General features: G+C 36.0%; 3 protein-coding genes and 1 non-coding gene across 4 annotated transcripts; 3 read left to right on the forward strand and 1 right to left on the reverse strand.

Annotated features, from left to right (window-relative positions):
- The first annotated feature begins 17,969 nt into the window (after nt 1-17,969).
- On the forward strand, nt 17,970-18,110 carry LOC129267509 (U4 spliceosomal RNA). The gene has a single exon (XR_008585198.1). It is a non-coding gene; the product is annotated as a U4 spliceosomal RNA (small nuclear RNA).
- A 1,394-nt stretch (nt 18,111-19,504) lies between these two features.
- On the forward strand, nt 19,505-52,785 carry LOC129266388 (hypoxia up-regulated protein 1-like). The gene is made up of 21 exons (XM_064103293.1): nt 19,505-19,665; nt 23,386-23,559; nt 24,797-24,875; nt 28,076-28,205; nt 29,408-29,509; nt 30,358-30,486; nt 32,112-32,289; nt 32,552-32,738; nt 33,077-33,211; nt 34,073-34,155; nt 35,932-36,064; nt 36,549-36,739; nt 37,725-37,863; nt 39,315-39,384; nt 39,990-40,105; nt 40,970-41,146; nt 41,593-41,807; nt 45,098-45,308; nt 46,253-46,736; nt 47,369-47,551; nt 48,551-52,785. The coding sequence occupies exons 2-21, from the start codon at nt 23,390-23,392 to the stop codon at nt 48,649-48,651; spliced, it is 3,213 nt and encodes a 1,070-aa protein (XP_063959363.1). The 5' UTR covers nt 19,505-19,665; nt 23,386-23,389; the 3' UTR covers nt 48,652-52,785.
- Nucleotides 52,786-53,835: 1,050 nt separating this feature from the next.
- LOC129266389 (uncharacterized) lies at nt 53,836-57,964 on the forward strand. The gene is made up of 2 exons (XM_054904235.2): nt 53,836-53,962; nt 55,181-57,964. The coding sequence occupies exons 1-2, from the start codon at nt 53,859-53,861 to the stop codon at nt 55,482-55,484; spliced, it is 408 nt and encodes a 135-aa protein (XP_054760210.2). The 5' UTR covers nt 53,836-53,858; the 3' UTR covers nt 55,485-57,964.
- A 6,823-nt stretch (nt 57,965-64,787) lies between these two features.
- Nucleotides 64,788-84,748, reverse strand: LOC135155008 (NF-kappa-B inhibitor zeta-like). Its single transcript, XM_064103294.1, has 7 exons — nt 84,499-84,748; nt 73,296-74,886; nt 72,593-72,707; nt 72,118-72,331; nt 71,289-71,437; nt 70,132-70,443; nt 64,788-66,841 (listed from the first exon to the last, which is right to left on the reverse strand). The coding sequence occupies exons 1-7, from the start codon at nt 84,638-84,640 to the stop codon at nt 66,800-66,802; spliced, it is 2,565 nt and encodes an 854-aa protein (XP_063959364.1). The 5' UTR covers nt 84,641-84,748; the 3' UTR covers nt 64,788-66,799.
- Nucleotides 84,749-118,713: the final 33,965 nt, after the last annotated feature.

Consider the following 118,713-nt stretch of genomic DNA (forward strand, 5'->3'; position numbering starts at 1 on the left):
CCCCCCCCTTCGGCTAAAAAAAAAGAGAGGGAAAGAAAGAGAAAAAAGAGGGGAAAGAAAAGAAGAAAAAGAAGAGAAGGAAGAGGGGGAAGAAGGGAAGAAAAAAGAGGAAAAGGGGGGAGAGGAAAGGGGAGAGGGGGGAGGAAAAGGAGAAAAAAAGACAGAGGAAGAAGGAAGAAAGAAGAGAAGAAAGAGAAAGGGGAAAAGAAGAGGGAAAAGAGAGAGGAAAAGGGGGAAGGAAGAAAAGGAGAAAAAAGAAAGAGGAAAGGGGGAAAGAAAAGAAGAAAAAGGGAAGAGGGGGAAGGAAGGGAAGGAAAAGGAAGAGGAAAAGGGGAAAGAAAGAGAAGGAAAAAGAGAGGGAAAGGAAAAGGAGAAAAAAAAAGAAAGAAGGGAAAGGAAGAGAAAAAAAAGAGAGCGAGGAAAAAGAGGAAAGAAAAGGAGAAAAAAAGGAAGAGAAGAAAAGGGAGGGGGAGGGAGAGGGGGAAGAAAAAAGAGGAAGAGGGGAAAAGAAAAGGAGAAAAAGGAGAGAGGAAAGAAGAGAAGAAAAAAGAGAGGGGAAAGAAAAGAAGAAAAAAGAAGAGGGGAAAGAAAAGAAGAAAAAAAAAGAGAAGAAGAGGGGAAAGAGAGAAAAAAAGAGGAAGAGGGGGAAGGAAGAGAAGAAAAAGGGAGGGGGAGGGGGAAGAAAAAAAGAGGAAGCGGGGAAAGAAGAGGGGGAAGAGAGAGGAAGAGGGGAAAAGGAAAAGGAGAGAGAGGAAGAGGGAAGAAAGAAGAGAAGGAAAAAGAGAGAGAAAGGTGGGAAAGAAAAGAAGAAAAGGGGAGAGGAAGAGGGGGAAAGAAGAGAAGAAAAAAAAGGAAGAGGAGGAAAGAAAATGATGTTCGAACCAAAAGGGCGCCGAAATGATGTTCGAATGAATGTTAAAATGATGTTCTAACTGGGGGCCGAATTGATGTTCGAACGGGGGGGGGGGGCGAATTGATGTTCGACGTAGGGGCGCCAAATTGATGTTGGAACTAGGGGGCGCCAAATTGATACTCGAGCTAGGGGGGGGGGGCGAAATGATATTCGAACTAGGGGCGGCAAATTGATGTTGGACCTACATGTAGGGGCGCCGAATTGATACTCGAACTAGGAGGAAGCCGAAATGATGTTCGAAGGGATGTTAAAATGATGATCGAACTGGGGGCGCCAGATTGATACTCGAACTAGGGGGGGGGGGAGGGGGCCGAATCGATGTTCGAACTAGGGGGGCGCCAAATTGATACTCGAACTAGGGGGGCTCAGAATTGATGTTGGAACTAGGGGGCGCCAAATTGATACTCGAACTATGGGGCGCCAAATTGATGTTGGACCTACATGTAGGGGCGCCGAATTGATATTCGATCTAGGAGGGCGCCAAAATGATGTTCGAAGGGATGTTAAAATGATGTTCGAACTGGGGGAGCCAAATTGATACTCAAACTAGGGGGGGGGGGCTTATCAATGTTCGTGCTAGGGGGCGCCAAACTGATACTCAAACTAGGGGGGCGCCGAATTGATGTTCGAACTAGGGGGGCGCCAAATTGATACTCGAGCTAGGGGGGGGGCGAAATTATATTCGAACTAGGGAAGCCAAATTGAGTTCGAAGGGATGCCAAAATGATGTTCGAGCTGGGGGTCGAATTGATGTTCAAACGGGACGGGGGGGGGGGGCGAATTGATGATCGACCTACATGTAGGGGCGTCGAATAGATACTCGAACTAGGGGGGGCGCCGAATTGATGTTCGAACTAGGGGCACCACATTGATGTTTGAACTAGGGGGCGCCGAATTGATATTCGAACTAGGGGCGCCAATTTGATATTCCAACTGGGGCGCCAAATTGATGTTCGACCTAGGAAGGCCAAATAGATGTTCGACGTAGGGGGGGGGAGTTGCGCCGAATTGATGTTCGACGTAGGGGCGCAAAATTTATGTTCGACATCGGAGGGCGCCGATTGAATGTTCGAACTAGGGGCGCAAAATTCATGTTCGAACTAGGGGGCGCCGAATTGCTATTCGAACTTGGGGCGCCAAAATGACGTTCGAACTATGGGGCGCCGAATTGATGTTCGAACAAGGGGGAGGGGGCGAATTAATTTTCGAACTAGATGGGGGCGCCAAATTGATGTTTGAACTGGGAGGGGCGCCAAATTGATGTTCGAACTAGGGGAGCGCCGAATTGATGTTCAAACTAGCGGGGCGCCAAATTGATGTTCGAACTAGGGGAGCGCTTATTTGATGTTTGACCATAAGGCGACAAATACATGTTTCAGAAGGGGGAGGGCAAAGTGATATTTAACATGGCGCCAAATTCGTGTTCAACCGAGGGCGCCAAATTGACCTTGAACTTAGGGGGCTCCATGCAAATTTAGGTTCGACCGGGGGCGCAACATTGCTCGTATTGCCTGTTTATAGTGAAATTTATTTCCTGCCCAAAAAGGTTAAATTAATGCGGCTGAATTAAAATATTCCGTTTTTACGATAATAGGCAAAAATCAATGTGCTCGAGTTTGAAGTTTGTTTGGCGAGATAGGTATCCTGTTCAGGGTCAGAAAAGGGGTTAATATCAAATTCAGCTAGCGCTACGCGCTCGCAATATTTGATTAGTGAGGTATGTATCCTCTCCATCGATCACACGTACATAAGTCCTTAAAATGTTAGTGTTTTTCAAGTCAATATACATAGGCCGATCCAGGGGGCAAAGTTTTTGCCCCCCCCCCCCCCATGGTGGCGCAATAAAAGGAAATAAAAAGAAAAGAAAAAGACGAAAAGAAAAAGGAAAAACTTTTAGAATAGGAATTATACCTTAAAAGAGTCCTTCTTAAGTCAGTATATAAAAAAAATTGAGCTCGCGCTTCGCGCTCGCATCACTGTTTGGTTATATACGCATCCCGACCTCACAGTTTTTTTATGCGAACGAGAAGCACAAGCTGAAAATATTTTATATTCTAATCTAACAACTGAAAATGTCCTTTTCATTTCATCATTAAAAAAGTTTTCAGCTAACGCTTCGCGCTTGCATTCATTTCTTAAAGGACAAGTCCACCCCCCCAAAAAAAAATGTTGATTTGAATAAATAGAAAAAAATCAAACAAGCATTATGCTGAAAATTTCATCAAAATCGGATATAAAATAAGAAAATTATGACATTTCAAAATTTTGCTTATTTTTCACAAAACAGTGATATGCACAACTCAGTGACATGCAAATGAGACAGTCGATGATGTCCCTAACTCACTAATTCCTTTGTTTTTATTGTTAGAATATTATTTCATTTTTTACAGATTTTACAATACGGACCAACTTGATTGAACCATTTAGTATTAAACAATGCTAATTGCTCATGTTCAGGGAGGAATTAATCGTTGTTTCACACGACAACGGAGAAAAATGGAATATTTCATATTTCATGTACTAAAATACAAAAAGAAGTAGTGAGTGAGTGATGTCATCAGTCTCCTCATTTGCATACCGACAAGGATGTGAATATAACTGGTTTGTGAAATTAAGCGAAACTTTAAAATGTTGTAGGCCTACCTATTATCTTTGTGTATTTATAAGATTCTCAAAATATTCCTTTTCAGGTGTCTCGATTGTAAAAAATGAAGGCCTATGAGCTAGCGCTGTGCGCTCGCATTTTGATTGGTGAGTTCTGTATACCTATACAGTGGCGTAACTAAGGGGGGCATGGGGGGCACGTGCCCCCCCCCCATCGGCTGCCCCCCCCCCCCCAAAAAAAAGAAATTATTGTTTATTATAATGTTATATTATATCATAATTATGTTACATAAGAAGCATTTTTTTTCATGACTTTATGAAACAGTTTGCTCAGGGTCTATGTCTTCATTGTTCCTGGTGCTCGCATAGACTGTTTAACGAGATGTATAATCCCGTTTTCAAATCAATGTACACCAAATATATTTCCTCGCAATTCGAGTTATTATTGTTTTATGAAGTGACATTTGCTTCTTTTTCATGACTACTTAAAGTGATTGCCCAATTTTAAGGTCTTAATATAAAACATTTCCTGTCCGTGCTAACGTTCGCATTAGTTTATTGGTGAGATGTCTGCTCTTCATGAATTCCTAAAATCAGTCCTTAAAATGTCAATTTTTCTGATCTGAATATCAAAAAATTTTAGCTCGCGCTTCGCGCTCGCATCATTTGGTTAGTGAAATACGTAAGGACTTAGTGAATTCCTACAAACAAGCCTTAGAATGCCCCTCTTCAGGTCTGAATTTCATAAATTTTCAGCTCGCGCTTCGCGCTCGCAGTATTTGATTAGTGAGATGCGTACATGATAATCATGATTGCAATGACTACAAAAATGCTCATATGTTTAGATGTAATTCTAACAAAATCAGCAAAGGATGGCACTATCATTAGATGACTATGCTGAGATATTTATACTCTTAATGGTTACCTAAAATATAGTCCTTAAAATGTCCCTGTTTGAGGTCAATATGTACAAAAATTTCAGCTCGCGCTTCGCGCTCGCATTGTTTGTTTAGCGAGACAGGTACGTATCACGATTACAAAAAATTTGCTTATAATGTCCCTTTCAGGTCTGAATATCAAAAATTTTCAGCTCGCGCTTCGCGCTCGCATTATTTAATCAGTGAGATACTTATCCGTTTAATGGCATTGCATGTCCTTAAAATTTCTCTATTAGGTCAGTATACCTGGCAACTGAGCGCGCTCCCTAAGTGACACCAAATTTGTGGTGGTGCCCCCACAATGCCGTGACCCACGGTACGCCACTGTACCTATATATTCTACTAGTATAACAAACTACTTGAATCCCCCATTTAAAAATTTCGGATCGCGATTTGCGCTCGCATTATTCTGCTATATCAACCCATGAATCCTGTTCATGATTACAAAAATATAAAATATCCAGTTTTTCAGGCCTCATGCACTGTCAACAAATTTCACGCACTCATTAGGCTTATTAGATTGATAAATATGAAATTATTTTTTTTATGAATTCATAACTAAATTGTCCCTTTTCAGAAAAAAATATCGACAAGTTTTAGGAAGAGGAATAGAAGATAGGCATCATTTTTATATAATGACAAAATGTCCTTAGGCCTAAAATGTCTCGATCCTAGTTTAAAATAATAATAAAATATCAGCTCGCGCTTCGCGCTCGCATCATTTATTAAGTGCTTTCCACACCCACTTCACAATTCCCCTATATATACAGTGCTTTAAATATTGCTTAAATTGACCCATTTCATATCGGAATTTCAAATATTTTTTCCAGCTCGCGATCCGCGCTCGCATTATTGATTTTCATGATGAAAAATGAAATGTATTCAGAATGCCCAGATTCTGTCTAACTATAAAACACGTGCACGCATGTTTATTGAGATACGCATCTTCAGTTAATATTATTACAAACGTGCTAAAATTATCCAGTTTCAGATCAGAATATCAAAATTTTCTGCTCGCGCTTTGCGCTCGCATTATTAATGTAGGAAGATATCAAAAACTACCCATCATTTTTCATGAGTGACAAAACATGAATCGAGTGTCCCGTTGGGGGTTTGAAATCTAATTTTTTAGGTTGGAGTATCAAAAAAGTTCAGCTCGCGCTTCGCGCTCGCATTATTTAATCGTTGAAATATGTATCGTCTTAATGGCTAACTGCAAAACTTCCTTAACAGGTCCCTTTTCGACCAGGCCAGAACGCACATTAAAAATTTCTGCTCGCGCTTCGCGCTCGTTGTAATTATCTAGTTACATATATACGCATCTTGTTCAGGTTCACAAACATTGCCCAGAATGTTCAATTTTCAGGTCAAAATATATGAAATTTTATTATTTTTTTATCTCGCATAGGGCTTATGAGATTATTGCACATTAATGTTGTTTATAAAGTAAAGCTAGGAAATGACTGTTAGGATATGGGCGTTTTGCCCCCCCCCCCCAAAAAAAAAAAATCACGACCAAGAAAAAAAAAGAGAGAAAAGGAAAGGGATTATGGTGAAATATAATATTATTTTCCAAATATTATGTCAAATATATCGCGCTTCGCGTTATCATTATTTATTTAGGCCTTGTGAGATACGTCAATGTGTTTTTAAGAATAAAATGTCGGAATTTCTTTAACTTCTACCCCCCCATTTTATTATTTTTTTTATCTTGGTGCCCTCTACAAAAGTTCAACAAGCCCCCCCCCCCCCCCCCGTGCAACCCTGCTGAATAAATCACAGCTTCGCCACTGATGAGGAGATTGAGTCGATTGCTTCGAGATTGCATTATTCCCAAGAGGTTATCATTGATATTATTGAAGGCTATTCTAAACAACTAGTAAAGAAACTATAGCTCCCGTTCACACAATATTCTAGTAGGGCCTACTCTGGTGAGAAGTTAACCCAAATTGAGACCCCCCACAATCGCTCGCGCTTCGCGCTCCCATTGATATTACATTATATATTCATGGATTATTTTTTTTCAAGAACACGTTAAAAAAGTAGTCTTTAATTGCCTTTTTTTGATGTGATTATGTAATAAGATAATTCAAAATACATTTAAGGCATTTAAGTTAGCCTGGCCGGGAGGGAGGGGGCGCCATTTTTCGAAAAGTACACATGGGCGCCAAAAATCAGGTCAAACTTGGGCCCCCCTCCCCACGAAATCTTGGATCCGCGCCTGGGCGTAGCTACGGGGGGTCTGGGGGTGGCACGTGCCCCCCCCCCTGAGATTTGGTGTGCCCCCCCCTGAAAAAATTGGCGGAGCAAAAAAAAAGAGAAAGAAGAAAAGAAAAGAAAAAGAAGGGGAAAGACAGAAGGAAAAAAAGAAGAGGGAAATAAGAAGAGGAAGACGAGTGAATAAAATAATGTTGTGGGAAGACTTGCAAAACAAAAAATCTTTCACGTTGATAAATAAAATTTGCGCTCGAGCTTCGCGCTCGAATTTCCTGTTCGATGAGATTCATATCTCGCTCAATAGGCTGATACGGAGGGTTAAAATATCAAGTTTTGAAGTTAATTTACAAAACATATTTCATCTCGTATACATCGAGCTTTCATTATTTTTTTCCATTTACAAATTTAATGCACTCTTATTTATTTATTTATTTATTCTCGAATATTTATACAGAATGACCTGGGGCCTGTTGCAGAAAGAGTTGCAATCAATCGCAACTCTAAAAATCATGCGCAACTTGATTTTCGACCAATCAACAGCGCGCATTTCGGACTTGCGATTGATATTTTGACTTGCATTTAAACGCAACTCTTTCTGCAACGGACCCCAACAGCATAAAAAACATACAATATACGAAAAACATAGTAAAACAGGATATTATGAGATACAGAAAAAAGTAACAAATACAAAGTAAAAATACGAGAATATGTTACGAGATGGCAAGATACATGATATAAATATGCAAAATATTAACATTAAAAGCTGGTATTCCTCAGGGCTCTGTGAATATATTTATTTTAAAAAAAATGTTATAAACAAAAAAAGATGAAAGATCGTAAAACATAAGGCAATGTATTACACAGTACTAATGAATTTAATTCTAGAATAAAAAATAAGCAGAAGACATATTGCATCATTTGGTAATTTTATCACTCTGTAAAATGTCCGTTAATATGGTCTACATAAAAAATTATAAACATTTTAAGCTCACGCTGCGTGGTCGCATTATTTGATTTGCCAAGTTCCTATTGTCTTCGTGTATTCAATATAGTTATCAAAATATCCATTTTCAGATGTGACTGTCAAAACGTAGGCCGATAAGTTAGCGCTGCGCGCTCGCATTTGATTGGTGACCCGGGGGGCCACTTCCATTGACGAGTGGATACCATGCGCGACCATGGGGTCTCAAAAAGCACCCTAAACACGTATTTCCATATTCTGAAAATGCACCCCTGGCGTATTGGCGTGTGAACAAAACGATACTCTTGGCAAGTAGGGCCTATTCCCTGAAATGAACCCCTAAACAAGTACAGGAATATTTTATCACGGGTCCTTCGGTAGTTGGTTTTACCTTTTAATACACATCATTTGGTTTAGTACGACCCCACCTTCCACACCTCGTGCAAATCGGACTCTAAACACGTATAGTGTTGGGGCAAAAAGGACATCCTTTATAAAACGTTTTAATTTTGTTTTATCATCCCCGCAAATTTGACCCTAAACACGTAACTTTCCTAGCGAAATAGATACCCTTTTTCATTATTTTTGTGTTTTTGACACCCTTATCACGTTACGTACGTAACGTGCCCTATCTTGAAAAAGACATCCTTTTTACGTGTTTGTTTGGTCGCGCATGGTATCCACTCGTCAATGTAAGTGGCCCCCCGGGATTGGTATGAGCAGGGGCCGCGGAACGGTTTTCAAAGTGGGGGGGGGGGGACTGAGCCAAAAGTGGGGGGGGGGGGGCTGACAATGCAAAAAATCACAACCGTATGGTCATTTTTACGTTTTTGTACATGGTTTTGGAAAAAAGTGGGGGGGGGGCTGAAGCCCCCCCAGCCCCCCCTGCTTCCGCGGCCCCTGATGAGTACTCTTTCAATTCTATATATATATAAGCAAACAGACCTAAAAAAAGGAACATGTAAAAAGACCCTTTTTAGGAAAAAGACGATAGGTATCTCAGTACGAGTGCGAAGCGCGAGCTTATTTTTGTTTAATAGGCCTATATTAAGATCTTAACAACGAATATTCTATGCACTTTTTGTTATAATTATCATGATGCATATTTAAGTGGCCATAATCAAATAATGTACAAACTATTTTTTAAAGTTAATCATGATTTGGCAACCGCCTTGATGAAAATCTATAAACACTGAAATAGATTTTCATTAAGGCGGCTGCCAAATCATGATTGACTTCAGCGACATAAATTAAGCCTCACTTATAAGTTGTAGTAACCCTCTTCTGTGTATTCATATTCCGCAAATTTATTTGTACATTATGGCCACTTGTTTCTCTTGTACTTCAGATAGCTGAAGAAGGCCCATTTATGGCCGAAAGCTTGTGAGCGGAAGCGCTTGTTCCGACTCTGGCACGCAAAACTCAATTCTGCTTTCAACAATGCAGGCTGATTTTCCATAATTTAGTTCCACCTCCCCAGGATGTTCACCCCCACCCCCCCCCCCCCTCTTACCACTTTATTTCCAGTCCACCTCGGATGTGCACCTCCTCATGCTCAAGCCAGCCTATATACGATTTCGTATAACTGTCATTTGGGTCTATTATGGCACGCTCATAGGGAAACAATTAAATATATGTTTCACTTGAAAAAAATATGTTTCTCTTCCACTAAACCATTTCACTCAAAGAAATTTATATTTCACTTATCAAAAAAATATGTTTCACTTTAAGAAAAAAAAATATATTTAACTTTTCAAAAAAATATATTTCACTTTTCAAAAAAAATATATTTCACTTTTCAAAAAAATATATTTCACTTTTCAAAAAAATATATTTCACTTTTCAAAAAAAATATATTTCACTTTTCAAAAAAATATATTTCACTTTTCAAAAAATAATATATTTCACTTTTCAAAAAAATATATTTCACTTTTCAAAAAATATATATTTCACTTTTCAAAAAAATATATTTCACTTTTCAAAAAAAATATATTTCTCTTTTCAAAAAAATATATTTCACTTTTCCAAAAAAATATATTTCACTTTTGAAAAAAATATATTTCACTTTTCAAAAAAATATATTTCACTTTTCCAAAAAAATATATTTCACTTTTGAAAAAAATATATTTCACTTTTCAACAATTTTTTTTTTAATTTTGAGAGAAAACAAATCCTTTCACTTTTGTTGGATAACACATGCGGCTGCCGTATTCGACCGTACGTAGAATTCATCTATCTACCTACGTGATATATCTATCTATCTATCTATCTGTCTGTCTGTTTATCTATCTATCTCTCAAACTATTTATTTTTCTATCTATCTGTCTAATAATTATCTGATTAAATATGTCTGTCTATCTATCTACGAATCTATCTATCTGTCTGTCTGTCTCTTTATCTATATATCTATCTAATATTTTTTAATATGTCTGTATATCTGTTTATTTATCAATCAATCAATCTATCTATCTATCTATCTTATGATTTATCTGTCTTTTTATCTATCTGCCTATTTATCTTTATCTATCTATCTTATGTCTATCTGTTCAAAATATGTATGTCTATCTGTATGTCTACCTTTCATCTTTCAATCTAATATCTATTGATCTGTTCAAATAATCATGTATGTTTATTTGACTGTTTATCTATTTAATATATATCTATTAAATATGTTTAATATGTTATTCTATCTGTCTATCTATCAATAAATATATCGATCTATTTTCTCTCTATCTATACATCTATCCATCTATTTATCTATCTGTGTATGTACCTATGTATCTATCTGTCTCTGAATCAGGGGCGGAAATCTCTCCCAAAAGGTAGGGGGGACACAGTGGCGGATCCAGCCTTCGCCAATAGGGGGGGGCGGAAATTTGTTTCAGCCATATTTTCCCCGATCGGCAGCTCGAAGAAGATTTTTGTTTGTTTCTTTGAAGGGGCAGTCCTCCTTAGTCACTTCTTAGCTTTATTCTTATAAATTAATATATAGTATCATAATCCTTATTTATATGATGCGAGCGCGAAGCGCGAGCTAATTTTTTGGAAATTTTATGTATTTTTTCCTTAAATTTGAACATTCTGGGCAATGTTTGTTATCCTGAAAAAGATGTGTATGCAACTTAATAATTACTACAAGCGCAAAGCGCGAGCAGAAATAAACTGATGGAAAAGATACCTGTTAAAGTAGCATTTAACAATCAAATAATGCGAGCGAAGCGCGAGCTAATTTTTTTTTTGACATTTTCACCTAAAGAATTGAAACTCAAGCAGAATAGGTATATAAGTAAACAATTGATGCGAGCGCGAAGCGCGAGCGTAAAATTTCGAGATTTAGTCCTATAATATTTACTGAACGAGACACTCTACTCATGTTTTGTAAATCATGAAAAGGATGAGTATTAATAATGCGAGCGCAAAGCGCGAGCAGAAAATTTTTATATACGTTTTGAACTGGTACCTGTTGAAAAGGTAACTGTTAAGGACTGCTTGCACTTAGCCATGAAGGCGTTACATATTTCAACAATCAATAAATGCGAGCACGAAGCGCAAGCTGAAAAAAAACGAGATTTAGACCTAAAAATGGGCCACTCCGTTCATGATGTACAAAAGGATGAGTAATATTGGGTCTTCCCACATTAATAATGCGAGCACAAAGCGCGAGCAGAAATATTTTGATATTGTGATCTGAAACTGGATAATGATTTAAATAGAGAACAAGTTGAGTATCTGAATAAACATGCGCGCGCGTGTTTCATAAATTATTTAGACCTAGAATCTAAGCATTCTATATACATGTACATCTTTAATCATGTAAATCATGAAACTTTGATACTCCGATCTGAAAAAAGAGTCAATTTCAGCTTTATATTTCAAGCACTTTGTAGAAAAATTGTAAGGCAAGCAGCAAATGTTAATATTCAGACCATAAAACTGACATTTTTACAGAGCACTTTTTAAAAATCAATTTGTAAATCACACAAAATAATGAAAGTTCGATTTCCAAGGTGAAATATGTTTTGTATATTGACTTCCAAACTTGACATTCGAGCTCCATATTGAACAAGATATGTAAATCACCTAACAGGCAATGCGAGCGCGAAGCGAGAGCTAAAATGTTATATATAGTGGCACGAAAGATTCTTTTTATTTTCCAAGTCTTCGCCTCATCTTGTTTTATGCACTCGTCGTCCTCTTCATTTTCTCCTCTCTTTTCCCTCTTTTATTCCTTCTTTCTTTCCGTTTTTTTTTCTTTTTTTTTGCTCCGCCAAGAGGGGGAGGGGGGGGGGCGGGCCCCTCGGCCCCCTGGTCCGCCTACGGGGACAAGGGGCGGGAACATTTGACAAGCAAAAAAAAAGGTTATCCCAAAAGTAAGGTCATCTTGTCCCAACTCGTCCCCAAATACATGTTTTATTTCGATTTAGAATGATGTATTTCTTACCATCATAAAAGACCAAAAATAGTAGGGGGGACATTTGATATTGTGTCCCCCCTACTATTTTGAGTAGGGGGGACACGTCCCCCTGTCCCCCCTGGGATTTCCGCCCATGCTCTGAATCTATGTTTAGATCAAATATATCATAATCACCGTTATCATCATCATCATATTTGCCATCAATCATTATCAGCATGATCATCCTCCTCATCATCGTATATTTTTTCGTCAATCAATATCTATCTAATGTCTGTCTATCTATCTAATACCTATTTATCTGTTATATATATATATATCTATCTATCAATATATATCTATCTTCTATTAATCTATCCACCTATCATTTATCCCTCCATCCATCCATCTATTTATCTATCTTTCTTATATGTATCTGTTTAAATATGTATGTCTATCTGTCTGTCTATTTATCTTTCATACTTATATCCACTCATTTGTTTAAATAATTATGTCTGTTTATCTATTTATCTACGACAGGCCACCTAATTCGTCCGCACGACGAATTAAAATCTAGTTTCACTTGTTACATTTTAAATCTGAGAGAAAACAAATCCTTTCACTTTTGTTGGATAACACATACGACGGCTGCCGTATTAGACCGTACGTAAAGTTCATTCCTCACGTAAAATCCATTCCTCTCGAAAAACATTTTACTCTTGTTGCAAAATTCATTTCACTCAATTGCAAAAAATACGTTCCTCTTTTTTCTCGGCCTGTAGGCGGCGCGCTTCATTGTTGGCGGGAAATAGAGATGGTTGCAAAATTTTCGCTGTGCTGAGGGGAGAAATCATGAAAGCGGTTGCAACTCACAAAATGACAAGGATATGGGGATATCAGCGAACGCAATTACGTCACTTTCCCACGTGCACGAGAATGCACCACGAGGTGGGCCCATGAACACAAAACGTGAAGTTTGATTTTATCACTGATTATGCACAATAGCCAGTGCAATCAGCCGTTGCATTCTGCCCTACGATCAATCACTAACCTTATCACGGTCTGGCTATACGTTTTGTAGGCATGGGGCATGAATACTTTATACATACACTATCTATAGAGCTGAATGGTCAAGGTAAGTGTTGAAATTTCCCTTTTCTCCATTCCGTCTGTCTTTTACTTCATTGACATACGATGATCGTAATGATTGATTAAATGAAGCTTACAAAGAGCTACAATTCACTGGTCAACTCGCTTGTACCTGCACTGCAAAACCAAATTCTCTCCAGTTTGTCCGAGACATGAATGGGGGGTTTTCCAATGCTACTCTCAGAACGGGCAGTACTTCACCGTCTTTTGAACAGACATGAAAAATGAGTATACGGGACTGAAGTTAAGTGATGACGTCATCGCTCAACCCTAAAAAGTTGGTGTTAGCCGAGAATGTCCACCGAAAGCGATGACGTCTTCACCCATTCAGTCATGTATGTTTACCGCCTATGTCTGGTTTGAAGAAGCACTGCCCGTGACAAAATGGTGAGAATTTGGTTTTGCAACGGAAGTACAAGCGAGTTGACCAGTGAAATGTAGCCTTTTGTAAGCTTCATTTCATCAATCATCGCGATTATCGTATGTCAATGAAGTAAAAGACAGACGGAATGGAGAAAAGGGAAATTTCAACACCTTGTCCATTTAGCTCCGGAGATAGTGTAGTGCCATGCGTGGAGCTATTCATGCTTCATATCATGCCTACAAAACGTTAGTGATTGATCGTAGGGCAGAATGCAACAGCTGATTGCACTGGCTATTGTGCATAATCATACCTTGGTCACATTTGCTCTACGGCGGCCGTACGGCGAGTCGAAAACAGTCGTTTTATTCATTTTCATCCAAAGCACCTATATGTAGCTGGTACAATTTTTTTTTTAAACGGCTGGTTTCGACTCGCCGTACGGCCGCCGTAGAACAAATGTGACCAAGGTATCAGCAATAAAATCAAACTTTATGTTTTGTGTTCATGGGCCCACCTCGCGGTGTATTCTCAGGCACGCGTGGGAAAGTGTCGTAATTGGGTTCGCTGGTATCCCCATATCCTTGTCACTTTGTGTGTTGCAACCGGATTCATGATTTCTCCCCTCAGCACAGCGAAAATTTTGCAATCATCTCTGTTACCTCGTCCTGCCAACAATGATGTGCGCCGCCTACAGGCCGAAAAAAAAGAGGAACGTATTTTTTTGCAATTGAGTGAAATGAATTTTGCAACAAGAGTGAAATGTTTTACGTAGCGAGAGGAATGGATTTTTACGTGAGGAATGAATTTTACGTACAGTCTAATACGGCAGCCGCCGTCGTATGTGTTATCCAACAAAAGTGAAAGGATTTGTTTTCTCTCAGATTTAAAATGTAACAAGTGAAAAAGAAACTAGATTTTAATTCGTCGTGCGGACGAATTAGGTGGTCGGTCGTAGATAAACAGACATAATTATTTATACAAATGAGTGGATATAAGTATGAAAGATAAATAGACAGACAGATAGACATACATATTTAAACAGATACGTATAAGAAAGATAGATAAATAGATAGATAGATCGATGGTTGGAGAGATAAATGATAGGTGGATTGATCAATAGAAGATAGATATATATTAATAAAAGGGATTAATATATAGATAGATATAAACAGATAAATAGGTATTAGATAGATAGACAAATAGACATTAGATAGATATTGATTGATGATGATAAAAAAATACGATGAGGAGGATGATGCTGATGATTGATGGCAAATATGATGATGCTGATAACGGTGATTATGATATTATATTTGATATACACATAGATTCAGAGACAGATAGATACATATATACATACGCAGATAGATAAACAGATGGATAGATATATAGATAGAGAGAAAATAGATAAAAGCTAAGAAGTGACTAAGGAGGACTGCCCCTTCAAAGAAACAAACAAAAATCTTCTTCGAGCTGCCGATCGGGGAAAATATGGCTGAAACAAATTTCCGCCCCCCCCCCCCTATTGGCGAAGGCTGGATCCGCCCCTGTGTCCCCCTACCTTTTGGGAGAGATTTCCGCCCATTCAGAGACAGATAGATACATACGTACATACACAGATAGATAAATAGATGGATAGATGTATAGATAGAGAGAAAATAGATCGATATATTTATTGATAGATAGACAGATATAGAATAACATATTTAACAGATTTAGTAGATAGATATTAAATAGATAAACAGACAAATAAACATACATGATTATTTGCACAGATCAATAGACATTAGATTGAAAGATAAAAGGTAGACATACAGATAGACATACATATTTTGAACAGATAGACTTAAGATAGATAGATAGATAGATATATAGATAGATAGCTGGATAGATAGATAGATAGATAGATAGATAGATAGATAGATAGATAGATATATAGATAGATAGATATATAGATAAAGATAAATAGGCAGATAGATAGAAATTAAGACAGATATACAGACATTTAAACAGCCGGATAAATCATTATATAGATAGATAGATTGAATGATAAATAAACAGATATAGACATATTAAAATAAATAAATAGATATTAGATAGATAGATAGATAGATAAAGAGACAGACAGATAGATAGATAGACAGACATATTTAAACAGATAATTGTTAGATAGATAGAAAAATAAATAGTTCGAGAGATAGATAGATAAATAGACAGACAGATAGATGGATAGATAGATAGATTTAAACAGATAGATATATATTAGGCAGAGAGATAGATAGATATTTCATGTAGGTAGATAGATAGATAGATGAATTTTACGTACGGTCTAATACGGCAGCCGCATGTGATATCCAACAAAAGTGAAAGGATTTGTTTTCTTTCAAAATTAAAATGTAACAAGTGAAATTATTCTTTTCAAAAGTGAAACATATTTTTTTTTGAAAAGTGAAATATATTATTTTTTGAAAAGTGAAATATATTTTTTTGAAAAGTGAAATATATTTTTTTGAAAAGTGAAATATATTTTTTTGAAAAGTGAAATATATTTTTTTTGAAAAGTGAAATATATTTTTTTGAAAAGTGAAATATATTTTTTTTGAAAAGTGAAATATATTTTTTGGAAAAGTGAAATATATTTTTTTTTGAAAAGTGAAATATATTTTTTTGAAAAGTGAAATATATTTTTATGAAAAGTGAAATATATTTTTTTTGAAAAGTGAAATATATTTTTTTGAAAAGTGAAATATATTTTTTTTATAAAAGTGAAATATATTTTTTTGAAAAGTGAAATATATTTTTTTTATAAAAGTGAAATATATTTTTTTGAAAAGTGAAATATAAATTTCTTTGAGTGAAATGGTTTAGTAGAAGAGAAACATATTTTTTTCAAGTGAAATATATATATAATTGTTTCCCTATGGGCGTGCCATAGTCTATGCACGCAGACTAGGTAGGTCTGGCCTAGAATGTGAAGATTTATGACCATTTAGAGCCGGGATTTAGAGCTTACTTTGCTTGTGGAGCTGCCGTCCGATGGGGACCACACCCTGGTGGTGTGCCACGCGATCTGTCTTTTGATTGACACTGTTCGTGTCGTCACCACGAAAGCAAGAGACCCCCAAAACAGTCATTGAGATGGTTTTATCTCTCGATCCCATGCCCCCAATACTTCAAAGATGCACGTCGTCGTTATAGTTTTCACGCATATTAGCCCTATAGTTTTCACGCATATTAGCCCTAATCAAATCACCTTCCTTATTGGCTTCAATGGAGATGGTCCGGGCTGAAAGTGTTTATAGCTTAATAAATAGAGTAGAATTCACTGAGCAAAATGCCGAAAATTTCATCAAAAACGGATAACAGATAACAAAGTTATTGAATTTTAAAGTTAAGCAATATTTTGTGAAAACAGTCGTCATGAATATTCATTAGGTGGGCTGATGATGTCACATCCCCACTTGTTCTTTTGTATTTTATTATATGAAATTTGGTTTATTAAATTTTTTTCCTCCAAGAACTAGAAAATTTGGATTGACAACTGATTTAGTGCATTAGATATTTATTGCTGCAACTTATTTAATTATAAGGGAGACATATTATTCACACCAGCATGAAATAAAGAAAAAAATATGATTTTATGTAATAACATAAGAAAACGGAAAGTGGAGATGTGACATCATCAGCCCACCTAATGAATATTCATGACGACTGTTTTCATAAAATATTGCTAAACTTTAAACTTCACTAACTTTATCATTTGTTATCCGATTTTGATGAAATTTTCAGCATTTTGTTCAGTGAATCCTACTCTATGTATTAAGATATAAATATTTTCAGCCAGGACCATCCCTTTAAATCTGTTTAGATCGAATAATGTGATGAAAGCGGCCCTTTTCTGGCCTATCTCTAGAAAACCTATCAGTATTTTCGCAAGGTCGATCGTTGCAGGTAAAATTCTCGGGAAAAGGATGGAAGCAAATTACATGCTTTCGAGTTGTTTTAAAGTTTTTTTAGTTTAAAATTTGAAGTGACTCTCTTGGAAGTGGGTGTATCGGTTGTGTAGTCCCCCTACGACAACAAATCACGAGTGCGTGCGAACGACGCCAATCAATATGAATAAACATTAGCTAATTTGCATATGACTGATATCCACGCTCTGCAGAGCCAGTGCGTTGTACTCTTGTGTACTCAGTGACACGCTTATTGATCAGAAATGTTACCAAAACTTCTATAATATGTATTTAATTTTTAGTAAATATAGATTAATTTTTTCATATTAATGTATGTACACCTATAGCATGCAGCATAGAATTCTAATTTGCACGAGTTATTTAAAAAATATGATATAGTAAAGTAGATTACGACGTGCGGTCACTGGTAAATAGTGCTTTAAAAAATTATATACATACTGATTTTGAACCCTCATGTATATCTTTGCGCAGAGGCAGTATCGTAGCCAATGAGGTTTATCCGAGGCGCGATTATTGCTAGTTGAAAACTTATCCCAATACCCCGCTCTGACGACGTGAAATACCGTCGGCTGTAGCAATTTTTCCAGATCTCCCAGGAGATCTCATAATCTAAATGAAAAGAAAGAATCATAAATAGAACACAACCTCCATAAATATATGGAGCATGGGCATGATGCCCTTTTATCTATGATAGATAAAAACAAAAGTTCCTTCTACCATAATTCCTTATTTTTGTTTAGCTCTTAACTTCGATTTATTCACTGAATCAGAAATATCTAACCTACCGTTTTTGTTTGTTTAAATTCATTTATATTTCCTATTGGATGTCTTCTTTCTCAGTTTAGACCATATTCAGTCATTCATTTATTAACAGACTCATTCATTATCATTTGTGTTTCAGATATTAGCCTTTTTTAAAAGGCCATTCTTCAGAAAATTAAATTTTCAAATTAATAGGCTTATTTCTTTCTCTAAAATAAGCCACAGTCAACACATTATGATGCCGATCACGTACATTACATAAATAAATATAGGCCTATTCACCATTTTTTTTTCAGCTAAACGATATTGAATTATTTCATTGATTGTTTTATTTAGTCAATTTCGTATCCGTTTTTAATTTTATGTTTAATTTATTTATATTACAAAGGTAAAGGTCATGCATTATAGACGGTAGACTGAAACAAATATAAGTAGGCCTAAACTTTGAAAAATAAAATGTGGTCTCACGCGGGTGAAGACTGAGCGTAGTTATCTAAAATGAATTAGGTATATAAAAACTATATAGGACTATACTGTGTCATGGCCTCGATCAAGGGGAGGCGGGGGCTTGGAAATTTATAGGCCTTAGTCAGCAAAATTGTTACTTAATTAGGGCCTATATACGTTAATGAGAAACAGAACTTATTTTAGAAGCAATAGGAAAATCTCGAAAACCAAATCATTATGTCCTACAGAAACTGGTAGGACAGAAACTGGTAGGCCTACTCTTGAGGCCACAACAACAAAATAATTATAATAATGATAATAATAATAAAAAATAATAATATAATAATATTGATAATAATAATAAAATAATAACACGAGGCGCGCACCTATAATTGAACCGTTATTCAGCAGGACTATAAATAATACTCTACATGTATGGTTATTGGCACACATTGGAGTATTTCCTTGAAAAACTAATATTTTGAAACATGATATGCCCCCAAAAGCAACTCCGCCTCATTATACATTAGGGGCGCCTGGGGCTCTAAAAAACGTGCAAAACTCTTTGGCCTTTTAGTGATCCACCAAGTCACTCATCAATCACATAAATATTTAATAATCAGATATGCTCATAGAGATTGATTACGTATACTTGCAGTGTAGAGTGGATTAAACAAAAAACAGAATGATGAAATTTATGAGGAAGTCATGATTTATTTATTAGGTGATTGGGTTTGCGATGACGTGGATTTAGTAGCCCTTTTTACGTCCAATCGCAAACCGCCACTTTGCAATACGTAGAGGTCACTCAATGACCTTTTTGTACACGTTCATCTAACATGTGTTAGAGAAGAGAGCAAAAGAGAGGCACCGGCAATTCGGGAATAGACAACTTTGATGCGATTAGATCATTTGAATTTACTTGAATCAAGGAATAAATTTCAGGGTAAGTGAATAAAGCCTGATTTAAGAGATCTGATATGAGTATGATGGAATTTGTTGGTGAGATTATGTGTGTGTTGAGTTTAATTGAATCTTGCAATCTGTGGGGATCAGTCCCATACGTTCATTCTTTTGTACCCTAAACTAATGAACGACTCTTGTGCGTAATTGCTTGTCTTCATTTTTGTGTGTCCTTGAATTTGAAAGTCTTAGTTAAAAAGTACTTATTTTTTATGAAAATTTAGAATCGTCCCATACGTATGGTGTTGTTTTAACATTATGCAAATGAGGAGTTTGATGACACCTGTTCTTGCATAAATTTGCATAATTTAACATTTGCTTTTCTGGAATTGGAAAAATAAACTTAAAACTTAAACATAAAAAGTTAAAGTTTAAGTTTGACTCTTCTTTGGCTACAATCTAGGCCTAATAACAATCATTTGTACATTAAATCAAAATGAATTTTTGACAGCCGATAGGAGTTAGGACATTGCCTTGGACTCCACCAAAATCATCAATTTCATATTTTGGTGGCCCGCAATTAAAAGCAAATTTGGTGGCCCTAAATAATAGAAAACATTACATCAAAACTTTGGTAGCCAAGCAAACCAGGCCACCAACTGACCAAGTGTGGGATTTTACAGAATTTGGCTGCCCGTCTCTCATTTCTGGTTGCCCCGGGCCACTGTTAATAATAATATCGAGCCCTGTCATTCATTCCTTCCATTTAACAATCGACCCTTTTTAAAATATTTTTTCCAGTGTGAGTGTATGCTCTCTCTGTCTATGAAGGCAAAACTGAAAAATACCCCTTTCAACGCATTTTCTTTGGTCATGCATGTGTACAGTAATATTTGACTGCCCCCGCCCCCCCCCCCCCCACCCCGGGGGCAAAGCAGTACAGCTGCAGAGCTTGGAAAAATGTCACCAGCACTGATGAGATGCAGCGTCACTCTGGGGCGACACCGCTATTCCAACGCGTGTTGGAAAAGGCGACGCCAGACGGGTACGTTTTGGCCTTGAATTTCCAGCCCATTCCTCTAAATTACGGCCTAAATTTAGGTCTAACTTATTCATTATATACTAATTGACTAATTATAATGTAAAATGGGTACTCACCGGTTCTTTTCTTTCCAAATTTTGTGTTTTCATCGCCTCTTCTGGCCAACTCTTGCGGCGGCTGTTGTCGCCATAGGATCCTGTACATGCAAATCCAGGGCGAGTTGTTACATGACGCTCGCGAGTCTCTAGGCTTTATGGCCTTTAATCAAGGCGTTCATTTTGTTATAATTTTATAATGACGCTTAAATATCGAAATCAATGTAGACGAGTCTGTGCAGGGGCATAACAGAGATGTTATATTCATTGAAGTGGTTTATAAATCTTATCTCGGGGGTCTTTATGGACATTTATCAATTCTTTGTTCTGTGATATATTGTAATATAAATTATGAACGTCTGACAAAAAGATAACCAACCGATCACCTGACCGATCAGCTGACCAGTACGTGAATCACATCGGAGTTGATCAGTCCTCACAGCGTTTGGAACGCTCACCAAGAATTCAATAAAAAAGACTGAAAATGTAACTTTAACCTCACTCCATTAACTTTTAAACATTGTAAAAGATTATTTACGATGTTAAGAACTAATTCATACCAAAATTTTTACCATCCAATTTGTATTAAGGCGTACATTTGCCAAAGTCCTTGGGTGCAAATAGAAACGGCAATGTCTAACCGGTTTTATCACTTATGTTGCCTATGAGGTCCATACATGTAATGTTTGGACCTCATTGGTACTAGGAGTGTGCAGTGTTAATTGACTGGTGAATTGATGCTCTAAAAGTATCAGTCAGCATGACCTGTGCTCCAAAATCCAATCTCATTCAAGATTTCATTATCAGAATTTAAATAAAAAATGCCCTTTTTTCATTATGTTCATGATGCCAATATTGATGTCATCATATTGATCAGTTGAAATATTTCAAGGAGCTCCAGATCATGGACCCACTAAATGGTGATGACTCTGCAGGGGCAACTATCTCCATTTTTCTCCAAATATTTGAGGAAAAAAAATCCCAAAGTTTGTGAATTTCTCCACTTTCATTGATCTTAAAGGAGAATGAAACCCTTGAAACCAGCTGAATCCATATCAAAGAGAAAAATCAAAGAAACATATTGTTGAAAGTTTGAGGAAGATTGATTGAATAATAAGAAAGTTATGAGCATTCGAATATTGAGATCACTAGTGCCATGTAGATCCTCCCGACGGCAATGCGACCAAGATCTGTGATATCACACACGTACAACTCCCTCATTACTTTAGTACTTATTTCACTTATATTCTCACTTTTATAGAGTCTATCACAAGGTGAGGTGTTCTCTTTATGAGATGACAAGTACAGAGGTTCGTACAACATTATATCATTGATGAATCGTTTGTCATATGATTAGAATGAGCAAAAAGAGATGTTTTGGGGTATATTTTCAGTGTCCAAATGGGAGAGTTGTACGTGTGTGACATCACAGATCTTGGTCGCATTGCCAATGGGAGGATCTCCATAGCATTAGTGATCTCGACATTCAAATGCTCATAACTCTTTTATTGCTAGTCCTATTTTACTCAAAGTTTTGTTGATCTTATTCTTTGATTTTTCTGCTTTCACAAAAGCTAACTTGCTCCAAGAGTTTCATTCTCCTTTAAAAACATGACCCACTGGTTAATAATTCCAAGTTCTTTATTATGAAAAAAGGATAGAAACCAAGTATTTCATGTTTAATGCCCTTTTTTTATGGAAAGAACTTGGAATTTAATCCATGGATTGGTTCTTTATAAGATGATGGAAAATAACTTTGAATTCAATCAATGGATCAGTTCTTATGATTATGAATAAAGGATGTAAACTGTAAAGTGCAAACTTTAGTTTCATTTCAAATTATTTAGAAATAAAATAAGAAACGCATTGTTATTTGGAATGGTCGTGTTGTTTCATGGAGGCTTATTTTTTATCATTGAGAAACAGTGAAAATCGATAAAAGTCTTCAACAAAATTGGTATGATAGTCCATTTTAACAAAATTTGGTCACAAACATAGGCAAATTTTAATAAATGAGTTTATGGAAATGCTAAAATATTGATCATTGTAACATCTTTGTGGAAAATTTATCCATGATGGAAATGAAAAAAGAAATTAAGGCAACATACTTCTTTCTCGGGCAGTCTGACACTGTTATATTTTTCGATGAAAATTAAAACCTGACCAAATTTCTATCTCGTGCAGAGTTATGCAGTTTTCTGTAGCACGACTCAACTGGTCAAGCCCTACTGGTCAGTCATTGTCAGCTGGCCAATGGTCTGGCAGTAAAGTCTACAAGATCAATTTTTATTTTTGAATAAGATCTAGATATTTCTTAATTTATACAGCATGAATGGACTTATTGGTATCTATGGTCACTCTGGTCTTACTGGTCAGTCATCCACAACTGACCAGTGGTTTAGCAATTAGCAGTGATGTCTTTCATTCATTTTTTTCATCTATGAAAATAAAATCTTAACCATTTCTATCTCTTGCAGAATAATGCAATTGTCCAGCAAAGTGGGACTAGTAATTGTCACTCTGGTCCAATTGGTCATTCATACTTGGTTGACCAATGGTCTGGCAGTGATGTCTATATTCATATTCTCTATGAAAATAGACCTTGAAACATTTCTATCTCTTGCAGAATAATGAATTTGTCCAGCATGATTGGACTAGTATCTATGATCACTCTGGCCCTAATGGTCAGTCATCCTCAGCTGACCAATGCTCTGGCAGTGATGTCTATTGATCTTGGAAGTGAATGGATCAAAGTGGCTGTGGTCAAACCAGGAATACCTATGGAAATTGTACTCAACAAGTAAGTATCGATAATAATATTAACTTTCACATATATGAATGATGTCTCTATAAAGTACTATACCCCTGTCAAAGATAAATTTTCCTGAATTTAAAAATGTTTTGCAATCAGAGCAGCTTATAAGAATTTATTTTGGACTCATAATTTGAATCAGTTATGCTATATATTTTTATAAATTGTCTGTTTCAATTAAATTCAATGATTCATTTAATCAGATCAGATTTCTCATGAAAGTGGAATGCAGTTACATAGTACATGTACAATAAGAAGACCCAATAATAATGATAAGAACACAATCTGAAGGCCTGGTCACACTGCCCAAACTTTGTTGGAGCGTTCCTTGAACGGTAGGGAGAGGGGGCCAAATTTCGAAAACATGGGCGTTGCCTTAGCGGTGCACCGCTGAAGTAGGCGTTGCTTTAGCGTAGGTTTAACAGTAGCGAGTGTTGGTTTAGCCGTGACGCGAGCATTGATAGAGTGGCGTTAAGCGCATACGGGCGTTGGCTCGGCGGGGGTTTAAAGTTGGTTTAGTAGCGTACTGCTTTTGACCATGGAGCTGAACGGATCTCTTTGATGGAAGTTCCAATAGATTCCAAATGGGCTCCTGGTCCATTTCTCCCCGTATTTAAATAGCCAAATGCTGGTCCCGCTCCAACACCTCCATACCAACGCCAAACCAAAGTTCAGCACCGCAATGGATCGCTACTTCAATGCCCGACATCATTCCAGCAATCCCGTGTCCGCTCGTAAAACGCTTATAACCGCTCCAACAAAGTTTGTGCGACGTTTAATCACCGCCGGGGCAAAGCTGGCGAAGCAGCGATGGTCCAGCGTTCAAGATTTCTGCATTAGCCTAGCGGACCCAAGCGTCCATGAACTTGCGTCTAGCAGTGCCAAACTTTGACCAGGCTTTGTTGGAGCAGTGGTAAACTTTGCTGGAACGGAAAATTGCCTGCTCCTCACCTCTCGCAATATTTTGTGCAGCTCAAACTTTCGAAGTGGTAGGAGGGACTATCAGATGTGGCCGAGCATATATATGGCGTTGCATGGACAGGGGCCAACTTCTGTTAAACAGTGGTGAACGGTAACGAGCAGTGATGATTTTTATTCACCGCTCCTGGAATGCTCCAGCAAAGTTCTGGGGGTGTGACCAGGCCTTGTCTATGAGGAAAAGTAACCTCATCACAGTCCTACAACAACTTTGTCTCAAATCTTTGTTGGTTTTATCTTTCAACAGAGAGAGTCGGAGGAAAACACCTGTTACAATCGCTATTAGGGATGATGAGATGCTTTATGGAGACCCAGCATTATCTGTGGTAAGTGAAAATTCAACCTGATTTTAAAAAGTTTAATAGAAAAGGTCTTAAGGTCAATTTCTTTAGATCAGGATGAATATGGACCACAAGTTACAATCTATTACTATCTACAATGTTTGTAATATTTGTTGTAACATGATCAGAACACTTTGTGCTGTGTTTTTCTTATAACAAAAGTTTGGGAAATGAATAAAGTGTGATAAAAGAACAGAAATTTCATAGTTGAATTTCAAAATGTAAATTAAGTACACATGTATGCCCTTCCAAGCTATGCAGTAAGAATTTCTTGAATTATTTTATAAGAAGTAAAACAAGGGGCAAATAATAGGAGGAAAGATTCGTCAAAGCTGTATAAAAACATGTAATATACAATCTTGGTTTATAATACATTATGCTGCATGCTAACAAGATAGAAAACAGTTTGACAGATTTTATAGTCCTTATGTACATGTAGTATACTGTACTGTCCTATCAATAGTATCAAGTATGACATGCATGTGGAGAAAATTATAATTCCTAATATATCAGTGAGCATTTTGCTTTTAAAGTGAAAACTATTTCCCCTGTTGTGAGCAAACAGCACAAATCTAATGAATAAAACATGATCATTATACTCCCCTGTATCACTATGGTAGTGTCATTGCCGTGACTCTAGAAGATTTAAAGTGCCATCTAATCTAATTGAAGAGATGACAAGATATTTTATCTCACTAGATGTATACCTACATGTAGTAGCATTATATACAAATGGCAAGACAGGTTATATTGCCTTGCCAATTCACATGTAATGCCTTAAGAATTATGTTGAAATGGTAAGATGCGTTATATTGTCAAAGCAGATTAAATTCCTTATTATTTTGACATGGTGAGATATGTTATCTTGTGAGACCTGTTGACTTTAATAAAAGAGATGTTGACATGGTATAGCAACAACGTGTCAATATTTTACTTTTTATTAGTCGACTTGGCAAGATAAAATTGCCTTGTTGACATATTATTAAGGCTTTTAAGCTGGCGGGCAGGACTGAATTTCTAGCCATCTTCTTGTCAATACAGTCAATTAGATGGTACTTTAAAGCTTCTGTAAGAGACTGAGTGGCTGTTTTCATGGGTAATTTGATGAGAGCAAGAGTTCAGCATCTCCTGCCTGAGGCATGCACTCCATAATAACAGATTATGATTCATTGTTGTAGCCAGCCATGCCTTGATGATTTTCAGAATATGTTTAGATTATCTTAATATGGAGGAAGGGGCGTGTTGACTTATACTTTATGATTGCTAGCAAATCATGTTATTTTGTTAGCGGTGGTGATGATTATGGATGATCATTTTCTGATAGTGATGAAAGTTTTAATGGTTTGACTTACATGTAGAATGGTGGTGATTTTTAGCTTAGTCTTGGGGGTTATGATGATGATATCGATGGTGGTTGTGGTGATGATGATTACATGGTCACGATGGTGATGATAATGGTAGTGATGATGGTGATAAAGGTGATGATGATGGTGATGATGATGATGGTGATGATGGTGATGATGATGATGATGATGATGATGATGATGGTGATGATGGTGATGATGATGATGATGAAGATGATGATGATGATGATGGTGATGATGGTGATGATGATGATGATGAAGATGATGATGATGATGATGATGATGATGGTGATGAAGGTGATGATGGTGATGGTGGTGATGATGATGATGATGGCGATGATGGTGATGATGATGGCGATGATGGTGATGATAATGATGATGAAGATGATGATGATTGTGATGAAGGTGATGATGATGATGGTGATGAAGGTGATGATGATGGTGATGATGATGATGATGATGATGATGATGATGGTGATATGATGATGATGAAGATGATGATGATGATGATGGTGATGAAGGTGATGATGGTGATGGTGGTGATGATGGTGATGAAGGTGATGATAATGATGATGAAGATGATGGTGATGATGGTGATGATGATGATGATGGTGATGAAGGTGATGATGATGGTGATGATGATGATGATGATGATGATGGTGATGATGGTGATGATGATGATGATGAAGATGATGATAATGATGATGATGGTGATGAAGGTGATGATGGTGATGGTGGTGATGATGATGATGATGATGGCGATGATGGTGATGATAATGATGATGAAGATGATGATGATGATGATGGTGATGAAGGTGATGATGGTGATGATGGCGATGATGGTGATGATGATGATGATGGTAATAATAATGAAATAAATTGTTTAGGGTTTGTTATTACATGGTAAATGGCAATGAGGAGAAGAAGCTGGATGGCTATGATGGTGGTGATTGTCTTGAACACAATATTGATGTCAGTAGTGATCATAAGTAAACTCAAAAGTAAACTGTCATATGAGGACTGAGATTTGACAATAATTTTCAATCTTGAATATTAACCATGGAGCTCCGTAATACATGTAGCTCCATGATTAAACATTGCCTGAAGATGTGCCTAAGCAATGCTTCCTATCCTTGATTGTTTTTTTATTATTATATGCCCGTCTCGACGGGACGTATTAAGGTTTCACGCTCAGTGTCCGTCCGTCTGTCTGTCTGTCCGTCCATCCGTTAACTTTTCCTTGTAAACGCGATAACTTCAGTTTAACTTAACCTAGGCTCATATAATTTGGTGTGTATGATACTAGCATGGATCCCAGGAAGCCTGTAGATTTTGAGGTCAAAAGGTCAAAGGTCAAGGTCACAGGGACATGTTTTCATCTTACCCTTCTGAAGTCTTTGTAAACACGATAACTTTACTTTAACTTAACCTAGGCTCATATAATTTGGTGTGTATGATATTAGCATAGATCCCAGGAATTCTATTGATTTTGAGGTCAGACAGTCAAAGGTGAAATCGCCACCTTCCACTTTTCTTGCTTGACCAATAACTCCATTTTCTGCTTTACAGGCAGGCATATTATGTGCTCGCCTTAGCGACACTCTTGTTTTAATATATATTTTATAAATTTATTTTTTTTAATGCTGTATTTTTTCATCTTTCTTTTGTTGCTAATTTAGCACTCTGCATAGTAGGAAAGTACATAGATTGGTGCATTATAAATCATATCTATTATTATTATCATCATAAATAATGATACACAGGATTATAACATAAAGTTGCTAAACACATTATTAAAATTTATTGATATCATGAACACAGGGAGTAAGGTATCCTAAAAGTAACTATTACTACCTCCAAGATCTTCTGACGAAACCTATAGAGAACCCTCTGGTCAAGTTACATCAGAAGAGATTTCCATTCTATGAACTTGGACAAGATGAAGACAGAGGTAAGTAATTATTTTTTATCTTTGACCTGGGCCCGTTTCATAAAGGACTTGCAACTGTTGTAACTTTGCCATAATGGCAACTACCATGGCAACATGGCTCAGCAGCCAATCAGAATCAAGGTTACCATGGTAGTTGCCATAAATACTTTGCCATAATGGCAACTACCATGGCAACATGGCTCAGCAGCCAATCAGAATCAAGGTTACCATGGTAGTTGCCATAAATAATGGCAAAGTTACAACAGTTGTAACTCTTTATGAAACGGGATCGCGGTCTTTATAGGGATATAAATGTGAACAGCATAGGTCAAATCTGCTATACATGTATAGCATGCACATCAACAGAACTGTCTTTTTTCCAAGCACATTGTGATGTCATTCAGGTACACGTAGTGTATGATTTATGTTTTTGTATTCATGTCTTGTCATCCTTTGTTTATTAAATTACTTTATGTTGCTCACATTTTGGTATAAAATTTGTAGACAAGGACAAGGTTATGCATTAAATGGTTCTGTGACATTTGCTCTGGCGACAATTGCTCCAGAAATATGCATGTTAAGCCAAAATAAAAACTAACCTCCAAAAGTAAATAAACCTTAATCTTTATCTTTACATATATCAAACCAAAAACTCTTTGGCCCGAATTCACAAAGGTGGTTTTTAAAACCCACGGTTGAATCCATGGTTTATGCAGATTTCCTGTATAAATTAGGCTTAATTACACGTATCGGGTGCGTGTATAAAAAAAATGTCCAATGCTGATGCGCGCTTTTGTCACAGTGCGCCTAATTGACGCCTGTTACCATGATAAGATACGCAATTTTATTCATGAGTCCACTGTTGTCTGTTTGAAGAGTGGACTCATAAATAAAAACTACGGCAACAGGCGTCAATTTGGCGCACTGTGACAACAGCGCGCATCAGCATTGGACATTTTTTAATATACGTGGTAAAATAAGCGTAATTTTGAATTCGGGCCTTTTACAATGCAAACTCTAACCCTATGCCCTCAGAGACATTGCCAGGAACACATGTTGCAGGAGTCATGTCACCGTATAATACTATTATGTTATAGTTTCTTTTGTCATCTCATCTTGTTGTTTCTTTTTGTAGGTTTTTCATCAAGAATAACAAACATTGTGTTTTGCTGTGTTGTGTTACAAAACGTTTTTACATAGTGTTATTTCTCCTTTTTTTCTAGGCACTGTGTACTTTAAGCACAATGATGATGTCATCTTTCATCCAGAGGAGCTTCTTGCCATTGCCCTCAATAATTCAAGACAAAGTGCTGAAGGATTTGCTGGTAAATTCAAGTTCATTGTTAATTTTGGTGTTGGCATTGGGCTGATATACATCAGCAGAGCTCCAAGAGTAAAATAGGACTGGGCCAGTATTCTATTCGATACCTCAGCCAGAATTTCAAGTAGTTTACTCAGTATTTTGCTAAAGTAAAATACTTATCCATCTTTGGTATTCAATCATATTTTTTGGCTCCATAATTTGCTTAAATCAAAGTCAGCAACCTTTTTAGGAAATGTCTCACTTGGTGTATTTCAAGTTCAATGTTGAAATTCCTGTGTTAATGCCAGGCCAACTTTTCATTTAGCATAGCACCAAAATGAAAATAAGATTGGTCTTTGGGAACAGTCTCACTATGTTTTGAGCCATTGTTTTATTTGATTGGGACCATTTTTTTTACGTACTATGGAAACCGTGATTGTGATTAGCTGCTGAGCCCTGTTCCAATGTACTACCATAATGCCAAAGTTACCAGTTTTTCTTATGAAACTGTTGGCTAACAGATAACAAAAATGATAATTCTCTTCTCTAATCTCTCTTACTCAACTTTCAATTTTCCACTGTAACCATTAGCTTCTCCAAATAAAGCAGTCCAACACTACTCAATTAATTAATTCATAATTTGTAAAAAGAATTTTAAGTTAAACAAATAGAACACTGTTTGAGGTAACCAGAGGGGGGGGGGGGGGGTGTTTCATAAAATGACTTGTCAGATGTTTTATCTGACAGTTATAATATAAACTCAAGTTCTCAGCCAATCAAATCAATGAAAGTGGTCAGATCTGACAACTTGATCGGCAAAAAATTTTGATGAAATGCTCTACTGGTGTTATGTATTTTTTTCCCACACAGAGCAAATTATTAAAGATGCAGTGATCACATTACCTGCATTCTTCAACCAAGCAGAGAGGAGAGCCGTTCTTTACGCTGCTGAACTAGCCGGTCTAAGGGTACTCCAGTTAATGAATGACAATACAGCAGGTAAATCAACTGTTTACATGCTAATGTTGCAAAGGCACTAGTTGCAATTCTGCACATTTGCACGTTGAATTCAACAATTGTAATAATTAGTTTTCTCCCTTACCTTCATGTGAGAGAAGCTTCTTGGGTAACATCAACATATATATATGTTGTAATGATTATCAGTCAGTATCAATGGTATATAATTGAAATTCTAGATTCAGAGCAAATATCATAAAAACAATTGCCAGTATTGATTCAATGTGGAAGGCCCTCGGGAAAGTTTATTTGAATAGATCAAAAATCAAACAAGTTTAATGCTGATTTTTATTCATATCCAGTTTATCTTTGGGTATGTACTGCCAGTGGAGGGCAAATTTCTATGATTAAGTTTATAGATCAATAAATGAATGTGTCAGAATCTACATGTAAATCTCTGAAAATTTTATTGAATATCTGATGTAAATTACCCTGGTTATCGGATCTTTGCTCCCTGCATACAAGTATGCACTTTCTTTACTCCCTGGGGGCATTCCAACAAGAGGTTTACAGTATGTGGAAATTGACAGAACCGTTCCACATTTTTTCGCTCAAAGTAACAACTTATGTTTTCTCCCAATGGGAGCCTAATTTTCCACAAGCTCTGCTTTTTATTTAGGCTCCTCACTTTTATGACATTTTGAAGTGTACCTTGTGTTATATACTTATGTTAGATAGTTAATTTGATACACTGTGTATGAATACGTTTGTTATGTATATTTGTTTTAACCCTGATTCTCCCGGGGGGGGGGCCATAATGGCCCCCCCCCTTGACAATTTTCGCTATATATCTGCTGCGCAAAATTTTTGACCTCGCCGCTCACTGACTTTTTACTTTCAAGTCTCGCGCAAATTTTGAGACCAAATTTGGGACGCCCGGGTACGCGGTTACGACATTACGCAACATTATGTAAGTGCATGTCAGACCCAAAATTGCTCATAAACGTGATTTCATGTACAAATCCAATGCAAATTGTGTATTAAGCCAAAATTCATAAATGTATCATTATTTCTACTTTTACTGATTAAACTTAATTAATTTTGCCTTGTTTATGATCAGAATTAAGTCTGGAACGATTTCCATCGAAAAAACAATAAAAAACAAAGAAATACATAAGAAATTAAAAAAACAATAAAATACATAAGAAATCGGTCTTGGTACCAGAATTTTTTCCATTCACAATTGTTAGGAATGCTATAAAGAATATTTACACCAAAAAATAGCATTCTAGGAGCTTTATTTAGTGAATCAGAGCAAAAAGTATGATTTCATGAATAAATTAGCATAATTTATTCATATAAAATAAAAATATATGAATTATGTGAAATTTACCAATGCAACTGTGTAGATTACGTCATTCTCTACCATCATGCAAATTTTCGTTGTGATCGCGCAATCCGCGGCTGAGATCTTAAGGGGGGCCATAATGGCCCCCCCCCCCCCCCCCCCCCCGGGAATGACAAGAATAAAAATAACCCGGGAGATTTAGGGTTAAAAGTGGAATAACTAAACGGTCAAACCAATGAAGGGAGTAGGTTATACTGATTACATGTAGAAGTGCTTTAGAAACACAAGTTTTAAAACCTTAAATTTACCCCCTCTTCAGTTGCTCTGAACTATGGTGCATTTCGTCGCAGCGACTTCAACTCCACACCCCAGAACATCTTATTCTATGACATGGGAGCGGGAAGCACTACAGCTACCATCGTCAGTTATCAGCTGGTTAAGACTAAGGAGAGAGGTATACAAGAAACTAATCCACAGCTAGCCATCAAAGGAGTTGGGTAAGTTGGTCTATTATTCTAATTTATTACAGTATTATATGAATGACATGAAGCTTTAAAGGTGTTCATGATAGACCCAGTGTTGAAGCTGACTTGAAGCCTGCCATATTTCTAATGGGTGGTGCTCTAGTATCGAATCAGTGTTCGGTTATTTGAATCATCTTGCACATGCGCACAGATTCAATGTAATGTACGTCTGTACTAGCATTATGTCAAACCTAATAGGCCTACTGATCTTTTTATGTCCATATGTTGTTATCAGGTTTGATCGTACCCTTGGTGGTTTGGAATGGGAGATCAGACTTCAGAAACACCTTGCTGAGATGTTCAACAAACAAGGAAAGACAGCTAACAAGGTGGAGACATCTAACAGAGCTATGGCCAAACTACTCAAGGAAGCTAAGAGGGTGAAGAAAGTTTTAAGTGCCAACAATGATATCACTGCTCAGGTAGGGAAGTGATGATGTGAAGTTGGATTTGGTTAGGGATGTTAATGAGGAAGGGGAGGAGTAGGGAGAGTAGAAGTAGGAGAAGGGGATACAAAGGGGAGGTGGAAAAGGAGGAGGAGAAGGAGAGGGACGAGGAGGAAGAGGAGGGGGATGACAAAGATGATTTTGAAGATGATGATGATATTCAGACTATATACTTATTATGTGGCAATCCTTTTTCATTACAAGCTAACAAGGGAATCACTGCAGAATGCCAAGTAGAGATTATAAGAATTATAATTAAAAAAATTCCCAGCCATATTGTTCTCACCTTTGAACTTAAACCTTTGCCCTATCAGATTGAAGGTCTGCTTGACGACAAGGATTTCAAGGGTCATGTGACCAGGGCGGAGCTTGAAGAAATGACCTCTGACCTTTTTGAGAGGGTCGGTGGACCAGTGGAAAGAGCATTGAAATCATCTGAAATGATTATGGTATGTATTCATATACAGTGTTTGTAGATATTATGCATATGACGTCCTATTCTCATGGTACCCTTCATCAAAGGAGAAATACCTGTAAATTGAATTATCAGAGATGCACCAGCTGCAGATCACCCATACATGCAAGACAATTGCATCAGCCTCTTTGTTGGCACAATGACGTAAATGCATAAGGTTTATACTAACTGAGATTGATTTGAGTTTTTGACTTTCACTATTTGTAAATGAACCTCTAAAAAAACAGGATTATAATCATAATTTAGCTTTTTGTCAGTGTCCATACAAAAAACATTTGAATTAGAGAAAGTATGTATTTTTTTATTAACTTTGTTTTGTATTTATGTAGTGGAATTATATATGTAACTATATGTATTAAGAAAAACTGCTATATAAACACAGCTTATTGGGTTGGTGTTGAATCAGTATGTTTCCCCTTAGATTATCTTAAGTATTGTTTTCAATTTCATTCCATTTTATTTTCAATATAAAGACATAGAGTTTTCAAAGCAGCTGTGGTTAGCAATAGGGTGCTCTATTTAAACCAGTTTGTATTGGTTACATGATAACTGTATGCAACATTTCGCTTAATGCAATGCTTCTAAAATCTAAGAGAGCTCTGCAGACTGTTACCCCCAGCTTTAGCAAGGCCACCCTGACAGGGTGCTTCAGCATTCAAAGAATGCCTTCCTCCCAGTTTCCCATTTACTTCACATGATAGAGAGTGGCAAATATAGATAACGCCTTTCCAAAGGAAGTGAGTACTGTGGTGAGATTTGAACCCCTGACCTTATGGGTTACTTACCCAATGAGCCATAACACCTCTATTATATATATATTTTTTTATTTGTTTAGGATGAGATTGATCAGGTTATCTTGGTTGGCGGTGGAACAAGAATTCCAAAAGTTCAGGAGACGCTGTTGAAAGTAACAGGAAAGTAAGTAATAACGTTCAGCATCTACAAATTATCAGTGGGTAATTGCAGATTATTGTATGTTTTCATGGGAATTTTTATTTTGATTTTCTGCATTCTCATCAGAGATATACAATATATTATAAAGAGGTAAAAAATATATAACAAATCAGCGATACTCTGGTTAAAATATTAGCAATGAAAATAAATAACAAAGCGTTTTATTCGTTTCACAAAATGATCATTTAGAGGCATGCAAGAGACTGCCATCATGAGCAATTAGGCTTGATAACGATGGTGGCCTCGTAGATTTGACACTATTCAGATATTAATAACCCAGAGTAGAACAAGATTTATGACCAACAGAAGAATTTCTTGCTGGTACAGCGAGTTTGCTTTCCCCCCAAGATATCTCTGTTACATAAATTTCCAATGCTTTTCACAAAGGCTAGGGTCAGCAAATAATCGAATTCTAATGAAATCTTACGCCCATCTCAGTTTTGTAGTTAGTACTCATGTTATGAATGATAGTATACCAATGATGTACAGATGTGAGTGCATCGGTAGGTTTTGTGAGCGTAAGGTAACTATGGCAAGGCGCAGCTGAGTGAGATTATACTAGTTTCCATAGTTCCCACATGCTCATTAGTCCTACCGATGCTTAAACAAACCTGTGTATCATTTGTTTTATAGAATGGTGGATTTTTTTGCTAAAAATCAATTTTTTACAAGCATGCATAAGTGATAACTGACGCATGGCTAGCCATGCATCTGGTAAATTTGCCATGCATTAGTAATTACCGGACACTTGGCAAATTTACCTGATGCATGACTGTCCATGCGTCGGTAATTATTTATGCATGATACCCATTCTATAATTTACTTTGTCCCATCATTTTCATCAGTGTTGAAGTTTACTCAACCCTTCATTAAATCCTTTCAGCAGTGAAAATGAAATAATTTTTTATGTATATGATGCAGGGAATAATTTTGCTGTACAAATTCGAATAGCATTTTTGGTCATAAGAGAAAAGCTCTCAACTAAGTTATGTACAGTCCTATGTAAAAATATGCTATACAAAAGACTTTATGCATAGCAGTCTTTCAAAAATGTGAAGCAAATTACGATGCGATATCAGGAAAATTATTCCCTGATGATGAAGCAAGCAGCCTACCAAAAGAATGAAGGTCAATTTAATTTGTCTAGTTCTGTCAGTCAATGGTCTGTAATCTGAAGTCCAGTTTAACTGAGGCCATTGTCTATTAAACTCTGTGCACAAATGATGGCAAGCCAATTACTGTACATCAGGATTAGCAGTCAATTGTAAATTATGGGAAGCCAAAGATGTTAATATTTGGTTTATATTATTTTGTACTGTTCTCTTTATGAATATAAACTGTTTTAGTTATAATTCCCAGTCAGTGGTGAATGATTTGAGTGTCATATGAGCTGATAAATTTAACATGTACAGTAAATAGAGATGTTTGTCACATATATTCATAGTTTAAACCACAACAGTAGACCAGAGATTGATTTCAACTCAAGTTCAGAATATGGGCCAATAAGTTTTGATTGCGGTCTTATACTATAAAACCAACTTCACCTTATTTTTAGAATGGCCAAATCTCTACATGCTTTCAAAACTTTATTGAAGACACATCTGCGTAGGGAAGCGTTAAGTAGATCATTTTTATTGTGTAGTATAAACAATAGGAGCAAGCGAAGCTCAGTAGAGTATATGTATAGAGTGACTGCGCTATACAAATTTATCATATTATTATTATTATTATATACTATAGAAAGGAGCTTGGTAAGAGTATCAATGCTGACGAAGCGGCGGCGCTCGGGGCAGTCTACCATGCAGCTCACCTTAGCAAAGGTTTCAAGGTGAAGAAGTTCCTTATCAAGGATGCTAATGTATTCCCTATTCAGGTGAGAGAGCGTTGCCATGGTATTTTAATAATGTTCTAGAGGTATTACATCAGGGGGTGTCTCACAAACAGTTATGTGTGACATACGTAGGAAAAAGAAAACATTGACAAGGGGGGTGCAAAGGCAACATGGAAATGAAGGAATAATGATGATAGAGGATATTCATTAAGCGCATAATAACTAGTATAATTTTCTATGCGCTTTACAATTACAAATAAAAACAAAATATAAATACGCAAAAGACAGGAATGACAGAGAGAGCAGAAGGGAGATTACATGAAGTAGATAAAATATAAAGAAAAAATTGAAATAATAGATAGGTGGAGGTCTGTAATCATTCATCATTCGGGAGGAGTTCATATTTTGTTTTAAAAAAAATGAGAATTGATACAATAACCTTGAAAATGTATCATTGCATGATTTTAATGAAAATTTGCCTATTTGCATTTGTAATCAGTGATTTTTTTTATCATTCTTTCTTTAGGTTGAGTTTGAACGTGACATTGTTGATGACGACGGTCGTGAGGTGACCCGTAGCGTCAAGAGGACATTGTTTGGAATCGCCAATCCTTACCCACAGAAGAAGGTCATGACCTTTAATAAACATTTCAATGACTTTGCTATCAAGGTCAACTATGGTGACCTTGAAAGGGTCATGAATGAGGATGATTTGGAGTAAGTGAAAGTTAGAAATTTTTATTTTGATTTCATTTTATTTTGACCTGTAGTGATGTCATAGCAAACAACACAATTCTAATCAGGGGAATAAATTACACAGTGGCTTGGAGATCTTGTCCACCAAAGGCTTCAAAAGAGCCCTGGAATTTCAGCAAGAATCTGGAAAATCCACATTCATTAAAGCTTATCCAATATAGCACATTAAGACAGATGGTAATGAAAAGTAGCCCCCCCCAAAAAAAAAAATTTTGCCCGATTCATTCAAATCACTAGAATGAATGTGTGTCCTAAAAGCCTCATTATGCAAAGGTTATATTATAAAAATTATGAAAATAGATTTTGATTGAATGGCTAAGATCAGCAAGACAAAAAATACCAGTCTTTCAGGTTTTTCTTTTTTTTTTAGAATAAAAATTTCGGTGATCTTGGAGACTGCCAATTTTCAATCTTTCAGTGTTGTCCTATGAAATGGGGCCTTAATCCAGAGATTAAAAACATAGCTATCAGTTTCTGAATGAAATTAGTATTGAATAAACAGAGGTTTGATAAATTGGTGTTGACAAGTATTGTTTTTCCCCCTGGTTGAGCCCCATTGAGTTCAGTGACATAAACTCGTCAAATTGTATTGAACTATTGATAAATGGCTGTTGCTCATTGAATAACTAAGTGATTTCATGTTCAATGATAACTGTATTAATGTGGTAGATTCTGTAAAGTGGTGTCTATGAATAGGGTATTATTCCGTTTTCAATTTCTGTGTCCTTCATTGTTCGGATATTTTCTTCAGCTACATGCAACATATGACAAAACAGTGATAAGTTTCCATCTTTATTGAATTTTTCATTTCATGTTTGTACTTGAAGTATTATTTTGTTATTGTAAAATTGTACACATGTTTTTATTCAGCCTCTGGCTGCGAGGCATGTTTTAATAAACCATTATTAAACTGAATTCCTAATCAATATCTTGATTTCTCTTTCAGTGCATTTGGAGCTCACAAGTTACTTGAGGTCAATCTGAAAGGAGTGAAAGAAGCGATTGATAAGAACTCTGACTCAGAAAACAAAGGAATCAAAGCTCATTTTAGAATTGATGAGAGTGGAATCTTCCATTTAGATGCGGTAAGATTATAAAGTATATTATTATTATTAATATTATTCTTTGTTAGGGTTCACCTTAGCCTATAATCTATGTTGAGGCTGGAGTTATTATCTTTGCTTTTTTTAATGTGATGATGTTCTGCGAAACGTCTGATGTGGAAGATTGTGAACAGTGGGTGTCCGGTAGCAATATTTTTTGTTTAACAATTAACCCACATTGTCATTGATAAAAAGAAAACAAAGCAAGACCCATAAACCCATAACATATTGTAGTCAATAAACAGAAAACAAAAAATAAAAAGCAAGACAGGAGTATATAGTGGGTAATTACTTTGCAGCCACCATTTGTAGTCATAGGCATCCGATACATTGCTTGCATTTAGTGTAATACATCCTTGTGTTATCATTGCCTTTAAAGGGAAAGGTCAACTGAATTACAATGACCCATGGTCTTTCCTCGGGATATAACTGATTGAATTCGGTTGGGATTTGCAGTTACACAAAGGTTCCCTATATACTGTTATATGAATAGTGCAGTGGGATCTAAACATTGTGTGTATTATTGTTAGTGTATTATTAGTGGAGCATTGTGGCCCAGTGGATTAGTCTTCTGACTTTTAAACAGAGGGTCGTGGGTTCGAATCCCAGCCATGGCATAATTTCCTTCAGCAAGAAATTTATCCACATTTTGCAGCACTCAACCCAGGTGAGGTAAATGGATACCCGGCAGGATTAATTCCTTGAATGCACTGAGCGCTGAAAGGCAGCTCGAGCTAAAGCTGGGGTAATAATAATACTAAACAATGCGCCTCAGAATAGAATATTTCTAGATAGATGGCGCTGTATAAATGCCTATTACTATTATTATTGTTATTATAATTATCAATTTGCCATCTCCTACGAGTGGGCGGGAAAATTTTTACTTATTGGGGTGTGCAGATGGACCACTTAAACACTATTAAGCAGTGATATAATCCAAGTTACTATTTTTTTCCTTTTTTGCAGTGGGACTGAGTTATAAACTTATCCACCATAAACGCTTTTCAGAATTGATTTCGTAGATGTCCCTTACACAATGATATTCCCGAGGAATCTTGGTCATAACATGATGATACAAGTTAGCATGAATCTCAATATGTTTTGATTCTAAATCTAGCTTACCAAGTCTGATACTGCCAAGACCAATAAAAACAGATGCCAACATCCCCCACCCCCCCAAAAAAAAAATGAAATGAATGAAAATAAAGAATGCCCAGCATCTTTAGTACCATACTTCTACTTATGATAAAAGAAAAAGAAATTGAAATTTTTCAGTTCCAATGTAAGTTTAGAAGGATATACTATCAGAAATGTGGGTAAAAGTTGCCTGGTAATTCCAATATAATAGAATTTGTCTGACATTCAAATCAGATGAAGAAAGCTTCTAGTAATTTGAAGTTGAATATGTAATTTTTTTGTTTTATTTTGCACAGGTGGAATCAGTATTTGAAACAATGAAGAATGTAACAGATGAAACAGAAGAAGAGCAGTCTACCTTAGCAAGTAAGGGAATTATTTGAAAGTTTGATATTAATCACCACAATCATCATCATCCTTATTACCACCACTATCATGGTCATGGCCATTGCTGTCATTATCATCATCACCATCAACATCAATAACAACAACAGCATCATCATCATATCCATCATCATTACCACCACCACCATCATCACTATCTTTATCATCATCACCATCATCATTATCACTACCACACCACCATCATCATCACCATCATTCTCCTCACCATCATCATCACCATTAACATCACCATCACTATCATCATCATCGTCATCATCATCTACATGTAGACATTCCCAAAGTCAGCAATGCTGCTACATGTATATTGCATTGTGCATTGCAGGAGAAACTACCTGAGGTTTCCACTTGTAGTCAAAGGAAAATTCACACAATCAGCTTATATCCCGAGACATGTTCCCGTAAGGGATTATAAGAACCTACAAAAATAATGAAGTTTGATTTTGTTGTACTTTGATGCATTTCAAACCTGTTGTTTTATTTGTAATTCCTCTGATATAAACACTTCCATTCAAATGAAAAGCATTCGGTTGCAATGAATTGTTTATATATTTTTTTTTTCTTTAAAGAATTGGGAAGTACCATCAGTCGTTTCTTCTCTGGTGGATCTACTACTGATGGAGATGATGATGATGCCCAGACAGAGACTGAAGAACAAGGAGAAGGAGAAAAAGAAGCAGAGGACGTAAGTAACTTCTTGCCAAAGGGCTTTGGTTTAGTGGTTTGGTTTCTATCATAGTCTTTACAAGCTAAATATATTACAGTGTATAATCATCATACTTAAATTTTAAGTTATGATAATGAAAATTAATAATATTCATATTGTGCTCATTACACTTTGTGACTAAGCGCTTTACATTGTAATTATTAGTACGCTGGTCATCGGTTCCTGGGATGCTCGCACACAATGTATGCACTTTCTCCACTCCCTGGGGAGCATTCCAACAAGAGTTCCAAGACTCAATTGCTAAGCATGTTCGTAGGCTTTTGCATACTATCGGAACCCAATTAACACCTGGTTTGAGTGTGGCAAATTGTGGATTGATGCCTTGCGCTGCAGTGTGATTCATACACATGACCCTCTGATTGCATGGGGAGAATGTGAACTGCTACACCACGTTGCTTCCACATTATGGATTTTTAAATAAAATTGAGTATCTTGTGAAGCATGAGAACATGTTCCTTTCCTGCAAAGCAAAAGTCTTTAGATTCGTTTCTTTCCTGTTTTTTTTTTATTGTTATTTTATTATTTATTTATTTTTTAATAAATCATACCTAGTAGAGATGATATTTTTCATACAATACATATTTTTCCCTTCAGCGTCTGCAAGATTATTCAAGTTTGGCACTCTGCATCTATGGATGAAGTGTACATGGACAGTTGAATGCTTATTAATGATATTTATGCTTTTAAACACTTGAAAAATGCTGATTTTCTTTGTTTTCAAATCCTCTGATTGCTTATATTATATATCTTTTATAAAGAAATGATGTTCATTCTGGCCTTTTTTAATTGTTTTTGTTTTTTGTTTCCTATCATGCCCAACAGGAAGAGAAATCAGATGAAACCGCACCAGAGGGGGAGCAGGCAGAGGATGGAACAGCCCCTGAACAGAAAGAGGAGAATGGTGCAGGGGAAGAGCCTTCTGATGAACCCCCTCAGGAACAGGAAACACCAGAGGATGATGGGAAGGAAGAGGAGAAATCAGATACTGATGCTGAGAAGGTATTTTATTCAAAATGCTATCCTCTTCTGGTACTTTAGCAAAAATTGAACATTGTCACTTGGTCAACATTTCAAATAATAAATTATGGATTTTCATCATTATTTTCATCATTTTCAATATCCACTGCCTGCTTTCCATTTGGTCTTATCCCACATACAGGTAGTCTAAAACTAGTTTGCTTACAACCATTTAGCCCATATACCATAGACCAAATTAAAAGAGGAAGAAGACCAAGTGGGTTTAGCCATAAAAGTGTTACATGATGTGATCTGATAGTACACCAAGTGATATAAACCCCAAGTGTCTTAGGCATAAAGACATTACGGACTAAGGTTTGCTTCTTTCCGTTTTGAATCCAAAATATCTCCAATGACAAATCAAACTTGGTTCAGGAATGCCACAAAGCTTATATACATGTACTGGACATTAAACTGTTTATCAACAGAAATCTGAGGAAGAAGGAGAGAAAGAAAGTACCAAGGATGAAGGAGAGAAGGAAGAAGAGAAGAAAGAAGAATCAAAGGATGAAACACCAAAAGAAGATGTGAAGAAGGAGACCAAGCCTAAGATTGTTACCAAAAAGGAGAACATCACTGTTGACATCCAGATCCTGGACCTGAATGAGCCGACGAGAGCCAGCAAGAAGGCATCCAGGAACAAGTAAGTATACTTTTGAAACACAGTCATTTCCATGGTAATCAAAGAGCATTTCATATGAACGAGAAAAAGTGAGATATCACTTCAGGATGATCCAAGGTATAGGGGATTAATACTTTCATACATTGTGGAATTTCTGTCTTTCTCTTTTACAGTGGTGTGATGAAGCTAGTTGTTTGAGCAGGTTAAGAATATGGGTGGACTACTTGGGACATTCCCGACCTTTCGTTGGAAGAACGCGAACGCCTATTTACGACGTTAGTTGATTTTAGAAGAGACTTTTGGGCCCGTCGTCATGGTCTTAAAACTCTGTCCTGCAATGCAAATTGTGTGACATGATATTTTTTTTCGTTTCGCATTTGGAACGGAAACATTCAATTTGCATTTCGTGTGCATAATTCTGGTTGCTACTATGGTAACAGCGATATATATCCGATTTAGGACGACTTTCCTCCAAGAGCTTGAGAGTCCGCCCGGGGGGCCCAATTTCATTGAAGAGTGGATACCAGGCGCAACAACGCGTAAAAAGGGAAAGAGTGGGTAAGTACGTTACGTATAGGCCTATGTAACGTTATAAAGGTGTCTAAAACGATGATTAAAATACTGAAAAAAGGGATATATTCCCAATACTTGTAGGGTTTCACAAGCCAAATAATTGTTAAAAGATGCATTTTCATAATCTGGAAAAGACTTGCTTCCCTTGTTTAGGGTACTTTTCGAAACCCCATGGTCGTGCCTGGTATCCACTCATCAATGGAAGTGGTCCCCCCGGAATTTGAATCTAACCCCCATTTCTGGGGAAAGTAAAACATAATACACTTTTCATCGTGTGCTAGAGGCGTATCGTTTGTGTAGAAGGAGTGAACAAAAGAAACAAAAGAAACCCGCATGCAAACGTATTGCATACGCTGTGTACATATGCGAAATGGGTTCGGCTAGAGAGTTGATCTGACCCATGGAATCAATTGCCAGTCATCCACCAATAATCCACATTAAATGCAATATCGATTCGATGGACTGTTATGATCTATATGTAAGCCTTAATTTAGTAAGTTTTTCCTCACTTAATATGTACTCGATTTGTTTGAAAAAGCACTTTCTTATCCATGTCATATTCTATTTTAGGTCCTGCATTTCGAATATCTCCAGCCATCAGTCGTAATACATGCATGTATGGCGCGCGGGTGTCGCGGGAAAGAATTTTGCACATGAAAAGCAGATCTGTAGGGCCTGTAACCCCCCTGTAACACAAATCTTAGCATTGATTGTAGAGCAGTTTTCTACGTTTGATTCTATTGACTATAATGTATAATCAATCTTAAAAATCAAGTGTATGATTAAGCGTCAACTTTTGTGTTAGGGGACCCTAATATTAGCGTCCGTGATGATTGCGAAAGGTGGCAATTTACAGGAGGGAAGGGAGGTGGTCGATAATGATTGATTCTAAAATCGATGATTCATTTTGTAATGAAGTCAAATATTAGAGATATTAAAAAATATTCTATGAGAAATACAATGTGTTGTTTAAAATGAAAAATGATGGTGATGATGGTGGTGGTGGTGGTGATGATGATGATGATGATGATGACAGTAATGGTGATGATGATGGTGATGGTGATGATGATGATGATGATAGCAACCGCGTAGCCAGGATTTCATTTTGGAGGGGGCGGTAAATGCACGCTTCGCGTGCCAACACTTACAGAGCGTGCGAAGCGCGCTCCCTAGGGGGTGGGTGCAGGGAGGGGGAGTTTCTCCCTCCTGCGCGAAGCTTTCGGTGTTTCATAAATTAAAATGAAAAGGAGCCGTCTCTCTTGTCTCTAGTACCTATATCAGCTCCATTTCAGTTGACTATATTGTGATTTTGAACCTTGTTTTCAAAAGTGATTGTGATCGCACAAAAAAGGGATAACATGGAGGAAATTGAAATAATAATAATTACCCCGCGCAAGGCGCGGAAGCTTAAGCATTTTATCAAGTTTTTTTTTCCAAAGAAAAGGGTTCCGAGATAAGGGTTCTCTAAGTTAAAATGAATGCGTCCCTTGGAAAGATCAGATTTGATTACAAACAATTATATCTTTAACTCGCAAAACAGAGGAGAAGAAGCTAGGGTATATGCCGGGAGGAAGATATTCCTCCCCGCCCTGAGCAATGAAACTCTGAAATTTCAAAGGGCGGACGTTTCATCAAATGCAGATATCTCTAATACCCCATCGGCTCTAATTCAATTAATTTTCTAAGATTACTGAACTTCATTAAAAGAAAAATAGTGCACAAAAAATTGAAACTCCTGTGATTTATTTAAATTATATAAAAAAAGATGATTTCTTTGACTATTATCCTGAAGCGCTTCATTTTGAATGATAAAGAAACTTAGGTGTCATTCAAAATTTAAAAATGAGGGAGCAAAACAGGACAGGATATGAATGTGCAGGGAAATGAAGTTTAATAGAATTTGATAAAAAAAATATTGTACTTTTTTTATTTAATACGACACGAATTGTATACCTTCCTCTTTTAAAATAGGTACCTGTTTGCCCCCAAATTATGGTTGTTGAGTAATGAGCTGAAAAGCAGGAGAAGTTGCCTATATGGAGGTGATGGCATAAATTGATATAAAGATTTTACCCGCCCGGAGTCGACCCGACCAGAAGTTGCGCGATCAATTTGAAAAAAAAGATAACTTCATATACTTACTTTACCTTACTCTAATTCCATGCCCTAATGTATAAATTTGAACTTTAACTGGCAAGAAACACATATAGCTGAGGTGGAAAAACAGGGTTAGAGAAAGAGCGAGGGGATACAAAGGAGAACTGCAATATTGTCATTTAACCGCGCACAGCGCGGAAGCAACATTCATATACATTTAGAGCAAGAGTGAATAGTTTCTCTTTTGAGAAAAAAGAAAAAGAAAAACCCACAAAGCTACCTTTCTTCCCTTTCCTCCCTTCGCTTTTCCTTTTCTCCTCTCTTTTTCCCTTTTTTTTTTTCTTTTTGGGGACGTTTTTTGGGGGCGACCGCCCCCACCGCACCCCCCCCCCCCCCGGCTACGCGCCTGGATGATAGTAATGATGATGATGATGATGATGATGATGATAGTGATGATGATGGTGGTGATGGTGATGATGATGATGATGATGATGATGATGATGATGATGATGATGATGATAGTGATGATGATGATGATGGTGGTGATGGTGATGATGATGATGATGGTGATGATGATGATGATCTATCACTTTTCCTGATACTAAATCCTGGCATACTTTACTCCACCACCACCTGTACAGATTAAAGGAACTGCAAAGAAAAGAGGAGGAGCGTGTTGAGAGAGAGCAGGCCCTCAATAGTCTTGAATCCTTCATCTTTGATGCCCAGGATAGGCTGTATAATGAGGATTATGAGAAATGCTCTACGGAGGAAAAGAGGGAAGATATTCGGTCAAAACTCAGCGAGGCATCTGATTGGCTCTATGATCAAGAGCCTGATACACCCATACAGGTATGCAGATTGGAATTAAAGGGTGAGGGGAGGGGGGGGGCACAACCATCTTAATGCCTCAATTACTTCATGTCCGTGATAGCATGAAAGGTATACCAATTTTTTCCAGATTTTTGCAATTTATATTATAAACTTATCAATGTAGGCAGGTAATTCGCCCAGCTGGGATAAACAACATTTGTTACTATCTTGCTTTTGTTTACGAGATTGATATTCACTTTGTATTTGCTGTAGCCTCCCTCATTCCCCACCTTACTGGGACTCGTTTACATCTGAATTTGAAAAATCCCATAAGTTTTCTACTCCATCCTGTTTCATAAATGTTGAACAAAATGATGATCACAATCAAGGTTTCCATAATGGCAATGAACTATAAATGAGGTAATTAATTTCATGTTTAGAAAATAATACAATGCTTCAACATCGTTTTTCATGGTCACTTGCGGCAAAATATGAAATGAAAGGAAATAGTTATTTCCTTTCATCATGACAGCTATTTGTCAGGTGTTTGTTTGAATCATATAGTAGTCTGCCATTCTAACTCTGTTACATTTATGAGTGCTTAATTTCTTTTCCTCTTTTTATCCCTCTGTCAATTATAAGTGAACGCCAGAGGCATTATGATGTTGGGTTGTTGTCAATCCGTCCCATTTTCATCATCAATTTTGAAAGTTCATTGCAAGTGCATGAGAGATAATAACATTAATGTGCTATACAATGACAGTGAATTATTATTTCAAAATCTCTTAGTTACTTTGCTGGAAGGACCCCATGGAAGAACAGTATAGTCATGTCGATTAAACTTAATATGGGCTATCCATCCATTTTGCATTTTTTTTTTTTTTTTATACGGAAAATAAATACTATGTTATACTATACTGTACTATATTATACTATACTATAACAAAATTAAATACTAGAAAATGACTTCCTTTCAAGTATAGGCATACAAAGACAAGCTCAAAGATCTGAAGAAATTGCTTAAGAACCTCGAGTACCGAGTAGATCAGCTGCGACGACGACCCGCTGCCATTGAGGCAGCCAAATCAGCACTCAACGCTTCATACCACTTCATGATGGCAGCCAAGAACGTCACCGGCGAGGACTTACTTTACACCGAAACAGAATTTGGTCTTCTGGAGAAAGCTTATAATGAAACCAATAATTTTTTTACCACTAAGTTGGAAGAGCAGGAAAGGACTGCATTGACAGAGAAACCTGCTTTAATAGTTTCAGAATTAGAGGAGAAACTTCTAAGCCTTGAGCGGGAAGTGAGGTATCTTGTAGGCAAGGCAAAGTCAACGCCGAAATCAAAGCCAAAGCCAAAGAAAAAGACTGATAAAAAGAAAAAGACAACAAATACAACAGAAACAGATGAAGGTAATGGAGAGAATGGTGGTGATGAAGAAGGAGAAGAAAAAGAAAAAGGTAATTTTTAGTTCTTCTGTCTTTGAATTTTAAGTCACTTTTGCAAGTTGTAGCAAACTTGTGAAACCCTGCTGACATTTTTTTAGCAAAATAAATTGTTATCTCGCCTGAACACAGTTCGGTAGAGACATAGTAATCACTATTCCTGTTAGTCTGTACCAAAATGATAGTCTTTGCTCAACTTGATCTCATTTCTTTATTTCTGCATCAATTGTTTACACTTGTATAAATAACCATTGGGTAATGTCACATGTGTGTTTATGAGGATGATAAGGTCAAAAGATCATATTGCATATTTTATTGATCGCTATATCAGGCTAGACTTGTGGTTCGTGAACCACCTGTTTGATCTACTCTTTGTTGGAAAGTCGCAAGTTTGTCTGTTTTTCTGATTTTTTTTTCACAAAGTGGGACTGAATTTTCTAAAACCTTGATCAAGAATGACAAATTACAAGTATTATTTTTTTTTTTACAATTGGGTGATGGAAGTTATTAAAAATCTTATGAAGCACCCAAGAACATGTTTCAATGGTGTATAAAGTTGAATGTAAGTTTTGAACAGCTTCATGCCCTCCCACCTGATCAAACAAATGTTTTATTGTATGATTTCTTCTTACTTTCGCTTCCAACAGTTGTTATCCCTCCCCCTGAGGAAGGAGAGGAGGCCACTGATAATGCACAGGATGAGGATCCTGCTGCAGTAGATGTTGAAGGGGGTGAGGAGCAGGAACAGGAAGAGCCAACTGAAGCCACACCCACCGGGGAGGAAGAACAAATACCAGAAGAGCCTTTACAATTAGAAGCACCTGAAGAAGGTAGAGTAAAGTCCAAACTTTTTTATTTAATTTAATAGGTACATATACTCTCTATTTTCCATAAGTTAAAAGGGGACTGGGCTATTTGAGATGTATTGAGGAGGGGGGGGCCTTCTGATCTCGGCCGCCGGTTGCGTGAAATTTGGCACGCACATTCTTTACCACATGAACTACTAGCCAGTATTAAAAAAAATTCTGAAAATAACTATTTTTTATTCATTATGAATGAAGTACGCATATTTATTCATGAAAAACATTTACATATTTAACTCCCAATTTCACTTATTCTCTTATTTTTCCAGATGTCATCTTTGTAATCTAATTTAAAGGTTTCCACAAAAAAGAATGGTGAAAGCCAATTTTTTCCTTATGTATTTCTTTGTTTTTATAATTTATTTTGTATTTCGTTGTTTTTTCATCTTTAGTTTTTCATTGTTTTTTCAAAGGAAATTATTACAGACCATTTAACAACTAAATTAAACTCTAAATTAATTAAGCAGACCAATTAGAACCAAAAATAATCACCCTTTTATGAATTTCATTTTCCATAGACTTTGTACACAAAGTATGAGCCATTTTGCATGACATTGTCTCGTAAAATGTCATGTGACGTCGCGATGCTATACCCGTATGTCGCGAATTTGGTCCCTGAAGTTGCGCAAGACTTCAAAGAAAAATGTCATAACATTTTACGGGGCTACATGTATCTTTTTGCATTTCAGAAATATTGTGCGAAGCATTGAGGGGGGGCCATGATGCCCCCTCCATCCTTTTAGGGTTAAGTTAATCCCCTTGAAGTGTTGGTAGTGTCTGTCAAGATATAGTCTTTGGTACTTATAAAAGAGTTGATACATTTTACAAACACAGGTCCCAGTTATTGTTTTAAAAATAAATTTGAATAATTTTCACGGATTACTAAAAGCATCTATAGCCTCTTGAAGGAAGGAAAGACAGTCTAATTTGATTTGTAAATTTTATACATTATTTTTTTTATTTCAGAGGTGACAGATACAGCACAAGAAGAGGCTGCACCAACAGAAGCCCCTACGGAAGAAGTGAAAAGTCATGCCGAACATTCACATAAAAACGGGGATTTGTAACAGTATTTAAATTAGATGTATCTATGTTATAATGATTTACCATGAAGTGTGTTCACTAAGTGCAAGTATGGTATTATTTTTCATGAAGCATTGTATGGTTTTATCATTTAGAATAACCACATATATGTATGTTGCAGAATAGCAGTGGTCTTATTACACTCGCTTTTGGTCATTCCAGATGTATTTTGGTAGCGTTCCACAAAGTACAAGTTTTATGAATCTTGAAACAAAGTGTATGCACCAATCACTATTTCGAATAGCACTGGTCCAGTTCACTTCCTTGGGGTACTCCAATTTGTATGTACTTGGTGTGTCCACAAGTACAAGTTTTGAAAACGTTATGGTTAGGCGTGTGGACTAACCATTACATTCACAGACATTGGTTGTACTGCACTCTCTTGGTTGTATTTATGAAATTGTACAGTATTGTCATACAGGATGTGTTTCATGTGGAAAGAGTATTGGTAGTACTGCCCTTGGTATTCTGAACATTGTTGTGTAATTTGTTTACAAAATTTTCAGGTCTTTGTTATGTGGAATGAGGTCTATGATGAAGAGCATTGGCCCTAATACAGTTCCTTAGGGTTGTTCGCGATAAATTATGTTTATTGCTGCTATTTTAGGATTTTACACAATTAGCAATTACTAGCATCTTGCTTGTGTTTAAATAATACTGAAGTACTTTCAACTTCATCTTTGCCACTGTTTAATATAGTTTAATATACATGAAACGTACTCTTAACAATATCTCTTTATCAATTTCTTGATGATAGTAAAACCATACAGAACACACTTCATGGTACAGAATAGTTGTAAATGTGGAATATTTTATTAGACTGATTCTTAAATCCCAATTTTTGGAAGGATTGTAGGATTCCCTCTACTACCTCTCTAAACTTATAACTTTTGACTTGGTCTAATCCATTCCATCTATTATCAATTTAGTATCGTTTGGTCTATTATCAGTTTAGTCTCATTGCCACAAAGTGGCCTAACATTACTTGGACTGTCGTTTGTTCTAATGCCTAGAGCCTCGTTGCATAAAAGTTGTTATCATATTAACTTAGCTATCCACTGGTAACTGCCATGGTAACAGCCAATCAAAATCAGGATTCTATGAAAGTCAGTATCAGATTGTATAGTTACTATTACAGTAACTTTCATGCAATGCGACACAGACGGACTACTTTCCATCTCGTGTATTTCCTTTTTTACATTTTTTTTTTCAAATGAAAATTTGCATCATAAACAGTTATTTTATCAAAGATGGTTTTAAAATGAAATGGTTATAGCCTAAATGGGAGTTAGACAAAATGGTAAATGGACTAGGAGGCAATTCTCCTAAATGGTTAGTAGACAAAATCAGATATGATCATGTGGGATGAGAAAAGCATAAATGAGGCAAAATGGGTTTAGACCAAATGGTAATTTAATGTTAATGTTACTGGATTTCCTAGGGCATTAAATCATATATCATGTGAACCTCACTTTGAAATAAAAATAATCTTCTAAAACCTTTCACATTTACCGCTAGTATTAGACGACCAAAAGATTACTAAAGTGCTAAAACTCTGTTTTGTACATGTATGTGGCACATGGCAACAAAATGAATTGTGTTTGTTGAAATTATGGATACTATTTATGAAAAGAGTTGTGCCAATGGAAAGATATACTATTCACTGTGAGTGAAGAATGTTATTAAATAAGAATATTGATAGATGCTCAGATAATGTAAATGTTTTGCACAAATTTGCTTTCCTCTATGAATGCTTTACTAAGTTATTATCAGTGTTTCATGAAGTATTTTGTCAGAGATTTCCACTAACAAATTTGTTCTTAGCCAATCAGATGCAAGGATTTCAGTAGCTTATAACAATAGTCAGTGAACATCACTGATTAATTGTTTCATGAAAATGCTCCCCAGGCGTTTCATGAAAGCTGCTGTCAGGACTTACAAATCTTCATTCTCTGATTGTTACCATAGCAACGGTCAGAGACCAGTGCTCAACCAATTGATACCAAGGATTGCACTGATATCATCGGAGCAGACAATGTCAGTGATGACAGCTTTCATGAAATACCTCTCTTGGTAATGTAAGATAGTAGATATTATCAGTTAGAGTAATTGGAAGTCATCTTACCAAATGTATCTTTCATGCAATATTTCTGCAAGCATCACTTCATTACTAATTCTCATTACAATACACTAAACAATTGGGAATGCAGTAAAGTCACTGTGATAGATCCATAGCGCCTCCAACATTCTTGCTAAAAATAGGCTCTGACTTCTTACGTGCCTAACATAAAAAGCCAGAATTCACAAAGGTGATTTTAGAAATCATCGGGTGAACCCATGGTTTATGCAGATTTACTGTATAAATTATGCTTATTTCATATTTGCTTTTTTTAAAAATGTCAAATTCTGATGCGAGATTTTGTCAAAGTGCAATAAATTGATGCCTGTTGCCATGTTGTGGAGCGTTGTGGCCCAGTGGATTAGTCTCCGGACTTTGAAACAGAGGGTTGTGGGTTCGAATCCCAGCCATGGCGTAATTTCCTTCGGCAAGAAATTTATCCACATTGTGCTGCACTCAACCCAGGTGAGGTGAATGGGTACCTGGCAGGAATTTATTCCTTGAAATGCGTGTGCGCTGTAATCTTAGTAATTACGGCTGCCAAGCTACAGCTGGGGTAATAATATCCAAGTCCTTTGGAAGCGCATAGAGACATTATTCATAATCGTGATATGCGCTATACAAGAACTGTTTATTATTTATTATTATTATTATGGATGAGCACGCTATTTTAGTCATGAGTCCACTGTGTTGACTGGACATCCTTGGTTGAATCATGGACCTACTATGTCAGAGTAGTAGGTCCATGGTTGAATAAATGAATCTACTGTTCAGCAGTGAACTCATAAATAAAATGGTGTGCTCAACAATGCCAACAGGCGTCAATTTCGTGCACTGACAAAAGCATGCATCGGCATTAGACATTTTATTTAGTATATGCTGTAAATTAAGCATAATTTATACAGGAATTCTTCATGACAGATGGGTTCAACCGATGGTTTTCAAACCACCTTTGTGAATTCAGACGAAAGCGTATAATTATCCTCGCAATTGTTATCACTTGTAACCTATTGCAAACTGTACTGTAGAGCTTGATTGTAAAACTCTTGTCAGTAGCGCCGGAATATCCTCCTCAGATAAAGTGTTAAGGAGTCAAATAATTATTTATGCACAATAGCTCTCCCGTCCTTTGATAAAAATGTTCTGACAACACTAATTGTTGCATTTTATTATACATGTACATGGTTCACATTTCTTGTTTATGGTTTAAACCCTTCCTTACTGGAACTGGCTGGTCCATGTACAAAGTCCTATAGGATTTACATAACTAGCGGTTACAGGGTTAAGCAATGATTCTTGGTTTGTTTAGTGCAAGTGGGTTTGTAAACTAGACGCAAGGTTTTTATTAAAGAAATCTTAAAAGTTTATAGATTTTTATGTGAGTAAATCAATCTCTTTGATTATATGCAGAGTGAATTCTACTAGTTTGATCATTAGTTGGCATCCATGACATTGCTCCCTGACAATTGCTCCGATGGAAAATCTGTTCATTAAGCCAAACGTAAAACCTGACCTCCAAAACTAAATAAATCCTCATCTTTACATTATTCTGAACCCAAAACTCTATTACAATCCTAACTCTTACCCTATGCCCTCTGAGATATTAAGACCGGAGCAAATGTTACACGAGCATTATGTCATGTCACCCACTTGTTAATTTTTTGCCCCTCCCCCATTTTTTGTCACAGACATGTTTTTGCCTATGTTTATATTTATAGAACTTTCTTTGTGTATATTCCTAAAGGGCATGGCAATGATAATTTTCTCTCTTTTTTTTTAATTTGTGTAATGAGGAAAAAGTGCATGCAATTATTTGTGCTTTTGGAGCACATTGACTTTCCTTCAAATTTTGTCTGTCTCTTTGTTGTTTTTTGTACTTGCTTTTGCTCCAAGTTGTTTTGTTTACTGTGAAGTCCAAGTTTTGTGCAACTCTAGTCCTTCATGTGATTCTTCAAAAAGAATTCCTCGAAAATTCACTATAAAATGAATTTGAAAACTAGGTCATGTATTTTGTGTCTTATTAATGTCTGGTCTTGTGTGGTAATAGCATAGACTTATAACAGTGAGTTTTTGCTCCATGATGCGCCATGGATTCAAGAACATAGGAAATGTATTGTCAAATACCCTTCATGACAATGAACAACCAAGAAGTCTTAGTCAAAAGTTGGTCAATCAAAACAGCAGTTTCGTCCTGAACTCTAGACAAACAACATATTGTAATTTTTATCAGCTTCCATAATTAGGACAAAACTGCTGTTCCCATTCACCAATTTTCGACAATGACCTCCCAGCTTTTCTTTGTCATTTGATGGTGTTTTCAATAGATTTACTGTGTTTGTGAATTCGTCCCCATTGCAGTTGCAAAAACTCATTGTTGAAACCAAGGAGAGATATTTGGGCTAGATGGGGAAGAGAGAGATAGGGGAAGGAGGTTCAGTTGGAGAGAAAAATAATATGCAAATACATTATGTAAGGTGAGGTAATATAGAGAAAGGATGAGAGATTAAAACAGATTAATGGAGAAGGGGCACATGCAATGGGAGAACAGGAAAGAAATTTGGGGAAATTATATAGAGGGGGAGGGCGAAAAGGTTATCGTGTTGAGAGAATAAAAACCGGTGGTAAGATCGATTAATTATTGAGAATAATACTTCAAATGAGAGAGATCAAGATACTAGAGATGGAGAGAGAAAAAAAGACATGAAGATGGCCGGTTTTAGTGTAAGGATTATAAGAGTTTGTAAAACTAAAAGATTGAAAATCAAATTGGAAAGAGATAGATCTTGGTTTCTTCGTAAGCAATTAGAGACCGGGGTAAGAGCCCAAGAGATCAAAACAAGATAGCTCAAAAGATTGTGATTCAAATTTTACATAAAGATAGAAGCTATTTAAGGTCTGAGTCAACTAAAAAGCAAAGAGAACTATTAACCGGCTTGTTCTCAGCTCTCCTCCCTCTCCTATCTCAAGTTCCACCAAAATATCAACTTTTCTCGACGTAAAGTGGGCGTGGCCCCTAACTCCAGCTGTTGAGGGGGCGTGGTCTAGCGCGTACACATCTCTGAAGAAGTTACTATGGCGGGTAATTTGCCTCCACACGGCGAAATTCTCCGTTTGAGTGAAATCCATGAACGGGGACCTCTCATCATGGCAGGGAAATCCGTCAGGGTTATGGGAAAGTGAGTTTGACTGCTTGATATGATTGGATGATCAATATAAAATAATAAAATTAAGTTTTAACGAAGCGATTCCTGGACTGGCCTGATGATAGTCCCACATACTGACGCATGATGTTGGCCACTTCGGACAGTTACAACTTGATGACTGGCTGCTCGGCCTGGGCATGTCATGCATGTTGGGAGTCCAAAGAGATTACTAGATCTGTCAGCTTGCATGGCTTGTAATTTTTTAACCATCTGATCATTGATTTCGTTTTTATTGTATGTATGTTTTATTCTATAAATTGAAATAGAACTTGAACTTGAATTAACTTTTTTTACTCCGTATTCTATTCAGTATTCTAATTCAATACTATAGACTAGTGAACAGGAACTTGAGAAGGAAGAAGGGTTATGTTCTTTGAAATTAATTGTTATTGCAACATACTGATTATTTTGTAGATTTTACTGAAGAAATTTAGGCTAGCTCTCAGCTCTGCTGGTACAAAGATAAAGGAGAAAACTTATAAGTTGAATTTAGTGCAGTTTTACAACATTCACATGTTTTCGTTTTTATTGTATGTATGTTTTATTTTATAAAAAGCAAAAGGGTTATGTTCTTTGAAATTAATTGTTATTGCAACATACTGATTATTTTGTAGATTTTACTGAAGAAATTTAGGCTAGCTCTCAGCTCTGCTGGTACAAAGATGAAGGAGAAAACTTATAAGTTGAATTTAGTGCAGTTTTACAACATTCACATGTATGGAATTTGTTGATGATTTTAACATTTTCTTGGGGACTCTAATCAAATATCAATACTAAACCTATTCATAATAGCTAGATCTGTGACATATTATTTGATTTGAGAAATTTGAATAATTCAAATTCTTTTGAAACTCTGATCTTTCCCATGTCTGGGCCTGGCTTGGAATTGAAGAGAGGAAAACGGTACGCCCAATATCAATTACCAAATGATAACCTAATGCTTTTTAGATCCATGCTGAGGATGGGACCTATTATTGAAATTTGTGAAGTTTAATAATACGGCTAATAATGAATATTCTGAAACGGGAAAAGGGAGAGTAGCAAAAATAATAATTTAAGAATTAAGGGTTTTTTCTTCTTTCTTTCTTTCTTTCTTCCCCTTCCTTCCTTCCTTCTTTCAAGTTCTTTCTTTCTTTTTTTTAAGAATAGACTAGATCAAGTCATGCACATTTAACTTTTTTATACATACAGGCTTACTCAGTATGATGCTGTCAAACAGTTAGCTGTCATACAGGCCTCAGAACGCAATGCAACCCATCGCCTTCATGTCAACACTCGTCTTATTGAGCCATTCCAGTCAAGAATTGGTTCCATGTTCCAGTTTATTGGTGAGATGCCTTCAGAGATGAAGAGTGAAGCAGACATGATTCTTCTTGCAAAGGTTGTCCGATGTGTAGATGGCATTGATGTGACTATGTACTACAATGCTTGTGACGTCCAGAGGAACTATTTGGCTTCAAGAGTATCAGCTGCATCAACATCTTCATCTTCTTGACATTGATTTTAGACGTTAGCCTGTTATCTGTGACTGTCAAGCGTTCATCATTTAGTTCTGTGCTGACGAGGCAAAAGGACATAATCGTTCTTACCAGGCTGGTCAGGGTGACAACATGCACTTGAGATGTTCAGAAGAACTTTATCAGCATCATCAGTATCAGAAGAAGGCATCATCATCTTCTGGAAAATTGATCCAAGTTGTTAGTCTGTATCCAGTCAGAGCCTGCCACTGTCCAATGTTCATCATGAGTTTTGTGGTGATTAGGCATACATGTAAACATTGTTATTCCTGCCAGGTTGGTCGTCGGGGTGACAACACTTGTCATGTATAGAAGAGCATTCTCGGCAACGTGAGACTCAGAAGGCATCATCAGCTTCTTAAAAACAATTAGAAACATTTGCCTACAGGTATACAGTCATTCTGTGATGGTCAAAATATATCCATTATCTTAGCCCCTCTAACAGACAGCCATTCTTGCCGTGGTCATCATTGTGATGTCACTTATACTCAGGAACAAGGAAAAAATCACATTAGGGCCCGGGGGCGATTTTGTGCCGAAATAATTTCGAGAGACCTGAAAACTTCAAAAAGGAGCCCTTGAAAATCCTTAAGCTTATCCATTGTTTCAGATTGAGGCAGTATTTCGTAAAAAGTAGCCTCCAATTTTTTTTTATTGCCTGCTCTAGAAAGAATTCCTTCCTCATGATAATGTACCTGCATTTAAAAAAACTGGATGTTCTGCATGCTAAAAGATTACTGAAGAATGGGCAAATCAATTGCAAATGTGTTTCTATTGACAATTCAGGAATGTATCATGATAATTCATGTTACTAATATTGATCATCTAATTTCATGCTGCTTATGAACCTAACATTGTCATCAAAGATTTCATAGGGAATAAAAGGTGAAAACATATGAAGTAAGAAATGATAATAAAGTATTTAGTTTTGATAATTATTTTTTTATTTTTTGATTAAATTTCTATAATCAAAGTCTTCAAGAGTTTACAGACTATTTTTTTTCTCTAAAGCAGTAAATTTGATTAATGAGAAGGTTATAGTGGGAGGCACTGTCACATACACCATCCTCTAATACATGAACTTAATAGGATGAAATATATAGGATCTTTTCAATGCACCTTTCCATGGAACTCTTTTCATTCGCCAAGTCGTGGCAAACAATTATACATTGTATATTAATTCAATAAACAAGCTTAGTATGTTATCCATCTTGTAATGGCAGTACCAGACCACTCAGCCCAGCCTGATTCATTTTTTTTTTGCAGAGCTGCATTCATACCTAGGCCTATGCATCAATAAGTATGATTTTTTTTACACTAAAAGTGACATTCATGGACTTGTTTTCTTTCCAAACGTGCAGTGAACTAATCTATAGGGAAACAAATGTCCTCCTTCCCCCACAATGTATACTGTGAGATGAGTCCTTGGTATTAAAGCATTTTTTGTCTCACCTGCATAGCAGAGTGAGACTATAGGCGCCGCTTTTCCGACGGCGGCGGCGGCGGCGTCAACACCAAATCTTAACCTGAGGTTAAGTTTTTGAAATGACAGCATAACTTAGAAAGTATATGGACCTAGTTCATGAAACTTGGCCATAAGGTTAATCAAGTATTACTGAACATCCTGCCTGAGTTTCATGTCACATGACCAAGGTCAAAGGTCATTTAGGGTCAGTGAACTTAGACCATGTTGGGGGAATCAACATCAAAATCTTAACCTAAGGTTAAGTTTTTGAAATGTCATCATAACTTAGAAAATATATGGACCTAGTTCATGAAACTTATACATAAGGTTAATCAAGTATCACTGAACATCCTGCATGAGTTTCACGTCACATGACCAAGGTCAAAGGTCATTTAGGGTCAATGAACTTTGGCCGAATTGGGGGTATCTGTTGAATTACCATCATAACTTTGAAAGTTTATGGATCTGATTCATGAAACTTGGACATAATAGTAATCAAGTATTACTGAACATCCTGTGCAAGTTTCAGGTCACATGATCAAGGTCATTTAGGGTCAATGAACTTTGGCCAAATTGGGGTATTTGTTGAATTACAGCCATAAATTTGAAAGTGTGTTGGTCTAGTTCATAAAACTTGGACATAAGAGTAATCAAGTATCACTGAACATCCTGTGCGAGTTTCAGGTCACATGATCAAGGTCAAAGGTCATGTAAGGTCAAAGAACTTTGGCCACGTTGGGGGTATTTGTTGAATTGCCATCATATCTCTATAAGTGTATTGGTCTAGTTCATAAAACGTGGAAATACGAGTAACCAAGTATCACTGAACATCTTGTGCGAGTTATAGTAGTTTTTAAAATCAGCACTGCTGCTATATTGAATCGCGTGATGCAGGTGAGACGGCCAGAGGCATTCCACTTGTTGTTACTTCACATGTGCATTTTTAGGTGACATAGAAGAGGGACTTACCATGGAGTTATAGTCCAGGGAGCCAATTCATAAAGCTGTTCTAAATTAAGAATGACTGGTGATCCTTTCTAGTGGTAAATGATATTCACCATTAAATATTTATTGGTGATTATGTAGCGCATAAGAAAGGATCACCAGTCGCTCTTAACTTACAAACAGCTTTATGAAACTCAGACCAGGGGGCTGTTTCATAAAGCTGTTCTCAGTTAAGAACGACTGGTGATCCTTTCTTGTAAATGATATTCTTCATTAAATATTCATTGGTGATTATTTAGCGCATAAGAAAGGATCACCAGTGGAATGAAAGTAGGGTGTTTTCACAACAGCATCATGGACAGATTCAAGAGAGAGAGAGATAAAGAGATCGAGGCCAAGAGCTGGAAGGAAGGGAGACAGGGAGGGACTCGGGGGATGTTGAAATTTAATTAATAGGGAGTTTTGGCTCCGCGATGCACGACATACTTAAGAACACAGTAAAGGTATTGAAAATGCCCATCAAATGACAAAGAACAGCTGGGAGGACTTTGTCGAAAATTGATGAACCTGGGACCCGTTTGCAACTGTTGTAACTTTGTCGATCATTATGGCAACTAACATGGAAACCTTAATTATGATTGGCTGCTGAGCCCTGTTACCATGGTAGTTGCCATTATGGCAAATTCACAGCAGTTGCAAGTCTTTTATAAAACGGGGGCCCAGAACAGCGGTTTCGTTCTCAGTTTCGGAGCTAACGAATAATATTTAGCAAATATGTTGTTTGTCCAGTGTCAAGGACGACACTGCTGTTTTTATTCACCAATTTGACAAAGACTTCTTTTTTATGCCTTGTCATGAAGCTATGGCATTTGACAATACATTCTATTTTCTTTTTAATCTGTCTTGCATCGAGGAATCAAAAACTCCCTAATGATGACATCGAAAGGCCAGAAAGAGGAAAACGAGAAAGAGAAAGAGAGGCATTTTTTCGTATTAAGATCAGGCAATGTCCTTCATATACTAGTACACATCTCTGTACCACTATGCAACTGTTCAAATTTTCAGAGTACTTTGAACTATAGATGATAATATTCCGCTTTATGTATAGTGCTTAAATCATAGGAACAATGCCTCTTAGCACTTCATTATCCTGATTATCAGATCCTGGCATACACATGCATGCATCTTCTCTACTCCCCGGGGAGCATTCTAATAAGAATTCCAAGACTCAAATATTTATAAATAATTATAATATGGATGATATGAAATGAAAAAGTATTATGATTTTTACATTTGATAGGTTGCCCAATCAAAGCAAAATCTCTTTGAGATTCTTCTCTTTGATATCAAAACCATTTCTATACTATAGCATGGAATGGTCCAAACATTTCAGGATACAATCTTTGCCTCTAAATTGCCTGTATGCTTCTGATATTCAATCACTTTAATATGAGATAGGTGTGCTTGAAGGGTAAAGGAATATTTAATCATTACTGATCAGGGGCAGCGGAAGCTTTTTTTCTAAAACTGTACAAAAACGTAAAAATTATATGATTGTGATTTTTTGCATGGTCAGCCCCCCACTTTTGGCTCAGCCCCCCCCCCCCCCCACTTTGAAAACCGTTCCTTGGCCCCTGCTGATAGAGGGCGCTAGATAAGTAATAAATCCAAATTTTCAATGACTATATTAGTATGCATATATTAAAGATTGAAATATTAGATGATGACTTGAGTATGATTCATATTAATGACCCTTACAAAAGATTTAGACTGACTTTTAAAGAAACAAATTGAAAGTAATCTTTAATTGATAGGGAGAATCCTGACTGTGGTTAATTCATCCATATCTGTCATATGCAAATGTCAAGTGGCTTTTTTCCTTTAAAAAAAGGATACATTGAGCTCATTTCCTTCTTTGTCATTTACTTCCCTCAAATTTTCTCTCTTTCTGTTAAAATGCAAGTAAATGTCACTACCTTTCCCCTTCTTCCCCTTGTTTTTCTTTCCTGTTTTGACATCTTGTTTCCACCAGGACAGAATTAATGTACTCTCCGGATCTAACCTTCCTTCTACCTCACCCCACCATACCTGGCAAAGATTCTGATTTATATTAATCAACTATTGGTCTTGAAAGGAATTGAGAAAGGGCAAGTGTCTCCAGTTGTCCTTAAGTTAGTGATCCTCCGCAACATAATTCGCTCCTTCATGCTCCCTCTTGAATATAAACAGTAACCCTTCAATGTTCGGCCAGCCCAGAAAAAAAACGTACTTGAATGTAATTTATTAAACATAGCAGAACACTTAAAGTATGTTCATATTCTGATCGGGTTCACTAACTTTTTAGCACCACTGTATATGCAATTGGAAATACTCTAATTCAGTTCAACATTTATGTAGTTTTTATTTGATTAATAATTAAAAAAATGAATGGGGTTCCCCACTCTACCCTCTGCTTAATGGTACATGATATAAACTGCCCTGATAAGCAGATAGTGTTATGTGGATGAGTGAATAGTAATTTTTATGACCTGATTATCAAGTTTCAGTTCCTGTTTGGTATCCCGGACAATGCATACGCATGTATGATGACATTCTAAATATAAGCTCTTTTTGTGATCTTTAGTTTGTTGCATCATTTAACAAGACCTACTTGGGAATGGGAAATATTTCCCTATCATTGCTCCTAATTGCAGCTTCATTTTCATTTATTCCTTTTCTCTTTATTTACTCTCGACCTTTGTTTCTCTTTTCATTCTACAGGTGACACTACCTATTAAAAAAGATGAAAACCGTGGCTGCGAAACCAAATAAATGTAGGCTAGATCTGTCTGTTTTCTCTCTCTCCATTATTCTTTTCTCTCTTTCAAGCTCTCCTGTCTCTATTATTCGTTCTCTCCAGCTTTTTTGGTATCTCTCTCTCACTCTCTCTGCCATGAAGCTGTTAATAAATGATGCATGACTTTATAAAATGACTGGTATATGCTCTTGTACATAATAAGATAACCGATATTTTCTGTCTTAACATAAATGCAACTGAACTTCTTATAACCCTGATCAATTTTTTACAAGCAGCAAACTTTGCTTTGAAATGATTTTTGAAAGGATTTTCAGTTCACAAAAAGATTGAGAATTTGATAACAGCACTCAAGAACATACTCCAGTCATACTGTACATAAAGACAAGCATTAAGCTTGTGTATTTACTTCAGAATCTATTTTAAAATGTATGGTAGTATGAACATTGTAAAAGTGATATTATATTAATGTGCAACATTTATATAACATTTTTTATTGTTTCTAATTGCTGCATTGTATTACCCAACTTAAACATGGCTACCTTGATCAGGTGCTGAAGCATTCAATGAATTCTTTCATTCCAGGTATCCATTTACTACACCTGGGTGGAGAGTGGCAAATAAATATAAACACACAGTTTCATTTTTATGCCCTTTTAATTCACCAGTGATCACAAAAATATATGATAAAATTTGATACAATTATAGTGTTTGAAGCTACAATGAGATATAATCATACTATGGAATGCCAAAATACAATGTTACTACAAGTAGATTTATAAACACATGAAGATTATATGGAAAACAAGGCGGGCAGGGAATGAAATTACAATCATTTATATTTTACAATATAAAAGGGGAATATATCTATGTTTATACACAGAGTGCATTCATATATTATTATCAATTGACGAGGAAATCATTCAGAAAATCCCCAGATCACCTGAGGGAAATTTTGTGTGTTTAAAAAAAAATTAATTTCTTTCAAACACAGCCCAAATTCAGGATTTTTGCAACTTATATAGAATACTTTGTTATTATCAGACTATAGAGATGAAATGGAATGTACATTGTAAACAAACTACCTCATGCTCTGTATAAAAAAAAACATATATCACCATTTTAGGTTAGGAAGTTCATCTTGAAACAGGGGGAAGGCCATTTCCTGATTTGCTGGAATGTATATTACATTGGGCAATATGACTTGCTAATTTCAAAGGGGATTTTTTTTATGGCTTAATGGTGAAAATAAAATTGTGTATAAATAAACCCAGGGACAAATATTTAAAAGGTATTATGACATATTAAAAATTGAAATAAAGGTTGTACTTTGATATCAAATAAACCTTTAGTAAATTCAAATTATACATATCATGGTCATTTAGATTGGTAAATGTCCGAGGGTGTATATCCACATTTGTTAATACAAATATTCTTTCTTTCATGTATTTGTCTGAGATTGATTGTATAGACTTTACAGAATTAAATTTTAAATCAAAACTTTAATTTTAAAGACTCATGGGGTCGATATCTTTTCCTTCAAACTGCCACGTTTTTTCTATATTTCTCATCAATTTAACCAAATCTAAATATTCAATCTCAACTTTCAATTTCAATGCTTCACATGACTTAATATTGATTGCATAAGAAATTTGTAAAATGAATAAAAAAATCTGAAGGTGATCCCCTTATATTATTTTTGATGAAATAAGATCAAAATAAAACTATTAATTGAGGAGTGATTACATAGGTCATTCATAAACCTTTGGACAAAGTGAATTAACATGTTGGATTTTGGAATCATTATATTATATGTTGTAAAGCAGAGAGCATCATTATGAAAAGATCCTGTTCATCTGGATTAAGACCTGTTTATTTATATACATGTATTTAAAATCTATACGTTCTAATTCGAATTGCTACATAAGATAACCATAACCTACTATATTGTTCTTATAAGAAGGTCAAAATAAAATATTTACAACAAAGGCATAATTTGCTTATTTACAGTGTTACTTTTAAATTAATACTCATTAATAATTGAAATCATCAATCTACAGTATATTGGTTTCTCCGTTACAAATATATACATTATCTTATAAGAATAATTTGAGGATAATCAGGGATGTCAAATATCAACATAAGGCAAGTTATAAACATTGGAAACATCTTCAAGATCATTAAAGTGGAATACATTTACAGAAATTGGGGGGGGGGGGGCTCCAAAAAAAAAGAGAGTTGTGTGTCAAGTTTCAAATTAGCCTACAAAATAGGGCAAGTTTAAGGGGAAATAGATCACAGATTATCATATGGGGAGGAACTTTCAATGCTTATACTCCATAGTTTAGTTTCCTCGTTTGATAAAAAATTATTTAAAAATATGGATTTATTATCAATCTATAACTAGGATGTTACGTATCAGAAGGCAGTTTCTGAATTTATACACAATTACAGATATACATGCAGACAAGTTTGACTTGTGACATAATGTACACACAACAAAATAGTTTTTTTTTATATACACACAAGTTTTGCTTCACAACTTAGTGATATAAAACAATCACAAGTGTTTTACATGATAAAATATTTTCAAACATCTTTAAAAAAAGAAAGAATATCCTTTAATTTTTAAAAGGATGATAAGGGATGGATGAGAGATCAAAATTCAACAAACCCATTTGTAGATTGGAAAGGCAGAATACAGCTTATATTTTTTCCACTTTTACACAGCAAACAAATAGTATTCATAAACAAGTTTTAATCATTCTTATTCGTTGTGAAGTTTGATTTTTTTTTAACACATCTATTGATTATCAAATCATCATTTAGGTTTTGAAATCATAAATCAAATTTTGTTACAGCATGTACTTTGATACATTAATTACAGTCATATAATACCAAAATACATGTACTCTGTTACATTTCCTGCTTAGGTTCAAAAGGGTAACAAATTAATTCTCTGGGTGACAGTACCCTTATCTTTGCTCTACTTCCTTATAGAAACAAGGCAAACTCCTTTTTATGCATTAGAGTAGGTTATATATAATATAAGTGAAACCATTCAATGGCTTTTGAAAGTAGATCTATTTCAGATAATTGGAGTAATACAACTTTAATCTTAACAAAAATAAAAGAGGCAAAAAGGGCCAAAAACTTACCATGATTTACAACTCTGTAAATAGAGTTCAATGTCACTTTAAAATACATGTACCACAAACAGACTTCCTCGAAAATATAAAAATCTCTCTCTCTAAATGGAAAAAAAAACCGAGGGAAATAACTTTTAGTGTTATTGTTAAAGCATTTTCATGAATGCAGTCATATTGATAGAATTGCCCATTCCTTGATAAAAATAGAAACAGTTTGATTGAATAAATTGGCTCTCTACATGAACTAGGACTGATTGGCCTTGGCAACACAAAACCTATCCAGTTAATTGGTTAAAACATGCCCCTCAGACAGGTTCTCCAATAACTTCCTCCGCCCCCCCCCCCCTCTGTTTTTTTTCTTCACAAAGATAGCTGTACACTGTTTTTAGTTCACAGACATAATTTGAATGCATCATAATACAGTCGACAGACTACAATGTAATAATAATAAATCACTTAGTAGCGCATAACAAACATACCAAACAGAATGTTTCTCTATGCACAAATTGGTATACTTTCGAGTGACACGACAAGCTGTACAATATATCTATATTTTCTACAATGAATTCAGGCAACAGCAAAGACTACTGACTATGCAGTGGCGTATCAAACCAGGGCTGCAAGGCACAAAGACTACTGACTATGCAGTGGCGTATCAAACCAGGGCTGCAAGGCACAAAGACTACTGACTATGCAGTGGCGTATCAAACCAGGGCTGCAAGGCACAAAGACTACTGACTATGCAGTGGCGTATCAAACCAGGGCTGCAAGGCACTCACTCACACACCCTCTATCTAGTCTGCAAACACAGACTCATATTTGACACTTAGACCAATAACAGGTCTAGAGTAAAGACTAGATGCCAAATGTCCCTTGGTAGAGCCAGCCACAATACATGTACATAGTGAATCTAGTCTCACTACTTCAGACTCTACATTATGCACTATGAGAATTGTGAAAACCAAGGGTCTGTGCCTTCAGACTAGGTACCCTCTATCTTTAGAACCATCCCTAAATCTAAAACTCTCATCCTGCAAGCTCTCCATTTTTGAAATCTTTACGCCCCATTTCATTTCAGTCTCCTGGACATACAGTACCACTATGATCTGATTAATATTACATTTTTACATGAATAAAACTTGACCACTTCTATACGCAGTATAAACAAGGAAATTACAGAATAGTGTTACAATTTAAACAGAAGGATATATGAAGTATTTGAACAAATTGCTCAATAAGTGCATGTTTTGAGACACAAAGTGATTGATTTTTTTTTTCCAAGATACTGTAATATGTACATATGCATAAAATATATATGCCTAGATAGTTATTTATATCTAGGGGACATTTCAAAGTCAGTACCAAACTATTGTTTAAGCTACTGATAGTCTTGAATCACGACAGGCATAAAGCAAATCGGTCACTTCAGTGTAAATCGTTTGTTTCTATGTATAAACACTCCTCTCGAAGTGGTGTGAGACCTTATCATCCAAAACAAGCATTGGTCAGTTTGGGAGTGAAGAGTGAGACAGAGAAATATAACAATATTTTTGTTTCAAGCAATATAACATGGTACACTTTTACCACAAGTATTTGTATCCAAAGAAATACCAGTATCTGAAGCCTTGGGGCCATTTCATAAATCTGTTTGTATTAAAGTTAAGAGCAACTTTAAGAATGACTGGTGATCCTTTCTTGTGGTAAATGATAATCACCATTAAATGTTCATTGGTGATTAGCATGTAAGAAAGGTTCACCAGTCATTCTTAAAGTTGCTCTAACTTACGAACAGCTTTTCTGAAACAGCCACCATGTTCCCCATAAATTGAACACATATTAGGCCTATTTAACAGGGGACATTTTCACAGACAGAGATACAATTGAACTGAAACACAGACTGAAGCAATTTGATCATGATGTTGCATTCATTGACATCTCATAATCACACATTGTACACAAAGATGAAAAATAAAAAAATCCCTAGAAATTTGTGATTCATTCCTAATGCTGTATAACACGCTCACAGATTGTCCTAAACTTAATAAGTCAAATAATAAAGGCATGTTTTTATACACCCCTCTTCTCTAATACTAGAATTCAATTTTCAAAATTCCAATCAATCACACTTTCATGGTCCCATTTCATTCATATCCATACTCAGTGATGACATTTCCAATTTTCATCAAGTTTGAGTTGTTTAAGAATTAAGATATACCGTGTGAAATATTGTCAACTGCTTAAATTTTTGGTTCCTCTTTATGCAATGCTAAATGACATTGGAAGCCAAGTTATAAAACTGAATCTACACATGTATATTACACTGAATGTATATTTATACAATTTCATTTTGACATTCCAACACACAGTAGATTCACTGTCAATTAAAACCATTTGATATCTGTAGTACATTATTTTAAAACAACAAATCAAAAATTCAAATTCATTAAAAGTGCTTAATCTAAGCCATAAAAAACCTTTCTTCCACATGATAAAGACATGCCTTGTCATTTTAAATTATCTGTTTATTTACAATACTGAATCCTCATCATTCCAAATTATAATTATATTTTTTCTCAATATTTTACAGCTAAATGACTATTCAAATTGAAAGAAATTATCCTCTCAAATGTTAATTTTATTATACAGAGAGTATCTTTTTTTTAATCAAAGGAAAATCATTCATGTTTATTATAAAATTCATATTCAGGAATCATGATGGTTCATCGAAAGACATAAAATATATACAGTACAATAGGCTTTTATAAGGCCATATATTCAGATATTACCAAAAATATTTCAAACATACAATACATCCAGGAATCTCTGAGCATGCAGTTGAAACGCATGTCTGTATTCATCTAATGAAACATCTCCTATGATTGGTCACTTGCTGCATTGTTGATGAAGGTTGATTTTTATCAAGGCCCCTGATTGGCTGCTTCACTTTCCTTGAAGATGGTCTCCTGTCAATCTTGCAAAAACCTGAAGAAAAATAAACACAGAATGGAAACAAGTTTGAAAATGTGTAAATCATCATTGCAGAGTTTCCCTATGCCATGTAGGATTTAGGTTTCAGATCCCTGGAAACCAAATGGAACTTACAAATACAAAGTACAATGTAAATGTAAATGTACATGAAATCATGTCAGAAACTTTTTCACATTCCTTATGACATTTCTTGTTGGTGTGAGAAGAAGAAGCTCTAAGAATAAAAGCAACATGGTCAGAATTTGAAACTTCGGATGGCCTGACAACTTGGGCTAATATAGACTTGTTTCAACTAGTTGATTCAGTGACAATAAAGGCAGTGGTTGTTATGTTAAAATAGCACAAATTGTCTTTTATTGTCTCTATTGCATTTAAGTACATGTAGATCCCAGCAAAACAATATTAGGAGGTTCAAATTAGCAAAAATAAAAATCAGCTCGCCGCTTTACGGCTTGCAGGTGATGGTCCTTCTGGTCACCCCCCCCCCCCCCGGTAAAAAAAAAACTAGATCCACCCCTGAAAGGGTTTGTGTCTGTATACCATAATGGGTCACTAGTCCCATACATTTCCCCTTCAATATGTTACACAAGCCTAGAACTACAGCATTGGTATGTACTTGTATATTTAATAGTTGAAGTGTTTCCTTCGCATTACCGGGTTCAAAGTCCAAGAATTAAATGAAGCCTACTTGGTATTTTTCATGAAGCAGGATTAATAATAAAAAGGAGAGCCTTGGGAGGGGAAATGAGAACGGGGATCTAAGGCAGAAATTAGAGAAAAGTATTGCTGAAGAATGTTGAAGATTTAAAACATTCAAAAGAATATTGAGAGTTAAGGTTTAAGTTTTGAATTAACATGTATGATATGATATACATGTACATGTAGTTGCACAATAACATATTTCAAAACGTAACAGTAGTCATTCACTCGAATACCTGTAACAGGAAGAATCTGCAAAAAATGAGTACTACATACTTGCTTGGCAGGGCTTATATGTTTTCATTTCATTGTTATTTAAGCCAGCCCCCCCCCCCCCCACAAAAACTTCCCCTTTCAGGTCCAGGCTATAGATCTATTTCATTTCTATTGTGTAGTCTCAAGGATACACAATAACAATTCAAAACAACCCATAAATAGACTTTATGAAACTACCAGTATTAGAATGAATTGGCAAAGCAAATATAAGTACATGCTTGCTTGATAAAAACTGGTCAAAAACAAACATGACTACTAGGGACCCCGCCCTAATGCTTGTTAGGTAAACCTTGGCTTGGAGCCAAACAGGATGTTGGCTCAGAGAGGTGAGGTTGGATATTTCAATAAAAGGATGTGTTTACAAGAAGCTCACCTCTTTTTCATGACAGAGTGCTCCATTTCCCTCAAAGCTTTTCAGCCCCCCCCCCCACCCCCCACTTTTTTTAGATTACCGGTATACTTGTTGCAATCACGGAGATATCTCAATGTTTCCAGTATTAAAGCATAATTACTGATTGGACAGGGTAGAACAAGGGACATGTACTCTGTACAGATAATGGCATATCAAAGAAGTTGGGATACTTCTTCAAAAGATAAATTTAATATAAGAAAGATATAATATTTCATTTATATTTGCTGTTCAAGTACTTTAATACAAAAGGTACAAATTGACTTGATGCATTAAAACATGACTTTCTCAAATACAAGCAACCTTTTAATGAAATTAGGTACTTCTCATTGACAATATTTTGATTAATCTTATTCAGTATACTCAAGGGCAGGAAAACTACACTTAACATGAATGATGGCTGATTGAATTAAGCCAGGAAAACGACTCATACATACAGTATGTGGCCAATTTGAAGTGGGTACTTCAACAAAGATGAATAAGTTACAAATTAACAATTTATTAATAATATCCATGCAACCATAGTTCAGTTTGAAAAAAAATCTTATTTTGAGAGGTATCATGTTCTTGATGAGAGCATTTAAGCTGTTGCATTCGGAAGAGAAGCAGAAAAGAAACAAGTGGAATGCCTCTGGCCGTCTCACCTGCATCACGCGATTCAATATAGCAGCAGTGCTGATTTTGAAAACTACTATAACTCGCACAAGATGTTCAGTGATACTTGGTTACTCTTATTTCCACGTTTTATGAACTAGACCAATACACTTATAGAGATATGATGGCAATTCAACAAATACCCCCAACGTGGCCAAAGTTCTTTGACCTTACATGACCTTTGACCTTGATCATGTGACCTGAAACTCGCACAGGATGTTCAGTGATACTTGATTACTATTATGTCCAAGTTTTATGAACTAGACCAACACACTTTCAAATTTATGGCTGTAATTCAACAAATACCCCAATTTGGCCAAAGTTCATTGACCCTAAATGACCTTTGACCTTGATCATGTGACCTGAAACTTGCACAGGATGTTCAGTAATACTTGATTACTATTATGTCCAAGTTTCATGAATCAGATCCATAAACTTTCAAAGTTATGATGGTAATTCAACAGATACCCCCAATTCGGCCAAAGTTCATTGACCCTAAATGACCTTTGACCTTGGTCAACTGATGTGAAACTCATGCAGGATGTTCAGTGATACTTGATTAACCTTATGTATAAGTTTCATGAACTATGTCCATATATTTTCTAAGTTATGATGACATTTCAAAAACTTAACCTTAGGTTAAGATTTTGATGTTGATTCCCCCAACATGGTCTAAGTTCATTGACCCTAAATGACCTTTGACCTTGGTCATGTGACATGAAACTCAGGCAGGATGTTCAGTAATACTTGATTAACCTTATGGCCAAGTTTCATGAACTAAGTCCATATACTTTCTAAGTTATGCTGTCATTTCAAAAACTTAACCTCAGGTTAAGATTTGGTGTTGACGCCGCCGCCGCCGTCGCCGTCGCCGTCGGAAAAGCGGCGCCTATAGTCTCACTCTGCTATGCAGGTGAGACAAAAAAAGGAGGAAGAAGAAGAGAAGGAGAATATTGAGGGGGAAGAGGAAGGGAAATAAGAAGAATGAGAAAGAGAGGAGAGGAAATCTAGAAGACGAAAAAGAAGAGGAGAAAAAAGGGGTAGAGAAAGAAGGAGAAAGGGAGAAGAAAAATGAGAAGGAAAGGGAGGATGAGGAGAAAAAAAAAAGAAGTAACAGTATTAGAGGAGAGGAAACTGAGGCAAAAGAAAAGAGTGAGAAAATGAGAAGATCGAAATGAGACAGGGCAAGGGGGGGGGGGATAAAGAAGTTGAAGATGAGGAGAAAGACAAAAAAAATATCCCATACCTTTGGTCTCTCCTTCTTCTTGACCGTCGCTAAATCACGAGGTAACTGCTTCTCTTGGTTCTTCACATCGATGTCAGCACCAAAGCTGATCAGGTGATCGATCACGCTCACCACGTAATCCTCATCAAACTCCCTCCCAGCGATGACGTGGAGCGGAGTGTTGCCGGCGTAGTTTTGCATCCTGAGGAGTTGTCTTGCGTCAACGCCAGGCCATTCTAGGATGTTCTTGAGGATGTGCGTGTTTGGGGTCACATTGTTACAAGGTGGCAGCTCAACTGCATAGTGGATGGATGTGTAGCCACTCTTCCTGTCCTGTGGGGAAAAGGTGATAACAATCGGTATAAACATTCAAAGGCAGTAATGATAAATGAAATTTTACAATACAATAGAAGTATATATTTAGCGCTCTTCACAATGATTGTATCACAGCGCTTTACAAATTGAGCAAAGTCAAAATTGTGGAGAAAAAAAATTTATGAAATTCAATGCAGAAAAAATTGCACGATTGCATTTTAAAATTTCTTTCAAGGTATTGCCAATTTAAAAAGCAACAATGTGCAATGGAATAATATGATAAGTTTAGGTTTAAGTTTATGGTAGGGTATGGTGTTAAACCAAGGGTTGCGGTTGGTCATTCCATTAGTGTGTGGAATTTAGAGCGGAGCAAATGTCATGAAACCGTTTTAATTGGGCATTGCTCCAAATTATTATTAGAGAAACTGATTGTAGACGAACTAGGACTGGACCAACTAGGATTGGACCAACTGGGATGAGACCAAAGGAATGTAGACAAAGAGGGTGTAGACCAAGTGTCTGGTTGTGGACAAAATGGAATTAGTCCATGTTGGATGAGACCAAACAGGAAGTCCAAGGCCCAATCTTACAAAGAGTTATGATTGATCCAATCAACCTCAACTGTAAGGAAATCCATCAATGTCATGATTTTATTCTGCTGGAATTTCAGACAACGTCCTTTGTAAACAAAGAGAAGCTCACTGGAAACTCAAGAAAATGATGAATGTATGAATATACACCATATAGAAAATATTTTGAATACACATATACTTTAGATGTTGGCGTTGCTGGCTTTCCATAGTTGTGATTAATCAGATCAATCGTAACTCTTGGTAAGACGGGGCCCAGGTGATAACACTTACCTGGAATGCAGGATCAGCCCCTAGGTAGAGTAGATTCTTGATGGTATCCAAACTATCCACCATCTTATCAACATACATGCATTGAGTACCATCATAGACACGGGCAAGGCGACCATGAGCTTGAATAGCACACTGCAGTGGGGACATGCCTGATGAAAGACAGAGAAAGAACATGTAAGTATAGATTCAAGCTGCAAAGCTTCAAAGCTATTGTTCAGGGGGAATGATCAAGTGTGTCATCTACCCACTTCTCCTTTTCCTCTATCTTCACCTATGCCTCCTCCTCCTTCTCCTCCTTCTTCTCCTCCTACTCCTTTATCTTTTTATCTTCCTACTACTACTATTACGCCTCCTTATCCTCCTCTTCCTCCTTCACTCCTACGCATTTACAAAAAGTCCATAAATGTCAATAAATGACATCTGACTGCAAACATAAGAATCTCACTTGTTTGGCACAGGCTTTCTACACTGAGGACCCTTGTTCAACTCTCTTTCTCAATCCTTCATCCCAGCTTATTATTGGTCTTAGACTCTGGCATCTCTGTGACTGTATCAGACATATTGAACTAATATTGAGGGTACATCAATTTTAATAAAACCCATTGCCTATTTGATCTGGGGCTGCTAAATAATCACTAATTATTATTTAATGGTGAATATCATTTCCCGCAAGAAAGGATCACCAGTCATTCTTAAAGTCACTCTTAACTTACAAAAAAGCTTTATGAAACGGCAACTAGGACGATCTCTGTGCATTATCTATGGGAATCACAGAATTCAGTAGTCAACGGGTTATGAAATGCACAATTTGAGAAATCGGTAGACTCACCATTCTTATCTTCAATATCGATTTGGATGTTGGCAATCATCTTCTCACACAAACAGTGGAATATGGCCAGCAGAGCGTTAGAAAAACCTTTGGCCGCTGCATAGTGGAGGACAGTCATTTGTTCCTTGTTTCGCTTCATGATGTCAGCACCGGCTTTAAGAAGTTCAATAATGAGATTTGGTTGGTTTGTCACGATACAGATATGAAGAGGTGTCTGGAAGGAAGAATAATAATGAAATTTGATGAATATGATGCTCCTGATTGATAAAAACATATACGTGATGATGGGAATGATGATGAAATCAGATTATAATGATGGTGGTATTGGTGATGACAATATTGATGGTGATGAAGATGATGTTGATGAAGAAGATGATGATGGTGATGACAATAATGGTTATGATGATGCTGATATTGAAGATAATGATGATGAGGTGCCTACAGTTGTTATGATCACAATCCAGCAGACTCATACCTGTCCGATATTGTCCTGAAGGTTCAAGGCATCCCTTCTTCCACTCTTCAACAACCGATTGATGATCAGGCGTACAAGCTGCGTGTTCCCCTGGCTAATAGCTATGTGAAGAGCACTATCAAAATTTCAAAATCAAACAAAAAATCAATGACAATAATAATTACATTGGAACGTCTCTAAGCGCTTTCCAGATATATTACTACCCTGGTTATCAGATCTTGGCATGCCACCCCTCCCACACAAAACATACTTTCTCCACAACCCAGGGAGCATTCCAACAAGAGTTTCAAGACTCACTTGCTAGTCATACTACATGTATGTAGGCTTTTGCATCCTACATGTACAGTAAAGGGTACCCATCTAACAGCCAAGAGGAGGGTGGCAAAGTGTAGATTGACGAAATGCCAAAGTATGCTAGGTCGCTGTGGGATTCAAACACTTTACAAGGGGAGAGTCAGAACGAACAATCCAAATTGTCATTTCATTTAAGATCAGTGTCAAAAAACCTATTTGAAACACACACTGGCTACTTACACCAAGATTTGATGATCTTGGGTTATTTCTGGGGAAGATTTCACGAAAAAATTGGTGTTCTTATCCAACTATTTGTTATATTAAAGCTACAGAACTTCTTGCATAGATCTGAAATTCATCTGTGGAAATCACTGATTATCAGTTACATGAAATGTTCCAAAGTACTGACCTGTCTCCTTCCTCATCCAAAGAACACAAGACATCCAGAGGCATATTGTTGACTAGATTCTCCAAGTTTCTATTATGATCTTGAGGGGTAGGAGGAGGTGTGACCATCTGCATTTGGTTTGATCCAGAGTATATGGTGTGCTGATAGGCAGGTTGCTGGCTAACCATTGGTTGGCTTACTTGGTTCCGATTGTATGGGCTCTGAACATAGTGATAATTGTCAGGTGGAATATGACATTGTGGGCTTGGAAGCTCTGCAGTCGAGGCCATGAGATCCTCTTTGATTCGTTCAATGCTCTGCAGGGCCATTTCAGCCTGCGATGGCTGCTGTTGTTGCTTCTGATACACCGGCTGCTGCTGCTGCTGCCGGTTTTGGATGATGTACCTCATCTTATCTGCAGAAATCTGATTTAAATTTACATTGGGTCGTTTGCTGTTGTCGATGACGACCCCGCTGTTGGTGCCATTTACGGAGGTGTAATTGTAGACGCTGGGGTTGTGAGGAGGTGAGGCGATTCCAGAATCTTCGCTTTGGACACTAGGAGGGGAGTTGAGAATGACCATGTTTTCTGGAGAATACGGCGAATTTGGCGAGGTGGACATGCCTTGGTAGCTATCAGCTGGTGACATCATGGATTGGGGTGATAGCTGAGGCTGTGCTGGGGAATACGCCGAGGAGTAAGCTGGAGATGGAGCCTGTTGCATTGTATGAGCAGGACTCAGAGAAGACACGCTACCAGGTGAGTTTGGGTCACAGCTATCTGTTGGAGATGGAGGCCAATATGATTCCACCGGTTCATTCCTAGTGACGGTGGTCTGCGGCCTGGATACGTTCTGCATGGTACGACCATCTGTGTGAGGGGCAGGGGTCATACCAGGGGGCATAAACTTCCTATCTGAAATGACGATAAATTGTCGATTCGGTGGATGATGGGTTACTGGAGCAGCATACACCTGCTGTGGCTGTTGACATGGTTGAACACAAGTTGGTTGATTCCTAGAGTATGGTTGCATCCTGACCTGTGGAGGACTGCTTCGAGTAGGACCTTTTGAAACCAGATTGTTCCTTTCCTGCACCTCCTCTTCCATCCTCTTCTCAAAGCCATCTTTCTTCTCACAACTCAAGTCCATTCGAGTCATCTTTGTGGCAAGTTTGTCAACGGATGACTCCTCTGATTGCTCTTCAGGAATCCTCTGATGCTTCTGGTAGTGGTAAGCTGCAGGAGAGCTCTTCCGTCTTCTCAGCTCACTCTCTGCGCTCTGGTAGATACTCTGGTCTAAGTGGCCCTGGTTGGGAATCCTTGCATTCTTCATCTTCTTCAGTCCAAGAATTTCAACAGAGCTAGCTTTTGGCTTCTCCTTGTACTCCTTCCGCTTTACTTCGGCCGTCTTCTCCATCTGTTCCTCATTGTGTTTCCCATTGCATTGAGTGTCTCCCTCTGGAGCTGCTGTCTTCTCTATCCCTGCAGACGAATTCTTGTCTTGTTGTATAACTTCTTTTCCAGTAGGGGACGCAGTCTTGCACTCACTCTCCATCTGGCCATTCTTGTTTGGTGCCATGATGGTGGTAGATTCTGATGGGAACGGTTTGTCTAGATGATAAAAATAAAACAAACAGAAAGGCAATGTAAATTGCAGGCTAAAGTCATTATTTTAAGGGCTACTAATTTTGTTCAACAGGCAAAGTCTTTCTTATTATTCTGCTGTATGTAGGATACTGATTTTTAAAAACTTTCTAGAATCGTTTGTGGTAGATCTTGAAGGGTAATTCCATAAAATATGTACGTCCGACCATGTGGGACCTTCATGAAATTTTCTGTCTCTGAATTCTTGTTATTTTGACAGTCTGTAATGTTCTCAAAGGACAATGACTTGGTCAGTTTATGAAGTGAAGTAAGACTTGAGAAAAATGGGGGTCAGACGTACAAAAAGGTTTATGATTTTATGGAATTACCCTGAAGCAAAGTTTAGAAAAGATGGTCACCCCAAAGCATTCAATCTCTGAATTTTAAGTGCAATTTGGGTCGCAATTAGGGCGATTGTCAACCTCATCTACTTCCTACACTGAAATAAATGAATTATAAACCCCTGATCCGCAGACTAACAATACTGAAGCATTCTCAATTTCTTTGAATATAGATCTTTCAAGTTTTGATTTAATTGTGGTTGGATTCAGTATACATACATCACATGTAGGTAGGTGTTTCTAGGATAAAGAATACCCTTTTCTGTCACCAGTTTCTGTTTCCATGATTTATTACCCAAAACTTCCTCATTTTCAATACGGTTTGATCTCGGCCCATGAGGTCAAATCAGTCAGGTGAGCCTGTATACTATTGATGGATATAAGAACATTCAATAGAAAGACAAAGAAATGTCACAACTTTCTTATTTTACATCCGATTTTGATGGAATTTTCAGTGAATTGTGCTTGTTTGATTTTTTTCTCATAGATTGATTCAAATCAACAATTTTCTGGGGTGGACTTGACCTTTTAAGTATTAGATCTACATGTATTTGATAAATCATAAAACAAAACAAGATGAAAGATTCTCAATTTTTTTCTAGAACATTTAATTGTTGACAGAGAATCGAGCCACTTAAGAAGAAAAAGAAACAGAAATGATACTGATAGCACTAAAAAAAAGAACCTTTGTATGACTACTTTAATACAAATCATGCTATTAAATGCAAAGAACAGTCAGGACAAGACGTATCCCCATAGCATAAAGAGCAACTGTACCTTGATTCTGGGGCTACATGTACGTTTCTACATGCAGGTGATACATTTAGAACACAGAGAATTACATGTACAGTATGTAAGTCACTGGCAGATCCAGGGAGGGGGGGGGGGCACAGCCGGCCCTTGTCCCCCCCTCCCATTTTGAGAGGCACGATTAAAATTTGTAATGTAACATAAGTGTGCCCCCCCCCTTTTGGAAAATCCTGTATCCTCCCCAGATGTATTAACTAGTATTAATCCATCCATGAGTAATAAAAACTGCATTTTTTTTAACTACCACAAAAGTGAATGGATTAGCCTACAGACAATGAGTGAACTAAAGAGGAAAGTATTTATTAGGGAAATTCAGCTCCTATTTTTCTTTATTCCCATTCAACCATGGAGTATGGGAGAAAAGGTCTATCAGAAAGGGAACTCAGACCAAAAAGACCTTACAACAATTACTATTGCCAGGGTTATGACTGACTGCATGTCTTCAGTGATTTTATTCTAAAACCTCAGCTGGTTTCCAAATTTTGATTATTTTTTTTTATTCTCAAAACTTCATGCTTTGAAGGAAACTGGAGCAATTATTATTATAGAGCACATACAGAATGTATCATTTTACAATGGCATGCAGCTGCGGAGGGGTACGTGTAAATTACCCTCTCCCCCTAAAAAAGCACCGACAAGCTTGATCGCTTTGCTACGAGTCTTGTAACTAGTCTTGTCCCTCTCCCCCCCCCCCCCATGGAAATAAAAATCCTGCATTTCCGAAAATGCATTTTATGAAAACATTTTTATCTCACATTCCAATATTACAATTTAGTGGTCATTGGAATTTTTTTGGGGGAGGGGGGTTCAGCCAACACCATTAGAATTCAAATTTGGTGATCTTGCACCCTCTCTTGGTAATGTTTTTAGTCTTTTAGTACTTAAACTTTACAAGTTTAGTCAAATTAACTAATGTTATAAAGCTGCAAAGATAGTATGCTGGAATTTTCAGCTCATTCCATGAGCATTAAGCTGGAGAAAATTTTGATTCTTTCTACTGACCAAAATAAAAATGTTGTTGTAAAATCAATAAATATCCATTGTAAGCTAGGAATAATTTTCCAAGTATCACATCACAATTTGCTCAACATTGTTTGAAAACTGCTACACAAAAAAGTCTTTTGTGTCAATCTACATGTAGGACTATATTTTTCTTGCTAGAGACCTGGGCTTTTAATAATTCTATTATTTCAATTTAAATGTTAACATGTTATTTCCATCTTTATTAACATATTTTGATGCTTTGTTTTATGGCAAATGGCAAATAAAGATGAATTTATATGAGAGCTTAATATCTCTTTAGAAATATCTTTTCGAATACTATGGACAATCAAGAAGTAATAAAATATAGACTAATATTAAAGATAGACTACAAGTACATGTAGACGGCACATACAGTATTCCACTTTTAATTAGGGTAAAAAATATTAGTTGCAGAGATCACATAACAAATGATGAAATTAATAGAGATCTTCCACCTATCTCCACCACGGTTAGGTTTGCTCGTCACTGTTTCCATAGTGAGAAGGAAGTTATTTCTGATGTACCGTACTTTTGTTGCGCCTCCAATAATTCATAAAACAAGGGGACAGAGATCTTTCAATTGTGTTGATTGCATGGATACAAATAATTTGTTAAATGATTTACTAACTCTCATGTCAGATCACATATTCATTCTCGATGCGTCTGATTTGTAATACAGTGTACATGTACATCTCTTTAAAGGTCAAGTCCACCCCAGAAAAATGTTGTTTTGAATAAATAGAGAAAAATCAACATAGCATAACGCTGAAAATTGCATCGAAATCGGATGTAAAATAAGAAAGTTATAGTATTTAAAAGTGTCGCTTTAATATTTTTTCACAAAACAGTGATATGTACAACTCAGTGACATGCAAACGAGACAGGCAATGATAACCCTCACTCACTATTTCTTCCGTTTATATTGTTTGAATTATACAATATTTCATTTTTTACAGATTAGACAATAAGGACCAACTTGACTGAACCATGATATAGTATTAAACAATGCTACATGTAATTCCACATCTACAGGGGAAAAAATTATCATTATTTCACTTGGCAATGAGGAGAAAATAAGAATATTTCACATTACAAAATACATAAGAAATAATGAGTGGATTACATCATCAGTCTCCTCATTTGCATACCGACCAGGATATGCATATACATGTAACTGTTTTGTGAAATTAAGCAAAACTTTGAAATGTCATAACTTTCTTAGTTTACAACCGATTCTGTCTGACCTTTCTATTTCTCTCTTTCTGTCTTTTTCCCTCCTTCTCTCTCTATCTCCCTGTTGCTCTTTCCCACTCTCTCGTCTATTATGATCGCCATCATGTCACTTTCCTTCTTATAATTCTTATATTTGTAATCTGCAATTTATTGTTTACTTGTGGGTCTTTTTTTCCCTCCTTTCCTTTTTTCCCTCTTTCCTTTATTTTTGCTACATCCCCCTCTCTATTCTCACCTTTTCACATGCTTACTCTTGCTCCCCTTTCTTGCTCCTCACCTGCTTTTTTTTAATTTAATATATATTATAAATTAAATCTGAAAGTCAAAAGGGGCCTAAGCTTTCGATCCTAGCAGAATCTTCGTCGGAGGCAAAAAAATTAGATATTTATTGCTGCAATTTATTTCATTATAAGGGAGACATATTATTCACACAAGTATGAAATAATGAAAAAAATATGATTTTTATGTAATAACATAAGAAAATGGAAAGTGGAGATGTGACATCATCAGCCCACCTAATGAATATTCATGACAACTGTTTTCACAAAACATTGCTAAACTTTAAACCTCACTAACTTTATTATTTGTTATCCGATTTTGATGAAATTTTCGGCATTTTGCTCAGTGAATTCTACTCTATGTATTAAGATATAAATATTTTCAGCCCGGACCATCCCTTTAAGCTTTGTTCCTGAAAACCATACTGTTCATGCAGGAAGATGAATCAGACTAGTAGGTGTTACTACCTGGTAGGGAAGTAGAGGTTATTGAGTTAAACCCCCCCCGACATAAAACAAAAACAGGAACTTGATACGTCAAGGGAACACCAGCTTCCCCACAAGCCAGTTTCCAATTGTTCCTTGGAAGCGGGAACAGGGAAATTATCATCCAGCCAGTATATGGAGGCAAAGACATGTACATGTAGCACACTAATGATGAGTCTGAGTTTCTACTGTAGAATGAAATCATGTTAATTTTTAGAGGGGTACTTCAGGCAGAAACTATGATTTTATCAGACAACTCTGATTTTCATAAAATTGGACAAGGAATGACAATGTGAGTTACTGTACATGTACATGTATGTTTGCATTTTATATGCATATCTGTAGTCTGCTGATCGCAAATTGAACGTAGAAAAGAAGATCTGTTTGCATTTATTGATGGAACAGTTCTAGAGTGTATGAATGTCTCATTACTCTAATAGTAAGCTCATAATTTCATCTCCCCACTATTATTTCACTACATGAAATCATGTTAAATTAAAAATAAATACCGGTAGAGCTTTTTTAATACAGACAACATCCTGTGGTATCATATTCACAGAAAGAGGCATTGCATACATTAATACACTAGAGAGACTATGCCAGTGATCAAATTTGGAAATATTTGTTGTATATCACTAAATTTGGGCTTTTATTTATTGTGTTGTACGCTTTTGGCACATCCACTGAATTTGGGGTTTGATTACATAACATGTATAAACACTTTCTACTAGTAATATGTTGTTGGTGATGAAATATTTACGGTACATGTCCATGTAAGTATTCAAACCACAAATGCTTAAAGTCAGTGAAACCAAAATCTCTGGATTCTCTGCAATCGCAAATTTGTTCAAGAATTTCCAATATTTTGCTTGGTCAATTCTACTTTAGTCATCATATTATTTTAGCCTTTTTTAATCCTTCAACTTTCTGAAAATTACATGATTGTCAATATCAACTTGTGAGTTTGACTTTTTTTCTAAAGAACGGAAATTCAGGCAGAACACTATGTGATTTAACTTTCAGAAAGTTGAAGAGGGTACTCCAGGGATCCGTTTCATAAAGCTGTTTGTAAAAAAAAAAAAGAGCGACTTTAAGAACGACTGGTGAACCTTTCTTTTCGCGCTATCACCAATGAACATTTAATGGTGAATATCATTTATCACAAGAAAGGATCACCAGTCGTTCTTAGGGTCACTCTAAACTTTATGAAATGGCCCACAGGCCTAAAAAAATATGATTCAAGCCTGAATTTAGAAATAAAAATCAAACTAAACAATGATATATCATAATGGATGACAAATTGCAAAAGTTATGGCACTTTAAATTGTTCATTAAACATAAATGTATGACATGTAGTAAAGAATGGTGGGCGAGTCCATGCTATATCCCCCACTTTTGTTTGTCATGTCATGCTATCAATGCTTTTCACAATTGGTTATAGTTGACAGGAGATCCATGACCATGGCTTTGGCAGCCTTGGATTTTAAAAGCGCTACAAAGTATCCTTCAAACATTTAAACATAAGACTTCAGTCACAGTCACAACCATGAAAGAAACTAGTCATCAAACTTTAGTTCACTTGTCTTAGCTTTCTCATGCCCCATTACAACTTCTTTTTAAAGGGAAAGTTCACCCTGACAAAAAAATTATTGTAAAAATAGCAGAAAAACAATTATTGCAAAAAGTTTGAGAAAAATCCATCAAAGAATTAAAAAGTTATTAGAATTTTAGTTACTTGATTTGTGAAGTCATATGCAAGCAGCATTCCTACATAACAAATGGTAAAAAAATCAGTGAAATGTCATTTTCTCAGAAAATTGAAAATGGTTTTTACTGTACCTTTTGTATAGATCTATCAATAGACAAATAATTTAACACCCGATCATAAAAAGAAAACAAAAATAAGTCATCAGGAACCATTACAAAAATGAAATTCATCATATTCATGCACATCATATTACATAACAATATGGAGCAGCTGCTCGTTTATGATGTCACAAATCAAAAACTTAAATAACTTTCTTAATGTGGAGCGTTGTGGCCCAGTGGATTAGTCTTCGGACTTTGAAACAGAGGGTCGTGGGTTCGAATCCCAGCCATGGCGTAATTTCCTTCAGCAAGAAACTGATCCACAGTGTGCTGCACTCAACCCAGGTGAGGTAAATGGGTACCGGTAGGAAGTAATTCCTTGAAAAGCTGTGTGCGCTATGAACGCCTAGCTTAGCCGGGTAATATAGGAGCGCCTTGAGCACCTAACAAGGTGGATATGTGCGCAATATAAATATCCTATATTAATCTTTTTTTAATCAGATTCCCCTCAAACCTTCACCAATAGTTTTTATTATTTTTTTCTGCTATTTTACAACAAACTTTTGTGCAGGGTGAACTTCCCCTTTTAACACCTGGATCCTATGATACCCAAAGATTACACTGTATTGGATTGATTAATCAACGCATGCTCATCAAATTGAATATCATCTCATCTCAAGTTGTTCTTCTCCCGATATTTGAGGATCATCGGTTACCTGCAGATTGGTTGACTTGGAGTTTAAATGATTTTCATGAAATTTCATTCTTCAAATTTCATTCTTCCTGAAAAGAGTAAATTTCAACAATCAGATCAAGAATCTTGACTTTATCTTCTTGGCGAGATCTATATTATGATATGAGTGACTTTTTATTACGATCTGGGGATATGATATGACTTTATGAGGAAATGGGCCCAAGATCGATCTGACCCAACTTTCCAAATGTCCAAGAAAAGACTGGCTAAAAGTATGAGTAGATCTAGTCTAGGCCTATGAAAACTTAAGTTAAAGGGATGGTCCAGGCTGAAAATATTCATATCTTTAATACATAGAGTAGAATTCACTGAGCAATATGCCGAAAATTTCATCAAAATCGGATAACAAATAATAAAGTTAGTGAGGTTTAAAGTTTAGCAATGTTTTGTGAAAACAGTTGTCATGAATATTCATTAGGTGGGCTGATGATGTCACATCTCCACTTTCCATTTTCTTATGTTATTACATAAAATCATATTTTTTTCATTATTTCATACTTGTGTGAATAATATGTCTCCCTTATAATGAAATAAATTGCAGCAATAAATATCTAATGCACTAAATCAGTTGTCAATCCAATTTTTCTAGTTCTTGGAGGAAAAAATTTGAATAAACCTAATTTCATATAATAAAATACAAAAGAACAAGTGGGGATGTGACATCATCAGCCCACCTAATGAATATTCATGACAACTGTTTTCACAAAATATTGCTAAACTTTAAAATTCAATAACTTTGTTATTTGTTATCCGATTTTGATGAAATTTTCGGCATTTTGCTCAGTGAATTCTACTCTATTTATTAAGCTATAAATACTTTCAGCCCGGACCATCCCTTTAATGTCCAACTTCTCATTTGTATGATGGTGTGACCTTAATTCGTGCGTGACCTAATTTTGCACATGATCGAATTTAGATCTAGTATATAAATATCTTGAAAAAATTATATCACCAACAGTAAAAGCGACCTAAAATTAAGTTTCTTTAAGGTAAGGTCTCAATTTGTAAAAATATTTGCAAAACATCAGCAAATTTTGTTAACCTTTTGCATCCGCTCCAAGAAAATCCGATCTTCTTGACAAGCATCAAGAAATCGCTAGTTTGCAAAGAGATGTCTCCAAAAATAGGATCTACACATTGTAGATCTAGATCCAAGTAAAATATGATACCAACCGAATTTATGGCATTTTAACCTCCATCTGAATTTATCTGTCTTCTTGATTTTGTTTCTAAAGCTTTGCTAAATGATCGTGCACAAATTAAGGTCACACTTTTTTATGACACTTTTTCAGCCAAGCATGCACTAGAATTCTAGGAAGTCTAGGCCTAGTTGATCACCATGGAATTTTAATTTGAGATCGCTAGATTCTATACCAGGGCAGCGAAACCCTTCATCATCATCATCATCTGTACGGGAGGGTAGGTAGTCCTGTAGATCTCCCGGTCGTAAACACTTGATGCATAATTAAAATTCTAACAAGTACAGTGCGGGCGTGGATGTCGGACAAATTCAAAATGTTTGCTTGACCAAAAAGAATCTAATCCGTGTTTAAGTGAGTTAATGCTGGAGGACATAGTGTTGCACCTACTTCTTAATTCCATCAAGCGAATATGACTTTTGGATCTTTCCTTCCATCTGGTACTACTAGTAAGTAGTAGTGGTAGGCCTATTCATGAATTTGATTAAGTTTGTGTAAACTGTGAGAATTTTTTTCCTGAAAATCAATTTCATAATTTTTCAAATTGTGCACAAATTATGTTCAGTCACCCATCTTAAAAACCAGATTTCAGATAGATCTAGATCTACAGTATTAGAACTTAGAAGTCAGAAGCCCATTTGTTTTGTGTCTGGATCAGTTACTAGTTATGGTGAGACTACCACATATCGACCACCTCTTTTGAAACCAACCACCTTGCGCGTTAAAATTATTGCGTATTACAAACAATACGCGCGGGAGAGTAGGCGCAGTGTCCATAGAAACGGTAAGAATCGATTTTATGAGAAAAAAAAGAATCAACAAAAAGTAAAAATTTAGTAGAATTAATCAAAATTGTACAGTATTGACCAGACCCAAACCCCGCTGAAAAACCACCGATAGGAAACGGCTTTAGAACAAATATCCGTCGTCAATCGTCGAGTCCTGTGCCGGAGCTCGCAGTGGAAGAGGTGAGATGATCATTTTTTGATTTAGCATGTTTACATCATAGAACTGATTTGGAAGAGTAAAAATATTTCGCCACCGCGACAAGAATCGGCCGTAAACTTAGTGTATCGCGGGTGGTCGGTTTCAAAAGACGGGTGCAAATAAGCAAATGTAAAATCGTCGTATTCGTTGTTCGTCGATATATACGCGGATTGAATCGGAGTCGCCGAGCGAAACATGGGAATCTGATCTGCTCAATTTTCTGCACAAATGAGACGAAAACTGGGTAAAATTGATGAATATTTTCGCAGATACGATGCTTAGAAGATTAGGTGGTCGATAAGGGGTAGTTCCAACCATACTACTTACTACTACTGAGTACTAGGGCCCGGGGCATTGTAGTACACTACCATACCGTACATCAGATCTAAACATAACAAATCATTCAAATGGAAAAATAGAAAAGTAGTCTAACTTTTATAGAGTCTAACTTTAGACTCCTACGGTGGATTTTCATTCTGACGTTTAATAAGCTACATAGCTAACGTTAGGACTAAAGTTAGGCCTAGATAGATCTACACACCCACATGACACAGCCCACAGGAGCTCGATTGACAGATCATGATCACCCAAACACACACCCAATTAATGCACGTACACAGTGAATGCAGTACACATGATAGGCATGGCAATGATCGTACCTTTCTTCAGCTTCAATGCTGTGATGTTTTTTGATGTCGACGATGATTTTGATCCAACTAATTCCACTGATATGAGACTTGTTACATCCTCCAAATCACAATCTTTGGTCCGAGAATTATCATAGCCACCGATGGATGGCATGTTTGCGTCAAACTGAGGACGAAAATAGCATCAAATTTCAGATATTGTTAAGAGAGTTCAGAGTTTGGTGCCTGCTTGTACTACTGTGTATGTAGAGAATGCGAGCTCTATGCATATTATTATGCATTAAAGCAGTTCAGGGATTCTCGTCGCCGATTGGCTTGTTCTGAAGATAGGTGAAGAAACGGGAACGGGAAGGGAATTTCCCTTTTCTGTTACGCTGACGTAATGGTAAAGATGTGTGCCGCTTCGACCCTTTTCCTGGCTAGCTATCTATATATAAAGCGATTTTCTGTTTGTTTTATAGTCTTTAGTTGTTCCATCCCACTGGCGTACAGATAGGGCGGGGAAGTGCCCCTGATCTTTTCAAAACTAAGAGGGGAAATGAGAAAAGGAAAGAAAAAAAGGGAAATATGCTATAACTGTATAAGTTTTACCTCAAAATCTATCACAAAATAGATTCAATTAAATTTAATAGATACTTATTTCTGTCAAAAATCATTGCTTGGCCGCTTTGCTCACTTGCATCTTATTGGAAATTTGTCCCATATATACGCGATGATGTCTCACAACCTCAAATTATTTACTCATTACGCCACGTAGGCCTACTGCACATCGCTTTTATTCCAAGACTGAGTCATGATGATGATTGAAACTCTATACTTACTGCCCGACTTAATTAAGGAGACAGGTAACAAATCTATAATTTCCTGTGTAGACATGGTAATAAGCGCAATATACACCTGTCATTCATATATAGATGCCGATAGCCCACCTAGTATCTGGTAGCAGGATCATAATTTTTCTATCAAATTTGGCTTGGAAGAAGAACGAAAAGGCATGTTCACAATGGGGGAGAAGTATATAGTGGCCGAAGGCGGAAGAAAGGATGAGTCGTGCATCTCTCATAATTTATTTTGTTTTCCAATTGAGATCTAAAATCAAAATGATCTCATCTCCATCTCATCTTCCGGCTGTCAGCCATTCTCAACTCAACTACTAAGCGTCATCCCCAGTTTATGATTATCATTATGTCTTTTCTTGTAGAGGACCTCTGTAATGTAGCCCGGTACATAGCGCGCCTGAAAATGTGCAATAATGAATACACATGCATAAGGGCCTATTCCGAGATTTAATTTGGCTTAGCCGGTTTTAAGGATACGAAGCTAATAATACCTTCCTTACGAAAAGAAAAAAAATTAAAACCGACATTTAACAAACAAAACAATTTTAATATCTCTCGGCACAGTGATGCGCTGTGCATAACTGTTGTTTCCCCTTTTTAGTTATGACTCAAAGTTCGTTAATTGCGAGGCTATATAAGAGGTGCATTCATCGATTTTGGAGAATCCTCTAACAGGGGCGGATCCAGCTTTTTATAAAGGGGGGTTGGGGTGGTATGCGAGGGAGCGTAGCGACCGAGTCCAAGCGAGTGGAGCGAGCGAGGGGGGAGGGTGTGGGAGGGGGGTGTCCCCCCTCCCACAGTAGGGAAATTTTTTGAAAATCTGTGTGTGAAAATGGCGTTTTCTTGCATCTAAAACACCACTCTTTTTGGTATAGAGGTCGTTGCCAAATTAACCCCCATGAAAATTTGTAAAATTAAGTTGCATTTTCCTGCAATGTAAGGCCAGTTAACAACACAGATACAAAGAATCGGGGACCTTGGAATAAGCACTGTTAGCCTAATACTTTTATTATGAACAGCTTGTCACTGATACTCACTGGCAAATCTCAGTCAAATATGATGGACTGGCAGAAGAGACGCCTTGGATGTTTCTGTACAAATTCCCCAATTTTTTTTTTTTTAATGTGGGGATTTTGGGGATGAGAATCGATAACGCTGGCCTAGCTTGTCACTTCGGCGGTGGCCCGTGTCCTCAAAAAAGCTGATGGGGGGGGGGGGGGCAAGGGACTCTGTGACATTTGTTCGCCCAACCCCCCCCCCCCCCTCCCCCAAAAAGAAATAATAATAATAATAATAACAAATGAAATAAATACATAGAAATAGAATAAAATAAAATTACAAGTTTAAAAAAAAAGATAAGATTTTAAAAAATGGTCCCCGGATTTTTTTTTTTTTTTTTTTTGGGGGGGGGGGGGTTGCAACCCCCCAACCCCCCCTCTAGATCCGCTTCTGCAGTCTAGTTTAAGTCATGTTTATTAGCTCTTGCTGGAACCAAACCTTCCTTTACAAAGTCTATGGAAAAAATGGAATTAAGATGTCGATGTGTTAGAGAAAGAGTGGAATAAAGATGGAGATTGAACTGAGGTGGGGCAAAAAAAATACAAATCCTTATTACGCCACGGGTAATTCTCACCAAAAGGGTATATAAGAATGCATATCATGTTTACCGTCACCGACCGCAACTGCAGGGGCTGCAGAATGATTCTTTAAGGGGTAACATTCTTTAATAACATTCATAAAATCATATTTTTGTTGCAAGAATTGTCAAGTTATACAATTATCCGTTTTAACGGACAAATAAATGAAATGAAATGAAAATGAAATATTTTGATGGTCATTTCCCGGGTCATTTTAACATCTTTTTGCGTATAAGTTGGGGATTAACCCCCCCCCCCGGCCCACACGCTTTCCCAGAGGCCCAAAGGAGAATATATCACCTAAACACTGCCTATTTTTGTTGTCATGGACATGATTTTTCAGGCTAAAGAAATATATTAGGGGCTCCTTTTCATTATCTATATTTTAAGATTTGCTGCAAAGGAGGATTTTTTTTTTTTTTTTTTTTTTTTTTTGGGGGGGTTATACATTGCTCTTTAAGCATATTTGATGCAAAAGGTTTCAGCTATGCATGGGCACGTCTTTCGGATGGTGAGCTTAAAAGACAAGTCCACCCCAAATAAAAGTTGATTTGAATCGAACGAGAAATATCCATCAACATCAAGCATCACACTGAAGATTTCGTCAAAATCGGATGTAATTTTTTTAAAAACATTTTTAAGGACGTTCCACAGTTATGTTTGTGCGCATCATGATCTGCGCATATTTTACACTCTGCGCGCTGACGTCACAATGGACGAACTTGTGATTAGGTAATGTGAGCTGATTTTTCTCCTTATCTGCACTAACTGCAGATTTGATGTGTTATTTTATGAAGCTAATAAGCTGCAATTATTCCATGGACCATTTTTTTTATTCCTCTACAATTTCAAAATAGTTTCTCTGTAGTGCTGCAAAGTATGATGAATATGACCCTGAGTATCAATAAATGTGAATGTGGTTCGGAAGTTTTCCTCACATAGATACTGCTTTTGGCGCGTTTTCGGGTGTCTTAAGAAGCAAATTTGCTCTAATAAGAGTGCTGATAGTTTGAAAACAAACACATGAACCCATATTTATTAATGTTTGCACCTCTTAGGTATACCTTCCTCTACAACTTTGCAAAGTTTTGTGAAAATTACATGGGTTTTGAATAAAGTGCAGCATTTCTTTTACTTCTCAAGTTTGTTATTAAAATTTGAATTTTTTGAGGTTGAGTATCTTTCCCGCAATTTCTAAGAACTGAAAGTGTTGTTAGACTTAAATGACCAAACAATTGACAGCAATATAGATAGATTATCCATCTTACGGATACAATTATTAATCACATTGCAAAATTAAATTACATTTTCATGGATTTTGACTGAGTAATAGGGCTTTAAACTCAATGATGCGATCTCGCGAGGTCTAAAAATGTCATATTATTTTGGATGCGCAATTCTTAAGAACATCATCCATTTTGGGTTAATTTTTAAGCTCTATAGCAAAAAATTAAGCACATGGACCCATGTTAATTTTTGCATATTTGGAATATTCAGGTGCTAAAGTATCCATATGCAAAGTATGGTGAAAATGACATGGATTTTCAATGTTTGGGAGCAAGACTACGGAACCACTCTTATTTTAGACGGTATTAACAGACTTTTGCTTGTTTTCGGCGCATTTTGGCTGTTTCAAGCCAACTCGCAATAATTTGGACACTGATAATTTGAAAACGAGCACATAGACCCCATAGTTTAAATGTCCTTACTTCTTCAGAATATATTCCTCTACAAATCTATATAGAGAGTATGATGAAAATTACATGGATTTTGAATGTTTGGGAGCAGGACTAAGGAACCATTCGTATTTTGGACATTTTGGATGGTATTAGACTTTTGCCCGTTTTAGGCGCATTATAGATTGTTTCAAGCCAACTCGCAACACTTTGGACACTGATTGTTTAAAAACGACCACATGGACCCCATATTTTTAATATTTTAACGTCTTTAGAATATATTCCTCTACAAATCTAGAGAGTATGATAAAAATGACATGGATTTTGAATGTCTGGGAGCAGAAATACGGAACCATTCATATTTTAGACATTTTGGACGGTATTATCAGACTTTTACTTGTTTTCGGCGCATTTTGGGCTATTTCAAGCCAACTCGCAACAGTTTAGACACTGATAGCTTAAAAACGAGCACATGGACCCCATGTTTTTAATATTTTAACGTCATCAAAATATATTCCTCTGTAAATCTAGAGAGTATGATGAAAATGACATGGATTATTAATGTTAGGGAGCAGGACTAAGGAACCATTCATATTTTAGACATTTTGGACGGTATTATCAGACTTACTTGTTTTCGGCGCATTTTGGGCTGTTTCAAGCCAACTCGCAACAGTTTACACACTGATAGCTTAAAAACGAGCAGATGGACCCCATGTTTTTAATATTTTAACGTCATCAGAATATATTCCTCTGAAAATCTAGAGAGTATGATGAAAATGACATGGATTTTTAATGTTTGGGAGCAAAACTACTGAACTATATATATATTCGCTTTTAGACAATACTAGACTTTTGCACGTTTTCGGCGCATTTTAGGTGGATTTCAAAATATTCAAGCCAACTCGCAGCATTTTGGACACTGATAGTTTAAAAACAAGCACATGGACCCCATATTTTTGATATTTTAATGCTTTTAGAATATATTACTCTACAAATCTAGAGAGTATGATGAAAATGACATGGATTTTGAATGTTTGGGAGCGAAATATGGAACCATTTGCATTTTAGAGGGTATGAAGAGACTTTTGCATGTTTTCGGTGCTTTTTAGGCGATTTTCAAGCCAACTCGCATCACTTTGGACACTCATAGTTTGAAAACGAGCAGATGGACCCCATATTTTTAAGATTTTAATGTCTTTAGAATAAATTATTCTACAAATATGGAGAGTATGATGAAAATGACATGGATTTTGAATGTTTTGGGGCAAAACTACGGAATCATTCGCATTTTAGACGGCATTATTAGACTTTTGCACGTTTTGGACGCATTTTGGGCGATTTTCATGCCAACTCGCCTCACTTTGGACACTCACAGTTAAAAAACGAGCACATGGACCTCATATTTTTAACTTCGCTACACCTTCGATATGCATTCCTCTACAGTTTAGCCGAATTTGATAAAAATGACATGGATTTTGAAAAAAGTGCAGCTTACAAAATACTTTTTAATTTTTGAGTAGATTCACGTCTTTGAAGATTTGTTTTTTTCCGAGTTTTTGCATCATCCTTGCCAAATGAGGGCGCTGTTGACTCCAAATAGATATAGTTTTACCAATTAAAAGACCTTCTCTTACTTTGGTATACACTTTGTTATATATCTTGAGAATTTGATGAAGTTTGATGCGGTATTCACTGAGTAAAGATGATTTAAACTCATTTGGTGAATTCGTGAGGTCTAAGACAGGCATAATTCTCTTGATTGCGCAAGATTGCATATCATTCAAATACGGTGACTTTGAAGACCCGTAGAAAAAAAATAAGCACATGAACCTATGTTATTTTTTGCATTTTCATAATGCATAGATACCAAAGTAACTATCTGCAACCACTCACTGTTTCTTTTGTATTTTATTATATGAAATATAATATACATGTATTCTAATTTTCTCATCATTGTCAAGTGATACAATGATTAATTCCTCCCTGAACATGTGAAATTAGCATTGTTTAATACTGTACGGTTCAGTAATATTGGTCCTTATTGTCAAATCTGTAAAAAATGAAATATTGTATAAGTCAAAACAATACACAACAAAATAAATAATGAGGGACATCATTGACTGTATGAATTTGCATGTCACTGAATTTTGCACATCACTGTTTTGTGAAAAATAAGCGAATCTTTAAAATGTCATAACATTCTTATTTTACATCCGATTTGGTAAAAGTTTCAGCGTTATGCTAGTCAATGATTTTTTGCTATTTATTCAATTAAACTTTTTTTTTCTGGGGTGGACTTAAAAGCCGGTCCCGATTATTGTCATAATTATTGATACACGATCTGTAAAATATTATCCACAGACAATTCAATAGTATATTTGGGATTCTTTCAAATTGAGCTATTCTGGAAAGGACTATAAGAACTTCAGAACTTTGGGAGAGTGAAGGGGAGAGTCCCGATTTTTTTTTTTTTTTTTTTTTTTTTTTGGGGGGGGGTTGTACAATGTAGATATTGCCTATTTTGAATGAGGGCCTACAATGTATGAATGAATGACAATTTAATGGAAGATCTCCTACGTTGATCATCACCAAACCAATCGATGAACAATACAATAAACCCCGGGAATAAACTAACGGGTACGCACAACAACAACGGGTATCGTGGGGTGGGTTTTGGGGGACTTCCCCTTTCGTGTCTTTGTATGCATTGGACTTCCTGTCGGAAGTTGAGTCGAAATATGTATCCGTCGGGATAGCTAGCTTTCTAAAATTTCAATCCATGATGTAATGTCCGGAAGAAAACAAACTACGCAGTGTCAAAACCATAGTTTGATTGGTGTCGCAATTGATTTGATTAACTTTAACCTTTGAATTGAATCTTAGGCACATATTGTTCTTTTCAAAACGTTTCAAAACTGGGCGTTGTGGCGTGCGCCTGTAATCCAAGCTATGTGTGGAAGTTACAAATTGATGCAGAGGTTCGAGGTTCGAGCCCTGGTCACGTCTTTCGGATGGTGACGTTAAATGTCGGTCCCAGACGTAAATAATCATATCTGATTGATAAACGTCTGACAAAACTCAAATACACACACGTCTATTATTACAGACTACCATTATCATGATTATGAAGGAATGAGCGATATTATGAGGCGTAGATGGCGCTAGGCTACGATTCCTTTCAGCAGGCTTAAATTGCATGAATAGGAATGTAAAACCATAGTCATGTTGTATAGGCTCTGTAGGATAGGCCCTATTTTCCTCTCAAAAGATCTTCACAATATTTTTTCCAAATAGACTTCAATTTTTTTTTAAGGTGCATGAAAATATTTTTTTTTTTCAAAAGCGGACTCAAGAGCTTTCCTGCATTTTTTTGCTTTATCCTATTTCGTACGCCTTGTTTAAAAATGATAGTATGCCTATATACTTGTTACTATAGTAGTACCATGCAGTACCATAATTCTTACAAACATCAAATTTCAACAGAGCAAACTTGCTTTAAGCAATGACATCAAGGAGTTTTCACGGAATGGAGTCACAATAGATGGTGAATTTCATTCATGCAGCTTACCTTTGCTGGTAAGAAAAGTGTACAACGAATACAAATGTAAATTGTAGCCTTCGATGATTACATGTGATGCTGCCATTGGCGGCGAAAGCCAAAAAAATAGGGGGGAGGGGTGGTCCACCTGATATTTTAGGATGGACACAGTTAAAAAAAATTGACAAGCAAAAAAAAAAAAAAAAAAAAAGGGTTATCAACCAAAATTTTAGGGGGGGGACCACACTAATTTTTGACAAGCAAAAAAAAGTTTGATATTGAACATAGATAAATGGGAACGCTTACTTTGTTATTCGATGTTCAGTGCAAACAGGAAACAAAGGTCAGTTTTTATAATCTGGGCATTTAAACTAAAAGCTAAATATCAATTTAGCCAAGTGGCCTATGGGTAGGCCTATTAGATAGACCGAAAGCGTCAGTCTCTAAACGGGCAAATTGTCTAGGCAACAGACATTGTGTAGTTTTTTTTCTACATACAGGCCTACAAAAATGTCATTTTATGCATGACTTGACATGCGTAATATATCGGTATATTGGTGATAAATCATACAAATTTTCATAGATTATCCAAAAAAGAAGTTTGTTATACCAACATAAAAAATGTTTTGTGTCTTCCACCCCATCATTCGTTTTCTATATCAGTGTTTTTTTCGCAATGGGATGATTCAAAAAGCGACCCCACCTCCCTTACCTTGTTTACGATTATGGTTAAATGTATAATTATCAATTTCAAATATGGGAGGGGTTGTTGAGTGTAACCACGTCTCGTTCATACCTATAATAGAGAACGGAAATTTATTCAATATATTTAAAAATTCACGGAAACTTTCAAAGTTAATTTGTAAGCTTCGAATGTTTATGTGCATTAAGCTAAAGTGATATGATTTATCGTTTCGATTTTTAGTATTAAAAGCTTAAATAATTTCTTTAGCAGTGTAATATTTGCTCTGGGGGCAAATACTTCATCATTAAATATGTCATCCAAATGAGGTATATTTTGGTTTGCAATACGATTGGGAGTGCTCGGTGCGTGCAAAGTGCTAGGAGGGGTGCGTGTGTTTTGCGTAGAATGTATAAGGGTGTGTTCACGTGGGACTCAAGGCTAGTGGCAACCTGTACTTTTGTGACAGTTGCTACAAAAAAAATGGGGGGGGGGGAGAAAAAAGGTAAAATAGCTGTTTGCAAATAATTATGTTAAGATAAAACATAACGTTTGTGGGATTCTATTACCCTCAACAAAATGGGCAACATTGCCTGGAAAAAGAATTGAATGTATATACATAGGCTAGTATAGCTTCACATGGTTTTGTTTACACTTAGCAAACTTAACGAACAATAGATCAAATAAAATTGCATTTATTTTTTCCATCACAATAATTTAGACAATATCATTGTTCAAAAATGTTATTGTTTTAAAGACCCTTTGTATAACCTTCATAGCCTTTAAGACATTCGTTTGATTAAAATAAAGACATGGCATGGCAATACGCAGCACTCCCCCCCCCCTATATTTTGAAGTTTACATTTTTAAACTTCAGATTTCCATAAAATTCAATTAAGTATGCACGAAATGCTTCAATGTCACTTTACAAAATACAGAAGCATCAAAATGACAAGCTCGGTTGCTTTGTTCCCTCGCTTCATGTGTCCTGCCTCCGACCAACGCCCAACGCGTCACACTTTTTATACTCAGCCAGAATTTCTACACGATATAAGCTTTTTTTAATTCTGTTTTTATTATAAGATAGTCAATATAAGTCGATTACAAAATTTACAAATTTTTGTTTATTGTGATTGCAAATCACATGCACAAGTTGGTTACACAAGCAAGTAAAGTAACAAAAAACAATGATAGAATGACCTTGATTCACATCAAATATATTGCTGTACACAATCATGAGCGACGCCACCGGTCAATCGCGGGGTCAAACGTATTTAGGGTATGTTTTTTCCAAAGCTTTTTTAAAAAGACTATAGCCTAACGTGTTTAGGGTATTTTTCTCTGTGCTTTTCCTCGTTTCTGCACATTTATTCCTTTGTGCGGTGTTATTTCAACCCTAAATGCAGTGGGAGGGGGGGGGCATGTAATACCTATGACTATAGTTTTGTCTATTTAAGCTTATTGTTAGCAAGTAGAGAAAACATGTTTAGGGGCCAAAAATATGTAAATGAAGCCCGCGAAACACTTGTTCTGGGGATTATTTTGCACAATATAGAGAAAACCCCCGGGGGCCAGTCAACTGTATTGCTGTACACACGCGTGGCCAAATTATTTCCAACACCCCCTAAACGAGTTTTTCTCTGTGTGCAAAAAACAAAAAAAAAAAAAAATCGCGGATTTTGTTTCCACATTTGGCCCCTAAACAAGTTGTCGACAGAATATGAGTCAGGGGAAAAAGCTTGGGGAAAAACATATCCTAAACACGTTTGGCTATAGTCTTAAAAAAAAAAGCTTTGGTAAAAACAGCCTAAATACGTTTGACCCTGCGATTGACCATTGACCAGATTTTCAAAACTTTTTTGAAAATAGGTGTTTTTGCTTCATACGTCATGTAAGTGGGGTAAAAAGAAGAGGGTATAGATAAATGGGGGACTTGCATGGGGACTTTTGCCTCCTCCCCAATTTTTCACAAAAAAGAAAAAAAAAGAAAAGGGTGAAATACAATATTATTTTTTTGATATTATTTGTCAAAATCTATCACAAAATTGGATTTTCGTTATAAAATTTAAAAAAATTTGCTCGCTCGCAACTTTTTATGAATTTAGGTGATACGACATATCTAGCCCCCTCAAAATTTTTGCCCATTACGCCACTGTAGATAAGTCATTTTTTCTTTGTTTGAAGAAACTGCCCAATTCCCCGTGCCCACCCATACACTTTCAACTTCGCTCCGCCGCCCCTGTAAAGGGATAGGGATGCTTGTTCTAATTAAAAGCCCGGTTGTATCCCATCTGGCTAGAATTCAAGAAAAACTTGTTCTCAAACAATTTAGCTCGTTTTTCATACTACCAAATGGCCTTATAACACTATTGAACAATCGGTATTCTTGAAAGATCACACATTATTGTTGTGCCTCCCAAGAATAATTGAATGAATTAATTCTGTAAAACTCTTGCATGTATCGGTGCATTTTAGAAAAGCCAAAATGCTCAAAAAAATTCCTCTTTCCTGTGTAATCGTTTCAACGTCAAAAACTTAAACAAATATTCAGAACATAATTTCTGACGTGGAGTATATTATATTCTTTACAAGACAGAAAAATATGAGAACTTGTTTCTGGTTTCTGACATAATAACACAAAACCAGTGTCATGCTTTCACATTTGGAAATGATAAAAGTTCAAGTTACAATTTCCTAATCTTAGTCTATGTATAATTCTTTCATCTCTTCTGTTATTGCAAAACTGTTCCGAGAGAAGGTTGTATTTTGAATAAATTACGACCTTTGTTACAAAGATCCCATCTCGATTGCCATTTTGTTTTAAAATTATAAAGACGATAGAACGAAATTCGCTTTTAACAAATGGCATATTAATGTCCATAGTAGGGCAACTTAGTCCTATCTTTATACTAAAGCATCATCAATTCATTTCCACTAATACCGTAATGGGAAGGGACCCATTCAAAACATACTAAAATTCCATCTTTTTCCAAATTAGTAATTTTCTATTATTGTGGTACCAGGAGGCAAGTGAGATTAAATCATTTTGTAGTGTAGTTATGGCTTTGTCACCACTATTGTGCGTGAAGTACATTAACAACATCGTCAGCAAAAATATAACATGAACAATATTTCAAATAATCTGTAATATCATTTCTAAGTGATTAAACCAAAATGGGGCCAAGGACACTACCTTGATGGGGCACACATGAAATATGACATCTCTTAGTTTAGAAAACTGACCATGACAATAAACTATTTTTGTTCATTGAGATAAGTAACTTTTTAACATGTTTAAACCATTCTATTTCTGACCCCTTAATACCATAACATTTCAGTTTCTTTAGTAATAACTCGTGATAAATGGAATTGAAGCATTTGAAGTTTGACATCATCAATTTGTGATCCAATTCTTACAAATATAGAGATCTTATAACCTTCATCATTCGAATGAAGCATTTTTATCTACTATTTTCAAATAGGCCTATATACATTTCTAAAAAAAATATTTGATAATTCTTTAAGTTCCGAATGGTAGCCAGACCACTCCCCAGGTTTTTCTTCACTCATCTTATTTTTTTCTTTTTTTCCCTTCGTTTTTCATGTGTGTGGCTGATTTTGTTTAGAATCCATAATGATTGCGTGTGAGAGTGACCCAGGATAAGGTATATATATATATATATATATATATATATATATATATATATATATATATATAGATTGAGGATGAGAATGGAAGATAGAATTGGGGGGGGGGGGGGGGAGGTGCAGAGAGAGAGAGAGAGAGGGAGAGAATGAGAATGAGAGAAAGAGGGCGTGTTTTAAAGGACAAGTCCAACCCAACAAAAAGTCGATTTGAATAAACAGAGAAAAATCCAACAAGCATAACACTGAAAATTTCATCAAAATCGGATGTGAAATTAAAAAGTTATGGCATTTTGAAGTTTCGCTTATTTTTTTTCACAAAACAGTGATATGCACAACTCACTGACATGCGAATGAGTCAGTCGATGATGTCTATCACTCACTATTTCTTTTGTTTATTTATTGTTTGAATTATACAATATTTCATTTTTTACATATTTAACAATAAGGACCTCCTTGACTGAACCATGTAGTATTAAACTATGGTAATTCCACATGTTCAGGGATGAATTAATCGTTGTTTCCCTTGACAATGAAGAGAAAATCAGAATTGTCATGAAATACAAAAGAAATAGTGAGTGGATGATGTCATCAGTCTCCTCATTTGCATACGACCAGGATGTGCATATAACTGTTTTGTGAAATTAAGCGAAATTCTAAAATGTCATAACTTTCTTATTTTACAGCCGATTTTGATGAAATTTTCAGTGTTATGCTTGTTGGATTTTTCTCCTTTTATTCAAATCAACTGTATGTTGGGGTGGACTTGTCCTTTAATGTTGTGTGATGGTGTGTAAAGCGTGCTTTGTCTGTGCTGTAGTGCGATTCTAATAGGGCCTAGTCTGCTGGGCAAACCCTTCGCTCGAGTTAAGAGTCTGAATGTGCAGCCTACTCATACCTTGTGTACTGAAGGCTCTGTATTGGAACAGCAAGTTTTGTATGTGCTAGTCTTTGCGTGGAGGCACACTTGTTGATCAAAGTTGTAATCAGGGTCTGTGCCTGCAGACTAGATAGGGCCTACGTACTTCATGGTCTGATATAATTATTTAGAAAATCTACTTTAGCTTTTTATTTCATACTATATTTTACTTTAATTTTTAGATCTCTATTGTTATAACTGGAAATGGTTTTTGTGTATGTATATACTCTTTTTGTATTAAGAAGTTTTTATTTGTCAACAACTTCAATTCATAATGATAATGATGATATTGTACTTCTACAACATCCAAATGCTGGTATATTTATAGTAGGTGATATGAATGACCTAGATGTTCAGAGTATTATCAATCTTGAAAATTTTAATCAAATTGTAAATGTGCCAACTAGAGAGGGTAATATACTAGATAAAATTATTACAAATTGTGAAAAGTTTTTCTTACCAGTGACTACACTATCACCCCTTGGTAGAAGTGATCATAATTGTATTTTATTATCCCCTTTGCCATCTATAACACGTTCAACAAAGAAAGTTAAAAGAAGAATAGTACGTCCAATTCCTGACAGTAGATTACGATTATTTGGTCAGTGGGTCACACACAATTCTTGGAGTGATGTGTTACAACCATCGGACCCTTCTGATAAGTGTTCTTCGTTTTCCAATTCTGTATTATCTAAATTGAATGAATTTCTGCCTACCAAACAAGTAGAACTAAATGACAATGATAAGGAATGGATGACTCCACAAATAAAAGACATGTTTATTCAAAGGGAAAGGGCATTTCAAACAAAAAATAAAACGCTTTTTCGACGTTTACGAAATAAGATAAGTTATAGAAAAAAATATTATTATAATACTCGTATATCACATCTCAAAACTACAAACCCAGGTGCTTGGTATAAACAAATTAAGGTAATAACTAAAGGCCAAGTAAACACCCCTGTTATAAGTGTAGAAGGTATTTCAGATAATGACCCTAAATGTTATATAAAAATAGCTGATGCTATCAATGAACAATTTATATCAGTAACTAAGGATCTAGAACCCCTTGACAAGAACAGATTGCCTGCATACTTGCCTTCAAATTCAAAATGCCCAGGAGTTCAACAATATGAAGTATACAATGCCCTTCGAAAGATAAAGAGCAGTAAAGCAGGTTTGAAGGAAGACCTTCCACCTCGCATTTTACGTGAATTTGCTTATGAATTTAGTAAACCTGTAACTGATATCTTAAATGCATCTTTTAATTTAGGTATTGTACCATGGCAGTGGAAAAAAAGTCAAATTGTTCCTCTCCCAAAGGCACAACCCCCTACTATTACTCAACTACGCCCAATTGCTCTAACAAGCCGTCTCTCTAAAATAGCAGAATCCTTTATTGTTAAATGGCTTTTGGAAGATGTTTCTCAATGTATTGATTTAAACCAATATGGCAACATTCCTGGATTATCAACATCGCATTATCTCATCAAATTATTACACAGTATTTTAGAAAATTGTGAGAAACCCAAATCTATATCAACTATTATTTGTACTGATTTTTCCAAAGCGTTTGACAAGTTGGACCATAATATTTTAGTTAGAAAATTAATTGATTTTAGAGTTAGACCGTTTATTATTGATTGGATCATTAGTTTTTTAGAACAAAGATCTCAGTGTGTAAAATATCAGAATAACTTTTTCAGAATATGTAACCACCCTTGCCGGAGTGCCCCAAGGCACGAAATTAGGACCCATTTTATTTTTGATTATGTTTAATGATGCTTGTCAAGAACAATTGTTGCCTTATTTCAAATACGTTGATGATCTCACGTTACTTGAAAACAGAAACTTACAAAAACTATCAATATTACAAAATGTATTAGATGATTTATTAGAATGGACAGACAGTAATCATATGACACTAAATCCTAGTAAGTGCATGGCAATGAACATAACATTTATGAAAAATGCACCCTTATGTGAGTCTTTGCATATCGGCGAATCAGAACTGCCTTATGTTGATACCTTAAAGATTTTAGGAGTTTATATCCAATATAATTTAAAATGGGACTTCCATATAAATGAAATGTTAAAAAAGTGCAATAAAAAGCTCTATATGTTTAGATTAGTGAAAAAATATAAATTACCAATTTCTGACTTAATACAAACATATATCGGATACATTCGCCCTGTTTTAGAATATTGTGTGCCTGTGTTTGAAGATGCTTTAAAACGATGCAAACTGGATACACTAAAAGATAGACGTGAACAATTATGCTCTGATTTTGCAGTATCTGTGAGCAAAAATCCACACTGTGAAAACTGGTTACCGGAAAGGAAAGTTGTTGGCATGACCTTACGCAATAAACAAAAATATATGCAATACAAATGCAGGACCTCCCGTTTTAAACATAGTGCAATACCGTATTTTATTGATCTTCTTAGTAACTCGTAAAGTGTATATTTTCATTGTAATTTTATTGTATACTGGATTTTTCTTAATGTATCATTAGTTTTATCATTATTACATAATTTTTTAATGCTACATGTGCAATTGTTATATATATTTGTAAATACATACATTTCAGCTTTCTAGCTGCAGTATGTGTATGATTGTTTTAATGGAAATAAATAAACCATGAAATGAAATGAAATGAAATAATAACAAAATATTATCTCTTTACAAATTGATATATACATACATTGAAAGCTCATATACATGTATTTAACACTTAAGATCTTCTCTTTTTTCCTTGAGTGCTACAATAAAACCTTATAAACTCAACGTACTCATATCTTTTTTCTAGTGTCAAATATACACAACATAAAAAATGATATTCCAAATACATAAAAATAAATCATTATTAAAACCGAGACGGATTGAAGCCATTAACAAATATTTCCATAAAAACCTCCACCTCGGCCTCATTACTCATAATATTTCATATCCTAACCACATAAGTTCTCCCATGTACCCTCCCTACTACCCCCTCCCGACCTTTTTATATACTATACACACATGCACTTATACAAACATACATACATATATATATATATATATATATATATATATATATATATATATATATATATATATATATTGTGTAAAGAAATGGATGAAGAGAACAATCCATTTCTTTACACAATATTTAAAATAAAAGAGTTGCCAAAGGCCAAAGCTGTTGTACATGTATAGCTTCACACACACACACACACATATATATATATATATATATATATATATATATATATATATATATATATATATATATATTTATATCCCTCTTGGGAATATTCATGAGTATTCTAGATAAACGATTGGTCAATTTCGTGATCATGTGACAAAGTATAATTTCATTACGAAAACACATCGCTGCAATTAGCTCCGTATAGTTTTCTTGTAGCTCTGTATATTTTTCGATATACTTTCATGGGCAGAACTGCGCATGCTCATGCTCGATCTTTTCTCTCAACTTTGAATTGCGCATGCTCCCTGACTTTACCATATCGATATCGATCATCCGCAAAAAGTAAACAAATTAACGTACCGAAAATCTGAAAAACAGTGTGGAATTGGGTCTAGATTACAATGCAGAAAATTTAATTCCGACGGCCATTCATACAGGATCCTTTAATACGGCCAACGCTTACTATTATGACACTTTATAAAATCCCATAGAAAGAAACATCAGCAATTCATTTTTAGATAAAAAATATTGATGAAGTATGTTAAATGGTATGTAACGTCAGTTACCAAAAACATGAACTTTTTTTTCTCATTTCCCAGAAAACAGGTTATATTATATGAAACTCGGTAGATTTCCTCTATAGGTAACACCCCTCCCTTCTACACCAAAAGTAAAGATAATCAATAAACAATCAAGTCATAGGGTATCATTAAATATGTGTAATGTCAGTTACCAAGTGGAAAATGTAATATCAGTTACCGAGATGAAATGTCAGTTACCATAATAAAATGTTGGCTACTAATAGTGAAATGCAAATGTGGTCAATTTTATGGTGAAGAATATATTTAATATTTGTTATTGAAATCTTTCACTTCGTTAAATCACACCAGAAGGGGCTTGCTATTGACTTTTAAAAGGTATAGTTCACAAAAAATACTATATGAAATTATGAAGGAAGTTGAATTCCCATCGTGCAAAAAAAAAATATTATGAAATTGTTTTTTTCATATGTACATGTACTTACCAAGTACCTAATTTATTTTCGGTTTTCGGGGGGGGGGTACTTTTTTGATAAGCTTAACATTGCGATGAGTGGGGGTTTCCACTGCCCCTTTTTTAGTTTCTAGGGTTCTTTTGAGCATTGCCGGGCTAAAAGTAAATGCCTGGTTTTTTTAAACAAAATCAACAACTCAATACAAACAATAATATTATTTAATACAAATTATCATAGATAAGCATAAATAAATGTAAAATATGAAATGTATACCTAATATAACAATAGAAAAAAGTACTGCAATGTATTCTTGTAATTGGTTCTAAAATAATGACAAAGAAAGAAAGAAAATGAGAGATGTGGATATGAGGAGCCAAAAGTAAAAGCAGAGCTTGTTGGTTAAAGGCTCCAAAGAATATGTAGTGAGAGTCCCATAACAATATCGATACGACAAGAAAAAATTATACATAATATCGACGATGAACTCACAGCATACCTGTTAGCAGTTGTAGATGTGTGATACAATTTTTGTTTGTGGTTTACAAGTATAGATGAAAAGTAAAATTTGACAGTTCGGATCACTGTTCCATGGATCTACTAAAACTGTGTCTTTTTTCAAATTTATAATTTTTTTGACAGCTTTAAAAAAGTAGCAAAGAGAATGATTAAACAAATTACGAAGAAAATTGATTATTTGAAATCCGACAGATATGAACAAGCTTTGCTTGCACTGACCAGAATAGAAAATCAATGAAACTGCATGATTGCATGAGATTTGGGGAGGGGTAGGGGAAGAGACCCTTGTTCATTTTGCCTATTTTTGAGGGGAGGGGAGGTTGTAGAAGGAAAAAGTTTAAAAAGTCAATACAAACTGATGAATATATGTAAATGGGTGTGTAGTCAGAAAAATCCATGTGTAAATACAATGCGATATCAAATTACTATAGGAATACATGTAGCTGTTATGCCCCCCCCCCCCCCCGAGTAAGTAAAACATATACATTTCCTATCTTTTGATAATTTCAAATGTGAAGTATTATAACGATTATGATTTTAAAAAGCCTTATATATTACCAAGAAAATAATGCCTTTAAAAATCATAAAGCACTGTTACATGTTAATGTGTGATGTCAGTTACCGAAATTAATAATAAAATGTTCAAATCAAAGAAAAGGAATTAAAAAAAGGAAAGTTTTTTATTGAAATGTTCCTAGAAACTCAGGTATACTGCCATTTCAAACTCATTCTCATGTGAAGCCCTGCACAGAAGATACAATGCAGTGATTCCACACATTTTACCTCCATTTGTTATCTCTATGGCAATTTAAGTGTAACGTCATTTACCAGCATGGTCGTGGAAAAATTATCATAGCCCCCAAAAGACAATAACAAATTATTTAATATTTGGACACATCTTAACCTAGTAACGAAGGTATATTTACATATTCAACCTGAACTACTCCATCTACTCAGGGACATGAGATATTTCAAATTTACTGAACACCCTGAAATTGCATGTCCTCATCGCCTAACGTTAGTCACCGACACATTTTGCTTGCTGATGCGTAACAAATGTGGTTGCATTGAAAAACTTAGTATCACAGTATATACAACAAGGTTCACTTTATTAACTCTATCAAAAGCAAACTCCCATCATTTGTTGTTTTAGAGATACACACAATGAAAGGTGTGTAATATTGTGCCGTGTAACGTCGTGTACCGTGAAAATGCCCGGTATGATAAAAAAAAAAGCCTAGCTCCATTGCCTTGTTTTACATGCCAATTGGCTTTTTTTTTTTTTTTTTTATTCTTTTCATATTTTTTTTTTGGTTTAAATTATGTTTATTCAGAAATAACTGAGATTTAAAAAATTATCTAAATAAAAGGGGCAAAACTTGATGTTTTCAGCTTATCTACATAATAAAAAACATGAAAAATATAACATAGTCCTGTGATAGAAACTATATATATATATATATATATATATATATATATATACATATATACATATATATATAATAGTGTGATTAATCTTGGCGATGCACGTGTAAGGGTCTCCTTCATAATTATATACATATATACATTCAGCTATAGAAAGAAATATCCGAATTTTGTACAAGAGTATTCAAAAGACTACTAACTGTTTATTTCCACTCCTTTAGGCAGCAGTTTGATTTCCGTCAAGACATTGCAATCATGCCAATTATAACTTATACATTTTGTGTTAAAACAATGCATCGTAGTTTCAAAATCATTGGATAATCTCACGTGCGAATTCCTGGACAGTTACTTTATTGAAAACTGACAATTTCTGGGATGTGCACATAACCAGACAAGTAGGACTGAGAGCAGCCAAAGAGATGATATAATCATCATCATCACCATCCATCATCACTTCTAGACCACAAATCACTGTCTCCTCTTTCGACAGATCACCCCCTACATACTTCCTAATTGTGATGAGCCTACTATCTTTGGTATAGGCAATGAACAAACTACCTTCTTCATCAGCGGCGTGACCAACATTTCTACCATGAACCCTGACCTGTTTATCGAGGCTGGTTTCAGATATAACAATCCTCTGACTCCATGGACTCATTGAACAATGCACAGTCCTCACTGATTTTCCATTGACGATCAAGATCTCAAGGTTGGAAACATCTGAACCACTGCTCCCACGAATCTGCATTCGAATAGGCTTGTCACCAACACGCAACGACAGGTCGACTGAGCGTTCAGGTATACCTTCTTTCAAAGAGTAGCTATTAACTCGGTCTCCATTCAACAGGAAGAAGCTATTGTTATTAGCTGTAATTAAGCATGGGTTATCGTCTTCAGAAGTGTCTTGTCCAAAAATAATGTTCTGCTTCCGTTTGCAGACACGGCTCACATCACCGAATTCGTTAAGAACTAGAAGAGAATTGTTGGACAGTGGGGCCAGATCCTTGACAGCACACATTGTACGGACTGATCTGCTGTCATGGCTGTTGGAGCGTTGACAAGATTTGTCAAATATCTCAATGTCTCTCTCTACGCTGAATCCCACAGCCAAAAGTCCATTAGACAATTCAATGATACTCGATGGGTTTCCTTTGGAGTCAGTTCCGCTGGGAAATTTGGTCTGTTTTAGCATCCAATGACCTGTATTCGACATAATTCTGCCAACCACACCCTTCTTTGTTGGATCCTGTTGGAATCTAATGGTTGAAATAAAACCTGAAAGATGTTGCAGAGAACCAGACGAAGTTGGCAGTGTAGTTGGCAGTGCATTTTGTTTCTGTGACTGATACCCACTAGTAATTTCATCATGCATTTCAATAAGAGCGCTGGCACTACCTTTCAAGGTGTCTTCAGTGAGACTGTTCAGTTCTGCTATGGACATTTTTTCCTCTACAGTTATACCGCATTGCTTCTGCAGTGCTGTTTCAATAGAACCTTTCATATCTTGCAATTGTTGCTCAACATTCCTCTTTCTGTCATCAAGAAGTTTATGCTCTTCATCAAAAGTTTCATCAATAGCTGTTTTAACTGCTGTGAACTTGGTGGAGACTTCTTGTTCAATGATTTGCATTAGTTGTTGTTGAAGTTTCCCTTGTTCCTTTTCTCTATTTCTACCCCACTTAAGTAAATCTCGAAGATTCTCTTCCATCATTCTAACTACCTTGTTTATTGGGGTGGTGTGGTGCTTCCAGTCTTCCCTGTGATACTTCATACCACAAGACCCACAGATTATACATTTGCATGTATGGCAAAAGAACTCGGCTGTCTGACGCATTTCATGCTGGGATTGGCATGCAATACCAATTTCCTTATCTGCTGCCTGATGTTCCTTAACGAAATCCACCATCATTTCAGCTAGACCATTTTTTGCAAGACCAATGGCCCCGCCTTGGAATGGCATTTTCGTCTTCTTTCTGCAGAGAGGACATGACACTGACATGGATGATGAGCTGTTTCTATAGTCCATTAGTTTGCGTATGCACCCATAACAAAGTGTGTGGTTACATGCTAAGAATCGGGGATCTTTAAACAGATCACGACACACACAGCATTCGACTTCTTTCTCAAATGAAGCAGTATTGCCTTTACCTTTACCCGATATTCTGGACTCGGAGTGCTGTGGATCCCAGCAGTCAGTCTTCCAGTCCAGTGCCATCATAGAACCCCTATATTTTAATGATTTGATTGCTCTCGTCCCAGGGTCGTTTTGGCACAGATCTCGTATAGGGCGAGCAGAACCGAACCAGTCTGCTCTTGAATTTGCAGCCATTCCGGGATTCCGAGCGACGTTGATGTAAAGCACGTTACACTATAATTATGATCCGACTACGACGCGATTTCAGAACAATTCGCAGTAGTTTTAATGAAAATTTGAAAGTTCCAAGAAGGAAGATATTTTATTTATAGTTCTGCATGCCAAGAATACTAAAATTGGGATTCTGCTTTGCTTCAAGCCTTGTGGTCGTAGTAAAGTCTGTATCGGCTTCAAATCGTAGCCGATATCACCATTACGATTTAGAATTGAACTGACCAGAATACAGGGAGACACAAAATGAGACTGGAATTTCGATTTCAATAGTTTATCCACTGGTTTTTCCCGAAACCACATAGCTGTGGCAAACTCCGATTGGTTGAGGACGCACACCACCAATAATTGTTTCGTCATATTGGGGATTCCCCCTGACGTCATTCAAAGAAATAAATTCATACAAAATTAATGATGCAGATATAATTTTTTTCGCTCATGAATGTGAATAGCTAGGACTATTACTGCTTCAGAAAAGTCCAGTTAGGTAGTATCATGTGATCCTTTTAGTATTTTATAGGGACTTTAATTGCCCCCCAAATACCTATATCATCACTGTTGCAGCATAATTATGTTGTTGTTGTTTCAGAGCATGGGTTGTTATTCATGAATTTGACATGTAGAAATCTGTATTTCCGAATTCATAATATTAATAGTATTAGAAAATCCATGTGCACAAATGTAACTTCATCTGTTATACATTCATACATTATTTCTCGTTTAGACTATGGCAATGCGCTGTTGTTCAATGCTAACAATGATCAGATCCGCAAGCTTCAAAGAGTGCAAAATGCCGCTGCCCGAATTCTTAGTAAAAAAACTTCGAAATATACGCATATAACGCCTGTTCTAAAAGAACTTCACTGGTTGCCTTTGATGGAGAGAATAAAATTCAAGATTTTGTGGCTTTCATTGAAAATTGTTAATGATTGTGCTCCTCATTATCTTATTGATCTTATCTCTGAATATGTACCCTCTAGAAATCTAAGATCTTCAGGGACCGGGTTGTTGACAACTCGTACAATCAAATGCTCAATTGGTGAAAAAGCTTTTGCTCATAGTGCTCCAACTTTGTGTAATGCACTCTCATCAACAATAAGCAAAGCCAAATCTACAGAGTCATTCAAAGCCAACCTTAAAACATATCTATTTTCATCATATTTCAAATAACACCCCCTCTCTGTGTAATAATTCCATCTGCGCCTCTGAATAGGATTCTAGATAGAAGGCGCACTCTAAATGCTATATTATTATTATTATTATTATTATTCGTCTATGGGTTCAGACCCTCTACCAAGAAAAATAGCTTAAAAACATGGTAGCATATTTTCAGAAAATCAAGGATATTTGTGAATGACCGCTAATAAAAATAAAACATTGCTTATATGGCGCATATAACAATTATAATCATGTCCTATGTGCTTTACAAAGAAGAATAGAAGGATATGAGAAGAAAGAAAAGCCTGTTCACAGAGGAGCAAATATATGATCAATTAATAGGTACATGTATATCTTATTTTACAAAAAGGAATGTCTTGAAAAGGGACCTAAAGGAGTCTACATCCTCTTCTGAATTTTGGAATAAATTACCCTATATTGTTAAGCTAATAATTTATTAGCTTAACAATACATGTATAGGGTAATTTATTCCAAAGTTCAGAAGAGGAATGAACGAGCGCCGTAGAATTGAGTGTTAATTTTGGGAAATACAAGGAGAGATTTGTTGTTTGACCTTTTTTCTTTGGGGTACATGCTGTTCGATGAGTTCTATAGAATGACGATTGACCTTGTAATCATTGGTATGTTAGGAGTAATATCTTGTATTCAATAAGGGATTTTGCAGGAAGCCAGTGTAATTCTTGTAGTATTATGGTGTTATGTGTTCGCCGCGCCTCGTTGTTGTTAATAGTCTCGCTGCAGAGTTTTGGATCCGCTGAAGTTTATGAATTTGATTATCAGGGAGGCGATACAAAAGGCTATTTCAAAAGTCAATCGCATGATATTACAAAAGCGTGAACCAGCAGAAGCTGTTATTAAAAATGACATCCCCACCAATACAAATCCTATTATCTGGAGACGTTCCAAGGACCCCCGTTTTCATAAACATTTGTCGTTCCTAAGCCCGTTCGGAGGACCCACCTTTTTACAATAAGCCCGCTCCAAGGCCCCCGTTTTTTGTCTCGCCCACGGCACATATATACCCACTACTTTTTTGGTCGAGTGCCCCCCCCCCCCCCCGGGTAGCTTTGCCACTTATGTAGAACAGATTCAAATTCACTAAGCTTCTGATCAGTCGTTTGATAGGTGATATGTTTTCAGCGCTTCTCAACCGGTGGGCCGCGAAGCTCTCTCAGGTGTGCCACGAGAACCTCCAGAGAAGAAAAAAATAGAGGGGGGGGGGGATTATTGTATTTTTAATATGTTCTATTTAATGTCCGAAAACAAAGGTAAAGTTATGCCTACAGGTAGCATGTTGTGATATACATACACATTGTATGATGGTTTCGATCTAACTTTCATGTGAAACTGCAGGCCTCATTTGCATTGTGTATGTAGTTAATTATCGCCCATTCATCGTCCTTTGCAAATGCATTTATTTCTCAAACTGATTGCTTCGAATGTCCTTAAGAGCTTATGTTCAAATTTCATGAAACATATTTTCATCAAACTGGACCGAAGGGGTGTGGATCGAGGAAACAAATCTACTGTTAAAAAGTCGCAGAAGTAACTGCAAGAAAATATGACCCTGAATACATTAAATTTGGATTTATCATAACTGCGCAGTGAAGCAAAACCAAAAGCAAAATGTGTGTCGAATGTGCTGAAGTTATTGTCAAATAAGGCGCTTAAAATCCGTCAGAGCTTCAGAGTTACCTAAACATAAAACATCCGAAGAGCGCAGGATCAAAGCCAAAACAGTGTTTCGAGAGGAAAAAGGCTGGATTTTCATTCACAACAGAACACCTGTGTACAGATGGGAGGGGGGAGGGGGCTCTTGGCCTCAGATATTTCATGAGCAGGAAGAAAAAAAAAGAAAAGGGATGAGGGTGAAATATGGCCCTGTACCTGTAATTACAAGCAGAAAAGATATGTACAAAGCAAATGTACATAAGGGCACCAATATAACAATAGCATCAAAATCTTATTTGTTTTTTCAACCCAATTAACTCTGGAAATAAGGTTATTTTTTTTTTTTTGCACATTTGATTAATCTGACCAAATATTAACACTTCTTTCCTGTGCCTGGAAAGTTCAAAGGAAAAAAGAATGTAATATATATTTTTTAGACTAATTGCTTTTTTTTTTACTAATTAGCTCTTTGCATTTTTTAAACCAAAAGAACTAATCCCATTTGTATGTGTTTTTAGGGGGGTTTTAGGTGTTCAAAATAGGTAATTTTACAAATATTTACACATGGAAAAAAATAACTTGTTAAAAAAATAAACTGCAAATTATCAGAAATATAAAGAATGAATTAAATAAACCATGTCGGCAAATTAAACTGGGTCAGCAATTCACTTTAAATAAAAAATATATAATATTCATAATTGAAAATGGAGCCCATCCCAGAGATCCAAAGTTATTTTGATATTAACTTTTAGTATTTTTTTATCTTTTAAACTTTTTCAAAAAAAAATAGGATAAATATCCTATTTCAATAGAAACATATAAATTGTATGGATTAGAATAGATGATTTAACTTTGTCTTTGAGAACTCCTCAGGACGACACCTTCACTTGTTCTGCCTCTAATTCGATCGGTACTTTCCCCTACGGTTTCAGTAGTTACTCTCCCTATAGTGCCTAATGACCTGTGTACCTGCCATGTTCCTCTTTTCATTTTCAGTTTTATTTGCACCAACCTTTTCTCCTTCCCCCTTTCCTTTGCCTCCCTTTTCCACTCTTATAATTTCTACTTAAATTTTATCATCATTATCGTTATCATTACAATTATTATCTAAATTACTTTATATTTTTTGTTGTCGCTTATTGGCTCTATTTTTGGTATACCAAATATATTTTGTATATATTTTGTAGATTATACGTATTTTAATTTCGTCTCCGTCCGTCTCTTGTATTTAGGTTATGCTAATTAGTATTGGAACTTAGTATAGGGACTTGCCTTTTACAAGCTCTGCTTTTCTTGGCAAGTCCCTCCGTTCAGTTTATTTATCTTCAATATTCATGATATTTGTTATGAAATGTCATTGAACTGTGTGTATTATTTTATGTATTTACACTGTTACTTCGATTATATCATTTTTTGAACGGAAATAAATAAATCTAAAATCTAATCAACAAAATCATATTCATCATCAAAATCGTATCTAAAATCCTTGTAGCTAACAAGGGTTTTTCCTCTCTCATGTCTCTCATCAGAATTCAACTCAAAAGTCACCTTTGCAAACCTTTGCAAATCATAAAATCCATAAGCTTTTTTTGTCTATCTCTTTCCTCAGTTGCAGAAAAAGCTAAAATATCAATTCAAGACTTTATTCCAGACACAAACTGCATAAGCAGAGGTCCATATTATAATCAACATCATCGTATACATCAAGACAGACAATATGCGGAAGAAAGGGGGGGGGGGTCCAGCCCACTTTTTCTAAGCCCGCGACGTGTACAAAAACGTAAAAAATTAGTAATAAAAAAAAACTAATTCTATGCTGAATGATATGCCTGATCTATGTTATGTAGACGAAAAATAAAATTAAATTAAATTAAAATCAATAACGGCTCAAAGCGCTTTACAGCATAACAAAACATATCATGTTAGACTTTGCAGGAGTTATTTTTCTCTCAAAATACTCTTCACAATTTTCTTTTTTCCAAATACAATTTTTTAAATGTACAGTACATGGAATTACTTCAAGGTCAAGGCCACCTCAGAAAAATGTTGATTCGGATCCACAAAGAAAAATCAGACAAGCGTAGTACTGAAAATTTCATCAAAATCGGATGTAAAATAAGAAATTTATGACATTTTAAAGTTTAACTTATTTTTCACGAAATAGTTATATGCACAACAATCACATGCAAATAAGAGAATCGATGATGTCCCACACTCACTATTTCTTTTGTCTTTTATTGTTTGAATTATACATCATTTTTATTTTTACAGATTTTATAATAATCAACTTGACTGAACCATAAAATGTTAAACAATGGTAATTCCACAAGTTAAAAAAAAAAACTTTGTTTCACAGGACAATGAGGAGAAAATTAGAATATTTCATATTTCACATAATAAAATACAAAAGAAAATGGTGATTGAGTGATGTCATCAGTTCGCTCATTTGCATACTGACCGGGATGTATAACCCTGTGTGAAATTAAGCGAAACTTGAAGTTGTCAGAACTTTCTAATTATTTTGCATCCGATTTTGATGAAATTTTCAGTGTTATTTTTGTTGGATTTTTCTCTTCTTATTCAAATTAACTTTTTATTGGGGTGGACTCGTCCTTTAATTTGTAAAATCGGATTTATACAATAGGCCTATATATACCCTTTAATTAGAAACATTGGTAAGGCCGAAAAAATGTATCTTCCGGCAGAAGGTGGAGCTGGCCCCCAGTTTATAGAACACCAGCGCGGTCTGCGGCATATGCCTTAAAGGACAATTCAACCCCCAACAAAAAGATGATTTGAATAAAAAGAGAACAATCCAACAAGCACAACACTGAAAATTTCATCAAATCGGATGTAAATTAAGAAAGTTATGACATTTCAAAGTTTCGCTTTATTTCACCGTTGTATGCACATCCTGGCTGGTAAGCAAATGAGAAGACTGTGACGTCATCCACTCACAATTTTTTTTTTGTATTTTATTATATGAAATATTCTAAATTTTCTCCTCATTGTCAAGTGACAACGTTTAATTCCTCCCTGAACATGTGGAATTAGCATATTGTTTAATACTGTATATGGTTCAGTCAAGTTGGTCCTTATTGTCAAATCTATAGAAAATGAAATATTGTACCGTATAATAATATTCAAACAATACGAAACAAAAGAAATAGTGTTTGATGAACATCATCGACTGACTCACCTAGTTGTGCATATCACTGTTTTGTGAAAAATAACCCGAAACTTTAAAATGTCATAAAATACTCATAACTTTCTTATTTTACATCCGATTTTGATGAATTTTTTAGCACTATGCTAGTTTTATTTTCTTTATTTATTCAAATCAGCATTTTCCTGGGGTGGGCTTGATCTTAACCACTAGACCACAGATACGAGTTAGTGGCTATAGGGCGACCCCGATCTGATTGACCGTTGCATAAACAGATTTTTCACCGCACCTGTCCACTAAATTTGCTTTGTCGGGTGTATTGAACGATGACAGGTACAAATGACAAAATAGGCCTATTTATGGTAATGATGATAATGATTGAAAAAAACAATACCAACATATATCATTAACAAATATGAAAATATTAATTCATAAATGATAATGAAAAATGATAGTGATAATGAAAATAAGACGAAGCTAGATTAAAAGGGATATACGGCAAAATGGGTAATTGAATAAATCTATCCCGATTTTTTAATGAACAAATTCAAAATTCTATTAATGCACAAAAGTCAGTAATATAATAAAAAAAATACCTGTAATATAAATTCAAATTAAAAGTTGCGGAAAAAATCAAATAAATAATGAAATTTATGAAAAAGACATTTTTCACTGAATAGACCCTAAATGAGTGCATACTTAGTGAAGCCAAATAATTAATACTTACATATGAAAATAGATATAAAGAAAAGAACTAACAAATAAATATTATAACGAGTGAATTAACAAGCTGCCCCCTGGCGGATTTCAACGGGCCATGAAATAAAAAAAAAAACGGGAAAAAGAGAAAAGGGAGAAAGAGAGAAAGGGAAAGGGGAAACTAGAGGAAAAGGAAAGGGAAAAAGTGAAAAGAAAGGGACAAAAAGACAAGACACAAATAGAGAAGATGAAAGAAAAGTGGGAAAGGGAAATAAAAATTTCGCTCACGCTACGCGCTTGCAGTAACTGTTGACTGAGATAAATAAATTATCTATCCAAATGGGGCATAAAAATCCAGTGTTCAATTCAATATGCTTTTCGAGATTAGAGCTTTCATCATTTAAAGCGAGATACACATATCCTGCGTGTCATAAATAAAAAAAATTATGCTCGCGCTACGCGCTCACATCAATTGTTTAATTAGATAGCCATCCAGTTCATGATAAAAAAAGAAAAAAGTGTTTAGAACACAGTTATCATCTCACTGATCTCAGGATATCAAACATTTTCAGCTCGCGCGAATCGCATTATTTGGTGGGATATAATCTTGAAACCGTCCAGCGAGAAGCGTTAGCTATTTTCTTTTCATTGTAGGCACCACTGACTTGAAAGGAGACTTCTTCGTTTGCATATTGGATCAATCCAATGCAAACAAATGGTCCTTTAGGTCTCCTTTCAAGTGAGTGGTGCCTACAATGAAAAAAATTAGCTCACGCTTCTCGCACGATTTTGTGAAATAGGCAAAAAAATGTGTTGCCCTTAAATGTTCTTTTTCCTGCCCCCGATCTTGGTGCCGCGCTGCCCCGGCAATCCGCATATCACTGGACGTACCCCACTTAGTTATACAATTAAGAACAAAAAAAAAGAAAAGATGAAAGGAAAGGAAGATGTAAGATATGATTTTATTTTGTGAATACTTTGTCAAAATCAATCTCAAAGTAAGATTTTCATGAAAAGGTGACCCCCCCGCTCGCGAACTTTTTTGCCGTGCGCGCTATGCTGTGCCCCCCTTTTTTGTTCTTATCACGCATTGCTCGGGCACAATTATAAAAATTCCTGTTCATACCATATACCGGGAAATTTTTGGCTCTTGCCACCTGTCCATATAATTTAGCCGCTAATCGAAAATGACATTTCATATCATGAAAATTAACCAGAGTGACCTTCATTACTTACTTCCTCGATTTAGGGGTAAACTTTAAATGGCGCACAGAAAAGGGGACGGCGTCTAAGATGCCCCGAAACGCTGGTAGTGCATCAAAGTTGTTATGTAATTTTTACTGAGAATTTAATGTGGTCTACCCCCTCCCCTGTTCCAAGGCCCATGTGAGAGGGACTGATCCTTCATATGAAATTAATGAACTGATGCATTTTATTTAGGGAATAACCAAAACTATATTGATACACATAGGAAACTCAGAAGACATAAAGTGATTGCATACTCCGCGCTGGAAATAAGATAGTTATCAATAAGAGTTGAATATTCAAAAGAGAATCTGGAAGCAATCATCAAACTCTGATAATGAATTTTGAAGTAAGCAGTATTTTGTGAAAATAAAATGCACGCGGTCATAACTATCCATTTGAAGTGATCATGATGTCGTGTTCCAACTTTCGTTTTGCTTATAAAATGTTCTTACGTGAAATCATTTTTTAATCATGTGATGTCTCCTATATTAAAATAATGTCTATAAATTAATGAAAAAATGCATTAAATATTTTTAATACAATATTTTTAATTCTATAGGAGGAGGAAATTTGAATAATCATGAATTCATATGATTAAAAAGTGGGGATATACAGGAGAGATTACTTTTTTCCATTGAATGTTAAAGAAGAAATGCATATAGAACTGGCCGAAATGCGATCTTTAAAATATCATAACTCTATTATCCTTGTCCGATATTGTTAACATTTTACCAACTTTGTTTAATTCTTCTTGATCTGTATTATTTTCAGCTGCACTCATGCCATATAGAAACATACTCCATTCAATTCTTTATGATTATATTCAAATGTTATACAAATCAGTCATATACTAATATTTGAAGCAATCATAATGTGGAATAGTGCATTATGGAAGTTCCATATTTTCAATCATCTGTAAGTTCGGGTAACTATGCCTTTTTACTATACCATTTCCGTGCGCATTATGACAATATTCGAGACGTTTGAGAATTTAAGCTGTATTTAGGGTCTGCGACTATTAGACTACGCACACGGTGTAGGGCGGTTTGTATCGCGATAGCTCTGTGCGCTGGCTTGCTTCAATATATTTTATAAAAATAGGTGTATTATTTCAAGCATCGCGATTGGCCAATACGCGTCACATGACATCCAACTTTTTTGTGCACTGCACGGTAGTGCAAAAGGTGCGCAAAGAAAATTGACATTGCACGCTCAAGCAAACCAGTGCGGTAGAAGTCCAACAAAACTGTACTGTAACTTTTTAAAAATTTGTTTCTGTGTTGCTATTTTATAAAACAAATAATGCACTTGCTGTGTCGTGCGTAAAAGTAAATGCAGAGAAAGCTCGGTTTCTTCAGATGGAGCACACTGGGCACTCGCCGCAAGCGGCTCGTGCACAGTGCGGCACCTATCTAAAGAAACCTCGCGTGCATGCTCTGCATTTCCACTAACGCACTCGGCTGCATGCATTATTTGTATATTATAAAATAGGTGTATTATTTCAAGCATCGCGATTGGCCAATACGCGTCACATATGACATCCAACTTTTTTTGTGCACTGCACGGCAGTGCAAAAGGTGCGCAAAGAAAATTGACGTTGCACGCTCAAGCAAACCAGTGCGGTAGAAGTCCAACCAAACTGTACTGTAACTTTTTTAAAATTTGTTTCTGTGTTGCTATTTTATAAAACAAATAATGCACTTGCTGTGTCGTGCGTAAAAGTAAATGCAGAGAAAGCTCGGTTTCTTCAGATGGAGCACACTTAGTCTAGATTCTAGACGTCGGTGTATGGCAGTGTGTCCAAACTTCGCGCGTGTCCATACTTTGCGGACGGTCCTTATCTCAAAAACTAGCCAATATCCTTAAAATCTGACATCATCAACGTGAAAAGCGACCAAAAATTACCCTGTAGTGAAAATTTCTTTAGGATGAGTTCAGTATTCATGAAAATATTGGCAAAAGATCGACAAATTAATTTGTCACTGCTAGCGCCCGTTTTGAAGAAATCAACAAGCATCACGATATCACCATTTTGCAAGCAGAAATCATCAAAAATGTGAGTTAAATGTGGTACTAACCGATTCCATAGCATTTTGCCATCAATCTTATATAAATATTTCACTTTTTGAGCTTGAGTTTTTGTTTAAATCTCCACAAAAGCTTTGGTGCGCGAAGTTAGGTCACACTTTTCTGAACGGTTTTCCAGCACAGCCCGCATTCGCCGATCGGAATAGAATTTTGAGATCGCGATACCGGCGAAACCCCTTGACCTACTTTACATTTTCGTCCATGATTTTATACTAGTTTACGATCTTGCCGTCAATGTGGTAACTATTTATTGAATTGGTTTTGTATAAATTATGAATATTTTGTGAACAAAATTAAGCCTGATGAATATTTTTGAAAAGTGCGCGAAGTTTGGACACCCCATCATACTTGTTATTTCTCTCCCCTTGCTTTATTCTCCCCTGCGTGCCATCTCCAGTGATCGCGCTATGATGAGGGTAGGAAATCGTGAAGCTGTTTTCATTTCGGGTGTAGTAGTCTGGTCTGTTAGCGGAATTATGTGGACACGGTGGACAAAAGCATGAATTTTTCTCCAGACCTTTGTTTATGTATGAGAATTAAAAATGGGGTATGCTCCAAAAAATCTGGCTGCAGGAAGAGTGAAAAAAATGGATGAAAATGTCAGAATTTATGAGTTTAGATTTGTCTGATATATAGACTAGCGCTAGTGCAAAACTCAATAGCAGTGCATTATTTTGCATTGGTTTAGTTCTTGAATTCAGACCCTTTCTGAACAGATATTCTGCTTGTCCTCACATCTCAATGCACTAAATATCTGAATGCAGATGCTAAACAAGCCGAAGGGTGGTGGTGGTGGAGGGGGTTGAATGTTGGTGTGTATGTACATATTTTGGTCTTGGGGTAAAGATGTGCAAGACACATTTTTTGCATGTGTTGGAAATTGTGTTGCCATGGTAACAGTGTATTATGGCAAAAATAAGGTACAAATCTTGCAGTTAGAACTACTTCCTCTGTTTTCATCCGATTCTCATGAAATTTGGCACACACATTGGTCTTGAGGTGAAGATGTCTGTCTAAGACACATTTTGGGTGTCTTTCTGAAATTTTGTTGCCATGGTAACAACATATCATTTGGTGAAAATTGGGGAAAAAACCTTACAATTCAAACTGCTTCATCAGTTTTCAATCAATTCACATGAAATTCGGCACACACATTGGTATTAAAATAAAGATGTACAAGGCACTTTTTGTGTGTGTTTCAGAAATTGTGTTGCCATGGTAACAACATATTATATGGCAAAATTTAGGTAAAAACCTTGCAATTTGAACTACTTCATCAGTTTCAAACCAATTCTCATGAAATAAGGCTCACACATTGGCCTTGAGATAAAGATGTGCAAGAACCTTTTTTTCATTTGTCATTGCCTTGTTAACCACAAAATCATATAGTCAGAAATACGGGGAAACCTTATTAATTGTGGATCAATCTTCTTCCCCTGTTTTTAGTCAGTGCTCATAAAAGTTGGAAGAAATATTCATCTTTGGGTAAAGATTCATATTAAATTTTAAACTGCATTAAAATGTTCACGCCAGAGTGTGGGGGTATTAATCACCTTCAGTAATATTTCTCGGTTTTGGGTGGAGGAGCAGGATTGGTCCTTAAAATCTGACATAGAAATAAAGAAGGTTAAAGGCGGTGGCCATTAGGAACATAAAAGCTCTTAAAATAAGCATCCGCTCTAAGGGCATAGGCTGGGGGTACACTGTGTGAATGTGAAACCTTCCGCTGTGGCAAAGGAGTTCCAACACTGGCAAGCAAAACAAAATGTGTACTTCTACTTTCAACGGCTGATTTTCCAAACCTTAGTTCCACCTCCCCAAGATGTGCACCCCTCCCCATACCACTTTTCTCCCCATGCTCAACCAGTCTACGCCTTTGCCCCCTCTCTCAGGGGTCTTTGCATTTTAAAGCGAGACATTGCTCCCTTTTTTTGGGGGGGGGGTGGGTCTTTAGAAAATAACCTCATTAAAGTAAAAGTTAAAGGATTATGACTAGGAACTTAACCCCCCCCCAAAAAAAAAAAGATAAATAGGGGGCTGATATATTTTTGAGCAGAAAAATGCTCCTCCCCCATTAAAATGTAAGAATAGTCCTTTGCACTTCAGAGTGCAGACCATTCATTTGAAGTTTTATCCATTCTGCTTTGGTAAAAAATTGTTTACAGTAGCCAATTAATCACTGTTTATTCATACTCTCCTACTCAGTCTTTTATTAATATTCTATTCCTACTCTTTCTTTTTAACTTAATCACATCACCTGCACATCACTCTTGATTTTGAGCTTCACCACACCATCTTATGTTTCCTCTCTCCTTTTTTTACTCTCTCTCTCTATATATATATCTCCCCAAGTATATTTTTTGATATATTATAAAGTAAGTGTACCTTTAATCATGCAACTAATTAAAGAAATATATATTTATATACAAAAAATCTAGGCACTTGTTTTAGAAATTCACTTGCAAATCCATGACTCAATAACATACATTATCAAAAATATACAAATGTGCACAATAAATTTTTGCCTTCTATTTTCTTTCATTTAATTTTTTTCAGTATATTTCTGTGACAGCCCCTGCTTTTTACATTCTACATCTCCTATTGTCAAAAAATGAATATTATGTTTCAGTAGCAAAATTGTTGGATGCAAGATCTGACTGTCACAAAAAATGCAAATAATTTTCCATTGGAGTAAAGACGAACTTATTCACTGTTTATTAAGCAAATGATGACTTTTATTTCTCTACATATA

Source organism: Lytechinus pictus, chromosome 8 (assembly GCF_037042905.1).
Source record: "Lytechinus pictus isolate F3 Inbred chromosome 8, Lp3.0, whole genome shotgun sequence".
NCBI lineage: Eukaryota > Metazoa > Echinodermata > Echinoidea > Temnopleuroida > Toxopneustidae > Lytechinus > Lytechinus pictus.

Bases quoted from the DNA above. Each gene is read 5' to 3' on its own strand.
- LOC129266388 (XM_064103293.1), top strand. From the start codon at position 23,390: ATGAATTTGTCCAGCATGATTGGACTAGTATCTATGATCACTCTGGCC. The intron at 34,156-35,931 runs GTAAGTAATAAC...TATATACTATAG, and splicing joins CTGTTGAAAGTAACAGGAAA to AAAGGAGCTTGGTAAGAGTA. The intron at 37,864-39,314 runs GTAAGATTATAA...TATTTTGCACAG, and splicing joins GAATCTTCCATTTAGATGCG to GTGGAATCAGTATTTGAAAC.
- LOC129266389 (XM_054904235.2), top strand. From the start codon at position 53,859: ATGGCGGGTAATTTGCCTCCACACGGCGAAATTCTCCGTTTGAGTGAA. The intron at 53,963-55,180 runs GTGAGTTTGACT...TTATACATACAG, and splicing joins TCCGTCAGGGTTATGGGAAA to GCTTACTCAGTATGATGCTG.
- LOC135155008 (XM_064103294.1), bottom strand. From the start codon at position 84,640: ATGCCATCCATCGGTGGCTATGATAATTCTCGGACCAAAGATTGTGAT. The intron at 72,708-73,295 runs GTCAGTACTTTG...AAATTTTGATAG, and splicing joins TTGGATGAGGAAGGAGACAG to TGCTCTTCACATAGCTATTA. The intron at 72,332-72,592 runs GTATGAGTCTGC...TCTTCCTTCCAG, and splicing joins TTCAGGACAATATCGGACAG to ACACCTCTTCATATCTGTAT.